We start from the raw sequence: 144,179 nt of genomic DNA on the forward strand, positions 1-144,179 counted from the left end.
AAATCATGGTATTTGTGCCAAATCATGGTTTTTGTGTCAAATCATGACATTTCTGATATGTTATAGTATTACTAGTAGGTGGAGGTATTTCTGTTATGTTATAGTATATGTGCTGAATATAGTATATCTGCCAAATCATAGTATTTATCCCAAATCATAGTATTTATGCAAAATTGCAGTATTTCTGCTAAAAAGCAGAAATAGTACCTTTTAGCAGAAATTTCTGTCAAAAGATATTATTTATGTTAAAACATAGTATTTCTGCTAAATCATAGTATTTGTGCCAAATCATTGTATTTGTGCCAAATCATGGTATTTTTTTGCCAAATCATGGTATTTGTGCCAGATCATGTTATTTGTGCCCAATTAAAATTTCTGTTATGTTATAGTATTACTACTAAGTCGTAGAATTTCTGTTATGTTATAGTTTATCTGCTGATTATAGTATATGTGCCAAATCATAGTATTTATAGCAAATCATAGTATTTGTGTCCAAACATACTATTTCTTGCCAAATTGTAGTATTTCTGCAAAAACATACTATGTCTGCAAAATCACAGTATATCTGTTATGTTATAGTATTAGTACTAATGCATAGTATTTCTACCAAATCATAGTATTCCTTCAAAATCATAGTATTACTGCAATTTCATAGTATTTCAGCGAAATCGTAGTATTCGTGCAAAAACATATTGTCTGTTAAATCACAGTATATCTGTTATGTCATAGTATTACTACTAAGGCATAGTATTTCTACCTAATCATGGTATTCCTTCAAAATCATAGTATTACTGCAATTTCATAGTATTTGAGCAAAATCGTAGTATATGTGCAAAAACATACTATGTCTGCTAAATCACAGTATATCTGTTATGTTAAAGTATTACTAGTAAGTCACAGTATTTCTGCCAATTCGTAGTATTTGTACTAAATCATGGTACTTGTGCCAAATCATAGTATTTTTTGCAAATCATAGTATTCGAACCAAAACATAGTAGTATTTGTACGAAGTCATAGTATTTCTTCTAAATCATAGTATTTCAATCAAATCTCAGTAGTTGTGCTAAAACGCAGTATTATTGCCAAATCATAGTATTTGTACTGAAACATAGTATTTGTGCCAATAAGAGTATTTCTACTAAATCATAGTACTTGTGCCAAATCATAGTATTTCTGCCACATTGTGCTAGTTGTGCAAAAACATAGACTGTTTGCAAAATCATAGTATATCTGTTATGTTATAGTATTACTACTAAGGCATAGTATTTCTACCAAATCATAGTATTCCTTCAAAACCATAGTATTACTGCAATTTCACAGTATTTGAGCGAAATCGTAGCATATGTGCAAAAACATACTATGTCTTCAACATCACAGTATATCTGTTATGTTATAGTATTACTACTAAGTCACAGTATTTCTGCCAATTCGTAGTATTTGTACTAAATCATACTACTCGTGCCAAATCATAGTATTCAAATCAAAATATAGTATTTGTACCAAAGCATTGTATTTGTACAAAGTACAGTATTTCTGCCAAATCATAGAATTACTGCAATTTCATAGTATTTTGAGGAATCCCTTTTGTTATAGTGTTACTTCTAAGTCGTAGTATTTCTGCTTTGTCATAGTATTTGTACTGAAACATAGTATTTCTGCTAAATCATAGTATTTCTCTCATCTTAAAGTACTCAATTATAGTATTTGTGCCAAAGTTTAGTATTTCTGCCAAATCATATTATCTCTGCTAAATCATAGTGTCTGCCAAATCATAGTATTTGTGCCAAATTATGGGATTTTGCCAAAACATGGTACTTGTGCAAAATTATAGTATTTGTGCCCAGTTAATATTTCTGTTATGTTATAGTATTACTACTAAGTCGTAGAATTTCTGTTATGTTCTGCCAAATCATAGTATTACGGCTATTTCAGAGTATTTGAGTGAAATTACAGTGTTTCTGCAAAAACATTGTATTTCTGCTAAATCATAGTATTTCTGTTATCTTAAAGTACTTGCACTCAATTATAGTATTTGAGCCAAAACATAGTATTGCTGCTATATCATAGTATTTGAGCCAAATCATAGTATATGTCCTAAAACATAGTATTTCTGCCAAATCATACTATTTGTCCTAAAGCATAGTATTTCAACAAAATCACAGTACTTCTGCTATGTTATAGTATTTGTGCTTGTAGAAAAACCTGTGTTATTGTGAGCTACATTACCCAGCAGCCTCTGAGCAGTGAGGGAATTCATGGGACTTCTGAGCTAGATGGTCTTCCTTCGTTCCTGTGCTAACGATTGAGGAGAGAGCTGCTGGGAAGGGGAGCAAATAGCCCATCCTGTATTTGTTGGGATGGTGTGTGTCACATAAACGTGAGTTAATGTTCCATGCTTAAGATGTTTACCCTGCTACTTGTGTGTATTGGTTTTAGTTACCTTTAGCATATGTGCTAGTTAGCAATAGCTATGGCAGCCCAGTTATTTTATTGTTTTAGGCTTGTTCCTGCTTTGTTTGTTCCCCCTACAAATTTATGTGAATTTGTACACTGTAATATCGCTGTATTACGTAGTGGCTAAGTAGGAGGCTGACTGTTACTAAGCGCATCAGTGTACATAGGTCATCTCTTGTGCTGGAGTGCCCTCTTGTGGCGCCTTTTGGGTAGTGCCTTAGTAAACGTGAACACTGCAAAGAAGTGGTATCAGACTGGTTTGTAGTGGAGGAATTTGTTGCCAGTTTCTTTCATCTTTAATCCGTATTCATGTTGTAATGTGGTAACTTTTGTGGCACAAATACCACAATATGGCAGAAATACTATGTTTTGGCACAAATACTTTGATTTGGTATACTTTAGCTTCTTCACCCCTTTTCAGCAAAATTTTCATTTTTTTCACCCCTTTTCAGCACAAATTCCAGGTTTTTTGGGCTGTTTTCAGAAAAAAAACTCTTTTCAGCAGAAACTCTGCTGATTCACCTCTTTTCAGCGCAACATTCTGCTTCTTTGCCTCTTTTCTGCAGAAATTCTGCTGATTCACCTCTTTTCTGCAAAATTTTCATCCTTTTCGCCTCTTATCAGCACAGTTCTCAGCAGCTTCTGTTGATTTCAGCAGAATTGTCAGTCTATCCACCTCTTCTTTGAGAGAATGAGTTTGGCTCAGTGAGATGAGTAGCTCCCTTGAGACCAAGAAGGCCAAGTTCAAATCCTGCTCGTGGCAAAAATTCTTTTCACCACTTTTCAGCAAAAATTTGTGCTTCTTCACCTGTTTTCAGGTATTTGTAGTATTTCGTAGTATTTGTACCCAATCATACTATTTCTGCTAAATCATACTATTCCTGCCAAATCATAGTATTTGTACTGAAACATAGTATTTCTGTCCAATCATAGTATTTGTACTAAATCATAGTACTTGTGCCGAATCATAGTATTTCTGCCATATTATAGTATTTGTGCAAAAACAGAATGTCTGCATAATCACAGTATATCTGTTATGTTATAGTATATCTGCTGAATATAGTATATGTGCCAAATCATAGTATTTATAGCAAAGCATAGTATTTCTGCCAAATCACAATATAACTGCAAAATAAAGGGTTTTTTTAGACAAATCATAGTGTTTATGCTAAATCCTAGTAATTCTGCTCAATCATAGAATTTCTGCTATGCTGAAGTGCTTTTTGCTAGATTATAGAATTTCTGCTAAGTCAAAGTATTTCATGTAAATCATAATATTTATACCAAGTCCCAGTGTTTCTGCCAAATCATAAATCATAAATAATGTGGCGTGTTGGGGGAACAGCTAGTTCTCTCCCATCATGCTTTGGGACATGTGCTGCATTTTAGATGTTCTTGTTTCATTGTTTATGGTTACGTTACTTTTAACTGTTGTCTTGAATGTTGTGTTTATACTACGGTACAAAGTCACTGACAGTTATTGTTTTATAGGAAGAATGCAGTACCATAAGTGAGTTCTGTTATGCTGTTATTGACCCTTGAAGCACATTGTAGCACAAGCAAGTATGTTCAATAAAAAGCTTCCCCTACCAGCTTGGGGTGGAAATACAGGCTCAATCTCTCCCTGTGAGCTTCTTTGCAAGATTCATCTGCATGCCACAATAATTTTTATAAAGCAAAGTTAAGGCGAGAGGTTTGTGCCAATTCATCTTCAGACACTGCTGACACTAACGGACGAAGCAAGTTTTTACTGTCATCTTACTGTTGAGCTATAAATTACGTTTGTTTTCAAACCCTTAAAATGAAGCCGTTTCTTCTCTCGTCATATCTCCGCGACGGAGGTACAAAGAGCTATGAAAATCGCAGTCAACGTTCATGAAATTCTCCTGATTCACCCAGTAAAGGAATTGTGCTTCTATCCCACCTAGTTTTTGAGTTACACGACGTTTTGTAACTCCAAAAAACGGCGTTTTTCGCCTCTCACCGCGATCTATTTTTTGACTGCTCATGTCTCTGTTTTTCAGACGCCCGCCCCCTTGCCAGGTGGCGCAATCAGTAATGACACGGCTCTGCAGCTCAAAGGTCGTAGGTTCACGTTTTATGATTTTAGCAGCTTTTCTAATATGGACCTCAGATTCTTGTTAACGCTCCATGGCAGAAATGCATACAAGTACACAGCCTGATGAAGCAGACAGAGGCAGTACCTCTGATTGGTGAATTTGAGCAGAACCAGGTTGTTCTACCTCTTTTCAGCAGAAATTCTGCTCATTCACCTCTTTTCAGCGCAACGTTCTGCTTCTTTCCCTCTTTTCTGCAGAAATTCTGCTCATTCACCTCATCTCTTGTGTTGGAGTGCCCTCTTGTGGCGCCTTTTGGGTAGTGCCTTAGTAAACGTGAACACTGCAAAGAAGTGGTATCAGACTGCTTTGTAGTGGAGGAATTTGTTGCCAGTTTCTTTCATCTTTAATCCATATTCATGTTGTAATGTAGTAGTACCACAATATGGCAGAAACACTATGTTTTGGCACAAATACTTTGATTTAGTATACTTTAGCTTCTTCAGCTTCTTCACCCCTTTTCAGCAAAATTTTCATTTTTTTCACCCCTTTTCAGCACAAATTCCAGCTTTTTTGGCTGTATTCAGAAAAAAGACAACTCTTTTGAGCAGAAACTCTGCTGATTCATCTCTTTTCAGCGCAAGTTTCTGCTTCTTTGCCTCTTTTCTGTAGAAATTCTGCTGATTCACCTCTTTTCTGCAAAATTTTCAGCCTTTTCACCTCTTATCAGCACAATTGTCAGCAGCTTCTGCTCATTTCAGTAGAATTGTCCGTCTCTCCACCTCTTCTTTGTAAGAATGACTTTGGCTCAGTGAAATGAATAGCCGCCTTTGAGCAGAAATTCTGCTGATTCATCTCTTTTCAGCGCAACTTATTGCTTCTTTACCTCTTTTCTGCAGAAATTCTGCTGATTCACCTCTTTTCTGCAAAATTTACAGCCTTTTCACTTCTTCTCAGCAGCTTCTGCTCATTTAGCAAAATTGTCAGTTTCTCCATCTCTTCTTTTTGAGAGAAAGAGTTTGGTTCAGTGAGATGAGCAGCTGCCTTGAGACGAGAACGGCCAGGTTCAAATCCCAGTCATGGCAAAACCTGTTTTCAGTTTTCTCTTTTGTTCTGCCTCTTTTCTGCAGAAATTCTGCTGATTCACCTCTTTTCTGCAAAATTTACAGCCTTTTCACCTCTTCTCAGCACAATTCTCAGCAGTTTCTGCTCATTTCACCATAATTGTCAGTCTCTCCATCTCTTTCTTTGTGAGAGTGAGTTTGGGCCAGTGAGATGAATAGCCGCCTTAAGCCCAGGAGGGCCAGGTTCGAATCCTGCTCACGGTGACAGTTTTTTTTTCACCACCATACAACTTTTTGCAACTTTTTGTCTTTTTCAGCTTTTCAGCAGACAGCTTCAGCGTTAAGGCATCCACACAGCATTTTCGCAGGAAATGCAAATTTTTCTAGTTCTTTATTATACTTTATTCTGGTTGCTTCCGTACGTTTTTTGCCGCTTAACTACTCCCTCAGTTTTCATGCTATTTTCACCGTTCAAACTTTGAAAAATTATGCTCTTTCTGCTAATGTAGGCTATGACTTTTGGTGCTCATAACGTCTATACTTTTTGAGATATTGAATTTTTTATGCAATATTTCTTGCCCATTTCTGCCATATTATCAGTGGCGTCGCTGATTTTCCTTGCCGAGATGACCTGTGTTTTAGCTCAGTGAGATGAGCAGCCGTTCTCAGACTGGGAGGCCGGGGTTCAAATCCCGCTTATGGCAACATTTCTGTCAGTTAACAATTAAGCTTTTTCAACTATTTTCAACACAAATTTCAGCTTTTTCACCACTTTTCAGCAAAATTTTCAGTTTTTTCACCACTTTTCAGCACAAATCCCAGCTTTTTCAGCTATTTTCAGCAAAAACATATTTTCAGCAGAATCCTGAAAAGAGTTCTGCAGAACACTTTTCAGCAGAAATTCTGCTGATTGAACTCTTCAGCAGAATTTTCACCTCTTTTCAGCCCAAATTCTGCTTATTCACCTCTTCTGCAAAATTTTGATAGTACTCATATGTGATTATTCTGAGAGGGTCAATATTAAGCTGTTTAGCTTGAAAAAGAAACTTTTTTTGCTTTTCATCATAAGTGTAATTATTATCCCGAAAAAAAAGCCTATGTGCCACCTTTTTGGACTCAAAGAAATAGACTGCATAAATATGACCTGCATATGACCTTTTAAGTGTAAAAATCACCCACGAGAGGCTTAGACAAGAGGAAAAAAATCGAAGAGTAGGATTTAGGTTTTAAAACAGGTAGTGGATGCAGGAGAAAGCTTAAACATCAACTGAAGAAACTTTACATGGAAGAATACATTGTAGCAGGAAGTCCACACTTACAGTATATGACGAAGAATTTTACTCCTGCATATGACTACTGTTCCAAAGCAAGAACTATTATCAGAAATAATAGCATTTGTGGCCTAACAGTGGATATAAAAAGTGGTATTCACTATGAGGAAATTGATAAAAATATACAGAAATATCATTATCTGTTAAGTGTTGTAGCAGATTACTGTAAAATTAACAATTCTGGAAATGGAAAGTTAACCAGTAATGTTATGGTAAGGCATGCAAGAGGCTTCAAAGTTACAATGTGTAAAATCTCACCACTAGAAATCAGTAAGTTGCAGCTTATAGTCAACTGAATTCTGTTTTTGTTCCCCTTCCAAGCTAAGGTGGCCACTGTAGGACAAACATGTTTTAGTCAGCCAAGAAAGATCAAAAACATTACATTAGGGTTTGCTGTTAGCTGCTGTTAGCCTAGTGTCTAACAGCAGCTAACAACTTTCTTTAAAACGTGGATTGGACAGTGTCGGACTCGAAAAAACATTTTGATTACATTCTCACATCGTATGAGAGTTTACACGCTAAGCAGAGGGAAAGTGTGATTTTTAGGACTCTAGAGCTTCACAATAACTGGTGTAATGTTAGCTTATGACTAGCTACTGTTGTTTTTTAATCATCTCACTGCAGGAGCTAGGATGGTTGCATGGCTAAACTGCAGACAGTAATTATTTGGAATATTATCTGAAATAAATTATATATTTATACATGTTTTTGTGTGTTAGAAAGCTGGTTTCATCCAAATAATAGTCGCAATGTTTCTTGCCTTCATACTTTTGTTTCATTGGTGAAGAAGACCCCTTCTCAGATAACACATACCTTGAGTATGTCTTCATATGTGAAGTCTGAGTTTGAAAGTGCAGACACTAAGTCAAATTTTCCTTCACACACACACCTACGTTCTCTTCTCGTCCACCTTTGGCATACTACTTATGTAGAGGTTTTAAGCCACATAGATAAAATTTGATTAGTCAGTGATTAGTATTAAAATGTGATTATATAGCAGTCAAAAATTTGGACACACCTTCTCATTAAGTATACAGGATCCTGAGGTCACAATGTGAGACGTCCCCTAGGGTAGTCGAGAATGACCGAGCTAAGATCCTGTGAGACTTCCAGATACAGACGGACAAAATGGTGATGGCTAACCAACAAGTAGAGCAGCCGACAAGCAGAGGAGGCGGTCGTAGTGACAGATGTAGCTATACTGAGTGACAGCAACATCAGGAGAAAGGAACACGAGAAGCGAGAGAAGTATGAAGAACGCGAGAAGATGTGGAGGGTGGAGGTTATCCTGACACCCACCTCTTTATGCAAAGTTAGGACCCATGGGTAAAGCTAAATTGAAAGTTTGATAAATATAATGGTCAAATAAGAGACTTGATGGGAGAAAAAGCTCAAATATATCCTCATTTCTAAAAAAAAAAAAAAAGAGAGAGAGAGAGAGAGAAAGAAAAAGACATTTTACTAGTCCTGTGATTTCATTCGGTGGTGGTTTTCAACCTTTTACCCCAGGTTAATTTTCATCCTCACCACCAGATGGCAGTCTTTAACTTCTTTGCTTTCACACTTGATGGTTTTATGATAACATTTTTACCTTATCAAGATGCCTATCAGCTGTGTCCTGTGTGAGCTGTCCAGCATACAAGAAATAGAGACAACCTGCCAGTTGATACTAAAGATGCAAATACAGAGTGGTGGATAATATAATGTACTCCTGCTAGAGGCATGTATTGCAGAAAAGCCTATGAAGGATTCCACACTGCTCTGTGTTGAAGATGAAACACTGATCAATAGAATAGAATTCAATGCTGTTTGAAGCTGGAGTTGTTCATCCTCTTTGGAGTTGTTCATCCTCTTTGGCTCTTTGTCTGCAAGCAGAAACTGTGGGGCTGTGACATCTGACACCCAAGACGGACTTTTATTTTTTTTCCCTTTCAGTTTATTCGGTACTTTGCCTTTTTGGGAAAGAAATAAGCTTAGAAGCTAAAAAAAAGAGAGAGATAAGAGAGGGAAAGCACGTTGTGCAAGACAACATAGCTTCAGTGTAATTTATATAAACACAGTAATATTTTATTTTAACTGGCCCACTGTTTTTGTGTGAAGACCAATTATTGCCCAGTTAGGTGGTTGTAATTAATTAAAATTTAATTTAGTACTAATTACACAGAAAACTGACACAATCTTGAGTCAAAAACATCCATCAGCGGGGCGCGCTTGAGCATGAGTAGTGACTAGACGTGTCTTCCATCAGCGGGGCGCGTTAATATATTAAATTAATTCATTCTGCACCTCGCAACCGACTGAACTTCGTTTGAACATTTAGTAGGTGACTTTATTATCCTATGAGTGGATGAATGCCTCCTAATCTGCCCAAACGACAGGGTGGGAAGGCCACAGCGCGGGGCGATTCAAACTCCTCGGCCAGTACAGAAACAGATGCTAACGCTAACAGCATGGACGCGCTGGCAAATGCGATTACGGCGGTACAAGCCTCTATCGACTCGTTTCGGGAGGAGAACCGAAACGAGTCGAGCTTCTCTGCATTCAATCCTGAGTGGGTATGGCCAACGGATTATCGATATGGAAGAAGGAATGAATGAGTTCGACAAGAGACTGAGCAACATGGAGACCTCCCAATCCTCGCTAGCTAAAGAGAATGAGGCTTTGAGAGAGAAGGTGGCGTACTTGGAAAACTACACCAGACGGCAGAATATACGCATTGTGGGGATACCAGAGAATGCGGAGGGCCCACGACCAACGGAATTCATCACTAAACTACTGTTTGACGTGCTTGGTGAGAACAACTCCGAGAGGCCGCCATCGGTGGATAGAGCCCACAGGAGTTTGGCTCCTAAACCAGTAGATGGCGACAACAGATCACGTCCGTTCATTGTCAGACTCCACCGCTTCCAAACGAGAGAGCTGATCCCACGCCTCGCAAGACAGAAGGGCCGGCTCCTATTCAACGGATCGAGATTCCACATATTTCCTGACTACAGCCCAGAAGTCAACAAACGACGCGCAGCCTTCTCCGAGTCCAAAAGGAAGCTACACGCTGCAGAGGTCAAGTTCGGTCTCTTCTACCCAGCCACTCTGCAGTTCACACACAACGGGAAACGCGTGAGGTTTACCGACCCTGCAGAGGCACTGACCTACATTAATAATAATATCACTGTTGATAACGAACGCCCCGACTCGCACCCTGCAGAGACTGGTGACTGAGGTAATGGTAACGATTGGGCTAATTACATTGAAAGTCACTTCACAGAAGGTGGCATCATTAGACATGGCTACTCTGTCATATTTTGAATATTTCTTTACTCTCATTGTGTTCTATTATCATTGGTCATCGTGGGAATGAACGTTTTATATTTGATGGTGTGAATACACACCACACGTAATGCCACTCATGAGCACCTTCCTAACTGTTCAACTTTATTATTATTTTTTTTTCTTTCTTCATTACTGATGTTATTGCCCTTTTTTCTTTTCTCTTTTTCAAATTATGAAAGGGCGTTACAGTTTGTTTAATACCCTGTTGGTGAGGTTCATTAATGGTTTAAAAATGTACCCTTTATTGTGGCCAGCAGGTTTGCAAAAGTTTGAGGTTTTTTGGGGGGGGTAGCCTTTTTAAGGCCCGTTTATGTGTTATGTGTTGTTTTGGTGTGGCACTTGTTTTGTATTCGCCGTGTGCACCTACTGTGCTTTTTTATCATTTAAATTGGGCAAACATCTATATTTTTGAATTACATAGTTCTGACAAAGAGTGAATTGAACCCTGTCCCAGATAATGCTGACATGAAAATTATAAGTTGGAATGTGAAGGGTATGAACCAGGCAATCAAGAGAAAAAGGGTCCTTTCTCATTTACAACATCTTGGGGTTGGTATTGCCTTCCTACAGGAAACCCACCTCAGGAATCGTGATCAGTCTAAACTTCACAAAGAATGGGTGTTTCATTCACAATTTAATTGTAAAGGCCAATTAGTGGCTATTGGACCCTAATGGCAGATATGTGATGGTTGTGGGAGAGCTGTCTCGACTTCGCCTAGTATTGGTCAATATTTATGGTCCAAACTTTGATGACGAGAACTTTTATAAAAAGATGCTAAGCTCCATTCCCAATCTAGATAGTTATCATTTGGTTGTCTGGGGATTACAAACTGGTAATGGATTCTGTTTGGGATCGCTCTTCCCAATCTTTACTAAGACCATCTAAATCTGTGCAAACAATTCAGTCATTCGTAGAGGCACATAAACTTGTAGACCCTTGGAGATTTAAATATCCCACTAAAAGGGAATATTCGTTTTACTCTAATGTTCATAAGTCGTTTTCTAGGATAGATTTTTTTCTGGTTGACCCCTACTTGCTGAGTGCTATTACAGACTGTAAATATGATCCAATCGTCATTTCTGATCATGCCCCGGTTAGTATTAAGGTAACTCTTCCGACTCTGAGGACAAAGCGGACATGGCAGCTGGACCCACTCCTACTGGCTGATTCGGACTTTGTGAAGTTCATTACAGAACAAATAGATTTTTTTCTACAGGTAAATAGGACGGATGGCATCTCAGCTTCAGCCCTCTGGGAGACGCTTAAAGCGTATCTCAGGGGACAGATTATCTCTCATTCTGCTTATATGAGGAAGAAGAAGTATGAGAAGATTGAGGAGTTATCCTCAGAAATCAAGTCCCTGGACGGACTCATATCCGGTTCTCCGACCCCTGATTTGATCAAGAGGAGAGTGGCCTTACAAACTGAAATTGATTTATTAACTACTGCCCAAGCAGAGAAGCTCATTTTAAAATCCCGTAGTAGGTTGTACGAAGAGGGAGATAAACCGTCCAAATTATTAGCTAGTCAGCTCCGCCAAAAAGCAGCATCCCGTGTTATTTCACAACTTATCTTATCAGATGACTCATCAACTGAGGATCATCAAGCTATCAACAACTATTTTAGAGAGTTTTATGCTAAATTATATTCCTCAGATTCAGCACCAGCTCAAAATAAGTTTGACGCTTTTTTTTCTAATCTGAATATTCCTAAAATTGACTCTGACTCGAAAGAACAATTGGAACAAAGTCTGACACTGGAAGAAATTAAAAATGCAATAATGTCCCTTCAGAGTGGAAAAGCCCCTGGTCCGGACGGGTTTCCAACTGATTTTTATAAGAAATTTATGGACAAACTTGCCCCTCTTCTTCTCTGGTTTACATGGAAGCAATAGAGAATAACATTCTTCCGCCTACGCTTCGGCAGGCGTCTATTACACTCTTATTAAAGAAGAATAAGGACCCCCGAGATTGCTCATCCTATAGACCAACCAGCTTAACAAACTGTGATGGCAAAGTGTTCTCAAAAACCATTGCACTCTGGCTTGAGAAAATTCTTCCTCATATTATTTCGGGGGACCAGACTGGGTTTGTCCAGGATAGACAATCCTATTTTAACCTGAGACGATTGTTTAATATCATCTATACTGAGTCTGATACTCCATCCCCAGAAGCAGTAATATCGCTTGACGCGATATCACACACTTTGGAGGTTTGGTTTTGGTCCTAACTTTATTCATTGTATCAAGCTCATTTACACTAATCCGACTGCTTCAGTCTATACCAATGGTATCTCATCAGAACCTTTTCCTCTTCACAGAGGGACCAAGCAGGGGGATCCAGTGAGTCCATTACTTTTTGTTTTAGCTATAGAGCCACTTGCGATAGCTCTTAGAAGCAGTAATGGTATACAAGGTATCTCGCGTGGTGGCATAACTCACACTGTCTCACTGTATGAGGATGATCTGTTGTTATATGTAACAAATCCAATCGCATCTACCCCTGAAATCCTCAGAGTCTTACAGGAATTTGGAAGCATATCTGGATACAAACTAAACTTAGCTAAAAGTGAATACTTCCCCATTAGTAATAATGCAGGAGAATACCCCAATCTGCCATTTAAGTTGTCTACCGAGTCCTTTACGTATCTGGGTGTAGAAGTCACCAAATCCTATTACAGTCTGTTTAAAAGTAACCTCACTCCTCTATTGGAACAGTGCAAACAAGATGTTAAAAGATGGTCTATTTTACCATTATCTCTCATTGGGAGAGCCAATTCTGTAAAGATGAATATTGTGCCAAAATTTCTATATTTCTTTCAGGCGTTACCTGTTTACATACCACAGTCCTTTTTCATGTCATTTAACCGAATGGTTTCTTCATTTATATGGAATAATAAAACGCCTCGTATAAGAAAAGAATTTATGGAAAGACCTAAAAATATTGGTGGGCTCTCACTGCCAAACCTGCGCACGTATTATTGGGCGGCGAATCTCAATACCATCTCTCTATGGCTAAAGGATTGGAATGATCAGATCCCTGCATGGCTACAGATTGAAAGGGTCACAAGCAGGCCGCATTCACTCCCAGCTTTACTCTGCGCACCTCTACCACCTTTAGTTAATAATGTTAAAGATAGGAGAGTAGGGGGGAGGAGACGGAAGCAGAGCAGAGGACGGAAGGTAAGTGACGGACAAGGTAAGCGACACATGCTGTAACTGACGTCAGACGCCGGAGATTTTGGCGGAAAATTTAAGCGGTAGTTTAGAACTGAACAAAGTTTCTTTAAGCTTTAGCATTACCAAATATAATAATCAATTGTCACATAACTAACAACATCTGTCCTATCATCCCTAACACCCTGGAGGACAACGGGGAGAGTTTAGACGCTCTCCAAGATTACATCGACCGCTGTTTCCAAGATTTAGTCATGAAGAAGGCCCAGAGTGCATCTTCCCCGGCCAAAATTGAGACACCGTCATCGAAGAGATGTCGCCCGGCAGACTCCCCCGGCACAACATCACCTGCCGGCAAAGACATTGCAGACATCCTGGAGTCAATCGACCAACGATTGTCCAGTTTCGATGCGAGGCTGTCCCTGGTGGAGATTTTACACCGGGAATTTAAATCTGTGCGAGAATCCCTGGAGTTCAGCCAGCAGCAAGTGGAAACGCTTGCCGCTGAAAATGCCACGCTACGGGAGTCGGTCAAATCTCTCACCGATAATGTGACCCAGCTAAACACTGAAAATAAAAAAATAAAAGAGTCAGTTATCGATCTACAAGCCCGTAGCATGCGTGACAACCTTGTATTTTCCGGTATTCCAGAATCTGCCGGAGAGGATGCAGAGGCAACGGTGAAAAGCTTCATTAAAATCCACCTGAAGCTGCCGGAGGACACCGTAAAGAACATTGCCTTCGATAGAGTGCATCGCTTGGGGGCCGTGAGGACGCCGGCCGGGAGACCACGTCCTATTGTGGCCAAATTTGGCCACTTCAAACAAAAGGAACAGGTGAAAAGCCGCGGGAGGGAATTAAAAGGAACGGACTTCAGCGTGAACGACCAGTTCCCCAAAGAGATCCTGGAACGACGCAGGGTCCTGTTCCCAATCCGACGCAGCTTCATCCAGAAGGGCTCTGTTGAGTATTGCAGCATCGACAGCGATCAACTCGAAGGAAAAATGATGACGGAGGCAAAAATGTCCTTAACATTTAGGGAACTTTATTCCTCACGAACACGCGGCAAAACTTTCCTCTTGGATGCCATTTTGTCGGAGGTACACTTCTCCTTCTTAGGGACGTGATGGCGCAGCATACGTGCCCTTACCATGAAACATTGCCTCCTTGTGGTGACAACTAAAATACTGTCTCTCTGTTAAACCACAGTAACCATAATACTGTTAAACACACTGTACAACATGAGTACACACAATGAATATCTTAACACCCCCTCTTGTACTCAGGTTGCTGGAATCTAAGAAAAGTTGTACAATAAACAATAAACAGTTGTACACTTTACCACACTTCCTTTTTCTCCCCTCTTTTTTTTCTCTCTTTTTTTTTCTCTTTTAAGCACCAAACATAACCTCAGCAAACTTAGCAAGTTTTAGCTTAGAAACAGGTTTGGTCATGACATCTGCAACCATTTCTTCAGTAGTGCAATATAACAGACACATTTTCTCTTCATTTACAATGGATCTTACAAAATGATATTTAATGTCCACATGTTTGCACCTCTGTCGGCTCACAGGGTTTTTAGCCAGGGCAATTGTTCCCTGGTTGTCCTCGTACACTATTGTTTGAGTGTATTTGTAGTCATCTATACCTTTCAAAAGCTGTTCTAAATATATACACTCTTGCATTGTGGAAGCCAGAGCCATATACTCTGCTTCACAGGTAGAGAGCGCCACAGTGGGCTGTTTCTTGGTCTTCCATGAAACTAAAGAACTGTTCTTACATAGATGTATACAGTAACCAGTAGTGCTGCGTCTGTCGGCAGTGTCACCTGCCCAGTCGGCATCACTGTAGACCACTAGACCCAAATTCTCATCTGTGTTTTTCCTAAAACACAACTTCTTGTCTTTGGACCCTTTGAGATATCTCAACACATGTTTCACAGTTCCCCACTGTTCTTCTGTAGGCTCATGGAAATGTTGTGATAGCTTGCTTACCACAAAACTCAGGTCAGGACGGGTACCTGATGCGAGGTATATAAGACTGGCCACAGCCTCTCTATACATCCTCACATCTCTCATCAAAGTAGCACCTTCTGTGTAACACAACTTTTGATCACAGGGAGTTTCTCTGGGTTTACAGTTCTGCATGTTAAACCTCATCAGTATCTTGTTGACATATGTTTCTTGTGACATTGTTACACATCCATCAGACTGAGTGAAATCAATACCCAGAAAATGCTTAAGTCTGCCCAAGTCTTTCATCTTAAATCTGACTGAAAGCATTTCTTTCACATCCTTCATTACCTTTTCATTGGCAGCAGCAATTATCAGGTCGTCCACCCAGATGATCATAATCACCTTGCCATGTTTTGTCTCTTTGGTATAAACACAGTGGTCTGCTGGGTTTTGCCTGAAACTGTTCGCTGTTAGGTATTCATGCAAGATTTTATTCCAGTTACGACCAGATTGTTTTAACCCATACAAGGATTTTTGTAATCTACAGACTAGCCCTTCTCCCTCTTCATAACCTTCTGGCTGATCAATGTAGATTTCATAATCAATGGGAGCGTGTAAATACGCTGTCTTCACATCCATTTGATGGAGTAACAGGTTCTCCTGTGCTGCTTTCTGTAATAAAACTCTTATGCTGGTTAAGGTGGCTGTTGGTGAGAATGTCTCTTCATAATCTATCCCCAACTGTTGGCTGTAACCCTTGGCTACAAACCTTGCCTTGTATTTGTCGTTTCCCTCATTGTCACTCTTAACGGAATAAACCCACTTCCCCCCCACAGTTTTCTTTCCTTTTGGCAAAGTGGTTAGGGTGAAAGTATCATTTTCCCGTAACGAGTGAATTTCTTCATCCATGGCTTTGATCCAGTTCTTTGAGTTAGTTGATTCTATGGCTTCCTTAAATGTGTTTGGGACACCACACACTGCCCTGTAGCAGTAGTCTATGGTAGTGTGGATCTCATCGCTGCCACTGTTGGCAGCTACAAAGTCGTTTAAATGTCCCGGTTTTCTTCTCTCCCTAATAGGATACCTTTTGTTGACAGATCCGTCACTTGTCACACTTGACCCTTTTTGTTCACGCTCATCAGATATACCACTTTGTGGACTTTTGTCCGTCACAATAGGTTCTGGATCCTCCTCACTGTCCTTGTCACCTTTCTCTGAAGGTCTGTTAGCCATAGGCTGTCCTACTCTGCTACAGTCATCATTTAGTTCTCCCTCATCTGTCTGTGTTTGTCTTTCTATATTTACTTTGCTCACAAACTTAACAAGTCTATGTTTCTGAACTTTCTCAGTTTCGGGGTGGTAAACTAAGTAGGCGGGACTGTTCTTATCATAACCTACAAAGAAACCTTGGTCACATTTTGAATCAAGTTTTCCCTTATCCTGTTTGTATGCATAGCACACAGACCCAAATTTCTGCATCTTTGACAAGTCTGGCTTTTTACCTGTCAGCATTTGGTAGGGTGTTTTCCCTGTTCGCTTATTAAAGCACCTGTTCCGTGTTACAGCAGCAGTTTGAATGGCATAGTTCCATAGGCATTTCGGTAGCTGACTCTCAATTAGCATGCACTTGCCCATCTCGAAAAGAGTACGCCACCCCCTCTCGGCTGTACTGTTCTGATGGGGTGAGTACGGGGCTGATGTCTCATGCTTAATGCCATTTTTTCTTAACAGGGTTTGAAAATCTCTGCATGTGAACTCTGTCCCATTGTCTGATCTAATGCATTTTACATTGCCATATGGTGCAACATCCGCTAGGAATTTCTCTGTTGCCTGCACTGTATCAGTTTTCGTCTTCAGCAAATATACAAATACTGAGTTTGAATAATCATCAGTGAATGACTGTACGTATTTGTACCCATCAATAGATTCAGTGGCTATCGGACCTGCTAAATCTGTGTGTACCATTTGTAAAGGAGCCTTTGCTCTTGTATCAGGGACTCTGTTTCGGGTTTGTGCAAACTTTCCCTGGATACACACTTCACATTCCTGGTCAGGTCTATCAGTTCTCCCCTTAATCTGCATACCGTTAACCACACTTTGCAATCTTACTACATCTTCATAGTTGCAATGACCTAATATCTCATGCCATGCCTGTATGTCATGACAGGTGTTACACTTATCATTACCCTCAACTTCAGTCTGCAAATAGTACAACTTGCCATACACATGAATGTTAAAGTTAGTACCGTCTTTGTGGGTCAACATGTCCTGCCCTTGTTTAAAGGTGACTGTTGCTCCTAATGAAGTGGCTGACTTTACGGAGAATATGTTCTGGGGATATGTTGGAATAAACAGCGCATCTTTCAGCGTTGCTTTCCGTCGCTGGCCTGTATTGTCAATCAGGAACACCTCTGCGTCCCTCCTCTGTTGGGCGATGCCTCTGCACTGGGTACCGTCTGCCAGTTCCACGCTGTGTGACTCCGGTCTGAACGCGTCGTCGAAGCTCTTGAACTTGGCGATGTTGTTAATGATGTGTGAGGTAGCCCCAGTGTCGACCAGCAGGCCTTTCTCCTCAATGTTGTATGCTGACTGCTGGACTTTGATGTCTGCGCCCTTAATCCTGAAGGCATAATCCGGCGTTTCTGCTTTGGATCCGTTGCCGCTCTCATCTGCGACCTTCCGCGCGCCATCTTGTTTGTCTTTATGTCTGCATGTGGTATCACTGTGTGTGTTGCTTTTGCAATGACTGCACCACGTCTTCCGTCTGCACACTTTTGCTCGGTGGCCTTTTAGTCCACACTTGAAACACACAATGTCCACATCGCTCTTGTATCTACATTGTGCGCTGGATCTCGTGTGCTCACGCCCGGTTCTTACTCCTGTTTTCATTATGTTGTCGCTACACTCCGATGCGCTTGACTTTTCAGTGTCTTCGAAACTCCGTAGCTTTGTTTTGAACTCAGCAAATGTCATATCGTCTTTAGCGTGGGTAACGTGTATTGCAAATGGTTTAAAACTTTCAGGTAGTCCCTTTAAAACCATAGCAATCAGTAATCCATCACCTAAAGTCTCACCCGCATTGCGCAGTGCTGTAATGGTGGCCTCTGCTCTGATGACATAGTCTGTGACAGTCTCTTCCCTCTTTTTCTGAAGCGATGTCAGCGTGGTGTACAGGTTGATGATTCGGGGCTTTCCCTTTCCAGCGTAGTAGTCCCTCAATATTTCTAATGCTCTTCTCCCATTATCAGGGGCATCTCTCATAATCAGCGAGAGGCTTTTATCGTCCAAAAATTGGATTAACTCGGCGTAAGCGTCAGCGTTCTTCTTACCGTCTGCCGCTACTTCAGCCTCACTGTTCGGTTCCTTCAGAACAGTGTCTTTTAATCCCAACAAGTGCAAATATCCTAGCACCTTAGTTTCCCAAAGTTCATATTTGGTCTCATCTCCGTCAAACATGAGTCGAGGCAGCCTGCTTGCTCCTCGTTGATCCATGTTGCTATTTAGCCGTTAGCCCGCTATCCGTTGCGGCTCCAGATCTTCATAAGAAAAGAAAAACTCCTCTTCGAGTCGGCCCTGGGCCCATAACCTGTTGAGTATTGCAGCATCGACAGCGATCAACTCGAAGGAAAAATGATGACGGAGGCAAAAATGTCCTTAACATTTAGGGAACTTTATTCCTCACGAACACGCGGCAAAACTTTCCTCTTGGATGCCATTTTGTCGGAGGTACACTTCTCCTTCTTAGGGACGTGATGGCGCAGCATACGTGCCCTTACCATGAAACATTGCCTCCTTGTGGCGACAACTAAAATACTGTCTCTCTGTTAAACCACAGTAACCATAATACTGTTAAACACACTGTACAACATGAGTACACACAATGAATATCTTAACAGGCTCCCGCGCTGTCATCGCTGTGGACCGGCTGTACGTGGACGGACAGCTCCACCGCGACCCCGACATCACTCCGTGGCTGTATTAACTTCACACCAGATAAGAATCCGCTACACCCTTTCCCTATCCACTCACACTAACTTGCATTAACTTAACATTAACATCTGTTTAACTTACCAGTATCAAATCGGCTCATCTTAATTTCATAGCAGAATTAACACCGTCACTCTCCGTCAACGGTATGATTGGAATGTTTCCGGGTTTGTTTGGTTTTTTTTGTTTTTGTTTTTTTTGCTATTGTTTTTCTCTCCTTCTCGTTTTTTTTTCTCTTTTTCCCCCTCCTGTTTTTATGCTGCTCACCCTTGTACTTGGTTTCTTTCTTTATTTCTTTCACTGCTTCGATCACCTGCTTCCAGACTCATCCACAAACTTTATTTCGACACATACGCACAGCATGATCACGCACAATCATGCGCTCAACGGCAGCACATTTACATCAGACAGACAGCGCACACAGTATAGGATACACACACTTAAGTCAAGCGTACTACTCATATTAGTAAATATGCACACAGATAATCAGACTCAGGGAGCATCTCGCCACGCATTTTTTCTCTCTCTCCTTCTCTTTATTTATGAACTGGTGATGTATTCTCTCCACCTGTCTAAGCCACACACACAGCATACACCCTTAGTTATACAAACATATCTATGGGTGAACTAAGATTCGTTACATGGAATGTAAATGGAGCTGGCTCCAGAGAAAAGAGGTTAAAAATATTTAACCAACTCAAAAAACTACAGGCAGATGTTGTCCTTTTACAAGAGACCCACAGACCTCTTAAAGGTTCGAATGAACTTAAAACACCTGAGTTTCCTAATGTGTTCTCAGCTTGTTATAATTCTAGACAAAGGGGAGTAGCAATTTTAATACATAAAAATATTAATTTCACAGTACTCGATACAGTTATAGATCCAGAGGGCAGATTCTTAATCATTAAACTATCTATATGTGATAAAAAGCTATGTATTGTAAGTGTATATGGTCCAAATGTTGATGATCCCTCATTTTTTCACAGTTTTTTCAGTGCACTCTCTGAACACTTAGATGGCACACTTGTTCTTGGGGGAGACCTCAACCTTGGACTAAATGAAGAAATGGATAGGCTCAATACAGCAGGAACTCAGCGTAATTGGCAGTCCACAAATATAATCAAACAGTATATGAGCGACTTTGGTCTTTGCGATGCATGGCGCTCCCTTTCACCCCAACAGTAAGGAATATTCTTTCTTCTCACATGTTCATCACTCCTACTCTCGTCTGGATTATTTTTTGGTCAGCAGCTCACTGCTGAGTGACATTTCAGACACTGAGATTCATCCTATAGCTGTCAGCGATCATGCTCCTGTATCTTTAACACTAATGCACAAGAATAATACTACGCCAAGTAAAAACTGGAGATTTAATACATCACTGCTTAAAGATGAAGACTTTATTAAATATTTTAAAAAAGAGTGGACTTCATATTTAGACTTTAATGACACTCCCGGAACATCAGCTTCTGTTCTATGGGAAGCAGGGAAAGCTGTGATGAGAGGTAAAATAATTTCTTTCTCATCACATAAAAAGAAAGAAGAAAACAAAAATATTCAGGAATTAGAAAAAACCATCAAATCCCTAGAAGAAGCCTACGCGTCCCACCAAGATCAGGAGACATTGAACAAAATACGCAAAACAAAACTAGAATTAAATGAGATAATTGATAAAAAAACAAAATTCTTAGTACAAAGACTACGCTTACAAAATTATGAACATAGTAATAAATCCGGTCAATTTCTAGCAAACCAGCTAAAAATAAATAAAGAAAAAACAACTATATGTGCTGTTCAAGATTCATCTGGGAACACAGTATATGACCCGAAACAAATAAACAACATTTTCAGGGATTTCTATAAAACGTTGTATTCACCACAAATAAACCCATCTAAAAAGGAAATTGATCAGTTTTTAGACAACATAACTCTCCCAAAATTATTAGACACTCAAGCAATGGCACTAGATTCGCCACTGACACCAGGTGAACTCCAGGAAGCCCTGATAAGTATGCCCAATAATAAGGCTCCAGGTCCAGACGGCTTTCCTGCAGAATTCTACAAAGAATTCTGGATGGTTCTAGCACCAGTTTTTTACAGAACGTTGTTGGAAATCAAAGAAAATGGCAGACTTCCATCAAATATGAATTCTGCAAACATTAATCTCCTGCTAAAACCAGGCAAAGACCCTGTATATCCCTCAAGCTATCGTCCAATATCCCTTATAAATGTAGACCTCAAAATAATCTGCAAAGCTCTCTCGAAGAGACTAGAGAAAATAACCCCCCTCTTAATTCATCCTGAACAAACTGGTTTCATAAAAGGTAGGCACTCATCAACAAATACACGTAGATTACTTAATTTGATAGACTACTCATACAGTAAAAACCTTGAAACTACAATATTTTCTTCAGATGCAGAAAAAGCGTTTGACAGAGTTAACTGGAAATTTCTATTTGCAACTTTACACAAATTTGGTTTTGGATCTTCTTTCATCAACTGGTTAAAAATATTATATAATTCCCCAACAGCTTGTGTCAGAACAAATGACCAGACATCCTCCAGCTTCTGTCTCCTGAGGGGCACCAGGCAGGGATGCCCACTCTCCCCTTCACTGTTTGCAATTTTTATCAAACCACTAGCAGCAGCAATTAGACAGAATTCAGTAATTAAGGGCATAAAATGCAAGAACGTGGAACATAAAATCAGCCTTTATGCGGATGATGTGTTACTCTTTCTCCAAAATTCACAAACCAATATCTCTGGGGTGATTGAACTGATAAACTCTTTTGCAAGAATATCAGATTACTCAATTAACTGGTCAAAATCTACAGTCCTTCCGATTAATTGCTCCTTCCATAATTCCTCTTCTACTCCACTGCAATCGGGAAATATAAAATATTTAGGTATTAATGTATCTCCCAAGCTTGCAGATCTAACTAAATTAAACCATATCCCACTTTTAAAGAAGGTAGAAGGTGATCTGGCTAGGTGGAAATATCTACCCATATCACTCATGGGAAGGGTTGCCGCTATAAAAATGATGGTATTACCAAAAATAAATTATTTATTCTCAATGATCCCAACTAAACCGCCGCAAGATTGGTTCAGATCTCTAGATTCATATATGTCCAAATTCCTTTGGAAAAATAAGCCCCCACGTATAAGCTTAAAAACACTACAAAAGACCAAGGATAAAGGAGGATTAGAACTACCTAACTTTCAGCACTACTTCTTAGCCAACAGGCTTCAGTTTATCTCAGGATGGCAAAAACATACCCTCTTAGATGAACCTTGGCTAGATGTAGAACAAGCACTTTGCAATAATCTAGAGATTTCAGATCTACCATTTATCAGCTCAAACATCCAACGACATGAATGCTTCAAAAGCATCAACATCAGCTCTTCTCTGACAGCGTGGTGGGAGTTTCTGAAGTTGACAGAGTCTTCATTAATCCCATGCAAACGTACACCTATCTGGAACAACCCTGACATATTACAAAACAATAATATGATAAACTTTTCAGATTGGAGTAGTAAAGGAATCAAATATTTAGAACATATACTAGAAGGAACAGAATTTATTTCATTTGACAGACTAGTTACACAATATGGGATCAACAAGAAAAGATTTTTAGAATATCAACAAATTAAATCCATAATAAAAAAGAGATTTAAACCGGGTCAAGTTGAACTACAAACGCCACCAAGTGTGGTTCAATTTCTTACTCTTAAAACCCCCAAATTACTATCCAAAATATACAGAATGCTTTCTAAAACAGATGAATCAATATCACTTCCTATTGCAAAATGGGAAGCGGATTTATCAGTTAACTTTGACCAAAACTTCTGGTCTCAGATTTGCTTAAAAACCTTTCATCTAATTAGAAATCCCAGTCTTCAATTAATTCAATACAAAATGCTACATAGAGTGCACTATACAGGCCATCGGATGTTCAAGATGGGCTTTACGTCTACCAACAACTGCTCACACTGCCAAACCAATTCACCGGACAATTATATCCACGCTCTTTGGTTCTGTCCACCAGTTCAGAAGTTTTGGCGCGAGATATGTGAAGACTTATCAAAGTGTCTGAAATGTAACATTCCAACTTCCCTTTAGTATGTTTGTTGGGCAGCTTAGATAATGTCACTCCGGAAAAGAATATAGCCCATATGGTTTTCACTGCCCTATGCATAGCCAAGAAAACAGTCCTCATGAACTGGAAAAATAAAAATAATCTTAATTCTAACCAATATAGAAATTATCTATTAGATTACATTAGTCTTGATACAGCCTCTGCCACCACATCAGATCAATTGCTCTGGGCTCCTTTGATCAGCTCCATCACCTAGTGGGGGTTGGGGGTCTTAGTTTGGTCCCACCTTCACTGTTGTGATAGGTGTGGGGGTAGGGACAGGCTTAGGGCATCAGGGGGTTCCCCGGGAGCATCTTCCTTGGGGGGCTCAACCGGGGTAGCGGTCATGGCCAATTAGGGGCTCTGTTGGCTCTTAGGTGACGGTTTCCTCATGGCTGCGTGCAGCAGGGCTAGGGGAGGGTCTGTGCTGACGGACGTGGGTTACTGACCTGGTAGCCTGGCTGCCCCTGGGTGGGTCCGGGATGGGCGTGAGGTTCTGGGGGCACTCCGTCTCTGGGCTGGGGCCCTGGCCAAGCCTCAGGGGCTTGGGTCCTGGTTGGTGTGTTGCCGGGGTTGTGGGCGGGTGGGTGTATGGGGGCCCAGTCCTGGCGCAGGGTGCCGCCTGTGCATCGAACCACCTGGGGGGCTCTTCAACTGGTGGGGGAGGTTGTCAAATCCTGCAGGAGATTTCCTCTCTTCAGGAACTCTCTCTGCAGGAGGGGGAGATACAGGAGAGGTGGAGGAAGATCTCAGCCTGGGCGTCTATTGTCTTATGTAGTCTGGAAGATGAGTGGATGATGGGGTGGGTGCAGTTTTCTCTGTGGTGGGGTCAGGTGGACTGTCCCGGGCTCTGTGGGGCCGGGCGGCGTTGCTGCACTGGGCCCCGGTCCGGATGGGCCTGGGCCCCCCTTTCCCTGGCGGGTTGCAGAGTATGGGGGTGCCTACTGGGGTCAGCGGGGGAGCTGGCCCCAGGGAGGGGTCACTTGCCCCTCCCTTCCTTCCCTCCCCATCTCCAGCTGCCTCCCTCTTCCCGCTCCACCACAATCACCCACACATGCAGGGCCTTGGGGTAGGGGTGTGTCACCAGGGTGCAGAGGAGACATCCCCCCCCTCTGTCCCTTCTGGCTGCCTCTGCCTCAATTTTATCCCACAACTTAGACATTCACATTACTCACACTGTCATTACACATACATATAGGATCTTGGGGGTGGGCACGCTACACGGATTCCAAATTACCATCAGGGTGTACACTTCACCCCTGGCGTCGTTGCCCACCTCTAAATTTTAAATACACGTAGACATTGAGGGCTAGCAGGAGGGGCTATACGCTTACCTGCTGCTCTGGCAGGTAGCTCCATGCCCTCCTGGGTTTTAAATGCACCTTAGAACACACATAGATCAACACTACATATGAGCGGGTGGAGGGAGGTTTGGAGTCTTCCTACACCCCCGTTCTCTGCGGTCTGCTGGAGCGGGGGGGCTAGGAGGAGGAGTTGGCCGTCCGACTGGGGTCTGGAATGTGGGGCCTCCCTGCTGCTGCGGAGTCGGGGCAGTCTGCTTCTCCCCACCGCAGGGAAAAGGGTAACACCACCTGGGTCTGGGCGCAGTTTCCCCCTCCAGGGGCAAGGGTACCTAGACCCGGGGCTTAGAGTACGCTTGGGGAGTGTGATTGTGTGTACAGTGTCTCTCTATGTCTGTCTCCACGTTGGGTGAGTGTTGAGTAATTGTATATGAGAGCATGAGGGTGGGAATAGATGTTTGTATCTGTGTGTGCCTGTTTGTGTGTGTCTATATGTCAGGTTGGGTATCAGACGCCACCTCTCTGGGGACATCTCAGGCCCTCCAAGGTTTGGAGGCCCATCTCCCCCCACCACTTCCCCTGCCGGTGGCAGACGCCCTCAGACATCGGTGCGTTGGTGGTTCTTTGTGTCCGGGGGTGGGCGCCCAGGTACCCACCGGCTCACTCCTTGGCGGCTGCTTATCGGGGCATGGAGCCTGGGGCTCGCTCGGGCCACTTCGGGGATGGGTGCCCTTGGCCTCTCGGCCCGGGGCTCAGTCACTCAGGCACAGCTGGCTGCCGGCGGAGCTCACGGGCACGTCACTGCAGCCCCCCCGGCTTCTGCTCCGCGGCTGCTGAGTGACCCCTCATCTGGGACTCTCCTCAGCTCTTTCTGGGATAGTGGCGCGGCTGCCCCTCTGTTGGTCTTCCTTGGTCTCTTGTGTTCTGGGGGCCTCTGGATGTCTGGAGTTTTGATCTCCTCCATACCTGCTTCATGCCCTGGAGGACGGGGCAGTGGCCCCCCACACCCTCTAGCAGATCATTACATGAAGGAACCTTTTAAAAACAAGCGCGTTCATGCTCACAGGTGCACACACGGATGATCACACACACAAACTACACCCTTTTTGGCTCCTACCTCAAAGCACACTGTGCGCTGTCGATCTCACGTGCTGCACAATAATGTTTAATATTTAGTATTTACTGTCATATTCCCATATATCATTGTGATCTTGTTTATTACTCTCGTTTTCTTCTGCTTGCTTTCTTTTTTCTTTCTCAACAGGTGATCCAGGTGATCGATATATGTATTTTTTGTCTGCTTATTCTGTTGGTTTTTGTTTTTTGCCCTTTTTCCCCGTCCCTCTTCTCAGGTTTTTTTTTTTTTTTTTTTTCCCTCTTTCTTTCTCCCCCTTCTGTCCACCAGTCAAGTCTGTCCCGTATTCAGCAAGTGAAAATAAAATAAACAATAAAAGGTGAATCAAATGGACCATTACAGCAAGGCTGGGATGGTCCATTTGGTAAAGTAAATCCGTTGGGCATCTTTCTTCGCCTTTAGACAATAATTCTGATGGCAAAAGAACCAAACGGGACAGGTTAAAAAAAAGAAAAGAAAATAAAAAATAAAAAAATAAAAATAATGTTAAAGATAACATAATTGTTGCTCAATCGCTACGCATTGTAAATCAGTTTAAAAAACATTGGTAAAAATATGGGTATTCAGAGTATTTCTATTCACTCTCCAATAATACGTAACCATCTTTTTTAACCATCTTTAATGGACAATGGCTTCAAAATTTGGCACGATAGGGGCATTCACAGTATTGAAGATTTATATATTAATGATACGTATACTAGCTTTGAACAACTATCTAGAAAATTTGGTCTGACTAATAACCATTTCTTGCGATACCTGCAAATCAGAGATTTTATACGTAAAAAGGTTGCTAATTTTCCTACTCTCCCCCCTCCTTCCTGTTTGGATTCTATACTAAGGGTCAATGAGATGAAAAAAGGCAGAGTATCGTTTATTTACTCACATATCATGGACAGTTGTAAACTATTTCATACATTCGAGAACAGTGGGAGAATGATTTGGGTGCCCAGCTGTCTGACGAAGAGTGGGATATGGCTCTCACCAGGGTCCATTCCTCTTCTATATGTTCAAGACACTCCCTAATACAATTCAAAGTGTTACACAGGTTACATTTTTCAAAAGCTAAACTAGCAAAAATATCTCCGAACCTAGACCCATCGTGTGATAGATGCAAACAGACTCCAGCTACTTCCCTTCATATGTTTTGGTCCTGTCCGAAAATTGCTCCTTTCTGGTTATCATTTTTTGAAGTCATCTCTAAAGCCTATGCCTATAACATCTCGCCTTCCCCCTTGGTGGCAATTTTTGGTTGTTTTTCTGGTATCACGACTTCTGTTCCCCTGCCCATTTACAGAGGGTCATTGCCTTTTTGTCATTATTAGCGAGACGCCTGATTTTATTTAAATGGAAGTCTACTACTGCTCCATCATACCACCACTGGATAAGGGATGTTATGCAAAATATCAAATTGGAAAAAATCAGATGTACTCTCAACGGATCCATCGGCAAATTCCACACAACATGGGACCCTCTGTTAACATACGTCAACAATCTACCTGGTCTGGAACTGGAATTTTGAATGTTTTTGTTTGCCCTAGAACAGTCCTGTAAAAACGATTGGGAGGTGCACCGCTCCCCCCCCCCCCCCCCCCCTTTTTTTCTTTCTTTTTCTTCCCTGTTGTTGTTGCTGTTGTTGCTGTTTTTTGTTGGTTTGTTTGTTTTCCTTTTCCTGTCTTGGTATTATCTGTCTTTGTGATCTGTGGGGATTGTTGTTTTGTGGTTATCTGTAGAATAATAAGACTGTTATGTATGATAATTGGAAAATTACAAATAAAGTGTTAAAAAAAAAAAAAAAAACATCCATCAGCTACATCTCCACTGAACCAGTAGGCAGGGTCAGAGTTTTTAGGAACTTGCTAATTAAGCACAGATTCAGAACATAAAAAAATATTACTTTTTAAATCCTTTTAAAGTATATCAATTTTACCTGTTAGAAAATTTCCACTTTATAACATAAAATGGGAATTAGACATATAGATGAAAATTCCATATATTATCTACTACTACTACTATTAATAAGCTGGTGAACCTAACCCAAACCCTAACTCTTCACAGATATGCTGGTGACCTGATGGATATCAGGGAGTTAGGTGAAAATAGCTATGTTTGTAACTATGTTGTAACTGTTTTTAGTTACAGGTCAGATGAAGAATTTCCTCTAATGCTGAACAAACTCTACATTTCATGGTCTTTGTAAGTGACATGAAGTTTTTGCTTATCCTCCTTTCCTTTTAACTTTTTCCTCCATCTATGTCTTTTTATGTCCTTGGTGGGGTTCTTTTTTTTGCGTGTGTGATGAAGTAGATATAGTAAGTCTCTTATGTGATTTACATGTTGATGAAATGCTAATAAATGTTTATAATGTGTGAAAAAAAAACTCTCCTAGCTATTGTCAGCCTTTTCAATAGTGACAATGCCAGAATATACAAATCAGTGCTAATGGAACACTGATAGCCTGTGGTGCTTGTACTTTAGCTTTGCTCATGCGTCCATACAAGCTGTTTTGATTTAGATTCTTCTATATCTTCTTTGTCATTGTAAACTCTACTGTGGCTCTCTTGTGCCTGTTCAAACCATGTTTTTAACTCACCTTGAAGTAGGTGCGTCATCACTGTTGGCTTCTGCAAGTCTGCATGGAATCCTCTGCAGCCTCCTTTATGGTTGAATTCTCAGTCTCTCTGTATGCACAGCCACAGAGTTATGCAAACAGACATCAGTTCAGGATGAAAGTGCACTTACTAGGGCAGTACAGCTGCAGACTCAAGTCCGTTGGATGAATGACTGTAGAGACGGGCAAAGGAGACAGACTCACGGACATGTATAGATTCAAGATGTCTTGAGTCTTGACTGTTGGCACTGACGTTACATTAAGTATTTGTGTGGAGCTGCTTCTCCCCTGTGCAAACAATGTGTTAAGATGGTTCGTGTTTTTTGCCACACTTTAATGAGCACTCAAATAAATACAGACCTCACAATTATTGTAACACAAAGCATCAGCATGCACTTAACCATCTAAGATGGCTAAGTGCATCAACAAAAATGGCAACACTAGGTTTTGTGTTGGAGCCATCGCTGGTAATGATTCAGACCTCAGAAGGTTAAAAAGTTCATAAATATTTCTTGTGGGACAATAAAAAGAAATTTGCCAGAACCTGCAGATGTATATCGACATGTCCCCTAACGCTACAACATCCTGTTTTTGTACCGGGTAATTCCTATGGTTTTACTAGTGGCATCTCTGTAGCTCTTCTGTATCACCTGCAGCATTGCTGTGAGAGACTATAGAGAACCCGATTAGGGACCTGGCAAAGAGAAAGCAATGATCTTGTGAAGCATTGCCTGAGCGAGCAAGCAAGCCTTGCTGCAAAGTCACAGCAATGCTCTCTCCAGCAGAGAGAAATATGCAGAGACGGGCGGTGCAATTTTTTTGCACTGGACCGAATATCTGTCAGTTTGGCTTTATTTGTTCAGAGCATGTTTCTCATTGAGTGTTGACTGCAATGTTTTTGAGCCTTCGGGGTTGTAGCAGCAAAGAAAAGATGTACTAGAGTGTCTTTCTCAGTGTGGCAGTAAGCATCAGGGCGAATCTGTGCAGGGCAGAGCCTTGCTGCATCAGCATTTTGCTCTAAGAAGACACAGAGAGAAAACTCTACTGAGGTTATTTGTCTCCAGATTAGTCATTTACAGTTACAATTACTCTCTTGTCCCCTCGATATTCTGCTTTAATTGTGCCACATCAGCTTCCAAACCTTTCACATCCCCCACGCATACCTGTATTGTTCATTATCTCAGAGTTTCCTGTCATGACATCAGAAAAGAGAAGAAAGGGACTTAATGTAAGGTCCACTTAAGAGCAGCTTGTAATCTCTCAGAGAGTTCACCTTGATGTAAATATGCACCTAATCAATAAACGGCATTAAAGCAGTAACAATAGGCTTGGCATCCTGCCCCCTTAAAGGCACACTGGGGAATTTGGTTCATTTATTTAAGAGGTCTTTGCTGCCAGTCCTTTTTTTAGTGAAATATTTTAAAAAAGGAGCTTATATTATCTTTCCCTTTCCGAGTATCTTTTGCTGTTTGTCCCCCCAGCCCACCTCGCCACCCCCCACTGGTGCTATCCCACAGCACACAGCCTGTTTCTGACTAATTTGTTCAGGCCAGTATCTTTTCTGTAGGCGACGGCCGCTGGTGCATGTTTGACTTTGACTCACCTTTCTAATTCAACTCAGTTTCTTTGTGAAGTGCTGTCAGGGGTGTTTATTTTGCTTCTGAGACTGCAACACTGAGCTAAAGGGCAAAAGGACACCAGCCACTCAGGACCTATCTTGCTAATGAAGACAGATTAGTCAAGCAACAGTGTTCACACATAAAACACGAAGACACACAGGAAGATACCAACCTCCCCATTTAAGCAGCATGTTTTTTTTTTTATTAATCACCTATTACTATCTATTTTTTAATCTAATTATCTATAACATTTACTCACTGCAGTTAAGTGTGTCATCGAAAACTGAAAAATCTGACTACATTTATAATGTTATGGCTAACTAATAAAAAAAAGTATTTTTACATTATTAGCAAAACAAGTTCTCCATTTTGTATCATATGAAAAAGAAAAAACATAAAAATACTGGACTTCTCTAACAATTAATCAAGCATAAGAATAAACCACTAAAACACTAAAGTATGACATTTTTTTCTGACCTTGACTTTAAAAATAATGCAGACAACAAAAAAGACGCAGGCCACTCATAGACAAAAGCTTTTTTAATGAAAATCTTTTTTGTCAAGTAAAAAAAGTTCATCATATGCATACTATTTATAACGTCAACAGCAGGCAGTAGAAAAGGAGTTGATATTTAAAATATTCAGAGCATTCAAAAGCATATGTCTTCTAATAAATTGAAACTGAGACATTCCCGCACATTGTCTTCTTACTACGGTTGTAGTTTTGGCTGGTCTGATCAGTGTTGTTCAGCTCCTCAGCTACAAGAGACGCGTGTACAGTATGCAAGCCTGGGCTCAAAGTCTATCCAAAATCCTTCTGTTCATGTCCAGAGCATTTTAAAATCGTCTGTCAGTGCCAGAGCTGGGCTGCAATGTGGTATGTGCGCTCCATCAGTTAGTGTGAAAGCCTTTTGGAAAAGGATTCAGGATAATATTTTGGCCCAGGTAATATCATTTTGACATACCACATAAAAAGTTTAAAAAATTAAAAGTTCGTCTGTCTATTTTTAGTCACAGCTGACATGGCTAACTAGAGTTTTGTTGACAGTGGAACACCTAGATGTCTGCATTTATGGAAGACTACTTGTTATTTTTTCTGCTGCCGGGAAGGTTTGTGTTATTTCACATCTGAGAGGTAAGCTGCATTTAAGTCACACAAGTCACGGAAAATACGCAAGCTGATATAATGTACATACTTTAATGCTCACTGGGTAACATGTGTTCAAAGAACATTTACTTCTATCAGAGACTCAAAACATGGGTGCAAAGGTCACTGAGACTCCTTTCTAAATGTCCCAGGCAAAATTTTAGATTCATTTTGAAATGATGTGTGATAGTTTTGGTTCAGCTCAAAACCCTGTATATAGCAGACCTCCAAATTTACCTACCAGCCACTCCAACAACTGGTCTATCTAAACTAAGTCCGCCAGGTTTTTGAAAGCAGATATTTCCTTTGTAATTCCCTCTTTCATGCCAAAGAGTAACCCAGCAAAACAAGTTTTTAAACAGAAACACAGTTATTTTATCCAAACACCTTGCCTATAGCACCTGATTCATTATGTGTGCTGCCTTTTTAGAGTGGTCCTATTATGCTTTATCTTTATTTTTCTGTCACACGCGCATTAAAGACATGCTCGGTGTGAGAATATCAGCGTGAACCAAAAACCCAGACTTCTCTAAATACTTAGCTGTCAAACAGAGATGATTTGTTCATGTGGTCATCTGAGGCATGAGGACAGAAGCCCCAGATACATGTGTTTCAAAACTCCAATCAGATTAAGTTAAGTAATTAAGTTATCTTATACAGTGGATGAACTGAGGACAGATTATAGCATAAAATACATAATTATTTTGAACTGTGAATTGTGCAAATCTATTATAGCAGACCTCAAGAGTAAAAGCCAAGCACAAAGTTTTTCCCCCAAAACTCTTTGGGGTTGCAGTCATCATGGAGGGTTAAAACAGCTTTGACTTCCACTGTTGGTGTGTGTCAGCAGCGCCAAAGACCAGGTTCCATAGGCACTAATGCTCGGGTAACATAACAGGACGTTTCAAGGAGCATTCATTTATGTTTAAAAAAAACACAAAAAACCTCACAGTCTTTTTCTACAGGAGAAACACTTTTATCAGTCTGTCAGTTGTTAACAACTTTGCACAGTGATAGTCACAAACTGCAGACAACCCCAAACACATCAAAACACTAATTCATTTCATAGTGCAGTCACTTACTCCAGCAGACTTTCTGTCTCTGTTGTGTCAAACATATATTCATCTATAGGAGAAAGGAGAGAGTGAAGGGACACACTACACAGCAAACAGTGGTGTTAACAGCATTACTGATAATGTTTTTTTGTATATTTGGAGTGTATAGGGACAACAGCATGTATAAAACCTAATGAATGAATAAATCAAAGACGCGACTGGTCGGCAGCATGGCTGAAGATATTTTAATGATGACACAGATACATGCAGGGGAAGACTGGTGGTGGTGTTAAAAGAAGACACACGAGGAGAGGGTGAGAAAGTGCAAAAGAGAGAGGGAGAAGAGGAGGTGAGAAAGAGAAGAGGTGGGGTGAAAGTGGAAGCGGGAGAAGGTGTGGAGGGGAGAGGAAGCATGAATAATCCGTAGGAGAATCACGACAGGATTAAAACTAGGTGTGAGCCAAAAATAACCCCAGCCAAGGCAGCTTGGCGCAACAACGCTGCAATGGAGCACAACACGACAGCAGCCACTCCTGCTGCCAGCCTCTGTCAGCTCAGGAAGTAAAATGGGAGGGGATTACAAAATGCTACAGTGATGTTGCCGTATACAGTAAAAACCCCAGTATCATTTGACATAAGGCCTAGACTTTCTCTTCAGCCTGTATATAATAGACATTTAAAAAAAAAAAAAAACTCTCCCTCTAACTGAAGCCTCACATCCTAATGCAAAAGAAAAAGTAATTTAATGAGCCTTAAAAGGGCACTCCAGCAGTTTGATATGTCGAGGTCAATAAGTAGCATTCTGCTACCTTTAACAGATGTTTGCAAAGATCCAAACTATTTTTGGTAGAATTTGTGCAATAACCACCTGTGAGGTCTAAGTCATCATCAATGACAGCTCTAACTGTCTTACTTACTGTAATACTTAATGACTTAACATAAATAACTTTTGATGAACTTCAGTCATAATTATTACATTCTTTGTCTTCTGACTGCCAAGACTGGCTTAGGGTTACCACTGATGACTAACTTAGACATCACAGTGTTAACAAATTACTATTTAACCTACTGAAATATGTTAATGAACTGATGTTTCCTGGGGTCCTATACCCTCAGTGGCTCCAGTGGCGGTTAGGTTTTTAGGACCACAGAGCACAATAAACAACAAAATTCTGCTACTAGATTCATCAGACAGCAACACAATGGTGTTTTGCTAATATGAGCGTGACAGCACGTAAACAGTGATAATGGCTGATTATGTAAAGCTATCTAACCATCCAGTGTGGAGTTTGAGAGATTAGTAATACACATATGTACTGAAACATTTGTTGATCACCTAAAGTCATTAATATATTTTTACTGGAAATGAGATTACTCTTATGAGTCTTATGAGTGAAGACCTGGTGGCATGATCCTTTCATGACTGGTGCTAGAGAGCCACTCACGTCAGTAGAGTGCATCCTTTATGCAACTGGACTGCTTCAACACAACATTAATAATCTATTCAATAGCTAATGTATTTCTGTTTGGCCCAAAGTGCTGCTTCACATCGCTGAATGAAAAGATAAATCCTTGGAACTCTTTGATAGTTTAACTACCCTTAATTTTGTACCAAGGGACCGAGTACAGTCAACACAGAGAAGAACCATTCAGTTATTGAAAAGTTAATCTAAAACACAAAAATTGTGGGAAGTACAAAGGAACAGAGAGCCTGCACAAAACACGGAGAACATAAAAAAAATCCCAGGTTGGCCAATGGGTTTGAATCCTAAACCTTCTTGCTTCACCACCATGCCACTGAAGTAAAACCCCAATCTAATTCTGAGATAAAATGAATAAATTATTTAATGTCATGCCATCTGAGAGTAAACATAAAGTTTTTGGTTGCAAGTTCTGAGATTTAAGTCACTTGAGTGTTTTGTCCCAACATAACTTTTCTCCTTTCGATGAAATGGACCACTATTTATGTGACTATTCTGACGCCTTGTTGTAATACCATTTTCTTCTCAGGAAAGAGAACGTACAAAGATCTGTGTTCGCAAGATACAATCAGTTTCCTCTGAAGCAAACAAAATCTGCATTTGTCACTGCAGGCAGGAACTTTTGAAGCTCTGTGAGTAAACTAAGCCTGTAAGTCTCATTACACCAGCAAAGCACTCAAAGGGAACATTTTTCGGAGTGCTGCAATCACCCTGGATTCATACAACATTTCCCTTCACCGGAAATCTTCCCATCATTCCTGCTGCTTAAATCTTCTCAAATTCAAATAAGAGCTTACCTCCTGTTTCGCCTGCATCTGTTTTTTTTCTCTACCTCTTCCTCCCTCAAACATTTTCCTCATCCCTGCTTTTGCTCTTTTCCTCCCTTGATTTCTTTCTCTGTTGCTGCCGTCAAATGAAGTTAAATCTTCCTGCTGCTTGGTAAGAGGCATAAATTAGCAAAAGAGAATTAAAGCTCTGCCAATACCTAGGAAGGCAACAAGAAAAACAAGCAACATAAAGCTAGAGCTTGTAACTTCCTGGTCTTTTTTAAGGAATGCATCCAAAATGTAAAGCCATGCAGAGCTGTACACTGATCTAATATCTGGGTGATGTTAGCATTGACATAAAATAGAAAGCGTTTAGCAGTGACTCCAGGTGGTGGCAAGGGGATTGTGCCCATTCTTACAGCCTTTCTGGGCACAAATGTGTATTTTTGTCTCTTACTTTGATTGTTGTATGTTGTATGTATGAAAGGTCAATAAGAATGAAAAGCACTTTAAAATCTACTTGACAGCATTGCCATCTCATCACAGTGTATCTTTACTACACCTGGTTCTAAAGATGTATGAAATGCAGTCACAATCTAAGAAAAATACTCCACATTAACGATATCAACATCTGCACTTGAATATTGGAAAATATATGTAAGGCAATGACACCCCCTATGTAAAAAGCACAGATTTACAACACTAACAGGCGCTTATAACACTTAAAAGAGAACACCACCCAGTTTAAGAAACATTTTTGAATACATCTCTTCACTTTAAGAGACAGCTGTGAGAATATTTTTGCTTCTTTCAGAAGAAATTCACTTAATCATCACAAAGCTAGCACAGCACTTAACTGTGAAAGTGCTGTTAACTCTCAGATTAGTTTATTAGCTAACATTCTTCATTAGAAATGCAACAATAAAGTAGACGAAATCAGTTAGAACTTGGTTGAATAGACTCATGAGTTTTTACAGTCTGGCCTTTTGTGTTTGATATATGCGATATTTAGTTTTACATAGGTAGTGTAGTGTTAGCATAATCTTAAAGCATATCTTACAGTATATTAGGCATTTTAAGCCAGAACACTGACAATTACTCTTCGCTACTTATGTTTGTTTAAGAGGAACAAAATTTAATATTGTCCCACATTTCTATAATTTTGAGTCCTCTAGCTAAAGTGACACAAGTGATTGATACAGATTGTCTCATCTTCCAGTAAGTAATCTTTTAGACAAATTTGCTGTATGTTTTACAGTTATTAAACCCCCAAAAATGTTACCAGAAAAGTTGTTTAACCCCGTGATGTCATCATCAGTGATGGTGCCAACTCAACCCAAGACATGTACATAGATGCTTGTACCATGATTGCTGAGACTTAGGAGAACAGTTAATAAAAAACAAACAATAGAAAAACATTATATTCTGATAGCATAAATTGAAAGCCATCACTGACGATAAGAAAACCATGATATTGTTATGTAACCTTACATACTATGCGTATTTCTAAAGCCAAATAACACATTCTTCTTCTTACAAATTAGTCACGCTAATGTTTCCTGATCTTAAAGCTTTCTGTATAGCTGAAGTTACCAGTTTAATAACTTGAAAAATTGTTCATAAGCTACTTTTTTAACTTTTAGATTTGAGTTTTTACATTTATTCTGTTATTGTAATTCACAGAGTTTTGTTTAAGCAGTTAGTTCTGTTACTGCAAGTCTTACACAGTAGTTTAATGTAGATCTAGCTGCACACAAAAAAAATCTAAAATAGTGTTTGATTTGAAGATCTGATTCTGCTAACATCATGACTGCATAGCCCACATCAATCTAAAGAATATATGCCTTCTTAATCTGAGTGGTGTCATCTTTTAAGACACAGTATACAAGGCTTAGACTTTGGTAAAAACTAACCAGAATCCTCTGCTTACACATTTATATTAACTCTAACAATCAGCCAAATGCATTATTCTACTCAATATTGGTCCTTGTTCTTGACATTTTTAGAAAGTTATACACCCTCAGCTGACAGCACTGTATGGACATGGACAGAGAAACAGTAGCAAAAAATAGCTTTCTGACAGCGAGCAAGCTAGCTAGCTAGATGCTTCACAAAAAGAAACTTAAGGGGCCCCGATTTACCCAAATAACCACACTTTCATTTGATTTCCTGCAAAATGTTGAAGTTTAACATAAAATATGAAGCTTGTAATTACCAGGTTTGATGAACGGGGGCAACAACACCCTATTCTTGTGACTTAGTTACTTGACGTACAAGATCAATGACTTGCAGTAAAATTTGAATTTTTTCCTCTGAGGCTGTGGTTGAAACAGATTTGCCATGTAGATTATTCAGCAAGCAAAGTGGTGATTGCATAATTTTATTGCCCTGTATTGTGGAAATATTGTGCTGTCCCTGGTTATAGAAACTGAAAATGTGCTGGTGCATGGTCAAAGGATTCCATGAGACTTACAGTAGACTCATCTACCTGTCTAACTATTGACTCTTAAAATAATGGTTTTTGTCAAATACTTTTTTCTTTTTGAATTGCTTTCGTGCATCATACTCCTCTAACATAAAGTGTTTGAGGTTAATTTGTCATATTGATATTTTCCTGTAATGTCACAGTATCACGTAAATGACAACATGGACAAAAACACACATATAGCACAAGCTTATAGAAAAGCACTGATGCGAAGATTAGAAAATGCACAACACTCCTGTATTTTAAATAACAGTACAAATGAATTATATATGCGTAGGCACATGTGCTCAGATCAAAATGTGAATAAACACATATTGTGCACTACCTTTAAGAGCATATCCTCTGTGAGTTTATTAATGAAAGACCAAGACTAGCAAAGTTCTGTATCTTTTCTAATCAAACTCAATGCAAACCAAAATTATAAAAAGTAATGCATATATTGTATCCAAGCACTAATTCATTTATTTCTTCTGTGCCACTGAGCGCCACCAATGTCCAGAAACTATCACCAACATGAATGAGCCACACAATAACCCTTTGAGATTTAAGCCATCATCAACTTGTCCTCCAACCCTGGGAGTTAGGGGACAAGCAAAAATTTAAATCAGACAGTTTTTAGTTTGTTGTTGTTCCTTTTATAGCCAAGGTTGAGAGAACAATTTTTTCAAAGAACAAAAATGGCATTCTGATAATATAGCATTCTGATGATGGCTTAGACCTCAGAATGCTGACCTTCTACATCCACCAAGCTGTTGACAATCTGTTTACTAGTAAGATTATACCTAGTTTCACATCTACCCCTTAAATGGAATATTTCAAGACCCTATTTTGGGCAAATAGAGCTCTTATACCAGAATAAGGGAATTTATTTGAACTGTAACATCAACTAAAATGGAACCTAACCCCAAGTTGTCAGCCTCTGACCCATTTAGGATGTTGGCTTTTTTTTTCATCTAGCATATATTTAATTTATATATATATATATATATATATATATATATACATATTAAATTTTGTCTATTCAGCATTTTGCTAAAACAAAACCCAAACCCAGCCCTAAATATTTACAGGTCATTATTTTGCATTTCTTAAATGGAGCTGTATATATGAGAATGGGCCCAGATAGTGTAAGAACATCACAGACTGTTGCTTTGGGGTTTTCAAAGGACTTTTTACATTATCAAAACAACGCAGGGCTCCTCTCAGGTTTCCTTCTTAAAAACTAAACTATTAAGATACAGCATTCCACTGGAAAGACTCTACATGTTGTCATAGAAGATTCATTTCTATTTATATTTTAGTATCCCTTTTGAGCAGACTTTAGCTGAAACAGACGGCACTGGGTATTAAAGTCATTACAAAAAAGCCAAAAAGCATTGAATGTGGATATGATGCAAACAACAGCTCGTCAGGCAGTGATGGCAGGTTCCATACAGTAAGCGGACACTAATATTTAGGACCAATGTTCCAGAAGAGTTAAGCTAGATATTTATATTTTTGCTGCTAAGCTTGACTTGTCACATAGCAAACTATAATAGATGTTCATCACAACATTATTCCCAATATTCTGTAAATTTCTAATCTAGGTTTTCTGTTCAAAGTAATCATTACAAAGCTTGATAGATTGTTCAGAAGACTGACAAAGGGCTGTTTAAGGTTCGATTTCCTTAAATGTGAGTACCAAGTAAAGATTATAATGGAGTCAAGACACATAAACAATAAATGGTGGCCACAGTTTCTCATATAAAAACGTGATTCATCAACATTGACACTGCAGTTTGCAAGAAATACGATCTAGTATACTGGTAACATTCCACTGTTTATTACTGGCCTACTGTGTTCAACATTTTTTCCCCTTTTTTGTTTTTATTTTGGTTTTTTTTTTGCTTTTTTAAGAAAATTTGTCATTAAAAATCTTTCTATAGTATATTTGTTTTCTTAAAAAATATAGAAAAGAGTAATTTACAGCTATATTACACATGAAATATCCTCTGGCTTTTGTTTTGAAACAAGTATGACGCATTTTGTTTTTTTGCAGCACATGGTGTTACAGAGTATGCATTCCAAACAACAAACATAAGTCACTACACTGTAGCAAAATAACAGAAAAAAGAGAGAGAGAAATTAAATACATGCATACATACAATACAGTGCCATGCAAACACAGTCCAGTCTGGGAAGTAAATTGATATGGGATTTGCATTTCTTTCCCATTTCATTTGCATTTCTGTCAACGTTTCATGCCTTCTTGCTATATATACACACCATGGCTTTTACATAAGACTGCAGCTGCTGCAGCGAAAAGCTTGTATAAAACTCATCATTTCTTAGTAGGGCCTGGTTGATGAAAGTGAAACTACACCAGTTTTCAAATAGCAGAAACTTTAAATATGCATTCATGGTAAAGTAATACAGGCTGAAGTCTCCTTTCCACAATTGTCTATCATTCGTTCACTGATTTACACATGAGGTCATTTTAATAGTGTTTTTGAGAACGAGCCATTCATCACACAGATGTATGCACTCATTTCGCAAACATATACACATATTTCACACTGACATTTGGTCCAAATGAACATTCTTACCTCCCCACCCCCCAAGCTGCCTGATTATTTTCCCTGTGTGAGTCACTTTCTTGATGTCAGCACAAAGGGATGAAACAGCAGTGTCCCCTCAATGACAGCCCTGTAAGAAGCAGCTTGTCCCCTAAGAAGATATTGGCCTTTAATCAGCCACATCTGCTCACATATGGGGTCTCTCTATCACATGCCACCAGCTAAGACCTGCCCGCTAGAGGTCAGAGCGTGATTGGTATCTTTGAGGGCAGCTGACCTTGGGTGTGTTTGTTTTGGGGCCTGCAACAGAGATCCTTATCGGGCCTTGGCAGACATAGATAATTCTGTTTATATTCTGGGGGAGACGGGAGCCATTTTTGCACTTCAAAAAGTGAATTTTGAAAAGGGTATTTGCAGAGGACAACTCAAATTTTTGATGGAATTTTATTTTGAAGGATTAGAGCCAAATGCACTGATACTATACTGACAAGACCAGCTTCAACCCTGCAGGTGGCAGTAATGGTCTACACCCTCATTTTTACAGTGTTGTTGTCACTTCCCATGCTAACTGTTGCCCGCTACTTTCTGTAACCTTGATGGAATAACTCATTAACAATTTCTTTAACTTGACCTCTGAATAACTCTTGCTTTCCGGATTTCTGTTTTCCTACTTGTGCAACAACAGCTAGATTCTTTTGTCTTCTTTTCACACTGACACTATATTTTACAAATAGCCTGTGCTATAATTTCCATCACAACCTGGGCAACATCAACCAGCAATCCTTAAATAAGCTCAAATAACTCGTGACTTCATGTAAATGTTCAATCTTGCCAAGACTTTTGTTCTGTACACTGTTTGGCACCACCGCTGTGCTGACTCATCTTCAGACCTTCCAATTTCAGTAACAGAAACATTTTCTGGTAGGAAGTTCGACGTTTCAAGCCTCGGAAACACTCTTTACTTTTGGTTTTGCTGCTTGGGTTCAAAAGCAGTTTATGATTTAGTTAAGTCATACTCTAAGAATCAGGCTTACTGCCTTCTCAAAGACTCCTGCATGACTGTCACTTATCACTTCCTCTTCATATGCTGCAGCCCACTGCAGTTCCTTCTGCTGTTGCCTAAGACCTGATACAACCTCTGAATTAAAGCAGAAATATTTGCTTCCCGCTTATATAAACCTTGACAGTTCTAATCACACACTGCAATGTGCAAGATAATTCTTCATAATGGACACAGTGTATGCCATCTGCCCAGTTCAGCTGTTCGGTTATTTATAATGATACAGAAAAGCATGCAGTGTGCTTTCAGCCCACTGTTTCTCTCTTTCCACACAATTTGGCTTTGTTTCTTTTCACCTTTATCAAGGTGTGAGGAGTAATATGTGTGCACAGTCGTTGTTTGCACAGTTTTAATTTGTACACTCTTTATCGCTCTTGCTGCTTTTGCCAACTTGTTTGAATGTCCTTGGCTTAACAGACTGCTATGATCCTCACTCGTTTTGAGAGAGGGCTGCAGGAGACAAACACAGAATTGCTAATATTTAAATGGAATAACATACTGTGTGTTCAGGATTTACTTACAGATTGAGCAAGCATGTGTTCTGCTAACTAACTTGTTTCTATATACCAAAGAGTTGGAAAAGAGCCTTAGAACCATGACCGTGTTGCAGTTTGTGCAAATGAGATACACTGTCCAGACTGAAGGACTACAGGACTGACCAGTAGGGCTGCACTCTCTTCTGGCCAGCTTAGCTGCTATTGGCCAGGAGTGATGACCTCTCACTCCTCAGGGGTCATGTCATATTCCCCTGCACCTCAAGAGGTACCAGCACTACTATTGACTGCTATCCTTACAAACTGTTCAGACGTTTGTCACGTGATCCGGATTCTCCCTGACTTCAATGCACTCTATCTCCTCCCTTTCCCTTTCCCTTTCTCTTTCCCGCTCCCTTTCCCTCTCCCGCTCTTTCCGCTTGGCCCGTTTCTTTTTCTTGTGCCTCTTTTTGGACGGCGGGAAGAAGGTCAGGAAGACAGGCAAAATGACAAAGCAGTGCAGCACAGTGCAGCCCGCGGTGAGGAGGGAGCACTTGAACAGTGTGTAGGTCAGATTGGAAGGCACAAACACCAGGGGCATGATCCCAATCACAAAGCAGGATGTGTTCTGCAGGATGGCAGCCCCGTGCTCCTCCAGAGCCAACTTGATGCACTGCGTCCTAGTGTGCTCGGTGGCCAGCACAAAAGTATACAGGTGTGGTGCACAGTGATCCATGGCAAAGTTGAGGGTATAAATAAGGCACAGGATTGAGATGCTGTCCATGCCGACATTCCAGAGAGTCATCAAACCCAAGACACCCAGCTCCACGGATGTAACTGTGAGGATGAGCCAAAAGTTTCCCAATGGGTTGATGACCAGGAAGAAAGTGAGGATGAGCATGGTGAGTACGCTGAAGCCTGAGGTCAAAATGGGGGAGATGACAGAGGAGCTGTACCGGTCCATGAACACAAACGTTGGATTGAAGGCAATGAATTTGATGCTGTTGATCAGCATCAAGGGCCGAAGCTTTTCCAAAAGCTCCACCACCTCCTCACGTTTCTTCTCAGTGGTCCGCGCTACCAAGTACATCCTCGAAGCAATGATGTCGTATTCATCAGTCTCGCTGTTCTTGGAAAATATGATGTCCTCTGTGAAGTGCTGGTACTCTGGGCTGCGCAAGAAGGAACCTTTAAGGATGGTGATGAAGTCGTTCTTAGTTGACGCACTCACATTCACTACCCGCAGGTAGTGGAAAAAGTTGTCCATCCAGGAGATCTTGTTGAAACCGTGACTCAAAGTCTTCAAGTGCTCCTGCACTGTGGAGTTCCAGTACTCAATGGGTTCATAAATATAAAATCCAATCACTGGACTGTAGTTACTAAAGTACTTCTGCTGGGTCAGAGCGTACGAAACACTTGGAGAGTTACTCGCCAACAGGTTCACAATATTTGATCCATCACTGATTTGTAAACATCCCATGAATGAGAAAGAAGCATAAATAAGATAGAGAATGACCACAAATGGTTTGACATAGGTGTTGGTAATCCATTCCGTGTAGTGCTCTCGCAGGAAGTGTTGGATGAAGTGATTCTGGTATGGTACACTGTCATGGTGTGTGGACAGGTCGTGGCCATCACTCATCATGGTTTTAAACCACGTGGGCTGGCGGTCCAGGTACTCCACTGAGGGGATTTTACAGCAAAAAACACTGTGGTAGCGGTTCTGCTCAAGCTGTCCGGCAAACACCAGGCAGGAGCCATAGAAAGAGAAAACATAGAAGTAGTTGACCAGAATGGCCACACACATGCTCTGACAGAAGATTTTCACAGACTCGATGTTAGTAAAAGGGCTAGCTCCCATGCCAAAGGTTATGATGTAGAGTGAGCTGGTCATAGTGTAGCACACCATCACGTCGGCAAACGCGTCTGCAACTCGCTCCTTGAAGGGGAGGTTTTCCCTGGTTCTCCTCCAGCCTGCCAGCAGCTCAAACACCCCTTTGGTTCCATGACCTAGAAGCAAGAAAGAGAAATGTGTAAATTCTAATATGTACATGCTACCAGAGGCACGATACGACTGCTCTATTTGCATTATATAAACATTTTAAAAGTACTGTTATTTTTACCTCTAAGCAATGTGGTTAATTTAATGGTGTAATTTGTGTGACTAGACTGAATTGAAAAACAACAGACCCACAACAAAAGTTTAACTTGAAGAAAAAAAAATATTGCAGAAATAATACATACACAGAAATTATTACATCAAATTAAGTTTATTTATTTATCTGTGTTTCTGTGAAACCTTGACAGCAAGTAAAATTTGTGACAGATTAAGAGCTTTTGAAAGTATTCATTCATATTTTTCATTTGCCAAAGTTCTGTTTGATGTGAACCAAAGAATAATCCAACCAAGGTGACCTTGAAAATCTCACAATGTACTGGTACTTCTAGCATGGGACTTGTTGAATGTTCACATATGTCTTTTTTTTTTTCCAACCATCAATGCAAAATCCAACTTTATAGATAAAAAGATAAACAACAAAAAAACAGTTATTGCAATCATTGTTAATTTTTTCACACATAAAAGCTATATATGGAAACATCTGCTTTAGATATGATGACTTTACAGAATATTCACAAAGCTTTTATTTAAACTTTTCGGACACTAAACCGGAGGTCTAGGATGGAGGGACTTTAAATCTTTAAAATCTTTAAATATGCAATGAGGGACTTGGAACTTGGTTATATACACATGCATTGGACAGACGTCTGCAGTTGTCATAATTTTTCTGTATTTCTTCCTTAAACATAAAAAATACTAAAAAAATAAATACATAATACTCTTTTTGTGGCCTGCAAGCTTTGTATTTCATCATTTTTGGCAATGACAATATAGATGCTGTATTTCAAAGCGTTAGAGGGCATGAAGCTCTCTTGGCTGAATCATGAATACAATAATGAGCATTTTTATGTCGGCTATAATAAAAAATGTCAAATGTCTGTGTTTAAAAAGGCCAAATAAGAGCAATTAACAATAATCCCTAAACTCGGTATTAAAATAATGTACAGGCGCCAGCCTTCGAATAGATGCACTTTTGGTATCAATTTGAAAACCCTGTGTTGCCCCCTTTTTTGAAAACCTCAGAAAACCTCAAACTCGATATTTTTAGTAGATGCGCCTATTGTATCAATTTCAAATTCCAACGTCACCTCATTCTGAAATGACGTAGGATTACATACACAAACTTGGGCGCCCTTGTGTGTGAGAGAGAGAGACCCTGATTGTTAGTACACTCTTATTTTTAAAATTTTACCATGAGTGACAAAACTGCTGAGAAGTCTCACCATGACAAACCAGATTAAAAGTTCAAATTCAAATCTGAACATGGTGACGGCTCTTCCATCTCTCTTCATTTATGAGATAGAGTTTTACACCATCCTCTTTACCATGCATCACTAAACAGCATCCACATATGTATGCAGCAGGCCCATTCATGTGAGTCAAATCTGTGGGATTTTCACCAGTCAAAAATACAGCCATGAATGCACAACCTTCAAAGGCATGAGAAAAGCCACAGTGCAAAACCTCCCACGCTGGAACACCCGCACACCCACGCACGCTGTTCATTTACTTGTAAGATGCCAGAGCTGGAATGCTAAAAGCAAATGTGTTATGAATTTCTGAACACGAGAATCAACTTAATGTTCTTCCAGCATGTAAATATCTCAGCACACTGCATTTAGCCTATTCGTACATTTCTGTGCCAACATTGGCATTAAAATGTTCCTCTCACATGTAGCAGGTGGATATAGAAGTAAGAAAGATTGCCACCCTTGACAGCATTATAAATTTTCCCTTGTTTGACACACAGGAGAAAAAAAAAGTTAATTAACTATAAAGGATTAGCCCTATGTAATGAGTTGGCTAGATGGCTCTTCCTGCTTTTAGTATTATTAAGCCATACAGCAAGTCAATCAGTTAGTGTCAGCTGGTTTAGAGGTGGAGAGAGAGAGGAAATTCACTCCCTTGGTTTTTACAGCATTAAACTGAGGGAGTCCACATGTGTTACCCCTCACCAGTTACCAAATAGGATGTTAAGTACTGTGTCATTTTCTAGACATGATTGGAAAAGCTCTGGGATTCATTACGGTGACTGATTGCTGGCAGGTGGAAGTGGATAAAAATAATGAGCCCATCTGGTAAAGCGTCCCTGGTTAGTAGCAGTACTAACATCGACAGAGAACATTTCTCACCAAGATATTTTCATGACTGCACATATTTGCATTTTTGTTCGAATAATCTTTGCCAGTGGATCATTTTATTTTATCAGAAAAAAAAGCAGAGAACAAAGCTGTCATGTGAGTAAGAGAGAGAGAATATGTAGAATGCACTGTAAGTACCTAACAGTAAATTTATTCTTATTTAAAATTAGGGATCCATATCTTCAGCTTTATTTGATAGATACAGTGAAGAGAGGATAGGAAAGCAGGGGAGGACATGCAGCAAAGGGCCGCGGGTCGGACTATGGACCCAGGCCGGCCACTCTTGGCCATACTGCATGTGGTCGCCTGCTTAACGCACTGAGTTAAACCGGTGCCCCAGATCCGACGTACATTAGACAAATATGATTAAACCTTTATTTCCAAATCAGCACAACAAGACAAAATCAATCTAAAGTTTACAGGTAAACAACAATAGCATCAACACCAAAAATCTTCACTCCCATATTTTATCTCAGGCTAAACCAACATGGTCAGACACCAGCAGCTGTCTGCGTAAAATAACAGTCTAAAAAGCATGTGGTGTTCTGATGTAGTGCACACTGGTAAGACTCTTCAAACAGTTCAGATTTAAGAAGCATTAAGACAGTAAGTTTGGCAGTATTATGATCAAGGCTGGTTTCTAGTAAGAGTATAATTCATTGTATCACTGACAAACACTTGGGAGGCTTCACACCTGTCTGTGTGAAAATGCCTTTGTCTTTGAAAGCTTGTGCCGTTCCAATGTGAGAAGAATCCTAATTAGAAGGTAGAAATTATGTAGCAGAGTGCATGGAAAGATCCAAAACAGTGACATGCTTGCTGAGGTAATGGGTGTTCACAGCCATGTCAAACCAAATCAGACGCTTCATGTGGCGTGAACAGGGATGTACTGGTTTCACCTGAAGACTGTCCAGTCCATTGAAATCGTACGTCTCCAAGCGTATCAATTCTTCTCATAAATGTTCTGATAACAGTTGCATAGCACAAAACTATGATGTCAAACTTATGACATTCGACTTTGAACATCTGGGTCATCTGGCCTTTTATCTACTCTTTTTCTACACTGACTTTATCTCAGAGGTGATAAAACAGTTGCATTGATGAATACGATACGAATACGAAGACCTGCTTTTTTAACACAATGAAAATGGATCAGGATTTATTGAGGAAGTCGTAAAACTCCTAGCATTTACTGGCTCAGCAGAGACTTGTAATGGGTTGAGGCCTTTAAAAAAAAGTATTTTTCTGACTCACGTTTTCTTCAGCCGTTTACACAGACATCGTAATTTCACATGACAAATTTGCAGCATTTATTTTCTCGATTTTCCTGATTTTGCAAGCAAATAAACAGATCTGACCAATCAGACACCCTTCATTTGGCAACAAGTGTGCTCATAGCGCAATACTTTACTGAATGTACAATGATATGGAAACAATGAAATAATCCTGTTTTTACCTCAGACACACCACTAAACGCTGCTCAGGGTCAATCCTTTCTCTGCCTCCTCAGATGTGGTCCCAACTCTGCCAACAAGAGCTCAAACCGCCCAACTTACATTGTGAAATAACTCTAAAAGCAGCTTCAACTCCTGGATCAAACCATAACATTTCCCTGCTGGTGGCTTCTGTTGAGAATATGATGAACCGTGGATCTCTGGTTTTCCTTTTCTTGTTTAGAAACATCAGGACTAGCTAATCATTGCTTTATGCTGACTACATTTTTTTTCGTAGTGTATGTTTTGAGAATGTATTTTTCACAAAATGATGTGTATATACTTTACACAACAGGTTTTCATTTGAAAAATTCAAAATTTCATGTCATTTTTTCTGCAGTGTGATCAGTGTGTAAAGGCCTTTAGAGTTAAAGTTGTTTTTTGTTATAGCCACATGCCAGCAAGACTTGTATTTTTGCATGCATCTGTGCTGTTGCTTCTTTTGGTTTGTTTCTGAAAGTAAAACTACAATAAGGGGGAAAATGTATTTTAATGGTTTTTTAATGGTTCTTTAATTGTGATTCCTCTGTAACTAAGACTCTTCACCATGTCAAACCATATTATGCCTCCATTCCCTCAATAAATTTTATCTATTCTAGAAATTTCCCATTTGCTTTCTCAAAAACATCAGTTTAGGGTTTGGACCTAGGGTTGAGGTCATCACCACTGATGACTTAGACCTCAGAGAGTTAAAAAACAAAACAAAAAACAAAACAAAAAAGTTCTACAAAGTCTTGAGAATCAGTGAGGAAAAAATAATGAATCTAACTGATTTGCGTGAAGTGATATTCAAACTATCACTACATTCCCTTTTGCTTCTCTCTCTTTTTATTTAAGTTTTGGAGGTATTGCTATAGGATTGGGTTAGTCATCACTCATTCCAATTTAATGACCAACAAGCCCATGTCTTCGGACTGTGAGAGAAAATCCAAGATACCATTCAGAAAACGTCTCCAGCCAGCCACTGTTCTCAAACTCCAAACCTTCTTTTTTATGGTTAGAGATTTTCTATGAGCAAGCAGCAGGGGGAATTTATTCAACGAGTGTAGAAGCAGGAGGGAGAAGAGCACGTGGCTGGAAGCATGACTGTCGCTCAATACTAATCATCTTTGAAGGAAACTGACAATACTCTCACTGTCTCGATGGTGAATTATGCAAAATTGAATGTCCAAATTTTAATGTGTGCGTCCCTGCTAATACAAATGGATGACAAAGGCTGATTGGTGAGAGGTAACACATCAGCAGAGGAACAGAGGGTACAAGCGGTCCCCAACCTTTTTCGCGTCACAGACCGATTTAATGTCAGACAGTATTTTCAGTGACTGGCCTTTAAGGCATCGCAGATAATTACAACAAAATAAAATGATACAACCAACACAAAAACTGTGGTATTTTGTAAATATAATAATAAACATGAATTCACTGTATAATTGTGTAACTTTATTAGCAGCGTCCTCCCGAAATGCACCTACAACATTGAGAGTAACATCCTCCTCTCTGCCCCTTAATGCTCTCTGGTTGCTATTGTAACGTGTAAATATTTCTTTCAAAATAACACACACAACTACAACATGGGAGAAGACCCAGGGAAACCGAGTTAAAGATAAAAACCCTGAAAACCATAAGTTTCACACCTGAGCCCCAAGTCTCACGGCCCAGTGCCAAACGACTCACGGACCGGTATCGGTCCATGGCCCGGGGGTTGGGGACCGCTGCTCTACACAATAACACTGTGACTCCCATCTTTTTAGAGCCATGACGGCAGAAAAGACCACACCCTCATTTGCTGTTTACTCTCGCCATCTTCACCCACACACAAACACACCCACACACGGACGCACTACAGAACAAGCACACCAAACAGAAATGGCAAATAAAGTGAGTCTGGCTTTTTTCATGGTGGTTTAACATACGTTTGGTAACTTCAGTACTTGGTTCTTGTGCAGTACCATACGGTAAAAAAATACATTTTTCCTGGCCAAAATATATTTCAAATATATGGTAAATATATTTTGTATTTGTGATGCTCCAAAAAAATATATTTTTGAAATTGAAAATATATTTCTTTCAAACCAAAATACATTTCAAAACATATTTTAGGGTGAAGAAAATACATTTCCAACCTTACAGTAGAATGCATATCAAAGTATCCTTTATTTAAAATGTATTTAGTGCAATAATGATGATAATGATAATAATACTAAAAGTAACATGTTTTATGCACATCTGCAAAAAACAGTTGGATTCAAACAAAACAGAGTCAAAGGTCTATCACGAATTAGGTTGTTTATTCATTTGCTTACAGTATTTCACATTACACAATATCTCACTATAATGTAGCGTTCATTGACTTTGAAATTATCTGTCAGTGATACAGTAAACAAGATACAACAACTGCTATGTACACTTTAGTTTTTGACAATATAAACAATATAGTACTTAAAGGAACACACTCCACTTTTTTTTGGAAATAGGCTCATTCTCCATCTCCCTCAGAGTTAAAAATGCAGCGTCTTCTTTCTAGATCCGTACGTTAATAGGACTCTGGAGCGTGATCTTACGGGATGGGGCATAGCCAAGATTTTTGGTCGAGGCGCCATATTAGCAGGCCAAACAAATGCTTGCTGTGGGGCCGGTTGTAATGTTAGATTGCAGTACTGGCAAAGGAATAAGCTTGAAAACAGGCTCTCTTTTCATTGTTTCCTCACCTGGAAGCATCATGAGGGAGCTTATGTGTTGGATGTTACCAAAAGAAGGTGTCTAGCCTGGATAGCAGCTGCGAGACGAGCTGATATTCAGTTCTCTACCATCCCCAGATATCTGTTGGTGTGCTCCAGTATTTTCATTCAGGTAAGTTCTAAATAAGTTCATATTATTCTTTATAGCCTGTTAGTTTTATTTTCAATGCGCTCTGAGATCATAGCACAAACTTAGAACAAACATGCAGAACTACCTTCTATTTATAGAGTTGCTAATTATTTGGCATTATTGCAGCAAACCAGCCTATGAAATGAATGAAACACATCCTGACTGGGTTCCAACACTACACATGGGGCACTACGAAATCCCTGCTTCAAACTACATGCTACATACCACCATGCCAATCAGATTACTTCTTCCATGTGTGGGTAAAAAGGTGACCCTCCTGGATAAGATGGCAAAGGTTTGCTGCGTTTTGGTGAACATGTGCCCCAGTGTGGTAGTAAAACCAGGGGAAAATGCTCTTGTTAAATACTCTTAAGTCTTGTGCTATTTATGTAGTGATAAGTTTTCAAAAGAGACAGTAAATTACAGAATGGTAGTAGTGGGTGATATTATTTAAATGCTGTCATGATTTTATGTGAACATTTTGTCATTTGTAAACTATACATAACATTGATTCTACACTGTAACTGATTTGATGTTCTACAAAGTGCTTTTAATTAAAAATAGGCAAACATTTCTTTGTTTCTTTATTCAACTTTTGAACAGTGTTACTTAGTACATATTCAGTAAATGCAAATTATTTACATGGCCCCCTAAATTAAAACATTTTGGGTTATTCAGAACAGAACTAAGCTTGGAAAGATATTGTCCCATCAGTTGATCCAACTCCTTCACAGTAGCAGGTGGAACTTTTCTTTTTTGAGGATGGCTTCTTTTACCTGTCACAACGAATGGTCTGTTTATGTTTTGATCAAGAACCTTTTTTTGGGCAGCTGAAGAGGAGAAGTCTATCTTATTGCCAACCTCTGGCTGTATCTTGGTCATATTACCAGGCAAAACCCAGTATGCAGGTTCATCTGTAAAAGTCCTTGTGCCACAGAGCCGCACTGTTGCTTCTACATTAAACAGAAGAGCAGCGACATGGCTGCAGGTCTCCACGACTCCGGCCATACAGGTGCAGTGGGCGGCTTCAACCTTCCCTGTGATGCTCACAATGACCTGTGGCTGCAATGCCGCAATTCAGTCTTTAAGAGTGCAGTACCTGAAACACACACAGACAAAGTTCATTTAAAGACAAGAACTTTAATAAGCCAAGGCCGACACAAATGTGTTTTATCTACTTTCAAATCCATTTATCATAAATGTAACAAATAAAGTGTTTTTATGTATCCATGTATAGAACACAGCATCTTTCTAAATCTGCCTGTTTCTTTTTAGAAACCTATCAGCAAAAAATGAACCTAAAGTATGTAATGCAAGGATGTAATCACTTTCAAGAGGGAGAAAACATAATGTTCGACTTTAAGTGACAATTATGGACACCTAATATGATAAGGAGATTCTGCAGGTCATTAATCAATGTATAAAACTAAAACAGAATGTATTTTTAGTGACACAGGACACAAACAAGGAAGCAAGATGTGTAATTAGGATTATTTATAATAAATATGAATTAATTAGGGCAATTTCTTTAACCATAAAGAATAACTAAATCCTTCAGGACAATGTCACATCAATGCACTGAACTCACTATGTTATCCCTCTAACAGAGCCTCTACATGTTCTCACTGTAATTTCCCCCTCATGAATGAATTTATGCTTGCACTAATTTGAATGTTCGGGGTAGGGCTGTTCGATATAACGATATATATCGGATGACGATAGAAAAACGTCTATCGTTTCATTTTACGCTATCGTTTGTTTCGTGGTGTCGCAAAATAAACTGTTTACGGCAATATATTTTCATCATTTTGATGGTCACTGTAGTGGCTATATTAATTCCTTAAAGTTCTCTCTTTCTCTTATATTTAATATAACCACACTACTGACGGACAAGCGCTTGTTTTTTATGCGTTGTCGTTAGCAACAACGACGGTAAAACCACGGCGTGTCCGCTTGTTTATTTTCCACATAAACCTTTCACAATAAAGCTCAAGATCCTGTTGAGGCTTTTCAAAATAAAACGAGTCACGTGAAAGATGCAGAGTATTAACGGATGAGAAGCAAAAAAGAGCCGCCAGGTGCTAAAAAATAAACCTTAGACTCAAACGTTAGAACAGACTTTTCTCCGCAGCACGCTGTGTAATAAATACTCACAAAGAAAACGGCGGCCGTTACAACTTACGTCTAAAAATGTATAGTTCCATGCATCAGTTAAAACACTGACTCCAGGTACACGACGCCCAGCTGGAAACACTTCACGCAAGTCGAGATGCCCGAGATTCACAGAATTTACAGGAAATGTTACATTTTTGTAATTTATATCGTTATATCGACGATAGATGTCTTAATATCGGGATATGAGATTTTGGTCATATCGCACAGCCCTAGTTCGGGGGGAATCAAACGCATTATACTCGCAGTACTCAAGCTGACTTACCTTTGCTTGAATGATGGCGTACTCACAACGTGGAGGCTTAAAAATAGCCAAATCTTGTACCCAGTCCTTGGTGAATTGGATGTGCGCCTCCAGAGATTTATAATTGCGAAACTGGTGCGCCGTGTATGCGCTGACTCCACAGACAAGGTACGTGAGTAGATCATGCTAAGTCAATAGCGGTTTGGTCTTCAGGGTTTCTACTCCACGGCAGTATTTCATACGGGTCCACATTTCAACAATCAAGTACCGTCTCTTTGCATCTGGACACAATCTGTCTCTCTACCGTCATTTTTCTTTTGAGCTACGTTTCAGAATGGTTCGTAGCAATCTTGTTTTGATTCGTGGCCTGCCAAGATGGTGCTGCGCTCCCACAATGCATTGCGACATTACGTCAACTCCAAAGCCCTTCGCGTGCAGGAGAGTATGCGCATGCGCATTGCCATGGTGGTTTAAAATATAAAGATATAATGAAAAGTAATTAATAAAAATTAAATATTTAAACATTCCCACAAATGTGCAATGAACGTGCAAAAATTCTCTTTATTAGTTGTTGCTGTTTCTTTCTTTCTTTCTTTCTTTCTTTCTTTCTTTCTTTCTTTTTTTTTGAAAAATAACGATGTCTCTGAGGCGTGAATTCTGACAGTGAGAGGAACGGCCGGATACAGGAGACGGGAAGAAACAAGCCGATTATATTCGCTTTAATTAAGTGGTTGGAAGATGTAAAATTCTCAATTCTGCCAACTGAACATATACGAGATTTTAATGAGGATGAATAATTAGCCGGCATGGAGGAAACGGACCTTTATTTGGTGGAGTGGCAACAAGAAGCCACAAGGCGGGTGGCCGGTCTATGAAGCCTCCATCATCAAGCTAGCAGGTGCCTTTTCTCATATAATATTACTTTATTCTCGCTTATTTGGCACGGAAGCGTAGAGCTGCCACCCAGGCAAAAGAGAAATATAAGTATATCACGTTATAACGTGAAAAGTTTATCGTTCTAACAATATACTATCATGTTTATACAATATACTTTTCATGTTTGAACAACATTGTACGAACAATGTACATCATTATCACGTCCGTACAATATTGTGCGAACGTGATAATTATGTATATTGTAATAAAGCATAATGTTAGAACAATAAACTTTTCACGTTATAACGTGATATAGCTCTATTTTTCTTTTGCCTGGGTGGCAGCTCCACGCTTCCATAATTTGGTAATCAAAATATGTAATTTAATTGATTATATTGTGACGTACTTTTGCCTTTTCTTATTATTCTGCCTTCTCAGAAAGGGAAAAAAATACAAATAACTGTTTTACACTTGTTATATACAATAACTATCAAAACCTATTCACATTTAATTTGGCTTTCACAGAAATCCCACCTGTCCTTCTGGCTACAGAGTACTTACCAAGGTTAGAAACAAAGCACAGTTATGCTTAATTAGTGTTCGCTAATTACAATGTTCCACATTTCCTTGCTTTTTAAGTCATTTTTAGGCTTTTTAGAGTTTTTGTTTTTTTAGCAGTAATGTTTCTGCCTATTTATTTCAGCCCATGAAATCGAATGCAGATCTTCCTGATGTGAGATTTACATAAATGTAAGTAATTTTGTTTGTCATTGTCATTAATGTTGTTGCTGTTGTTGTTTTTGTGCAGTTTGCAATCATATAAACCTAGCAAGCATCAGTCAGCACAGTGACTAACCTAAACAGATTCTTGCTTTATTCACATATATTATATGTAATTATATATACCTGCACATTGTACCTAGGGTTGCAGCCACTTGGCCCCACCCGATTGTTGTGACAGCCCTGATTGTACTTATACACTGCATCTGAACAGGGAACAGTCTGCCACATTAATGTATTTTTAAGTGACTTATTTGTAATACATGAATTTGTTTCTTACAGATGTCAAAGTCTCAACCTCATGCTGCCCTCCCCCATAAAGTAAGTATTTGTTGTTGTAGTTTTTTATACAGTGTCTGTGTCACATGCTAAACATAATTATTGAAATAACTGTTTTCTAACAGATTTTCCAAAACACTAGTTATGTTTGTTGTCATTCAGACCAGTACTACTGCTTAGACATTGCTTAGTGGTCATGCATGTTTGACAAGCTTGTTATGATACCAAAACAGTAGGCCTGTCACAATAATCGATATATCGACTTAACACACAATACATGTACATGACCTCAATAATTGTTGATGATGCAATTTATCTGCCATTATATTTACAAAAATAAAATATAATAATAACAACACAATAACATTTCTATTTGTTAGAAAATTTACTATTTATTCAAGTTTTTATGGTATCTAATATTTTGATACCTAATTTCCATGATCTAAATATTTATTTATTTTATTTTATATTTTGTTGGTTTGTCAATTGAAAGTGTGTAGATCTTGCATTATTGTGGTGTTATATTATGATTATACATTCAAAGACATAAAATGGTCTTAAAATGACGATGACATAACTTGTCGCAATTGTTTATTGGTCAATATACCGACCAACAAAAAGTTGTTATCGTAACAGGCCTTCAAAACAGACGGTTTTATGATTGATAAATTCAAAAAATAAATACATTTAATTTCTCTGAGATTCTCTAATATTCAGTTACAGTTCACAGCACAGCTACCTGTACATGCAGTATTATACTGTAAATATAAATCTCTGCATTTAGCATCCCACTAGAAGAGTCACAGTTACTGCCTCTTTTTTTTTTTTTTTACAAATACCTGTACTATTACTAACACATTTACTGTTTTACTTTTAGCCTGTGGATACAAATGCAGATTTCCTTAATGTAAGTTGTGCATTTTAATTACATCATGTTATTTTTATTATTATTTATTTATTTTATTTTACATTCAAATATTTCAAGCTTCTTGGTTAAAGAAGCTTGATTGCTAGTAGGTAAAGAATAGTTCACCTATAATTGATATTCCCAATTAATTTCTCACCCTTTGTTTGTTTGCCTTTTTTGACTATAACAAAACATTTTTGCAGGATATATATGGTGAATTTATATGCATAGATACAGTCGTAGTGCTTGACACATGCACAGAGCAGTAGATGTACTAAAAAGGAAATAATTACAATCATGATGTTGATTGCTGATGTCAGTATATATATTTTAGAGGAATGTTTTGTTTTTCACCCAAAATGAACTATATTGCTTCGGAAGAGATTTATTACCCTACCTGACTCTTATATATTGTTCTGTTTTTTGTTTGTTTGTTTGATTTTGTTATTTTCAGGTTCAATGGTGCGTGTTCTTCTAATGGCTGCCTTCCCACTGGAGGTTTTGATCCACAGCAATTTAAAAGGTAAACAGCTTTGAAAGTCAGTTCAAATGGTTAGCTAATAGTATTCTAAAAAGCCTACAACTCTGTCACCAGTTTCTTTACCAAAAAGTACCCATAAAAGTATATCGCATATCATTGTAGTTCAAATGTTTAGTTGTACAAATATCAGATTTTTGGAAATCTAAAACTAGTCAAACACTCAAATGTTCATGCTTTTTATAGGAGGACAGAGCAAAACGGACTAAACGGTCTAAAATTGCATACAGCACAAGTAACTTACTTTGCAACCATTAAAATAGGTTGTAAAGTAAGTTACCAATACAAATAGATGATGATGCATTGTAGTGGTTGGTCTCAGACAAAGAAGGTCAACAGATTTATGAATGCTGGAGGGTAAGGAGAGACAACCAAAACGGGTGTTAGCATTACTGTAATGTGAACTGGATAGACTTTCCATCTAGGAAAAAAAAGAGGTAAAATTATGCGTAAAATATATCTGTATTAATATCTGTATCTATATAAACAGAAATATCTGTTTGCTAAATGAAACCAGCTAACATAAATCATATTTTTATTTTAACTCTGATAAAAGTAATAGAACTGTGACTTTTGTTTGTTACAGTGGCGGTAAGGAAGAGGTTTCCCAATGTGTCCAGAAGGGCTTTGAGGACTGCAGTGAAAGCTGGGGGAACTGAGACTGCCGGAAAAGGAAAAGAAATTACATTTTAAGTATGCTGACTTATGTTCATACAATCACACACACATTTACACATACACACACACATATATATACACACATATATATGTATATGTGTGTGTGTGTTTCTTTTAGAATGTTTAAGTATGTAATGAGAATAAAATTATAAAATGAATATTCCTTGCTTGATTGATATGCTATATGTATGTTTTAAACATCAAATAAAGATTTCTTTCAGCTGTTACATGTGAATGTGTTTTCTTAGAAATATATGAAGGGTTAAATTTATATATTTTTGAATGATTTTAAATAAGTTTAAATTGTATTTTGAAATATATTTTATAAATATATTTCAATATATAAATATATTTATATTTTATAAATATATTTCAAAATATTAAAAAAACAGCCAAAAAATATATGTGTTAAAACACATTTCAAAATATATTATAAATATATTTTTTAAATATATTTTAAAATATACAAAAATGGCCAAAAAATATATGTGCTAAAATATATTTCAAAATATATAAATATATTTTAAAATGTATTTTAGCACATATATTTTTTGGCCATTTTTTGTATATTTTGAAATATATTTCAAAATGTATTTTAAAATATATTTTTTTTACCGTATGGGATCTGAACAGCTAAGTATACTGACTGAGGGTGGAGAATAACAGCTTCTTAGAACCAATTTCAACTAGCAAAGGCAATTAACTTTCGGAGTTCTAAATGATTATAGGTGGTAACCCTAACCCCAACTGTTCCCTATACAATTCTATATTATGAAATAGAGCATAATGGACGTCTTTGGAAAAAAATGTGAATTGTTTTTAGTCAGTTAGCATGATTATTTTCCTGTTCCTAATTGGAACCACTTGAAGAAACAATGTATTAAAATCTAAATTTAAATATTTGGATTGCCTGGGGTTAGAGTTAAGGAAGTCCCTTGGGGGTCACTGATGGCAACTTTGGGGTAGTAGGGTTACCAAGGAGGTTTATCCTAGATCCCTTGTTAGTTTATATCTACCTAGATGCAATTTTTTAATGGGGAAACAGACAGCAACAAGAAGCACTCATAAAGGCACCTCACTCAGGCAGTTTTAAAGGAATACTATTGTGTTTTGATTATATTCATTTTGTTTTCTTAGATTCAAAATGTGACATAATATTTGGACGCAAACTATAGTCTAATATTTAGAATCCCCCATATACCAATATAATTTCCTAAATGGCAGCAGAATTTTAATCATAGTTTTTAAGATAGCACATTTTATGAAAATGTGACCTTATTTGACCTTAAAGAAAAGGTCAGCAGTTTAAAGTAATGTCCATCCATCTATCTATTCTCTCCCGCTTAACCTTATCAGGGTCGTGGGAGGGCCGGAGCCTATCCCAGCTACCACAGGGCGAAAGGCATGGTACACCCTGGACAGATCACCAGTCCATCGCAGGGCTAGCACGGACAACCATTCCACATTTATCATTCCCTATTAGTCTATACGTTGTCAATACAAACACTGGCAATAAGTTTGAAAATTCCTCTATATAGTATTATCACTTTGACCTTCAGATCAACCTGTTGACCTTGAAGGAGAGGTCAAAAGTGAAATCATATTTTAATTCTTCACAAAATACTTTCTATATGTTCACAGTACACACCAAACTTGTAAGAATCACAGTTTCTAAATTATAAGGCTTTATGTCGATTCTATAAAAAAATCATTAAGTTGACCTTGAAGATCTTGGTGGATATAAACCAAAATTTAATGAATGATTAAAATACTACACTCCACACTCCTATAAAGTGTTATCATAATTCATTGTGTTCATAGACAGAAAACATGACATGCATACACAAACGCAAATCCTACAGAAAACATGACTCCCTTGGCCGGCATAACTCAAGGTGGGTGTGTATTTGTCCTCAGTCATTGCGCAGATGTAGCGTTTGCAGTACCTGCAATATTTTCTAATGTCTAGTCTCGGTGCTCTATTTAAAAGAGAAGTGTGTAATATTGTAGATTTTTGATTCTGAGTACTAGTGTGACACTCAGGTCACTAAAGCATTGCCGTCTTCTTTTGTCTCAATTAAGGCAAATCATGAAAATCAGGTCATAATCTTATTTTTTGTAGAACCAAAAGAAGTCAGGCAAGCTTACACTCATGACCTTCCTGTCTCTAGCACTGTCTGTTTCGTTCGGGCCATTTTCTGGTCACAATTACTGATTTGTACTGTGATCATCTTTAATAATTTGTTCTGACAACACTGATCAACTTTTGCACTGAGACAGTGGCTTCAACACATCTATACACCCTCTGAACACTTTCATGTACTCACCTTTTACCTTTATGTTTAATGTGGTACAGCCTGTGCTGCCTGCCAACCACTACGGCAGTTAGTCAGGAATCAGAGAGTGATAAAGAGAGGGCAACAGATGAGAAGCTGTAGCGCAGAATGAAAGGATGAAGAGGCGAGTGGTGTTGTATCTCAAGCCTCTCCCAGGCTCCAGGTACAATCCTTAATGGATTGTAAGAGGGCAGTTTGTCACCAGCTGTCCAGCAGGCTATTTTCTGCTGAGAAAGGGAGGCGGAAGGGTAAAAAATAACAGTCCTATTGTCCCACAGTCTGACCATTGGTCTCCTATAATGAAGGTCTCGGCTGCATTTGCCCTCTCCTCCTCTGGCCCATACCAAAAAGCTACCGAGTCATTACACTAAATTACTGCTCTAAAACTTCTGGGGCACACACTTCCAAAACACATCCATCACATACTGAGAGAGCATGCCAGCCACTCCCGCCCACCGTGGATTCTCCCAATCAGGATGACTGTTAAACGTACTGGCTTGTCACGCAAGTGGAGATGACAGAGGAGCCAATATCACAAGGAGGAGGTCTCAGAATAGAAAAGTGACCCAAACTCAATAAAAACGGATGAGCGGAATGAAACTGAGGATGAACACTGGGGAACCCAGGGGCAATCTTCACATCCAAATAAATATCTAGGTGATAAACACCACTTTGCTTTTTTGCAAGCAACAGGTAAATTTCTCCAAGTTTAACCTCTACAGTATCTGCTTGGCTAATTGCAACTGGTTGCCCATGCTGTTTTACTTAGATGTGAGCTCAACCCTGTTCAAATGATAAAGGTGAAAATATTCCTGGAGGGTTCTGCAAATCTTTGATGTGGTCAAAAAAATTCCTGTAAGTGCTTATTGTTGGGTGGCATCTTAGGGCTTTACGAACAAAACCAAAAACACAAAAACACTCGAGATAGGTACACGCAGTAAAATGTTATGATGTGGGAATGCTGGACTGCATCTGCCGGGGATGCAATAAGGAGACACGAATAACACTTTTGGATTGGCTACTTTCAGACCTCCTGCCCCCAAATACACATGTATTTCATCACCCTGAGACATGTTTTCCTCTAAAAAAAAAAGCAGTTTCTCTGAAATTGCGAAAGTTTTCCTGAACAATTATTTGGTTTCAAACCAAGCCAGTCGCATTTGATTCCATCCACTCATTTTTTTTTCAGTTATCCAGTTCACAGTCAGTAGGATGCTGTAACCCAGTGTTTCCTAACCACTGTGTCACGGCACACCTGATGGAAGATTATTTGGTTCCACCTGATTAGTACTCTAAGCTATCGACGTGAGTAACGAGCAGAACAATTACATTCTCTTCCACTAGAGGGCAGTACAACTACCTGCCCTAATTAAATGGGTTGCCAACTGGCAGTAAAACAGAGGTAGACGAAGAAGAAATTACATAATAGTCATGCTGTGAGACTACGGAGCACGAAATAGCAATAGATAAATATCCGAAAAGAACAAGCAGACAGTGTGATTTGCATCCTGGAGAAAATTCCGACCCAGATGAAGGCCCTAGCATGAGTAGTGGTGAGAAGAAAGCAAAAAAGGTATACTGGGGACAAACCGCACCAACCTATGCTCGGTGCGCAGGGAAAAATTATCCATATGCTTTTTGGGACATTTTTGTTTGGTGGTATGCCGTGTGATTTTTCAAATGTGAAAATGTGTGCTCCAAAAGTTTGGGAAACACTGCTATAACCTATTCCAGCACTTATCAAGGTGAGATGCAGGGTACATTGTATATGTTTTTTCTTATATTTGTACCTATATTTCCAATCCTATACTGTATAATTAGGACAAAACATTACCATCTTTATTCCACTCTCTCATTTGTTTGACTGTGAATAGTGAGGACGGTTGGGAGTTGAAAGCCACGTTTAAAGATACAAGTCAATAAGCAGGTGTGTTTAAAGGTAGGGGGTAATCGATTTTTAATGTTCTAAATATAGCATCAAAGAGCCATAAGATTGTTGATCTATTAAAAATGCACAGAGGGAAAAAAAAAGTCCAATTTCTTCACATCAAAGATGAGCAAGTGATAGGATTGATTTTCTCTTATGTTATTTTTGGAATGGTACTCAAACATGGGTGTTTCTGACAAATAATCACTTCGGACATTTTTAGAAACATTAAAGCACTTTCTTCAATTTATGAATCCCAAAAGATCATTTTCACTTCACCAGATTAACAATACAGCACAACACCAACAAAAACACACACTCGCTGTGATGTTTTATTAAAGATTACGTCACAAACCTTTCTGAAAGAGTCAACGTGAAGAAAAATTCAAAGGATTTCTTCTTGCAAGCAGTGTCTGCATCACTCAGACTGGTTATAATGATACACAGTCACTTCATTAAATCTTTTGAGAATCTAATAACAACCCAACACAGTCGTCTTCTTAGGAAAACATGCTGACATCAGGTAAGTGGTGATCAATCTAGGGTTGGGGTTTTACAGAATTTTTACCTGGTGTAACACTGAAATGACAACGGCTTCCAACCCTGGATGAGACTTTTTTTTTTTTTTACTCAACTGTATTTATTTTCATGCAAACACAACATAAAAGAAATGGTCAGATGCAGACATTCATGCACACAGATGCAAGGAGCTCACTCACACAGTGAAGTGCCTTCTTTCATTGGCTTCAACAAATACAGGCTGTCAAACACATAGACATATAAAATATACATGTTACGTGTTAATAGACCTCTCTGCATTGAATCATATCTGTTATTAACCTCTGTCTCCCTTCCACAGCATGTCTTTCATCCTGTTTTCCTTCTCTCACCCCAACCGGTCACAGCAGATGGCCGCCCCTCCCTGAGCCTGGTTCTGCCGGAGGTTTCTTCCTGTTAAAAGGGAGTTCACATTCCTCATCACATTTTGCTGCACACTGGTAAATCAATAGATGAAACTATCTTTTATGCACAACTCTGAACTCTAACACGTTAGCATGAGCAGCATCCGATCTGTTTGAAGAGCATGCAGGTTTATAAAAGGATATTCCACATGCACATATCACTTCCATGTCACAGCTGACATGCTTATGTATCTGTGCCACCTCGTATCTCTCTCCCCTGCTTCCCTGATTTTCTTGACCAGGTGCATTCATGGGAACGGTGAGTAATGAATGCTAAATACACAAGTGTTGTTTGTGTGTTTCTAGGTCCTTTCTGTTCCAACCGAATTTTAACTTACTTACAACAAATGTCTCTGAAAACATCTCAAGTGTTTTGCATAGTGACAGAATTTACAAAATTCAACATGTTTGTTGAATAAGTATTAAAGATAAATCCGAGGAAAAGACAAGGAATACACACAACTCCAAGTAGAAATGTCTTTTCCCCAAAGCAAGATCCAATTATGCTAGAAACGTATAAAGAAATATATTATATAGACTCCAAATGGCTCGCTCTCCCAGAAACAGTATATTTTTCCATTAAGTCATATCATCATGGAGGAGTATTAATTGATGTGCAGAAGTGGCTTATGACTCCTTTGTGCAGGCTTTAATAACGACCCTAAAGCTGTCATGCTACCACCATCCCAGAGGTACTCTTGGCAATACCATCCACAGATCGATCATCAGTCATCCAGCCCTACTTATAGAAACAGGCAGGAATTCCTAGAGGGCTTTTCACCATCAGCAGAGACGGCCATGGCGCGTGACTGGCTGCGAATGTTAAGTGTCACTATCCATCTTGCCCTCACAGCATAACATAAGAAAATATCAGTCCATAAAAGCATCAAGGTCCAGAAAGAGAAAGCTCCAACCACCTTGTAAATCATGCAGTGGCGCTGACAGGAACATCCCTGCCTGGATTGATGTGGCAGACACAGAGCATGGTTAAGAACTTTTCATGAAAACAGTTTTTAATAACCAGTATTTCACCCACTCAAGGGCTCTAGACGAGCTTGCAAAAGCAGATCACCAGTTTGGCAACCAGGTAACTTTCAGGGAAACGCCCATTCAGGTAAACGCATTATATCCATTATTATATACATATTCTGAGAAGAAGCAGATGGACCTATTGGCAGATTGAAAGACCACAGGCTGCATATGACAAGACAATTCCCCATAGGCTAAGCCAGAATATACTGATATTCCTTACATGGGGCCTTATAGGTCAGAAACTAGAATTTCTTTATTGTCAGTTTAAGTTCACAAAATAAGAACCTCACCAGCAAACTTTAAAATTATAATCTGATGGATTTGTGGACACTTTTTAAAACTTCTTTATCAAGTTAAAATAATGTAACTAGCAAGGTAATCCTAATATTATACCCATAAAAGAAACTGGACATAGATACCAGGTAGTGAAGCCATGGGAGTGAAAAGGAGACCTTACATTTAGAATGTTAAACAAGCAAGTGGTTCTTTTGTAGGCACAACTACATAAACCATGGCTGTCCAAGAAGGTAAGAGGAATTGTATTACAACCGTGCACAAAAGCTGTGCTTGTAGCGTCCAGATTTCCTGTGGCCAGCAGGGGAAGACTACTCTGATTGTATAAAAGTTGAGGGAAAACATGACCCTTCAGCTTCCTTGCTCTATGACCTTAGTAAACACTTTCCTGTTGGGATTATGAGATCAGTTGCTACTTTAAAGTCAGAATGAAAAGAACAGGATGTTAAATTTGTAAATTTTGTACAAATTAGAGTAAAAAAAGTAGGTAAAGCATGGTAGACTTTATAGTATTAGTCCATAGCTTTTGAGCACATGAATTATCCCTCAGTTTCTAAGTCAAAAACTTCAGTCAAGACAGCAACGGTGAAAACAGCCGGCAAGCAGCCAACCTTGTTCTGTTGAAGGTAATCACACCAGCCCATTAGCACTGAAGCTCACCAATCAATACTTTCTGTTTAATTCAGGCAACAATCTTTAATTGCTGAATTTTAAAGAGTCATCTCAGCTGTTTGGAGTGTAAAAACTAAATCTACACGAGCTTCAGGAAATCTGGACGCTACCAGCACAGCTTTTGTGCTAATGTTAATGCCAGAAGAGGTTTGAAAGTCTATAATTACTGAGTCACACCTTGTAATTCCTAAACTGGAACTGTATCGTTATATTATTTTAAATGCTAACACTATTAACTGGTTGTGTTGTTTGAGCAGTAGCAGAGGTAGCACCACTCACCCTACAGACAATTAAAAGCATAACTATTAAAAAAAAACTACACGGTTGTAATCCTCTTACCTTCTTGGACAGCCATGGCTTATGTTGTTGTGCCTACAAAAGAACCACTTGCTTGTTTAACATTCTAAATGTAAGGTCTCCTTTCACTCCCACTACTTTCTATTCCATTCTATGATGCTTCTTATGCTGATTGAACTTACCCAGGAACTGTTAAACAAGTAGATCCCACATAAACACTATGTCCATAAGAGGAAAAACAAAGATCTCACATCTGAAGTTAGTACCGACTCCAACCTCACAGTTGGTCTCCATAGTATACAGAGTAAGACTTCATTGCTATCTGGATTTTAGTATTAGAGTAGAGTTTAGTAGTTTAAGTGGTCTCGCTGGTTTTGAGATTTGTCGGTTGACCTAAAAGAAACACTTTCTTCCAACATACTTCCATTATGACTCATACAAGGCTGATGAATACAGACTGGCGTTGTGGAGCTTCATCATGCACCAGTGGAACAAACAATAGCAGCCCGTTGTGTTAACTAAATAAAACGCAGGTCTGGATGGTCAATATACTGAATTAATATAAACCTGTCAGCAAGAGAAAGGAAAAAAGTTCCAGCACTACCTCTGCAACGTCCCAGCATGTATGTTTCATGAGTGCTGTTCTGCTTTCTTTTCTCTCCTCCTGCCTGTTTTTACACATCTAACAGCCATCACATATCCAGAGAGAGAAGAAAGTGACAAGCTCAACTCAGCAGTAATTGGCCAGCTCGCATATGACATGGCAGATAGGCACAAGGGAGACAAGAGGAGAGGGTGCTCCATATTAAACAAAGGTCCAAAGACATGTGACGGTACCTGCCCTGTGCAAATCTGCTTCCGCTACATGATTCAAAGGCCACAAATGACATTAGTTAGACTTTTGAGAGAGAATAATGGATTAGTTTTACTACAGTGTGAGGGGAGGCTTTGATGAAGCAGATAAAGAGAAACCATGACACAGCTTTACACTTAACAAGCCAATGCAACTTTAGAGAGGAGCGACGTCTCTTTTGTATTATTTGGATTGGATGGGACTTTGTGACACTATTTCAAAAATCATTTACTTTGTTCTCTGCTACATTTATGTGAAATTCAGCTGTTGTCTTTATAGTCTTGCGTTATAATCATTGGGCCTTTTGTGCTAATTTATACCATGTTATTTTACCAGTGTTACAGTATTACATTTCCAAAGAAAGTGCTGCCCTTGTTACACGCGTCTTGTACTATCAATTATGTGCCCTTAAATTCCTTTATGTAGTTTTTCGTTTGCCTTAACCATCATTCTCTCAAACCTTAGCGTTTTCTGGCCCTGATAAGTTTCCAAATTGCATTACTATGTGTAACTGCTACGTTTCACAATGAAGAGTGGTGCCTCATCATGCATAGCACTCTGCCTTTATAGTAGGTCAGAGATCAATTTCCATCCCATCAGACAGATGAAAAGAATTTTGGCTTTTACTCAAGAATGGCTTTCATCTGGCCACTCTACCAGCACAAAGAGATGTAGAGATAGAAGTTTCAGTCATTTGCAGACAATTAGAGAGTTTTCTGGGAGCTCTATTACCACATGGACCACACACTGTTTCTCTGTAGATGCATGTGTAACCACAAAACATATGTGTAAATCCTGTATGTAAATCACATAGATTTCTGGTTCTTCAAATATTTTTGACTGTAATAAGGGGATATCTCATTTTGATTTCAGTTGGACCCTCATATTAAGCCCCTAATGTGCCTAGGGGGCACAGTTAAACAACTCAGATTGGTACCTCCCAGTAGTCGCTTAGAAACTCAATAGCATAATGGTAAGCCCTATTTTTTCCAATTTTTGTTGTGTTTTAACCAAATGCTGAAGTATTTTCAGAAACTATAAATGCTTATTTTTCATATGAAGTTTCCCTCATGCATTTTGAAAGCTTTTCTATTTGGGCACATCACATAACCAAAAATCCAATAGAAATGAGTAGATGGATAAGTTAAAATTTAATGATGATTCAAGAAAAAGGTTTTCTTCTTTTGATATCTTAATGAGTTTATAGTGCCATATCACCCCATTAGAGCTCTTCGCTCTTGCACTACAAGCTTACTTGTTGTTCCTAGAATATTTAAAAGTATTATGGGACTCCAGGCCCCTCTTCTGTGAAACCAGCTTCCAGTTTGGACACTATCTCTACTAGATTAGGCTTAAAACTTTCCTTTTTGCTAAAGCATATAGTTTGCTCGGGTGACCCTGAATCATCCCTTAGTTATGCTGCAATAGGTGTAGACTGCTGGGGGATTCCCATAATGCATTAAGTATTTCTTCTTCAATCACCTTTCTCACTCACTATGTGTTAATAGATCTCTCTGCATTGAATGATACTTTTTATTAATCTTTGTCTTCCATCGCTCACCTCAACCGGTTGCGGCAGATGGCTGTCCCTCCCTGAACCTGGTGGAGGTTTTTCCTTCCCACTGTCGCCAAAGTGCTTACTCACAGGGGTTATATTATTGTTGGGTTTTTCTCTGTATGTATTATTGTAGGGTCTACCTTACAATATAAGATACTGTTGTTTTGATTTGACGCTGTATAAATAAAATTGAATTGAACTGAAATATGTCCACAGGGGGCGCTACACTGGCATGACAGATTTGGTATTAGTTTCTATTCTCAGTGTCTGTCCTGATGTGGCACTGATATAGTGATAAGGGGGTGCCTCAGTCAGAACCTCCCTAAAGGAGGGCGGACATCTGCTACCTCTGAGGTCCTGTTACATGAAATTACAGACTTCATCAAGTCCTCTCCTTCTTCTGTCTCCACCTCCTGCCTCTTCTTCTTCATCTTCCCCTCTCCTCTACCTCCCTCCTAATATTCAGTCTCTGTCCTACCTTTCTGCAGAGTAAAAGAGGAAAACCAAAGAGAAAAAAAGAATGTGATTTATTGGAAAGAAAAAAGGGAGCTTTTTCTTTCCAATAAATCACATTGTTTTTTACCTCTTTGATTTTTTTTAGCTTCTTTCACACCCTTCATCTCCTCTCCTCTCCTCTCCTCTCCTTCTACTCTGTCTCTAGGTCATAAGGAGGGAGCTGAGCCAGCTCTTGTTCCTGAGTCTTACTTAAACTTATGTTAGCTGGCATGCAGCCAAGCTCTACCAAAGCTCTGGGGATCTGGTGGCCTTAGTAATACACAGAGAAGAAAGATATACTGTAGAGTAAATAGACAAGGTATATTTAAAGAACGAAAGGGAGACAGATAAGGAAAGAGGGGATATGATGGAGGAAAATGTAGAAAATGTGCATTTAATGTATGTTTGAATGTGACGCATGTTATTAAGCTTGTAATCTTGAAGACTACCTTAAAATTAGTTCTTAGTCAGTTCTTATTTTGCCAGTCTTCACACATCTAGACCACCTCCCACCTTTACAAACCAATAAGAATCTTTCTTCTTTGCCGCATCATCCAAAACTGGATAACCAATTTGGCATCAAGAATACCTATAAATGCACATCTCACTGCTAGCATGTTGCTGATTCAGCAGTTTTTCTACTGGCAAACATTGTTGAGTTATTGTAATCACACTACATTTTTCAGTAACACAGCAACCCATTACTGAACTAAATTCATTAATAACTTTACAGTTACATTTATATCATTAATCATGTTACATGGTAAATGGTAAATGGCCTGCATTTGTATAGCGCTTTACTCAATCCCCGACCCCAAAGCGCTTTACACTACATTCAGTCATTCACCCATTCACACACACATTCACACACTGGCAATGGCAAGCTACATTGTAGCCACAGCTGCCCTGGGGCGCACTGACAGAGGCGAGGCTGCCGGACACTGGCGCCACCGGGCCCTACATAATACAAAGTTTCTTTAGTTATCTGCACGCCAATGCAAAGCTAGCCAAAAATCCAGAGTGATGATAAAGCTAAGTGTACACCCAACAGCCAGCAGCCAGACTCTGAACTTCAATAAGTAACAGACTGATTAGAAGTCAGGCTGCAGCCTCTAATTCTACCTGTTCATATTTCTAAAGTAGAGTCAGTGTAGCAATCACTTTGAAGTCTCTTTGTGCTGGTTTTCATCTTTGCTTGGTGTTGTCGACTTTTTATGTAAGTTTGAAAACAAAGATCATATGTGTGTCTTCATAAGGATAGGGATTTGTGTTGGTGTGTGGGACTGTAGCTTAAGGTTTATATTGATGACTGGTCATTAAGAAACAATGTGATTCAGGTCACTTTTTGAAGTAATATTTATGTTAATTTACAATGTTCAGTACCTGCATTTTAGGTGTTAATGTCAAGGATTAAAATACTGACATTGTATTGTACTGCTTTCCATTTTTCTAATAAATTTGAAAGGATTGAAAAGGGGGAAAAATCTTATGACACTTATTACATATTTTGTAATTCTGTAAAAACAAACAAACAAGCCTGCTGGAGGGGAAAACTCTCCACTACATCATGTAACTTGTGATACCATGAAATACTGACTAAATGTTTTTAGCCTTTTTGAAAATATTACATCTTAGATTCACATTGCATTAACATTTTACCGCATTGGCATCCTATACTATAGTTTGTTATTTGAAAGATGTATATGGCCTTAGCTAACAGCATGCTAGTATGTTAGCAAACTGTTTTATTTTTGTAGTTTTATTGTAAAAAAAGGAAATATGTTTTTGATTTTCAGTTAGAATTTTTTTTTTTGTCTCATTGCTAAGACTCTGGAACACAATTTGTAAAATAAAGACATAATCCCATAGGATAGAGTCATCACCAAGGATGACCTCATGGGGATTAGTTATTGGTAGTGAGTCTCATCACACAAAAGCTTTAAGGCGTTAATTAGTCTTGTGCTAGCAGATAAGGAGGCACCTTTACAGTATTTCAGTGGACTTGTTTTGCCCTCTGGTTTGGATGGGACTTCAGTGTGATCTCTACAGAGAAAAGAGTAAATGTCTTTTTTTTTTTTTTACTGTATACAGTGGTATGTATACATTTGCAAACAATAACATCATTCACACACTTAAAAATAACCCCACAACATCACTGCAGCAGAAACTCATTAATTTTGATGACTTGGTCATTCATGATTCAGCCAAAAAAGTTTTAAAAAACACAAAAACGAGTTCCTGCAGTGAATCGAGACTATCAAATGACTGAAATGTGCCACGAGTTAAACATAACTTTGAATTCAAATTTAGATTTAAATGATTTTGGACGTGACTTCATGGTAAATTCTGGTTTGGATTTTGATAGAGTTCATCCTGAAATTCTGTTCAGTAAGGATAGGATTGCCTTGAGAAAGGTTGTGGTAATAAAGCTCAGACAAACACACACATATCATGCTTATTAATTTGCATCAGTGTTGCCCATCACAATTTGCAAACCACAATCAACTCACTATCAGTGTGAACCCAAGATAAGCATTTTTACCCAACAACTGTATACACACACACACACACACACACACACATTTGCCACTCACCCATTGCAAAGAATGGTATCCCCAGTAGTGTAGAGTTGAACTTCCCATCTGATATGAAGAAGATCCCTGCAGCTGTCACATTGGCAATGCAGATGGTCAGCACACCCAGGAGTCCCAGGAAAGGTTTCCCCCTTAGGCAGTCCCGCATAGAGCTGGAGATGGTGGCGGCCAGGAGCACCAGCACCAGACTGACCAACACCTCACCCTTGGCCAGCAGGCCTGTCTGGTGGAAGTCCCGCCACAGACTGAAGGATGTGAGTGACTGGATGTGGAGCTGGTCTGGTGCATGGGGGACCTCGGCTGTGGACAGTTGACTGGCCAGGGCACAGAACTCATTCTCCCAGCGCTCTGCAATAGCATCCTGCACCACGGGTCCGTGATTTCGGAGGTAGTATGTGATTTGGACAGCACGAGCAAACTTGACCTGCTGGTCACGGCTGTTGGGTGAGAAGGACACGCCGCCCAGCTGGTGCCCGATAAAGGCCACACGGCCATCCTGCACAGAATTCAGAAGTATTAGATATTAGCTGCGATTAAAGTAGCATTCCATGGAAGGCACAGGAGTCCAGTAACTTCAAAGCAAATGTCCTGCTTCTCACTATACGTTCTTGACACCAGCTTTCATTTTTGTTCTGTTTCCTTTACTTTTCAATATGAATCCACCTCACAGCAGCGGACAGGACTGATGCTGCTCTGTACTAATTTTTTAATTAATCAGATTGTACAGCACACACAAGACGTCACAGTGACAAGAGCTTGGAGATAATGCAATGGTCCAAGAAGAATTGCACAGGAGGAATTCAATAAGCCTCCTGGAACAATAAAAGTGAGTAAGCATTAGTCTATCACACGGAAGTCAGATTATAATAGAAACAGGTTGGTTGTTGTTACACAACCATTCATGATTAAGTTGAAAGTATTAGCAGAACTGCTGATGTATAAGGTGCTAAAAGATACAGCAGAGCAGCCCAGCAAAGGAAAGGGATGACCAAATGATGCTATATGCTATAAGGGTCTGATGCAAACAGAAACATGAAAAATATGCATCAATCTCCTGGCTTCACCCAGGTAAAACTGTTCCAAATGAGAAATAAAAAGATGTGTCACTAGGTAATGGGGTTTCCACAAGTACCTTAAACCTGTTCCTGTTATATTAGCGATTACTGACATAGTCTACATCAAAAAAAAAAAAAGTTATAATGCCAGTGGTGCATTATAACTTTTTTTCTTTTCAGGAATGGTTGCTGAAGGCATCCTGAGGTAGGTTAAAGTTATCACATCAGTGAAGATGTCAAGCAAACTAAAAAAGACATTAAAAGCAATTCTGAGAGAAAAAGGCAATGACAACAAGAGATTAAGATTAATTATTTTATTTATTTAATTATTCAAAAGTGGAAAACATTTAATACAGCTATTAATCCTCTCAGAAGAGGGTGTTCGGCATTTTCACCCCAAGGTAAGATTGTGCAATGATCAAAGAAAAAGCACAAAAAATAAATAAAATAAAGGAAATGAATCAAAAGTTACTTTTCAGATGTTAAACTTCACTGTTAACCTCCTAAGACCCAAACGCTTTCCTGGCATGCCTTTTTAATTTGTCTTTGCTATTTGGGCTGATTGGGACCTGATGAATGTAAAAACAAAGAATTAAGTGAATTTTTCTTTTTTTTTACTTGATTTTATTTCTGAGAAAAAAGAGAGCCACATAAGAGGACTGTTACATCCCCCAGGAGGATGTCTCTTCTCCCTACTAACTCTTTGTTTTGTCTAGGCTCCACCTCCTCTGCCCTGATTGGATGCTGCTCAGAGCCCAGCTAATTGTTAATCAGCAGAGCACTACTTAAGGCCTGTGGAGCTGTGTTTCTGTGCCCTCTGGCCATTTTGGTTGCCATACCTGTGCAGGCTTGCATGCCGCTGCGACTTGTATGTGCATTTTGTTTTCATGTTCAGACTGCTTGTAGGGGAGAGCTGCCTTTTGTTTTGACATCCTGTTTTCTCCTGTTTATATGTTGTTAGGTAGGTTATGGTTATAGGTTGTATATTTTGTTTTCTTTGGAGTTAGGTAAGTTTATTTTATTTTTACATCAGGGATGTTTTTGTTTGTTATGTTGGCCTTGACTCTCCCTGAAGTTATACCTCAGTCTGAACCCAAATCTCATCACATGCATTAAATAAACCTTCTAAAATTACCATCTTGGCTCCTCCTTCACTATCCACCTTTATGTTCGTCCCTTCACCCCCTAGACTAGCCAGGGGACGTAACATAAATTGGGGGCTCGTCCGGGATAATATCCTGTTCAATCCATTTTTAGATGAAGGTTTGGAGTTGTTTGTTTCTGCTGGTGTATTTGGCAGAGGTAGTTAGTATGGCAACTGGTGTTTTTAATTCGAGTGCATTTTTGAGTAGTCCTTCTTGGGAGGAGTTAACTTTGTGTAGAAAACAAGATTTGTTTGCTATAGCAGCACACTTTGAGTTAAATGTAACAAGACAAATGGTGAAAGAGGACTTGAAAACTGCTGTTTTAAACAAACTTGTGGAAGAAGGCTTGCTTCCTGTTTCTGAATCACCTCGTTTGCCAGTTCCTCTTGACAGGACCCCTAATGAAGGAGTGAAGCCTGCTGTGTCATAGGGAGAAGGGTAAAACCCTGTTGCTGTGGAGCAACAAACGGTGGAAAATTTAAGTACTAATGGCTCACCTTCTTTTGCTACCCCATCTTCTCCTCGTTCAAGACAAGAAGTATTACTCAAGGTACGTTTGGCTAAATTACAATTAGAGACTCAGGATAAAGCCCAAGCTCGTCAGGCAGAGTTGGAACTTCGCAAGTTGGAAGCAGAGACAGAAAAGGTGTTGAAACTGAAAAGGTTGGAGCTGGAGTTGCAGACTGAAAGGGAGGTCAGACTGCGTCAGTTGGAGTTACAGGCACAGACTTCAAGAAGCTCTGCTACTCTATGTAGTTCTGCAAATTCATCTGCTGTTGGTGAAACAACCTCCTCCCCTGTAAACACAGGTGGTTTTGATGTGAGTAAAAACATTGTGTTGCTACCTCCATTTCGTGAATCAGAAGTTGATACATATTTCAATGTGTTTGAACGTGTTGCTGCCTCACTGCACTGGCCGAGAGAAGTTTGGCCATTGCTTCTTCAGTGCAAACTGGTAAGCAAAGCACAAGAAGTCTGTTCTGCTATGTCAGGGGTCGGCAACCCACGGCTCCGGAGCCGCATGCGGCTCTTTAGTCCTTATAGTGCGGCTCCGCGTGGTTTGGGAAAATAAATTAGAAGTATTTAGCTGAAGTGCATTTTATTTGTGTTTAGTTCTTTTTTAAAAAACTTGTAGTTCTATTTTGGAAGATTGTTGTGATTTTGAAATATAAAAATGAAATTATATTTTATTATTTTTTTCATCGCTCAAAATAAGCGTCACACTCGGGGAAGCCGGTGTACCCGCTGAAACGCCGTGCATTTATCAAGACTTTCAATCCCAGATAGGGCAATTATGGATCTTCGGATCCACATTATGTCGGCAGCCATTCTCCACCGTGAACTACGTTAAAAACAAACACCGCTCACGCCTCACAGATGACAGCTTTCAGTCCTGCGTAAAGATGAAAGCCCCGATTTGCAGATGCTGTGTGCAGAGGTTCGGGACCAGAAGTCTCATATCACGGCGGACCCAACGATGTTTGCATGAACACGCTTTTCAGCATCTCTTTATTGACCACTTTTCACACACGGTTGCTGTACGCCAGGCGTGTCCAAAGTCCGGCCAATTGGCCCGTGGTCCAGTTTTAATTGGCCCGCAAGTAATTTTATAAATAGAATAGAATATGGCCCGCACTTCAACTTTTGCTTGAGTTTATTGCACTTCTTAGTTTTAACACCAGGGGGAGCTGCTGTTGATCAAGGCAGTTGCTCCACCAAAAAGGACAATCACAGAAGAAATTTACCCCAAGTTACTAAAAATGGCAGAACCAAAGAAGTGAAAGGTAGAAAGTGAGTGCAGAAAATTTCAGACAGGGTGGGAGAGTGAATATTTCTTCAAAGAATTAAAGGGGAAGTGTGTCTGTTTGATCTGCACTGAAACTGTGGCAGTTATGAAAGAGTATAATGTACGACGTCATTATGAAACCAAACATCAGGCCTATGCATCCTACACTGGTGCTGAGCGAGAGCAGAAATTAAAGCAAATGGTAGCTATCCTGCGGGGTCAGCAACAGTATTTTTTTTTTCGTGCTCAAATTGTCCAGAAAAAGGCTCCAATAGCCAGCTATGAGGTCGCCCAACTCATCGCAAGACATGGCAAGCCTTTTTCAGATGGAGACCTCATAAAACGCTGCCTCGTTAAAGTTACCGAAATAATGTGCCCGGAAAAAGTACCGCAGGACTTCAACAACGTCAGCATGTCCAGAAATACAGTTGTGCGACGCATTGAAGACTCGTCAGCCAACATTAAACTGCAACTGTCTGATAAAGCTGTGCTTTTGATTTTTACTCCATCACATGCGATGAGAGCACCGATGCCACAGACACCGCACAGCTGCTAATTTTTTGCGGGGAGTGGATGAGAGCACGAGCGCTTTAGGTGAGTAAAAAATATATTCCACAGTACCCGTGTGTTAATGTGCAGGTACACATGCTTCAAATATCAATAATGCGCATCAATTCTGTCACTACCCTGCTTTTGCGCACCACTTTCTTATATGCTTTTATCTTGTTAACACACAGAGTACACACCGCTGTGCACAGCGCACGCACACGCAAAGTCAGCTGATCTCATCTGATGCAGATCTGCTCCTTGATCAAGTGACATTTGTCCGGATTTTTGGCATGAGTGGCGTTGGATCAGCACCGCGGCTGGATGGCCCGATTTACATACCCAGCACAGCTGATACTCACCAGAATAATTTACTAAAATTATATGCACTCCTGTTATTAAGTTCAGTGCAGTCTGTTAATGTTGATAATAGTTTCAAACGAATGTTAATAGATGTTTTGCTAAGCCTAATAACTTAAATAACAAACTTGAAATGTACCCGTCCCATTTTCCCCTTTATTGTTTTTTTCTCTGTGCTGTAAATCTTCTGTCTAAGAAGAAATCTGAGGCTGCTGTTCTGAGAATGAGCTACCAAAGCTTTTTCTGAATAAATCAATAAAGATCCATTTATGGAAAACTGTGATGAAGGCACTTTTGTCTTTAATTATATTCAACAATATAAGACATTTGACCACTTTTAAGTGATTTTTAATACAGTAAAGTTAAGGTTATATACCTAATTTCTAGTAAGTGGCCCAGCCCCTCCTATATTTTTATGTATGTGGCCCTCAGCGAAAAAAGTTTGGACACCCCTGCTGTACGCATATAGCCGGCTGTAGCTTTTCACAGCCCGACAACACAACAGCAGAGAGAGCACAGACTTTAAGGTGGCAAGGCGTGATTGCGAGTGCCGCTCAGGTGCGTCCGACTCCCATTCAGCGGCACTGCAGACCACGCCCTGCCACACACATTAACAAGGTAAAATAGATATTTAGGCAGAATTTTGCAAATATCTATTTTTTTTAGTGGCATAGTGCTTTTTTTCCAATTACTTTTTAAAAGGGTGGCGGCTCACAACAGTTTTTGTTTGCTACATGGATCATTTTAGTTCAGCTGGGTGTCTTTCCTTTTGTTATATTTCTTTAAGAGTTCAAAATGTGTTCATTACATAAATAAAATGTAATTTTCTCTGTAGCACTTCATGAATTTTATAAGCAACACACCTTAGTTGCTCTGTGGATTCTTTTAAAAAGCAGTGAAAAACTTTTCTGTTCAAACAAGCCTATTGTTGATCTATGTATTTTATATTCTTTATTATTATTATTTACATTTGATCTTTTACATTGTGTATAATGTCTATTGATTGTATTGTTTATTTTAATATTTGTGTACAGCGCTTTGTGACTGCCTGTCTGTGAAAAGCGCTTAATAAATAAACTTTACTTACTTACTTTAGTTGTTCACACAAAGCACAAAGGTAAAAAAAACCAATATATACAGTGTTATCATCATTTTAGATTTCAAAAAGTATTTGTGGCTCCCAGTGTTTTCTTTTGCGTGGAAACCGGGTCCAAGTGGCTCTTTGGGTGTTAAAGGTTGCAGACCCCTGTGCTATGTCTTTGGAAGAAAGTTTGAAATATGATGTAGTGAAGTCTGCTATCCTTGCTGCTTATGAACTTGTTCCCGAAGCATATAGGCAACGCTTTCGCAATCACAAAAGAACAGCAAATCAGACTTTTGTAGAGTTTGCTCGTGAAAAAGCGACTCTTTTTGATAAATGGATAACAGCGAGTAAAGTTCCAGACTACAACTCTTTACGTGAACTAATACTGCTGGAAGAGTTTAAAAATGGCCTGCCAGAACGCATTGTTGTACACCTTAATGAACAGAAGGTTTCCACTTTGAAAGAAGCAGCTGTGATAGCTGATGAATTTGTGCTGACTCATAAAACTGTTTTTGTGCAGAAACGTGAGGTTACCACCAGAGAAACTCCCCCACGAAATGATCCTTCAAGCCCACGATGGACTTTTGCTTCAAAGACTGAAAGGGAATGTTTCTATTGTCATAAACTTGGTCATGTTGTTGTTGAATGTCCCGCTTTGAAGCGCAAGAACCAGTCACCAAAAGGAGTAGGTTTAATTAAAACCATTCATGCTGAGAGAGGGGACCAAAGTGAAGGAGTTGATCCCTGCTTCAAACACTTCCTCTTAGATGGCACTGTGTCGTTGCCTGGGAAGCCTGAGGATGAAAAACCCATTCGAATACTCAGAGATATGGGAGGGTCACAATCTGTGATGTATTACCCTTGAGTGACCATTCCTCTTGTCATGGTAGCATTCTGATTCAAGGAGTTGAAATGGGCTATGTTGAAGCTCTTTTGCATTATGTACACATCAAGTCAAAGTTGGTTAATGACATCTTCTCTGTGGCAGTACACCCCTCACTTCCCATAAAAGGGGTGCAGTTCATTTTGGGAAATGATATTTCTGGTGGAAAAGTGCAACCTGTTCCTGAAGTAACAAATGATCCAAAATCAAACTTGAAGAGCAACAACCTAGCAACATGTTTTCCATCTGTTTTTCCTGCTTGTGTTCTCACCAGGGCTCAAACAAGACGTAAAGCTGCAGAAATTGATTTGGCAGACTCTTCGTTGGCTCAGGCTTTGGCTACAGATGATTTGCAAACCTTGATTGACCTTAAAAGTGGCTCAAAGGATACTACTGAGAAGTGGAAGGATCTCCATCTCTCACAGTTAGACTTGCCAGTCACACGTGAAAGCCTTATTGCTGCTCAGAAGTCGGATTCCTCATTGACTAAATGCTTTACTTCTCTTTCTGAAACAGGAAATAAAAAGGCTTCTTATTTCTTGGAAGATGGGGTCTTGATGCGCAAGTGGACTGCACACTCAAGTTTAACAGCGGACGTAGGGGGAAGCTGTTCTGATGATTGTGACTGGAGCACTACCTATCAGATTGTTGTGCCTCTTGAGTATCGTCACTACGTAGTCTGGTCATTTGGGAGTTACAAAAACGTACAATAAGATAGTAGTTGAGTTTTGCCGCACTTGTAAAACATGTCAGATTGCAGGAAAGCCAAACCAGACAGTTCCCATAGCTCCTCTTCATCCTATACCAGTACTTGGTGAACCTTTTGAACGTGTCATTGTGGACTGTGTTGGTCCATTGCCCAAGACAAAGAATGGTAATCAGTTTTTACTGACTGCAATGTGTACTTCGACTCGTTTTCCAGAAGCTGTCCCACTCAGAAGAATAACTGCACCTTTGGTGATTAAAGTTTTGACAAAGTTCTTCACTACTTTTGGTTTACCGAAAGTAGTCCAGACAGACCAAGGAACTAACTTTCTGTCTAAACTTTTCAAGCAGGTCATGCAGACTCTTGAGATTAAGCATGTCGTGTCAAGTGCATACCATCCTGAGTCGCAAGGAGCATTACAAGGCAACGTTACAGAAATACTGCTTGGATACTGGAAAAGAGTGGGATGAGGGAGTACCCCTGATGATGTTTGCCATGTGTTTGCCATGCGTGAAGCTAAGCAAGAATCCCTTGGGTTTAGCCCAAATGAAGTAGTGTTTGGTCATTCTGTTCGGGGACCTTTGAAGTTGTTGAAAGAACAGTTCTTGTCAACAGACCATGTTGTGAAAACTAATGTTCTGGATTATGTTTCACAGTTCAGAGAGCGCCTCCATAAGGCCAGGTTGGCAGCTGCAGAAGCCCTCTCCTCTGCTCAGGGGAAGATGAAGAGTTGGTATGATAAGAAAGCCGTTCCTCGATCTTTCAATCCAGGTGACAAGGTTTTGGTTCTTCTACCAACTGCTAGCTCTGCATTGTCTGCCCGCTTCTGTGGACCATACCAGGTGGATAAGAAAGTAAATAACACTGACTATGTGATTAAAACACCAGACAGGAAGCGTAAAACATGCTTGTGCCATCTCAATATGCTCAAATCTTTTCATTCTAGAGATGATTCTCTCTGTGGTCCTGCAGATAAGTCTGTGGCATCTCAGTCAGAGCAAATCTCATCTCCAGAAACTCTCTTGTTGAACTCTTCCTCAGGACTGAGGTTGAGTTTAGATGAAGATGGGCTCAAACTTTGTGATGCCAGCTACCAGAGTGCCAGAATGCTTAATTCTGAGGTACTGTCCCAGTTGTCTACATATCTTTCTCACTTGACCCGTGAGCAACAGTTAGACATTGAAAGGCTTGTCAACATTCATTTAAAACTCTTTGGGGACATGCCTTCCTGTACTACTGTAATAGAGCACGACATTGATGTTGGGAATGCAGTGCCTATTAAGCAGCATGCTTACCGGGTGAATATGGCAAAAAGAGAAATGATAAACAAAGAAGTAGACTACCTTCTGAAGCATGGATTGGCTATCCCAAGCTATAGTCCATGGAGCTCTCCGTGCCTGGTTACGCCAAAATCAGATGGAACACCTCGCTTTTGCACAGATTTCCGCAAGGTAAATGCAGTAACGATGCCTGATTCCTTCCCACTGCCCCGTATTGAGGACTGTATTGACAGTGTTGGATCTGCTGCTTATGTGAGTAAGCTTGACCTTCTTAAAGGTTATTGGCAAGTTCCTTTGACAAAAAGAGCATCAGAAATCTCAGCTTTTGTAACATCTGATCACTTTTTACAATATACAGTCATGGCATTTGGAATGAGAAATGCTCCTGCTACCTTTCAGAGGTTAATGTCAACTGTATTATCTGGTGTGGCAAACTGTAATGTTTATCTTGATGATGTGGTCATCTATTCTTCCAACTGGTCAGAGCATGTCACCACTTTAGCCACTGTGTTCAAGCGTTTAGGTGATGCTTCCTTGACCCTCAACTTGGCTAAATGCGAGTTTGGTAAGGCTACAGTTACCTACCTTGGAAAGGAAGTTGGGCAGGGCAAGGTTCGCCCTATCAGTGCAAAGGTTAATGCCATCCTCAACTTTCCTGTGCCAACAACACGCCATGAGCTGCGCAGATTTCTGGGGATGGTTGGTTACTACAGGTGTTTCTGTAGGAATTTTTCTGAAGTCGTAACACCACTGACAAACCTGTGCAGCCCGAAGGTACCATTCATTTGGAGTCCTGAATGTCAACATACTTTTGAATGTGCAAAAGGTCTTCTGTCGAGTTCACCTGTTCTTGTTGCTCCAGACTTTTCTAAACCGTTCAAGCTTGAAGTGGATGCCAGTGAGGTGGGGGCTGGAGCTGTTCTTCTTCAAGATGATGGACAGGGAGTGAGTCATCCTGTCTGCTTCTTTGGCAAGAAGTTCGATGCTCATCAAAGACGGTACTCGACAATTGAGAAGGAGACTCTGGCCATGCTTCTGGCTCTTCAACATTTTGATGTGTATGTGGGATCTACTTCCCAAACTGTAGAGGTCTTCACTGATCACAATCCTCTCATGTTCCTCTCTCGTATGTATAACAACAATCAACGACTGATGAGGTGGGCTTTAATTTCACAAAACTACAACATTGAGATAAAGCATAAGAGAGGATGTGAAAATAGATGACCTCTCAAGAATGTGATGGTGTAAGGTTAACAAACTTATACGCTTGTTTTTCTGGGTGGGGGTGTTACATCCCCCAGGAGGATGTCTCTTCTCCCTACTAACTCTTTGTTTTGTCTAGGCTCCACCTCCTCTGCCCTGATTGGATGCTGCTCAGAGCCCAGCTAATTGTTAATCAGCAGAGCACTACTTAAGGCCTGTGGAGCTGTGTTTTTGTGCCCTCTGGCCATTTTGGTTGCCATACCTGTGCAGGCTTGCATGCCGCTGCGACTTGTATGTGCATTTTGTTTTCATGTTCAGACTGCTTGTAGGGGAGAGCTGCCTTTTATTTTGACATCCTGTTTTCTCCTGTTTATGTGTTGTTAGGTAGGTTATGGTTATAGGTTGTATATTTTGTTTTCTTTGGAGTTAGGTAAGTTTATTTTATTTTTACATCAGGGATGTTTTTGTTTGTTATGTTGGCCTTGGCTCTCCCTGAAGTTATACCTCAGTCTGAACCCAAATCTCATCACATGCATTAAATAAACCTTTTAAAATTACCATCTTGGCTCCTCCTTCACTATCCACCTTTATGTTCGTCCCTTCACCCCCTAGACTAGCCAGGGGACGTAACAAGGACATTCACTTTAAATTTCGATAGAACAGTGGCAGTATAACGTCCTGGTAGGTGGATATCAGGCCCTTGTAGAGCAAAATTTTTGGTCTAGACAACCCAAAATGTGATGTCCACATATGTGGATGCCAGGTCCTAGGAGATTAGAGAACAGTTAGAAAAAGACTGAACAAGTAGAGTCTATTTGGAAGGATCTGAAAGGCCCTTTATTTAAACAGAACACGGCAGCACAACTTAACTAACATGTTTCATCACTTGAGGCAAAAACATACTGTTGCATAGAACCAGGCTGTGAAGGACAAAAAACTAGCAGCCTCACTGGTTACCACTAGAATTACTGAGCCTTTTTTCCCTGGTGCAAGTCCCTACTACTAGATTTACTAGCCTGCGCAAATTTGCGTAAATTCCCCCCGACCTTAACACCTCTTGGCACCCCACTGAGATTTTCACAGGTCTTCAGCTCCATTATATATATATATATATATATATATATATATATATATACATATACATATATATATATATGTATGTATATATATATAATGTATATATGTATGTATATATATATATATATATATACACAGATAGATAGATAGAGGTGTGTGTGTGTGTGTGTGTATACATACACCAATATTTTTGAATACTCGTGTCCATATATATGTTTCCAGATTGTTTGTATAGTGCACTTTCTATACCGTGCTCTGTCCACTTTTTTGCAATGACAATGCAGATTTTCCACTTGTGGGACAAATAAATGCAGATTTGCTGTGTGTGTGTGTGTGTGTGTGTGTGTGTGTGTTTGTGCAACATTGGCATTTGTTTACTCAGATCCAAGGCAGGCCAAACCTCTGTGTTACAACCTACATACAAAAGAAACACATTCACAATATATGGGTACACAAGTCTGTTTTATTTCAAAGTGTTTCAAACTTTACAGCGTTTGCAGACCCAGTGTCCATCATCCCTGCATTTGCCACAGGTGAATTTCTGACAAGTTGCACAGGTAAACCTGCTGCGATTCCTGTTGCAGCTCTCTTGCACCTGGCACTGCGTTGTCTTTACAGTCCCCGGCACAGCAGCTGCAGCAGCCTGCCTCTGTGCTAATATTTCCTTGTGCTGCATGAATCGGCAACGAAGTTGCTGAGCTAGAAGACTCAGAAACAATCTTCTTTTGCCTGTCCACCCTGTACATGCCTTGTACAAAATGTAGGCATTCACTGCCGCCAAATCCAGCATATTGTAAAAAACCGCTACTGGCCACCTGCGTGTTGCTGATCTTACGGAATACATCCATGTCATTTGGTCCAACACGTCTACACCACACTGTAAAAGCAGAGAGAGTCATGAGTATATGTTTTTTTTCTATAGGCCTGTATAGCACACATCAGAAAACATTGCAGCACTGGTGTAAAATTGTACAAACATTCACATACCTTCATGTGGTTATAGTCTGTTATCGTGTTGGGTTTCCTCTTTCTGCCGTCACCGATCATCACGTCTTGGTGCATGGAACTTAGAACACACACAGTTTTTTTTTTTTTTTAGGTGCATAAATTGTCAAGGAGACACTGCCACTTCTAAGGACTGAAGTGGAGAATACCTCTCGCTTTGCAGTATCTTTTGCAAGTTGAGGAAGTTCACGCCGGACTTTATTCACTGTGCCCAGTAACGTTGTTTTGCGCTGCAGCAGTCTGTGCGACAGTGTAGTGAAGTAAAGAAATTGTCCGTTGTGACATTTCTCCCATCATCCAAAAACGGCTCCACCAGTTTCATGACCACGTTCTCTGCCAGCCTCTCTCCCTTCTGACGACTGGGGTCCTTTCCCAAGTAAGGAGATGCACTGCAGACATATTTGGTGTCCAAATCCGTGGCCATCAAGAACTTGATCCCAAATTTGTCTGGCTTGGTTGCAATATACTGTGTGAATGGAAAACGAACCTTGGTAGGGAACAGCTGTTCCCTACCAAGCATTTCTTGCAGCTGGCAACAACGGTCGTGCATTCAGTATAGCTGTGACTTCCGCAAGAAATGTGGTCAAAATCTCATGAGTAAGTTGAAGCATTTCTACCAGACATTTCTGAAAGTTGTAACACAGAGGTTTGGCCTACCTTGGATCTGAGCGAGGCCTCAAGGATAATGGGTGGTTTGCACAACAAAAGCTGGAGGAGAAACAAGCTGACGACCTGTGAAAATCTCAGCAGGGGTGCTTAACACCTCGGGACTTGCACCAGAAAATAAAAAAGCCAGTAATTCTAGGGGGTGTTGGGTTTAGGGAAGTTACGCAAATTTGCGCAGGATAGTAAACCTAGTGTTACACATGCTAGTTACACTCTAGATGACACTAAGAACAAATGCTGGATGGACAATAATAATGCAGTTAAATGGTGGAAAAGCAGAAAGGAAAACAATATTTTTCAGCTTTATTCTGTCATAATATTGTCGGCTCAGAGTTACAAGATATTTACTTTAGTTATTATTAAACCAAAGTGTTACACACACTCATGTTATCCATCTAATTTTTGATTTAAAACATGCGACTAATATTGCACTACAATGGGACCTTATTTCAATGAAAATTCAAATTCAAATGAGGAAATCTGTCCTCATTGACACTAGAGGTTTGGGAAAGATGGATCGAAAATAGTCTTCATTTACTTGCACTTATAAAGGCTATAAACTTGAAGAGTCCATAAAATGTTCACAATTTTTTTCTCTATATCATCAGAAATATTGTTATTGCAGATTTTCTTGAAATATCTTCATCCAATTTTGAGACTATACCACCCACCCTGTTTCTGGATTTTGGTTTAATTTTTGTTAAACAACACAATAATTACATAGTAAAATATTTCATGTTATTCTTCAGCTGATGTTCTCTTTAAATTGTTTTAGAACCAGATAATTTCTCATTTTACCCTGATACAAAAAACCTTGGAATTAAAAGAGGGTGGGCTTTCTTTTTTATATGAGGATCCTGCATTGAAAGTATATATGACAGACATAAAAAATAAGTATAGTTTCTGTTGTTCATCATTTATTTCCCTTGCCTGGTTTAGATTTTTAGGTAATGTGTCCAAATATTTGTATTTATTGTGACTGTATGGTAAAGTAATTAAACTAATCATGCACAGATTATATTATGCTTATGCATAATATAATGTTAATAATAATATATATTATTAAGCTTATGCATCAAAAGTAATTATACAATTATTTTAAGCTGCAGCGCAAATATTTCATTGGTCTATTTAATCACTAAAACAAGACACGCACCAGTGAAACTGTGAAACTCCTGCCTGGTTGCTGCAACCAGAACAGTTTCAGGTTTAATTTGCAGCTTATTGTAGATGTCCTTTATCTTGTCACAAACACAATAATCCAGCACAATCAAATAGTCGCAATGTGGTGTTTCACAGTGGGGAGCTTGATATAAATCTGAGGCTTCAGATAAATGAATCCCTGCAATTGTTTGCTTCATTTTCAGTAAACAATTTACTTCAGTGTGAGGAGAAAGGAGTTATTCCACTCTGGGATTATGTGAGCAGCAGAATAAATTGATGGTGGTGGACACTGCACCTTGAAGTCACATGATTGAGCTCATCCATAACTCAAGAGTCAGGTTTTCTGTCAGAGTCTGAGACTTTTATGACTGTCTGCTTCAAATCAATCCATTTATAAGGGCGAGATCTGCATGTTATTTTTGAGCTTTATCATTCTTCGAAAACAATCCCAACTCAGTGCTTCAGATTTGTCATTTGACAGTGTACGAACGTGTTTATGTAACATAATCACTCGGTAATTGCTGAGGGAGCTCAGAAAGCTTTTGCTCCAATTTCACTTGTGTAATTTCGCAAAGCTCAAATGAATCTACCACACTGACTTCCTGGTTTCACTAAAGCATTTCAAATGAATCTCAATAGTCACAGCACACTTATGTATAAATATCTGCACTGAGCCAATCCATGCTCAGAGTGTGTGCAGCCTTAAACATGCGTGCCTTTGAAGCTTTGAAGAAAGTGAGTAATGAGACATAATCGGGGCAACAATTTCTGTACCTGCAGCTTTGTTCTCTATTCTTCTTTGCGTCAGTCCTTATAAGACAAAATATAGTTGCGTATGAAAGAGTGAGGCCAGGTGAGCACAGAGAGACAAAAAAGGAACTGTGTGTGATAAATGTGCTGAGTGATGTGTGAAAGAGGGAGGTGACACCTCACTGCTGCCTGAGGTGAGATGGAGGTGGTGATGGTGGAAGAGGTGGAGAAAGAGCTTTCCTGGTTCAACCACTACTTATAGAATTTGAGTTTTCTTTAAAAGGCCTAATTTTTCATTATGTTCAGTAAGTCAACATTAGGTTCAAACCAACACATTATTAAATAAGCAAAAGGTTACAAAAAATGGGGCAGAAGACCTACAGTAAAAATCAGGAGGGTTTGAATTTTCAAAACATATGCTACAACCATTATGCTAGCCCAGGTTTGTTATTAGCCACCTGTTACGTTGACATAGTTTTACATATATGATAAATACAGGCTAAAGGAGTTAGTAGAACTAAAGACTTGTTTTCTAAAAGACTCAGACAGATGAGATTACTGAAAACCATCTACCTTCAGTTGTTCTGCTTACATCAGCTTATAGTTTATGTCTCTCACAGCTTATGTGTTTGGTATTATGGTAGGGTAATCATTCACCACTCTCTCTCTTTTCCCTCTTGCTGGCAGCAGTGTATCTGAAGACTGGCACAGTGAGAGCTACACCTTGTCCTACACCACACACCTATTCTGACTTTGACACACAGTATGTGGTATTGAAGGTGAAGGTGGCTAGTACTCTGTTAGCTCCCCAGCAGCACAGTCTCTAACAACATTTCTTGTGAAAATCCAGCTTTGCATTATGTGCTGCTTTAAACGCAGACAGGTGCCAAGGGTGTCACTCCCACACCCCACTCACAAATTTTGTGATTGAGTGAATGTTTTAAATATTTGATTGCAGAATAAAATTCAGAATATTTGTTGGCAAACCTAACTGTAGCTGGTTTGCCACTGACCAGGTGGAATTTAAGATGGTAACCTAAATCAAATCCTACACCTAAGACAGGTAGTCATTATTGAATTTTAAGTGATTGGAGGTGCAAAAAGATGTCCAAGTCAAAATTACTGAGGAGTAGAAAGTAAAACCTGACTCAAACATGTTTTTAATCATAGTGAGGTTAACCTTCTGAGGTGAAACATAAGACTGGATTTAGACTTCTGTGGGAACCCTGAGTTCTAACTTACGATGTGAATGGAAATCCTTCTTAACCCTACACCACAACCTTCCACGCCATTCAAGTCATTGCAGACTGCATCAACCTGACGTGTAGTTCCATAAACAAACCAAACCATATTCCTGGACCCTAAACCTGTGTTTTGGAGGTCCTACGGTAATATTTCTTGTCATGTTTTGCTTTTGTCTGTTGAAAAGCTCATTTTGCTAGTTTGGGGTTTCTTTAACTTTGGTCTTTACTTTGTCTTTGTAATAAGAGTTAAAGAAACTTTTGCCATCTTAGCTAAGAACAGCTAAGATGGCAAAAGTCTTCATTTCTGTACAGAAGGTGACTGCTCAGATACCCTGGGAACACCCAACAGCTGAATGGGGTTGAGGTTGAAACACTTTCAACCCCATTAAGCTCAACCCCCACAACCACCAACTCAACCACCAACGGGGTTTCATAAATGATCCTGCAAATGAACACTTAAAACTCAGGGATGCCACAGTTATTCATAATAAAATTTGACAGTCATATAAATTACAAGAGTTTTCTGGTAGAAAACAGCAAAACAGGAGTGTTTGCAGACATGGTAAAAGGCTATCAGGGAAAGCAGACTGCTTATAATTATGTACAAAACTTTTCAGATTGCATCACTATACAATACTGAGCTTAATAATCTATCCCCAGCCTGTAATGTGCTAGTTCCTACATTAATATCAACTGTATAATGTAGCTATCACAAAAATGTTCATAGTTAAATGGTAAATGTCTAAGCTGAAAGGTTAACATTTATGATATTTTTTATTACTTAAATGTTGCTCAAACTTAGGTTAGTATAGTTTCTAAAACAAAAGTAGAACTAGAGGTTAAGTCAAATTAAAATAAAATTTTTGAAACTAACTGAAACAATTTTGTGGACTTCTAAAACTAACCAAAATAAAATACAGAGGAAGTATCCCTAGTTTTAGTTTTAGTATCTGTTAGCTATGTAAAAATAAATATTACAACTTGTCTATTAGTGAGTCACTGATAGACTTCTTTGAGTCTGAATGCTTGTAAGACTGTCTGTCCACTGTTTTCAAAAAGTTGTGTTTTTATTGTAACAAATGCACTAATTTTCCTAAATCTTGCCTGTCAAAAATAAATAAATAAATAAAACTTATACTGAAAAAAACTTTAACTAAATTAAAACTAAACATTTTCAAATGATAAAAAAATAATAATCTGAAATAAAAAATCTACTGTGGAAACTAAACTGAATTAAAAACAGAATGTCAAAACAAATTAAAAGCTAATTAGAAAATAAAATATTATTATAACTCTGGTTGAAATGGGAGCTTTACTGACCTTCATATGATACCGTCATCATAATAATCATTATGAATATTATGAACATTAACTACTTCAGTGAGAGGAGGAGCTGTGTTTCCATCTGTCCATAGTAGTGCTGTGTTAAGTTGTGTATGAGCTCAAAGAGGCAAAGACAGACTTGTCTGTAACTATATTCTTTTTAAATGAGTACCTAATTCAATATTATTTATTATTTTAATCTTAATTAATAGCTTAGTATCAATTTTGTAGGCAACCCTATACTGATATTTGTATATGTAATGTAGTGGTTTATACATTCAGTCCTGAAGCACAAATCCCTTTGGGGCTGCATCAGAAAGAGCATTAAAAAATTAAATTAAATTACATTAAAAACAGCAAAAATTGCAGTTATTCTTTGTTCAAAGACTGACAGAAATCATAATTTCTTATTGTTTATACAGTCTTTTGCTTCTAGGTTACTAAAAAGTTACTATGGAGTCAACACATTTGATGTCTCAGATTAATTTGTAGCCTTTTGATCATTTTCTCATGTTCTTTCTCTCTGTGAGGTTTGGTTAGGGTGCACAGAAAGAGGGCGACTAGTGCAGCTGCTGTGACATCCCCACAGTGGGCAGTCATGGTCAAAAGTTTAGAGGCGGCTCAATGTTTGTTTTTCAAGAAATTTCACCACTTCAGTTTTTATTTATACTATTTTTTACATGTTCCTATGATATAATGAAAAATCATAAGGATTTCATAAGTTAGTTATTTGTTATTTGCCATTTTTCACATAATTTTAAAAAGGTATACAATAGAATTCCATAATTTTGGGATAAATGCAGTCTATACAGTATATCCTGTATTACATTCACTTTTTTGTAACAGGAAGAAGTCAGTATTTACTCAAGCACCAGAAGCTAATATTAATTTTATAAAATATATTCTTCATTTTATACATAAGCTGTTATAACAACAGATTGCATTATTGAAAAGGCCCATTAAAGATAATATAGAAAAAGTACTTTCGTAGCATCAGAACAGAGATTTTAAAACTACATTTTTGATATTAACACAACTCACAAAAATGCATTATTGATAGCCTGTACTCCACACACACTGACATTTTTTTTCTTTTCTATTATTTATTTATTTTGATAATGAATTTAGGGAAATATTTTATGGAAATTGACAGTTTTCATAATTAAATACCACAGTCATTTTTCAAGCACAAAATGCTGATTTATTGAGGCAGTGATTTTATTGTGTGCATAATTCAAAAACACTAACCATGTAAACCCTTGAGCAAAAGATAATTTCTCCAAGCTTCTTATCCAATAAACAAGTGTTAACCTATAACAACTAACGAGCTGGAGAGCAGCAGTTAATATCTGTACGAACTTAGACAAAATTGAGTTTTAGGTAAACTCAAGTATTTGGGCAATGGTGTATTGCTTAGGGGTTAAATAGAAAAGTGTTTGAAAAATGTATGTCACTGGAACTAATACTTATAATACTTCTCAAACTTTTTTTTTCTGTACCAGAGGAACATAGGAAGCATATATGCCAAGGCTACAGTATGCTGACAGGTGTTCTAGTTTAGCCTAAAAAAGAAGAAGGATGCCCACAAGCACAACAAACATGGAAGATGGCATCTAGTGTGGCTGCTCTGAAGCAGATTAACAATTCCAACAAACTAAAGTACCAGGAATCAGTTCTCTCCAAAAACTCGTTCTCGATTCCCATCCCTAGCTGCTTCCTAACCTTCCCAACATCTTAATCTGTCCTGTCAACAAAATAGAATTTTAACATTTTAAATAAGTAGAAAGTTATGTACAAGTTTCTAATAAAGCAGTTTATGTTTAAGTACATGGGAAAATCATTTTGTTTTTATATCAGAATAAGTACTGAGAGTGTAATTCTACTGACATTATTATAGACGACTTGAGTATCATGAACATTTCTCCTGTTGTTTCGGTAGCTACATTTCTACATTTTTTCCATAATCTTTTGTGTATTTTTATTTGGAGAATTAAAATGTAGCAGACAAATTAAAATAGCAACATTTATTTTAAGCTTTTTCTCCCGGGAATAAAACTCAGGTTATTTCTGTATACAAGTATGCACAGAAATAAACCCTGGTTGTAACATCAAAGAGTAGGATAAGGCATTAGAAGTCAGAAAAATGAATTAGCCTAGACAGCTCGCCACACTGGCAAACAGCAAGGAGGAGGATTAAGGAACACAGAGAGTGCAGAGTGACACAGTGCAGGGAGAGCTTGTGGGGAAGGAGGTCATAAACCTTCAAGACTGAAATATTGTAGTTCGATATTGTAGTTTGAGAGATGTTAGTGATGTGAGGAAGAATGAAAATAGATTAAATTCATTATATTATTTTCAAGAAAACTTGTAAACTTGTATGCAATTTGTATATTCTTTTCACCTAAAGACAAGACTGAAGACAAGGCTGGATGATGGCATGGTGAATTTTCAAGATGAGAAAATTTGATAATTGACACTGAATTTGGAATTGTTTTGTTGTTCTATCAAAAGTCAAACAGTTAGATTGAAGACACTCTCTAAAGAAAGTATTTTATGATACTGAAGAAAGCTGAAATCTTTCAAATGCTGTATGTAATCCATTACTCTGGCGACATACACTTTTTTTTCTGGAAGTACCTCCTATGATCTCAACATCCTCTGATTCTCCTTCAGTTGTACCAGCAGTACTTTCTAGAGTTGGCACAAAGTGAAAAAATTCAGCACAGTGTCAGTTCAGGAGGGCATGAAGTAAAGTTTAACCACAATCCCGGCAGATCATCTTATCTCAGTGCACAGCCCACATAGTAGAGTAAGCCAACATTCTGCAGATCCAATTGGCCATATAGAGCACACTATCTATTTGAGCTGTTTTAACTTGCTCACAGTTGTTGTGTAGTTGTTGTTCTGCAAACTGCTTTGCAACTCATCTCAGTTCGTAAAATTTCTTCCCTCCAAGATATTCCGCAATCAGTGGTTGTAAGTGGTGTTAAGGCAAAGTAGAAATATTTAGGAGCCACAATAATTCCACCAAAGTCAAAGGCAAAGTCAAACTAAACTTTATTGTCATCTCTGCTATATCCAGAGCAGCATACAGAGAGATGAGACGACGAGGCTCCAGTTACATCAGTGCAAAAAAAAAAGCTAATAAATAGATATAAAAAGGAGAGGAAAATAAACATACACTTAAGTCTCAGGGGATCAAGAGAAGTTACAATTAGAATTTACAATTTACAGTTTGGAGTGGTTTAAAGTGACCAGTGTAGCAGCTTATAAAATGGAGTAAAAAACTTGTCCATTGAGCAGCATATCTTACAGAGGCAGTGGTGTGTAAAGTGAAAAAGAGTCGGTTAACAGTTTGTGTGGGTGTGTGTGGTTGGGGGGGAGTGGGAGGTCTGGTAGTGAGTTCAGGAGTCTGATGGCTTGTGGGAGAAAGCTATTCCGCAGTCTGGAGGATTGGGCCCCAATGCTGCAATAGCGTCTGCTGGATGGAAGGAGAGAAAAGGGCCCATGTGAGGGGTGTGAGGGGTCAAGCATGATGCCAGAGGCCTTATTGATGCAGCGGTTGTGGTAGATAGCAAAGGGAGAGATTTTCCGATGATCTTGGCAGCTACTTTAACAATTTGTTGTAGTTTGCTGAGATCGCCAACATTGCAGTTGCCGAACCACATGGAGATGCAGCTGGTCAGAACGCGCTCTGTGGTGCCCCTGTAGAATGTGGTGAGGATGGGAGGAGGGAGGTTGGCCCGCTTCAGGCGGTGGAGGTGCTGCTGGGCCTTTTTGGTGATGGTGGTGGTGTTAGTGGTCCAGGTGAGGTCGTCTGAGATATGAACTCCCAAGAACTTGATGCTGTTAATGGTCTCTACCATGGAACCGGGGATGCTGAGTGGTGGTGTGTGGGTGGAGCGAGTCTTCCGGAAGTCGACGATCATCTCCTTGGTTTTCTCCACATTCAGTGACACATTGTTCTCGCTGCACCTGGACACCAACTGCTGAACCTCATCTCTGTACGCTGACTTGTCATTGGTGCTGATGAGTCCAACCTCGGTTGTGTCGTCAGCGAACTTGATGATGTGGTTAGAGCTGTGTAGGGCAGTGCAATTGTGTGTCAGGAGGGTAAAAAAAAGTGGGCTGAGAACACAGCCCTGAGGAGCTCCTGTGCTTAGCCTGATGGTGCTGGAGATGTTGTCGCCGATTCGGAAGGACTGAGGCCTCTCTGACAGGAAATCAAGTATCCAGTTGCAAACAGACGTGCTCAGTCCCAACTTGCTGAGTTTGTCAAACAGTTATTGGGGTACTGAGGATTTCTTTGGCACCGGGATGATGGTGGTGGACTTGAAGCACGCTGGGACGATCATCTGGCTCAGTGAAGAGTTGAAGATGTCTGTGAAGACATCAGCCAGCTGATCAGCGCAGTCTCGCAGCACTCGACCTGGGATGTTGTCTGGTCCAGCAGCTTTCCGGGGGTTGACCTTGGTGAAAGTTCTCCTCACGTCGGCTGCAGGCAGAGAGATGGTCTGGTCGGTGGTGGGGGGCATGGCTTTCTTCACTTGAGTGTTGTTCCGTGCATCAAACCGTGTGTAGAACTTGTTCAGCTCCCCAGGAAGTGTGGTATCTCCATCACAGCACAACACTCCAACACACCAAACAGTAGGGTGGCAGAGTGCTGAGAGTGGTAGTGTCTAAAAGTCGCCAGTGCTCAGTTCAGTTATTAACAGTTCCAAACCTCCTCTGTCATTAACATCAGCACAAAAACTGTGTGCCAGGAGTTTCACAGCATGGGACTTTTATGGCTGAGGATCTCCTTGAGGTGTAATGTGTAGGTGCCCAAGTACTTTTGTCCATATAAGGTATAAACTTGCAGCTATAGGAATGTACAAAAAATATTAAATTCCTGTTTTACTGAAGATGTACCCCCAAAATTTCATTAATTTAACACGTTCACATGTTTATACTAAGTGCCACAGCACGATGGCAAGGTAGGAAATGGCACTGAAAAAAAAAATGTATGTAATAAAGAATGTAATAAACTATCTCATTCTGAAGTGGCAAATGACAGTGAAATGACTCATTCTAATTTAGTGGCTCTTCAGTACTACCATTTATTTTCTTTTACCATTACATTGATAATTTACATAAAGCAGTAGCTGTCATTCAGAAAACAGCCTCAAAACATCTTTTTCTCTATTTACTTTTGTGCAACAGCAGATTCCTGTGGCTGTAGGAACTATAATAGGAACAAAGATGAAGGCCAGCAAAGGGAAAAGCATGGGGTAGAGGGATTGAACGTCCAAAAATCAGCCTCCAGGGCTAAAAAATGAAGCCAATGCAGTTCCTAAAGTGTCCACTTGAGTCTAACTCAAAAAGAAAGTCAACCCCATAGACTGCCAAATTTTAAGTTTACGGGGACTGGAAAACTTTAGAGCAGAAAACAAACAGCCTGATACTAAAATTTGTTAAAGCTTCTTTTTCTCTTCCATTTTTTTAGACTTAAAACAACTTTGTAATCGTATTAAGGCTTGAAGAATTATGGATTATTAGAGACATGGTCACATTGAATCTGTGGTGGATGCTGAAACATCTGGCTGCAGCGGTTTGCTAATGTGTCACCCCTGCTAATTGAAGTGAACTTGACTTTTTGACTGCGTGCCTCTTGTTGGTTCCTTTTGAACCATTTTGGATGCAGTTATCTGAAGAATTGCTTCATGTATTATTATTTGTTGTAACAGCCTGTCAAAGAAGTCTGTGTTTCAGTTTTGGTGAATGAAATTCCAACTATTTTATTTGTATATGACAAAACAATAGCTAGCAGGCATCAGTGTCTGCGTGAGGTTTATGGTGACATATTGCTAATATGACTTGTCGTGTTATGTGATAATTTAGCATTTTGCCTATGTCAATCTATAACACAAATTCTAATACAGCAAAGCAATGAGATCAAATTGTGATGATCTTCAATGCCAAAAAGATCGGCAAGTACATGGTTTTCCATCTTCTAAAAGAGTGCTTTATCATTCTTTTCGAGAAATGACATGAAACTGAATAAAACGGCTCAATGAAGAGAAAACACAAATTCTAAAACCACGATGGGCTACAACTTGACATCCAAAAGAAGAATACACTATCTATCTAACTGAATATTAGGAGCCAAACAGTCTGTAGCAGCACGATGGATGGCCTCATCACTGTGCTCAGACACTGACGCTGCTCAGATGGCTCTGCTGTGGCAGCTCTCAGAGGAAGTTACAACTCACCATCCTGGAATTCAGGCATGAGATACTCTGAATTTGTGTTCGTGTCAGTCTGAGCCCACTGTACATGTGCTGCAGATAGAGAAAGTTTACGGTGGCCTGTACATTACAATGGAATTAACTAATATCCATTTTATACACCACTAGAGTGACTATTTCTGTGTTCTGTCACAGCCAATAAAGAATGCAAAAAAGATGTATATTGTTCAAAAACCATATATGTTATGTAGTTACCACAATAGAGTGTATATGAAAGATGGACACAGCTTCCAGGTGGTGCAAAGCCAAAGCCAATGTGAAAGTGACCTAAATCTGAACTCCTTCTAATGCTGGTAGGGGTTAACGGCAGTGTTGGGCAAGTTACTTTGAAAAAGTAATTAATTATAGTTACTACTTACTTCTTTAAAAAAGTAACTGAGTTAGTAACTAAGTTACAAGATTCTAAAAGTAATTAATTACTTGAAAAGTAACTATTGCGTTACTTTTAAAAAAATGTTTAACCCTCTGGGGTCCAGGGTATAATTGGCCATTTTTCACAACTTTTGATTTTACCTCTACATTTCACCTTTAAAAACAATTTACTTTGCCTTGTTTGGTATCATCCTTTTCAGCACAACCTCCCTTATCTGAATTTAAAGTTATGTTTTCATTTTGACATACTGTATTAACACAATCTGATCTAAAATCAGACAAAAACATAAAATCTGAGTAGAAAAAGTGATATTTTTTACTGTAACAGCCACAAACATGTTTATTGAATCATATTTCATAACTTTAAATGCAAATATAAATTGTCAATTTTGAACTCATATGCACAAGTTTTGCAAGTTTCTCTTTTTCTGCTGTCTTTCTTTCTCTCTCTCTCTCCCTCTCGCCATCACTCCTAAAACTTCCCCCTCTTCCTAAACAACCAAATGTCATGTTGCCATATCATTTTTTGATTGGTCAACATGGTGCATTTTTTCACCAACACGAAAGGGCTGGGTTTTTTGGGTTTTTTTTTTTATTTTTTTGGTCATAAGCAGAGAGTGCTTGCTAGCGCTGTCCTCAGACATTAAACGTGGTGAAACTATTCAGGAAAAAACACGCGTATATATTGTTTATCAATGACTCTGGTTTTACATGGCCTATCAACACAATTTAAAAACTGGTATATATTACCTTGTTGCTTTGTCATCTTGAAGTGGTCATGTGATTGGTTTACCGCGACTACTTTATTCTTCCTCAGTCAAACAGCAGCACTCATGCAATTGTTTTGCCCCTTAGCTCCAGGTGTTGTGCCAAAAAGTGATCATCTGCCAGAAAGTGATTGCCGTCCGCGGGAGCGTGCACAGCTGCTTAAAGCTGTAGCGCCCAGATTACTTATGTAGACAGCTACTTCCGTGCAACTGATACAAGATGCAGTAAACTGAACACAGCTTCAACCGTCTGTTTGTTGAAAAATAGTAACGCGACCGCACCGCATTTTCTTTGATAGTAACGGTAACGGCGTTGTAACGATAGAAATAGTAATTAGTTAGATTACTCGTTACTGAAAGAGTAACACCGTTACGCTGTTACTTATAATGCCGTTATTCCCATCACTGGTTAATGGTAGTTGAAAAAGACCTGTGGTTCTATGGGAAAGTGATCCTCAAATTCTTTGCTCTCCTACCTCTGTAAATACGCTTCTGGTTAGATTTCAGGCCTAGTCACTTTTTCAAGCCACGCTGAACACAATAGGAAGTACATTTTGTAAATTATGGATAATATTAGTGTCCAGGAGGACAATAAAGCAGCATATGCTTTACCTACTGTAAGCAGCCAACTTTGGAGCTGACACGAAACACAAAACTCTAGTTCTTCTACTAGCTACTTGGCTGGCTCCAACAGCAAGTCAATCCTCATAGACTCTGGTATATACTCGTAGCACTTCAAGTTAGTTAGTCAAAGCAGTCTATGTCCACTGCGCAAAGTGATGTTGGAGTGACATCTTTTAGAAATTGTTTTTGGATGTAGAATTTTAGTCCACTGAAGGGATTGTTTACGAATGTTATGTTGCCGTCTGTCGGACCTCCGTGTTACGGGCTACTTATAGTCCAAATGTGGCCATTGTGGATGTCTTATTAATATCAAACTTACACTCATTTTAGACATCATTTTTATACTGCTTCTATAGTATCTGGAGTCTAATGTTTCCAGAGGGTGGAGGGCATGTTTTCTGTACAGAGATCAGCGGACATCTCCAAGATGGTGCAGGCTTTTGAGCTTAAACAAAAGTGACCAGCTGCACGGTGGATTTCAAACACAAATGTCCCGAGCTTCTCACAGGAAAGTCTGCAAAATGTGCTCATTGAAAAATGCCGTCGAGCAAATAGTCCAGTTCATACATACACACTTGCATAAACTTCTCCTACTTTCCATCGCAACTTCCGTCAGTCCTGCTACCTATCCTATCACAACCACATTCACTTCCTCTTACAGGATACTTGTGAAAATTAACCATACATAACACTAATACCCTTTTAAACTTATTAAACACATTGTACTTCTTTTAAAAGACATTATATTTTTTTAAAAATAGTTTAACCATTGCTATTTTCACATTTTAACAATGTTTTTAATATTTTGACACATTTTAATGAATGACAGATTTAACCTGGTTACAAACAATTAAATTGTTTAATAGAAGCAGATAAACCAGTTAAAAAAACAGGAATATGTAAAATAACAAAAAAAAGGTACTGAATAAATCAATAGACTAACACATAATAAATTGTGTTTGTTTATAAATAACTTGTATTCATGTGTATCATGTTGATAACACAATGGTGATATTTGTAAATAAAAAAATATTACATTTACTAACAATGTAAATTTCCTGCACCTGCCATAGACATCCCCATGACCTCCAAAAAATTACCCAGTTGTAAAGTTCAAATGCTGAACGTCATATTCATGTCCAAGATAGGCCATGGTTGGACCTCTAAATTGTGAACCTAGTTTGGACGCCATATAGATGTCCAGATTTGGTCATGGACCAACAGAGGCAATATAGATATGACCTGCACATCTATTCGAAGTCCAATATTTAGGGAGAATGCTTCACCTGAGTTAGACCTCTCCACCATGTTTGTGCTGTTATAGAGATTTTTATTGGAAATACGGGACAAATACTCAAAGCCAAAGTCTTCAGTTATAATGAGTGAAATTTCAGAATTAGTCTATTATTTAGTGTTAATTAGCATTTTCTATGTCTGTGCATCGCAGTAGTTATGTTTATTGATATGGCTTGCTAACAAAGCTAGCATTAGCTGATTAGCATGGTTGTGGCCATAATACTAATGCTGACTTGTCATTACCAGTTTCAAAACACTAAGATGTCACCAATGTTGACAACCAAAATGCTCAACTTTAATGTTTACAAGTCATTTGCTAACTAATGGATGATGTCAAGGTGATCTGTCCATCTTTTATATCCAGTCTATACTTTGAACCCACAATGCACTCCACTGCCTGCCTTGTGGAGTGACATTACTGCAAAGTGTGCTAATCTCTATCAACAACAAATGAAAATGAATATTCCATATTGAAAATCATGCAACAGTGCAGCAGATTTGCCCCTCATATATATGTGAGCCTTCTGAGCTCCAATATACCTTTATGTCTACATATTGCATCTAGAATTCTTTTTTATGTTGTGTTGGGTGACCTGTAACAAATACAGCTGCAGATCCAGCACAGAGGACGATACAGGCAACCAAGATGGGATACCTGTAAGGCCATTAGCTACTGTGGCCAATGATTTTGCAGCCAGGAGGGAGACACTGCATCAAAAAAAAAAAGTCATAGGATATCCCTGTGTGTGTGTGTGTGTGTGTGTGTGTGTGTGTGTGCGCGCGCGCGTTTGGGATGTGAGTGAAGGTGGAGGAGCAGATCAGGGCAAGCAGCATGCAGCCAATCAATTCACCTGCACCAAAAAGGGAGGGTGAAAACTAAAAAGCCGACTGTGTGTGTGTTACGGAGAGGCTTCCCCTTCACTGGTTGATATATGCTGCACCGTGCAGCCCCACATCACAGCCTGGTATACAAGTGTTTTCTGTTCATTCAGAAATTATGGCAAGCTCCGAGGGCCAGCCTCAGAGCTTCACATGCTGACTGCTGGTGCTGCTGCTCTGATGGAGGAGGGTTTGGGGAGCGTGTATGCGCAGGGCCTGGCTGAGAGGGAGAAAGAGAGGAAAAAAAACCCTCACCTTTAATGTTGTGTTCGGATAACTAATGGGCACCTTGTGGAAAGTGCTGTTGGAAAGCACAGCCTGCCTGATGTCTTCGAAGATGGTGATGATATCATCCAGGAGGCAGCGCTTGTCCCTGTGGCTCAAGACGCAGAGGTGCGCGAACGTGAAATTGAATCCCTTGTAATTGACGCGCAAATCCAACACCTGCTTGTGGACCTGCAGGACCTGATCGGCCAGCTCCAGGATGTTCCCCCCGGACTTGGCGAGCAGGATCAGCCTGCCGTATCTGCCCGGGGTGTGCAAATCCGAGTACAGCTTGTGCTTTGACTGGTCGATTGGAAACAAGCTGTTAGCGAGACTCCGCTCGATCTTGGCGAGGCTGTGAGTCGGGGCGACCAGTACCTCCAGGTCCGTCTCTGGCTTGAATCGGCTCAGCACTGTAGATCCGAAAATGATGGTGAGCACCGCGGGGACGGTGAGGAAGAAAACGGGATGTCTGCTAACGAATAAGCCCAGCCAGTAGAATGAAGCCTTGAGCCCTCTGTGTATCACTTGCCGCAGCATCCTCCACAAAATCCAGCTTGCAGATGCCCCGTCTCCTCCGATGAAGCACATGTGACATCAGACTCCGTTCCCCGGCTTAGTACAATTCGTAAGAGAATTACACCAGGCTACAACACCATGCACACACTCTTACACGCACACACACACACGCTTACACACTCACACACACATTCGCACACCTGGAAAAACAGCACTGCAGCAATTCGCGGCAAGGCGGGCTGACACGCACACACACACACACACACACACACACACACACGCACGCACGCACGCACGCACGCATACTCAGTCAGAAAATCATCGTGCGTGAGCCAAGCGAGACGAGTCCACGATGTCTGATCTCAAGCCATTCCGCCTGCGTGTGATGGAGGGAATGCTGCGAGTCTCCTGCTCTGCACCGGCTGCAGTAGCAGCGACGAGCCGCGGCAGTGGGATGTGCATGTGTGTGAGTATGTGTGTGTATGCCTTATGTCTGCCTCTACAGCTCTCACACCAGCGGTGGCGCCTGATTTATGTACTTAACTGTAACCATGTGGCGGGGTTGGAGAGGAAGGATTGATGTGGAGGGAGGGAGGAGAGGGGTGACCCGTGGTTATTTTTGGGAACCGCGGAGGCAACATGATAGTTGTAAAATGCTCCTGCAGGTGGCTGAATGACCAGCAGCACTTGGAGAAATGAGTCAGTGTTAGCTTCATGAATGGGGAAAACCCAACTTGTGCAGTGCTTCACGGTGAGTGGTTTGTGCAGGCCAGGCATGGTGGTGTAATCATTCAGCACAGACCTCCCTGATGTTTTTTTTTAAAGCATGTCTTTGTAAGTTGTCCAGTTATTCACATTCATATTGCCAACCTCCTCGACAATTTAAATGGACATTTGAGAAATGCATAAAGATATTTCTTGATAATATGTATTTGGATGGACACTAACACGGACTGGAGTTCTCAGAAATGACCTTGATTCAACCTTTTCTTAGAATTGGTATAGACATACTGAAAGGGAGCAAAGGTCCAACAAGACCAAATGGCAGGTTGTCTTGGTAAATGAATTGGTTCTTATGTAGGGCTTTTCTACTCCACTGAAGGACTCTTTAAACAACATGCCTCATTCACAAAAGCACTTTTTTCTATGCCTAAGTGCTTTATATTTAACATTCACACACAGTTACAATCTATGGTTTAGTATCTTGCCCAAGGATGCTATAGAATGTATCCCGGAGCAACAGCCAGGAATTAAACCACCAACCTTCCAACCAGCCAATGACCTGCGCTAGTTCCTGTCATCTCAGATCTTAGGGCGACATTTATCTCTCAAGGACTCAATATTCCAGATGCTGGTGCATCAAGACATCTGTGCCAAAGGAAACCTTGTGTATAATCATGAGACGCAGGTGGCATGGCATTTTTTTTTTTTTTTTTTTTTTTGGCGCAGGATTAGAACTCGTCGCAGCAAATTTCAATGGATACACCTGCTCTTCAGTGGTGCAATCCCAATCTCCAAACTCACAGAATGTGAGGTTCATTCCTGCCAAATGTATGAGGCCTGTCATACTCTCAAGTCTTCAAGTACACATGGGCATATACTGCAGACCTTCCCTTGGGACTTGTCCAGAGAACTTAGTGACTTTAGTTATTTTTCAATATATCCTGCCCCCCACAAAATGTACACAAACCAAAAGGATTATATAGTTTACCAGCACCAACTGACACTTAGACTACAAAAATGGGAAAATTAATATGAAGTGTTTTTTTAATTCAAACAAACATGAATCTTTGAGTTCAAGTAGCAGGAACCTGAGTAGAGTTGTGATCGTGGATGTGATCGTTGCAATTCTCCATATGAGACACAAAAGGCTGTTTATTAACAACAGAATATATATACTAATAGGAGGCTGTGATTATGACTCTTGGCGTAAGATGTCTACTTCTGTAACAGCAAAACCATAGCATAGAGTTTATGTGCATGGTGGTGTGGTGGTTAGTGCTGTCGCGTTATTTCAAGAAGGTCCAGGGTTTGAATCCAGGATCTGACTGGGGCCTTTCTGTGTGATGTTCACATGTTCTCCACGTATAACAGAGTAGGCTCCACTCCCCCCTCCCCCACCCAGCAACCCTGAATTGGAGAAGATTGATTGATGGACAGTGTGAAGAATAGTAACACTATATTTGTGGAGCAGATGACATCTGTGGTAATTTAGAACACCTTTTACTTAAGCTTATGTCCATAGACACACTGGAACAATTCCAAATTGGGCTCTACACCCCCCACTCAATGACAAGTGTGACTTTGTGTGGAGTCTGACTTGCTGGTAAAGGAGTCTCTTAATTAGAGTAGATGTACAGTGGTAAGCTTTGAGACACTCATTAATATAGCAGAAAGAGGAACCTCTGATCAGGATATGTAACATGGGCTACAATAGGTGTAGACCTGTTGTGAGAGTACTTTGTACTCCAGTTCTAATCATGAATGGTTGGTTTGGAATGAAACTTACATGCAAATGGACTAGACATGTGTGGGGAGACTGGGACCAGACGATTGTTTCAGAGAAGGCTGGATAATTTCTATCCATTTGTGGGAACAGCAGTAGCTAGTGGTGTTCTGTCAGGACCAGAAAGGCTTGTCAAATCTAAAAATAGATATCAAACAAAAGGTACCAAAGTAAATCCATCGCTCCCCCACCTTGGACAGTGCTGTCATAAAACTTATCACCTGTTTGCATCCATCCTTTACATTACTGCCATCTTGTAGCCACAGTTGGTTATTGCCCTGAAAGCTGTGCTTGTTTTGTGTTCATAGGAAACTACAGCTGTCTCCATCCTGGACAACCTGAGTCCAGGAGCATTTTCTGATGATTGCACTTGTACATTGTGGATAAACCTCTGGTCTTTCACGGTTAATTGATGGGAGATCAGTGTGCAAGACAAGCTGCTGCTGGCTCAGCTTACATTTCTCTGAGATCAGTTACGTTATGCCCTTTGTGGAAACACAGCTAGCATTAGCAAGTGAAAGAGCTTTAGCAATTTATCACTATAACAGAGGAGCTTTATCTTCATAAACAGTTTGTACAACATGTGTGATGTAGAGAATGGAGTCTGAAAAAGTTGTTATTAACTAATATAATACATTAGCAGTAAAAGCTGTGGCAATAATAGAGAGAGGATTGCAGCTCTGACCATTCTATCAAAGCAGGCAAGTTGATCAGGTGCAAAGCTTTTTTCAGATTAGGATCTATAAAAAAAATTGTCTTAATGTAATATGTTTAACCAGCTATTTTTCCTACACTCTGCCTTTATTTTTCATTCATATTTTAATCCCCACTGTAGATATGGACAATTACCCATGTCATAGACTGGCCAAGCTTTTTAATTCAGGTGTTTTTTTTATTATATTATCAATCAAAATGTTGAATCAAAAGTGTTAAGATTTTTTACAGAATAATTTACCCCAGGGAATAGTACACTTGACAATTTTCTTTCTTTTTTTTTTTTTGCAGCTTGAGTAAGTCCTAGCCAAAGTCTACTTCAGTGTCTGCCATTAGTGCCATGCTTAAAATGTTTTTTCATTGAAGTTATGCCACACCTGGTTTATCTTAATGAGAAACAATGGAACCAAGGCATTTCGAGCACACTAGATAACCCCTGAAACAAAGGTATAGAAATACCTTTCTATAGAGTCTATCTAGTATTTCTCCTCTTAATTACTACTCTGCTACCGACATGCTGATCCTCAGTTTGGGATAATTAAATGTTTCAGTTATTCAGTGATGGACCATCATGAAACAAAGGGACAAATTTGAAGAATATGGTTGCAATCGTGGAAGCAGAAAATAATGTAATTCAGCAAATCCTGGATCCAAGGGCTCAACTGATAGATTTTAAAACACAGCTATTGTGACTAATAAGGTTTACAATAATATTGCAATAACTATAAAACAGACAAAAACGTGTCAAAATTACTACCAAGTGCTTGACTGGCCAGCATACCCGCCTCTATGACCTGAAGCCCATAGAGAATCTGTGGGGCATTGTCCAGCAGAAGGACATCTGAGCCAAAAATCAAAAGCAACCTGGGCTTCAATAACACCTTAGCAATATGAGATAAACAACCTATCCTACTGTGACACCCTCAGCTCTGATATACAAAATTGGTGGGTTCAGGTGGTTACTAGTAGGATAATTTAAATAGTAAATGCCAGAATGTAATAACACCAGCAAAGAGTATAAATAATGCTAAAACATCCCAAAAGATCTATAAATGGACTGGAATTCACACCACTTCCTCTAATTAGGGAAAAAATACCACTACTTCTACTAAAAATATTAATAATTATAATTATCTTACTATAAGGATTGTATGTATGTATATGGCTGCATATGCCCTATTTCTTTGTTAATGGGTGGGCCAGTCTGGGTGAGTCACCACTAAATGTGGAATTAAAACTCTTAAAAAAGCACTGCAGGCCTTTTTCCAAGTAATAAAATGTTTTATAATTTTTCAGCATGAGTCTGCCAAATAGGTTTCCTGAGAAATAGATTTAGTACCTTTATTTAATCCCAGGAGCTGTTTGGATGTATTTGCTGATTTAAATGATACAAGGCAGTCCCTGCCCGTTAGACCACCACGAATCTCTGCAAACTTTTGAAGAAAAATATCTCCTTAGAATTTTTGGGCATGTCAAAAATACTTTCATAGTAGAAACTATTGCTGAGGACTTGAGAAGAACAACCTAGCCCAGGGGTGTGCAACCTTTAACACCCAAAGAGCCACTTGGACCCGGTTTCCACGCAAAAGAAAACACTGGGAGCCACAAATACTTTTTGAAATCTAAAATGAAGATAACACTGTATATATTGTTTTTTTTACCTTTGTGCTTTGTGTGAACAACTAAAGTAAGTAAGTAAAGTTTATTTATTAAGCGCTTTTCACAGACAGGCAGTCACAAAGCGCTGTACACAAATATTAAAATAAACAATACAATCAATAGACATTATACACAATGTAAAAGATCAAATGTAAATAATAATAATAAAGAATATAAAATACGTAGATCAACAATAGGCTTGTTTGAACAGAAAAGTTTTACACTGCTTTTTAAAAGAATCCACAGAGCAACTAAAGTGTGTTGCTTATAAAATCCATGAAGTGCTACAGAGAAAATTACATTTTATTTATGTAATGAACACATTTTGAACTCTTAAAGAAATATAACAAAAGGAAAGACACCCAGCTGAACTAAAATGATCCATGTAGCAAACAAAAACTGTTGTGAGCCGCCACCCTTTTAAAAAGTAATTGGAAAAAAAGCACTATGCCGCTAAAAAAAATAGATATTTGCAAAATTCTGCCTAAATATCTATTTTACCTTGTTAATGTGTGTGGCGGGGCGTGGTCTGCAGTGCCCCTGAATGGGAGTCGGACGCACCTGAGCGGCACCCGCAATCACGCCTTGCCGCCTTAAAGTCTGTGCTCTCTCTGCTGTTGTGTTGTCGGGCTGTGAGCTGAAAAGCTACAGCCGGCTGTATGCGTACACAGCTACCGTGTGTGAAAAGTGGTCAATAAAGAGATGCTGAAAAGCGTGTTCATGCAAACATCGTCGGGTCCGCCGTGATATGAGACTTCTGGTCCCGAACCTCTGCGCACAGCATCTGCAAATCGGGGCTTTCGTCTTCACGCAGGACTGAAAGCTGTCACCTGTGAGGCGTGAGCGGTGTTTGTTTTTAAGATAGTTCATGGTGGAGAATGGCTGCCGACATAATGTGGATCCGAAGATCCATAATTGGCCTATCTGGGATTGAAAGTCTCGATAAATGCACGGCGTTTCGGTGGGTACACCGGCTTCCCCGAGTGTGACGCTTATTTTGAGCGATGAAAAAAATAATAAAATATAATTTTATTTTTATATTTCAAAATCACAACAATCTTCCAATATAGAACTACAAGTTTTTTAAAAAAGAACTAAACACAAATAAAATGCACTTCAGCTAAATACTTCTAATTTATTTTCCCAAACCACGCAGAGCCGCACTATAAGGACTAAAGAGCCGCATGCGGCTCCGGAGCCGCGGGTTGCCGACCCCTGACCTAGCCTATTGTGACACACTATCAGTTCATCCATAGTAACCCTCACACAAGACCTTCATCTAAGCACAAAAATAGCTCATAGCTGAGTCAGAAAGAAATGGGGCACAAGACATTTTTGTATCATATCATATGTGTTGCCCTTTGAGACAAGGTCTTTTCAAATTTAGCCACTCGGTGTCATCCCATTGGAGATATAGTGCATTATGTTAATGCTGTTGTATGCATCAGTAAAGCAGGAATTCCCTTGTGTACCCACAGCATAAATGCTTTATGACTTACTGGCCTAAGTGGGTGAGGAAAATACCATGTACTTATTCTTTTCTCCTTCCAAAACAGTAAATTCTCCCCTGTGGAAGGGCTTAATTAAAGGCCACACATTGACCACATTCCATTTAGCGTGTGATTGGATGCCAAGCATTTCCCATTTAAAAACAAAGTCTCTGGTTATTTGGGAGAGCATCGGTACTGGTAAATCTCTGTTATGTCTTGCAGAGTGGGTTACAGTGTGTTTTTATTAATCTATTGACACACCAGGGATTATATCTCTTTTTTTTTATTTCCAAGATTGAAAAAAAATTATTTTCTTCTGAAGAGTACCTTCATTTACACATTTGGCGCTTGGTTAGGGCTCCTTTACAGTGAATAACTGCATCTATATTGTATTAAAATGATGAGCTTCTGGCACTGCTGAGCTGTTATTGAAGCCCAGGTTGTTTCTGATCTTCCTCTCAAAAAAAAAAAAAAAAGTCCTGGTTGATGCTATGCTGACTTGATAAAACACTGTGGGCCAACCAATAACAGCAGATGACATGGACACATCATCACAGACTACAGAACCTTCACACTGAACTTCAAAGCCTCTCCATTCTTCCTCCAGACTATATGAGCGGAGATACAAAAGAAATGTAAAATTCACTTTCATCTGAAACCAAGACTTTGGACCCCGGCACAGCAGTCCAATCCTTTTTCTCCATAGCCTATGTAAGATGCTTCTGTTGTTATCTCTGCTTCCGGAGTGGTTTGATATCAGGAATGTGACAGTTCTATCCCACTTCCTGAAGATGCATGTACTGTAGGTAGTCACTCTTAGTGCACTGACACCAGTCACTCCTTGTAAAGCTCTCCCAAGTTCTTGAACCAACTTTTCCAAACAACCCAATAAGAATGAATGTTGCTATGCATCTCCCCCAGTTGTCAAAGGCAAACAGTCAAGCTTTAATTTCAAAGACAAAGTAAGCAGCAATGATCAAAAAGTCAAGTCGATAAAAACCTTTATTAAATTGATCAGGGATTTCCCCTTTACATAAAAACATCATACAAAAGCACTTTACGTACGTGTTAAAAATGTTCCATATTTTCATCAGCCATCCAATACACAAATGAAAAGCAGTAGTGGCTACAGTCATTTGTAACCTTGTCTAGCAGTAACTGAGACATAACATGAGGTTCGAGTCCTCCACGCCAGCCACTCCTAAGAAAAGCCCAGCAGCACTAAACAAAACTACTGAGCAACAGTTTTTTGGCTTCAAAGGGGAGCAATGCCAAAAGAACAAAACAATTTCTAATGATCCCTGTTTTCCCTAACAGAAAATAAAAGACAAAGAAATGACAGTTCTTTAAACTAGGCTTCTAACCAACAAACAGGAGAAAAAAGTGTTTCAACAAAAGAGGCTTCTCACTACTACTTAACTGCTGCAAGGTGTTCCATATGTAGAGTGCTATATACAAATCACTATTTACAAAGACTATCTACAAAATGCTTTCATGTAATAACAAATATATCAGGAGTACAACTCAGCTTTCAAAATTCCCTTCTATTCAGGCTTTACACACAAACACTGAATGCTACTAGCAAATCTCTGGCTCTGTGTTGGCTTCTTTGTTGGGTGTTGCATGTCTTTTGTCCTGTCTCCCTCTCCCTGCCCCAGAGATGGCGGTAGGAGTTCTTTCTGTTAAAATTGAGTTTTTCCTTCCCACTGTCACAAAGTATTTTCTAATAGGGGGCCATCTGATTGTTGGGGTTTTCTCTCTATTATTATAGGGTCTTTACCGTACAATATAAGGTACCCTGAGTTGACTGTTGATGTGATTTGGTGCTATATAAATAAAACTGAATTGAATTGAAGAAGAGGCAAGGAGAGGGGCGGTCTTGAGGCTGAAAGACTGCTATCCATCAAATCAATCAATCCACACTCAGGAACTTTTTCAAACCAGCCAATCAGCAGTCCCACTTGTCTCAATAGCCAACACATGCACAAGCGTTTTTGAAGTGAGGAGAAAGAGCTACACACACCAACAAACATTCTAAAGGGAGGAGCCAGAAAATATAAAGAAACATGACACATGGTCGTCATGGATCATAACACTTTGGCTGTAAGTGGGACAGAGAACTGAACACGAACTCAAGCAGTCTAAATCTTCTTTACAATGAGTTGGACTGAGACGCGAACGGTAGGTTTCAAAACACTGGTGATGTCATGGTAGCTACATTAATCTGCTATACTCTCTATAGGTCTGTCCCAAAATCCAGGCCACATCCTTTGGAGGCCGCATTTGTAGGCCGATTACATGACAGCCAGGCGACGAAGGCTGTCCCAATTCGAAGGCTGCTCCAAATGCAGCCGACAAATGCGTCTTTCAACTCCCTGAATTTGAAGGGTGGGTCGGGTTTATCCTTCATGGCCCAGCCAATTCCAGTTTCCAGCAATGGCGGCAGCTACTTAGTTTTAATATTACGCATATTACTCTTTCTGGGTCACAAAATAAACTTTTAAGATATTTTCAGGCGAGACTGTAGATGTGTAAACTTCAAATATCTGCTTGGTTTATCAAGAGATCACATATATGCAAAAGTGCTTCGACGTTTTAGTAGACGTCTGTTACCCACCAGTTCGAAGCTGACCGGGAGGTCGTAGGTTCACTAGAGCCGGTGAGAACACCGGACTCGCTACTCAGGTTAAACATGATATATAAGTCACTTAGATGACTTAAAAATGTTATTGTTTGGCTTTTTTCAGTGTTTTATTTGTTCCTGAGTAAATCGGTTTGGCTGAGATTACAGCTCAATGAACATCAAATGGAAAACTGAAAAGTGTGAGATGGTCGAGAATTTACGCCAGTGTCCTGTTATATTTTAGACAGCAAGGGGCAGACGGCTGAGTTTATTAAACTCCACCGAGACAGCTGGTGATGCAAATCTGAAGGCTAGACCGTCCAATTTCACAGCCGCTCACTTCTGGCCTACCCGGCCCTCAGAGGACCCAGCCCACGTAGACCACAAAGGCTGGGTCCTCCGGAGAATGCAGCCTATGAATTTGGACACAAGCTCTTTATAGCTCTGCATGGGCATCAGTGTAATCGGTATACTAGGAAATCGTGCATTGACAAAAGTTCCCCTTTGCTTGGAATGCAGAGTGTGACTAAATGGATTATTTTTTTTAACACGATATTGTTTTCGAATTTATTAATCGCAATTAAAGCGTTAAATTCTGACCCCTAACGAAACATCATATATATATATATATATACATATATATATATATATATATATATATATATATATATATATATATAGCAGCTGGATAGCGTAGTGGTTAAACTGGGGCGTCTGTATCCAGTAAGGGTCCTAAGGCTAGACCCCCTATGCTAAGTGAGCCTACCGCAGACATGAGCGAGACAGATAAATATGAAGGCATGCCGGCTCGGACGTCGCCCGGATCAACAAGGTCCGCGTCAGGTGTTGAGGAACCAGGGCACCCTGATGACAAGTGGGCTACTGGAACAAGAAGGCATCGGTGGGCAAGAGACGAAAACAGGGAGTTGTCAGCCACCTCCTGTACATGGATGACATCAAGCTGTATGCCAAGAGTGAACGAGACATCGATTCACTGATCCACACTACCAGGATATACAGCAATGACATTGGAATGTCGTTCGGACTGGAGAAGTGTAGTCGGATGGTAACAAAGAGAGGGAAGGTAGTCAGAACTGAGGGGATTGAACTACCAGAAGGCAACGTTGCAGACATAGAGGACAGTTACAAGTACCTGGGGATCCCGCAGGCGAATGGGAACCATGAAGAGGCCGCTAGGAAAGCTGCAACCACCAAGTACCTGCAGAGGGTCAGACAAGTCCTGAGGAGTCAGCTGAACGGTAAGAACAAGATCCGGGCTATCAACACCTACGCCCTGCCCGTGATCAGGTACCCTGCTGGTATAATAAGTTGGCCAAAGGAGGAGATAGAAGCCACTGACATCAAGACAAGAAAGCTCCTTACTATGCATGGAGGGTTTCACCCCAAGTCCAGCACCCTGAGGGTGTACGCTAAGCGGAAGGAAGGGGGCCGGGGACTGGTGAGTGTCAGCACCACAGTCCAGGATGAGACAACGAACATCCAAGAATACATTGGGAAGATGGCCCCAACTGACCGAGTGCTCAGTGAATACCTCAGGTAGCAGAAACCCAAGAAAGAGGAGGAAGACGAGGAACCATCATGGAAGGACAGGCCCCTGGACGGTATGTACCACCGGCAGATAGAGGAGGTGGCTGATATCCAGAAATCCTACCAGTGGCTGGACTGAAAGACAGCACAGAGGCACTAATCATGGCAGCACAAGAACAAGCTCTGAGTACAAGATCCATAGAGGCTGGGGTCTATCACACCAGGCAAGACCCCAGGTGCAGGCTGTGTAAAGATGCCCCAGAGACAATCCAGCACATAACAGCAGGGTGCAAGATGCTAGCAGGCAAGGCATACATGGAACGCCATAACCAAGTGGCCGGCATAGTGTACAGGAACATCTGTGCCGAGTATAACCTGGAAGTCCCAAGGTCAAAATGGGAGATGCCCCCAAGGGTGGTGGAGAATGACCGAGCTAAGATCCTGTGGGACTTCCAGATACAGACGGACAAAATGGTGGTGGGTAACTAGCCGGACATAGTGGTGGTAGACAAACAGAAGAAGACGGCCGTAGTGATCGATGTAGCGGTTCCGAATGACAGCAATATCAGGAAGAAGGAACACGAGAAGCTGGAGAAATACCAAGGGCTCAGAGAAGAGCTCGAGAGGATGTGGAGGGTGAAGGTAACGGTGCACTAGGTGCGGTGACTCCCAAGCTAGGCGAGTGGCTCCAGCAGATCCCGGGAACAACATTGGACATCTCTGTCCAGAAGAGCGCAGTCCTGGGAACAGCTAAGATACTGCGCAGGACCCTCAAGCTCCCAGGCCTCTGGTAGAGGACCCGAGCTTGAAGGATAAACCGCCCGCAGGGGCGTGCTGGGTGTTTTTTATATATATATATATATATATATATATATATATATATATATATATTATATTAGAAATATGTTCGTTATTATTACTGCAGATTATATCAGTAAGGAAGCTGATTAAATATTGACTGATAACTTGTGGTAAAGCTACAGAGCTATGGTTAGCACAGTATAAACACATTAGCACAGTGAAGTTGGAGGATAAACGCTAAATTTTTTCTTCTCAATAAAAGTTAACTTGAGGGTTCCCAATGGTTCGGAACAAATGCATACTCTGGGCTGTAGTTACATCGTAAGGTTTTAAAAATTGAGCTTTAAAACGTTCTGCTGATGAACAGTGGTAATAAAAACGGATCCAGTCCGACAGTGATCACTGCCTTTTTTTAGGGTCTTATTCAGATTAAACAGAACAAGATACAAAGCATTAAAACATGTTAAAAACACAACAGCCTTAATAAATGCAGAGTAGTTTGGACCCAGGAGCAGGGTTCATACATCATCACTTAAAAAAAATCCACTATCACTTGATAGTGGATTTTCCTTACCTTATAGAAGTTTGTCAGAAGAAAAATTGTATATATGTGATCAGCTCCATGAAATGTATTCCTTCATTTATCATTAAGCACATGTCTACGTGACTTTTCACCTAGTAACTTGTGTGTCATGAATTTATTCAGCTACTAACCGTTTCCTGTTTTCAGAGAACATTTAGATGTAGAGAAGAGAAACCTCAGCTCTTTTCAGAGAACATTTAGATGTAGAGAAGAGAAACCTCAGCTCTTTTACGAGAACATACAGATGTAGAAAAGGGAAAAACCCGCTGCTCTGAGTGACGTTGTTATCTTTGTACACACACACACACACACACACACACACACACAGACACAGAACTGTATAAATAAAAGTCGCAGGCAGTAATGAGAGGCAGATCTTGCGTTCCATGACTGCCCCTCGCGAGTGAAAGACAACTGCAGTGTTTGTGTTTTCTAACTCAGGTGTTATCAGCTGAAGAAGTACGGGGTGATTTGAAGAAATCCCCTGTCAAAGTTAAACACCAAAATATACTTTATCTTTTCAAGAACGCTAATGAAAGAGACTGTATTAAATTACTGAAGTTAACAGCACAGAGGAAACAGCTCTGAGGTATTCTGGACCGGGAAGGTGGGTGAGGGGTGGTCTGATTTTATCAAGTTCCCCATGTATTTATATGTATATATCATATGCACTGGCGTCACATTAGGTATTCTTCTCTTTATGTTTCAGTTGGGTGTGTGACACTTTATGAAAATGATTTTCTGCCTCAGTGGTTGTTTCCCAAATGCTGGCAATGTACCGTAATCCTACAGGGCCCTCCAAAGGAGCTGGTGTCATCCTCACTGCTGATCAGAACCATTCATCATCATCTCCACAAAGACACACATACTCTGCACACAAGACTACACTATGATGTTCAAAAGCAGCTTTATAGATAGTAACAAAATGACTGAGACACAGAGTCGCACAAATATATAAAGCCAGTTTTCGATGTAAACATCTATAAATGTACACTGATGAAATCACACCCACACTTTCCTTCTCCAGTAGATAAAATAATCTTTCCCCTGTGGAATAAAGCTTAACTAGTAAGCAAACCAGGGTGGTAACAAAGTCCTCTCATTAAAATATGAATGGAGAAATAAAGACTTGTCAGGGTCTAAACAGGCTCTTGGCTTTTTTTCCCCTCCCTATCTCACTTTCTTCCTCTGTGCTCCCAGGTGGAGAGGTGTGCCCATCTGAGCTTCTGAGCTGTCCTTTCCTGGGCTTGGCAGCCATGCACCTGCAGTGCATTTCCTCATCATTCTATGCATATTTAAGAATAATAAGAATAAGAATAAGAATAACTTTATTTATCCCGAGGGAAATTCTTTTGTCATGTACATGCTCAAAGCAGCAGGAGAGACAGAGGAACAGATGAATAAGATATAACATATACAATATATACAATAAGAATAGTAGTGTACAGTAATATACAGTAGGATAGTGCAAGACATAGTATCGAATAACTCTAACGAAGTAACATATATAACTATATCCTGGTGAATAAATAACTTAACTATCAGTGCAGGCGATTCTAGAAAGTGACAAAGTATTGTGCAATAGAATAAAGGGGGTAGCAGCGTATGATGGGGGGATGAAACAAATATTCAATAAGGTACTCTTGGGTAATATTGCACGGTCTGGAAGGGAACAGAATAACATTGGTGTGGCATTAAGGTGTGGCTCCTCACACACCTGGTCATTTTGGGGGCCTTGAGGCCAGAGGTCATTGACCTCTGATCTCAAATTCAGAGGTCAAGTTTTCTGAAAATCTTTTACTTGAGAATGAGGTGATGTAGGATTTTAAAATCGATACCGTGGTGCTAAGTAGGTGCTTTAAAGATGCATGTCTATTGTCACTGTTACCTTAGGGTTAAGTCAAAAATGTGTGGAAAAATTGGTTACATAGGCTATGTTTGTTCATGGTTTAAGGTTTGCTGTTTTGAGCATATTTAGTACATGAATATGGCTTCCAGATCTGAAAAGTGAAACCAATGTTACATGTGGCACTGTGAAACCAAGAACAACGTGTTATGGTGTAGGCAGACCTGGTCCCCCTTTCCCTTCTTATCTGTCTCTCTGTTCTCAGCTGTTCTGCCTGCTAATGAGCAGCAAGCCTTCTCTCAAGGCTTTACTTATTCTACTGATCTCACAACCTCAAACAAGTCTTCTGTAAGGAAAATAACCTTTCTCCATGTAGCCCTGGCTATATAAAAAGGTCATTTATTTAAATAGTTCGTTTGTATTCATGGTTAATTGCAAATGTTTAATGTGTTCAAGAATGTATACAAATGCCTGTAAGGTATGTGATGTGTGTCAGTTAAATGCACAACCTTTTTATTTGTATTTTGAGGTTTATGTCATTATTTTTGATATGCTATTGATATGTACTACAGCTCCAGTGAACCCTGAAGTGGTCTTAGGTAGGGGGTGGGAGTAAGTGCAGGCCGTGTGCACTCTGCAGGAGGAGAGAGAGACGAGAGATGAACAGCAGTGTCGAGTGGACGCGGAGTTTATAGAAGGGCAACGTATTTTCGGGTTGACGGATAGTTAGCTGGAGTGGAAATCTGTTGTACCTAGAGCTGGGCGATAAAACGATAACGATATGTATTGCGAAATAACTTTTTCTCGACAGAAAAATTAAACTATTGCGATAGGCCTCATCTCTGTTGTCCTCTTAAAAAAAAAAAAAGAACAGCCAATCCAAATTAAGTAGCGCAGAGCCGAACCAATCACAGCCGCAGCGTCACGTCACCTGACTTGTTACGTACAGCACAAGCGCCAAGGCACACGTGTATTTGTTTTTGCAGCCGTGCAGCCCGGGTAATGAAGGAAATGAGTTTGCCGACTAGAGAAAAATCAACCGAGAGCATGAGCGAAGGTTACCGAAGAAAAAACAGATGATGGTTCCAATCCCGGAGAGCTTGTCGAATGGAAGGGCCACAGAAGTTCCGTAGTGTGAAGGTATTTCGGCTATTTCAAGTCTGACAAAAAACAGAGTAGCACGCACTGTAAATTGTGCCGAAAGCAAGTCTGGAAATACAATAAAGCGGTGCATGCTCAATCTCTGACTGAAAGCGCTAATTCGTCATTCGGCTTTTGTCAGACTAAAGTAACTGTTAAAACTGTTTGAAAAGCTAAGCTATACAACAAGGAGAGATTGAGAATTTCCTTTTAGTTTCTCAGTTTATTTGATATTGACAAAAGTTAGTCAATTTTGTCTGTTCTTCTGTAAAACGACCTAAGATTTATTTTTAGAATTAATATTTTGTTTCTAAGTGGAATTAACAATTTAATAGTCTGTTTTGTTTGTTCTATTTTGAAACTTAAACGCTTTAGCGGCTGCCTTTTGTGTAGTTTGCAATATTTGCCTTTATTTATCTGAAACTGAAGTCTCATGTTCCTTAAGTACATCTACCCTGTTGAACTTATTATGGGAAATAAATATTTTAATTAAAACAAGCTGCTAATTATTTCACATTTTACTTGTGAGCAACGGCACATTTAAATCTTACAAATATATTTATTTGGCTTATATCGTGATATATATCCCCAAAAGTTGAATCTGTTCATCTGGACGTAGCGTTTTGTGGGAGAAACGTTTCGTCACTCATCCAAGTGACTTCTTCAGTCTCAGCTGACTGCAGGTTTCCCCAAACCTTATAAACAGTACATTTGCATAATGACTGAAACCAGCCCACTGAAGGAACAATGGGCTGTGAGGTCAGTTCCTTAATCATAATTATGCAAATTCCCATGACCATTGATCAACAATCACTGACCAAAACCCACTGATCAAAGAACACTGATCAATGGCCATGAGTACCATTCACAGAGAGTTGGGGAATGGCTGCAATCACAGCATTGTAAGATGGCGAAAGATGTACCCTTAGGCCCCCTCCTCGATTCAGAGATGGTCTTTCCCTTTTCACGTAAATGGCCTCCTTGACTCTACGCTCAAACCAGCGTTCCTCCCTGTCCAGGATGTGTACATCCTCATTGTTGAAAGAGTGTCCACTGGCCTGTAGGTGTAAATAAACTGCAGAGTCCTGGCCTGATGAGGTAGCTCTTCTGTGTTGTGCCATCCGCTTCGCTAGAGGTTGTTTGGTTTCCCCGATGTATAAATCCTGGCAATCCTCCTGGCACTTAACAGCGTACACTATGTTACTCTGTTTGTGTCGGGGGACCCGATCCTTGGGGTGGACCAGTTTTTGGCGCAGCGTATTTTGGGGTTTAAAAGCCACAGAGACCCGGTGTTTAGAAAAAATGCGTCTCAACTGTTCCGATACTCCTGACACATATGGGATCACTACAGGTTTTCGCCTGGGCAGCGGTTGTCCTTCTCTCCTGGAGCTTTCTTTAGGAGCCTTCCCAGCTTTGACAAAAGTCCAGCTGGGATAACCACATTTACTCAGGGCCTTCTTGATGTGCTGTTCTTCTGCCTCCCTGGCCGCTGTGTCAGTGGGGATGGTGTTCGCTCTGTGTTGTAGCATCCTGATGACACCCAGTTTGTGCTCCAGTGGATGATGAGAGTCAAACCTTAGATACTGATCCGTATGTGTAGGTTTACGGTACATGTCAGCTTTTAGATGTCCCCCATTACTGATGGAAATCTCACAGTCTAAGAAGGCTAACCTGCCACTTTTCATATCCTCCCTGGTGAATTTGATGTGTCGGTCCACCGAGTTAATGTGATCCGTGAAATGTAGTACGTCCTGAGATTTGATTTTCACCCAGGTGTCATCCACATATCTGAACCAATGGCTTGGTGGTGTTCCAGGGTAGGATAGCAACGCCCTCTTTTCCACTTCTTCCATGTACAAATTGGCCACGATGGGTGAAACTGGGGAGCCCATGGCACACCCATGTTTCTGCCTGTAGAACTGACCCTTGTATGTGAAGTAGGTGGAATGAAGACACAGTTCCAAAAGCAAACACACTTGGTCGATGCTGAGAGTGGTCCTGTTGCTGAGGTTGGTGTCATCCTGTAATCTCTTATGGACTACCTCCAATGCTTCCGTGACTGGGATGCAAGTGAAGAGAGATGTAACGTCGTACGAGACCATGGTTTCATCTGCCTCCATAATGACATCTCTCACCTTCTCAACAAAATCCAGGGTGTTCTGGATGTACCTCACAGCCCATTGTTCCTTCAGTGGGCTGGTTTCAGTCATTATGCAAATGTACTGTTTATAAGGTTTGGGGAAACCTGCAGTCAGCTGAGACTGAAGAAGTCACTTGGATGAGTGACGAAACGTTTCTCCCACAAAACGCTACGTCCAGATGAACAGATTCAACTTTTGGAGATTTACTTTCCTGGATGATTGAGAATGCATCAAGACGCGATATATATCGTTATCGCCTGAAATGAAAAAAACATATCGTGATATGAAAAAATCTTATATCACCCAGCTCTAGTTGTACCCTACTGTGAGGTAAATGTCATTTTTGTCTGACACTTGTGCCTTATGTTATTGTGTAAAACGGGCTAACTGCTAACCGCGATTAGCCGCTAGCTCAATTGCTAACACAGCCAGCCGCTAGCACAGCTGCTAATATAGCCGCTAGCGTAGCCTAGCATATTCGTTAAGCTCTTGTTCTGCTCTGTTTTTATTTATTAAGCTAATGCTAAGATTGAATGTTATCACATGTGAACTGGCATTTAGCGGGGTTGTATGATTCAGTAGGAGGAGACGGACGTCTTGCTGGCGTTTCAGAGAGGTCCCTTCTGCTGGTGTGCTGAAGTTATGTGTTCACGTGGGAGCACGTGGCGAGGACGACTGTGAGTGCTGCTGCCGCTGCCTGCTGGTAGCCTTGACCCAGTTTCCCCCGCTATCCCCTTGAACTGCCTGGAGGTGTGAGTACTGTTATTTGCACGTGCTTTTTATTTTACTGCTTGGCAACGAGTGAAGCGACCATATTGTTTTAGGTCCCAACGTACCCGAGCCACGACTCAGGCCTGCAACGAGGGGTTTGCTAGCAGAAAGACTGTAGCACTTGAGGTGTGTGTGTGTTGGTGAGAGTGCGTGTGGGCCCACAATATTATTTGATTATTTTGTTTCTGTTGAGGAGGTAGATACCTTACCATTGTTTAACAAACTTTATTGCGTTTACTTATTTTCTTTTGTGTTGTTAAATAATCATTCACTAAAGTGGAGTTAACTTTATAATTGACCTGCTTGTGTGTGATTTATTTCCATATAGTGTAGTTTTATTGCATATTTTATACCATAAGCATTAAAAAGGGAGTATCAGTAGGAAAGTAACAACAGGAACCCAGGGCGCCTCTCAATAGAACGTGGGACGGGTGTTACATCCACATCAACCTTATGATTGTTCCATCAGCATTTTCCCAGAAGCCCCCCTTCCTACCTACTAGCTAGGAGTACAACCTCTTTTGCCACTAAAGAGAATCTCTGAAAAAACACATCAGAGTCACTTGCTGCAGGAACCATCTGATAGTCCTCATTTCTGGTAGGTCCAGTTTTCTTCTTTGTGAGCAGGCTCTGTATAGACTATCAAGGATTAAACCAGATCAGAATGGAAAAAACAAACAAACAAAAAAACTGCCAAGTGCTGTTGATAAGTTCTGCATTGAACCACTACATGGTGCCATTATGTTTTCTGAACTGGACTTCCTCAGTGCTTACCAGTTAGTCAGTGAGGGTTACAAATGGAAAACTGGCTTTACTGGCACACTCTTTGAAATCTGCACAACCAGTTAGACCGCCAATGGTTTATCTGATTTCTGGTAGGATTCCACCAGTCATCCCGACTGGCAACAGTGAACAGACAAAAGACTTGACTGACCCTCAACTCTGTAAAACTCTGAGAAAAACTAAAATATAAGGTTGCAACCTAACCAAATACCTTCAGAGGGACAATTCAAATGATTAAGGACAATGTGTTTTATTTTCATTTTAGTTCGTAAAGGGCTCTGATTGTTATTTTTGTTGTGAAACTGTTACCTCTTTAAAACTAAAGTCACAGTTAACTGAAGTTCCTGGGTGTTATGATTATTCGCACTCATGTCCAGCTCCTCCCCATACCTAGAGAGAGGTGTGCTTACCCAGTGAACTATGTTTTAACATAGTTCATGGTGGAGAATAGCTGCTCACATACATATGTGGATCCAAAGATCGACAATCCACAAATTAGGCATACTGGTAGGCCACTCTCGTCAGAAGTAAATGCAAATGAATCTGCCCAGGCATCATTAAATGTTCTGTTTTCTTCAGATATTTTTCTTTCCTTACATTTCTCCATACTTGGCCCACTTGGGGTTCAAATTTTCAATAAATGCATGCGAGTGTGACCCTTATTTTGAGCGATGAAAAATAATTAAATATAATTTAATTTTAATATTTCAAGATCACAATAATCTTCCAATTTAGTACTACAAGTTTAAAAAAACACACAAAAAAATACACTTTGGTTAAGTACTTATTTACTTTCCCAAGCCACGCGGAGCCACAGTATAAAGATGAAAGAGCCGGATCCGGAGCTGCGGATTGCTTACCCCTGTCCAAGTCCAATGCATGTTCCATTTACAAGGCATCTCAGTAGACATTGCAACTGACAGAGGGCTCCAATTTTGTCAACCACGTCCAACTTCAAACTGATAGGCATACATCTAAATAGGAGATAGAAACTACCTTGAGGAATGTGGTTTCTTTTAATAAGGTCCTTGGAGTTAGGAGTTACCATGGAATGAATAGCGATATAACACATGACAGTGGTGCCAGTGGTCCCACTTTTAATTTCTTTATTTATTTTTTTTGTAAAATCTTCATTAGCTTACCAAGCTTCTCCGGAGGATTCACTTCTGAGCAACCATACATTTCTAGTTCAACCAGAATTACTTTCTAGTCTGTTTTGTTCTTGGAGCCATCAAAATGCTACCCTACCACAGTCATTCATAATATATCAGGAATTTAAATAATTGGTTTTTATAGTGTATTTACTTTCTTCAAAGGGTCTGGTTTTGGAATTAAAACACACCTGTATGCTGGAAAACTGCTCTCAGAACAAGAAGAAAAAATTAAAAATACCTGGAAATAACAGCCTTTATGATGCTATTTTTGTCTCTGCTCTATCAATAGCATAGGGAACAATGACTGTTAATGAATGCTCATTCTCTGTTTCATAACCACACATCTAAAAGTGCTGAATCCATCCAGTGCAGCACTATATGGTGTGCATACCAGTTATTATTTATTATTTATTCCTCTATTGGTTGATGGACATGGATAAAAACTGTGGCCAAAATGTTTGACACTTACACCACCGCAAAACAAAATTATTACGTATTTGCCTTAAATTTTGAAACTTGTGAAATGTTTCTGATTGTTCCCCAGTATGTCATAGAAACATAGCTAACTTTGCACTGCTGCCAAAACGTCTGACCACAAGTGTATACAACCTGAAGTGCACAGAGATGCCCTTCACCCAGTTGCATCAAGAACAAAGAGGTTTTGTGAGTGAATTTATGTTTCTTATTCACTTCAGATTTTCCTTTAATGATCAGTAATTTCCAGAGAAAGCATTCATCATCCAGTTGCAGCTAAATTTAGCAGCCTCTTGATTCTCGATAAATCTTAATAAGAAGACTTTTTCATCTGCCTGGTTATGTAACAAAAAAAATCTACAAGGTTTGCTTAATGAGGGTTCAGTAGTGGATATCACTGACTGATTCTACTTGTACCCATTGCTCCCTGCAGACTAAACTCTAATGAGCTTTCTGCTGTTTGTAGTAAGTACACTTAACCCAAATGTGGTGTCATTAACTGGCCATCATATCCTGATAGACTCAAACAAAGAGCTCCACTCCTCACCAACAAGCAACTTGTTTGAGAACATTTTTCTTATTTCCTTCATCATTCTGAGATTAGAGCAGCCCTCTTTCAGGTGTCTCTGTTAAGTATGGTGCTGGATGGTCAAGCCTAAGGCCAAAAATATACTCGCTTGTGAATCCATGTGCACAGCTGCACACCACAAATGAGTAGTTATTCCTTTTTTACTACTCATTCAATTGTTAGGTATTTCAAAAACAGTAAAATAAAAATAAAAAAATACAGTGAAGAACTAATTATGTCTAAAATTTTCAAACATTTATTGTCTGTCTAACTTGGTGTATAGTGAGACTGCTTGCTTTGCATGGGACCTTGGGAAAGCTACTTAGGTTTATGGAATTAAACTGCTCTGTTTCCTTTAAAGTTCTGCTGATTGATGATGTGCATGGTGTTACATTTCAGTTACCCCTGAACAAGATGTCCGGACCAGGTTGCCATCTAAAGGGTCTGAGTCTCTGCTCCTAAAAGATAATGTCCTAAAACGATTTGCTAAGGGCTTGTGGTGGGCATGCCTACCCTGCATACCTCTGTTGACACACCTGACAACTCTTCCTTCAATGATTTGGGAACTTTGTGATTTCCTGGATATTTACTTTGGTTAGCGGGAAAAAAAATGCCCAGGGATCTGTTAATTTTGAAGGCAAGAATAACCTTGAAGAACCATTAAAAAAAAGTTTTTTAAACCATAATCTTTAATGGTTCTTACTGGTGATTGACAGGACTCCAGTTGCACAAATGTTATATCTGGTTACAGGCCCCGATGGCTTCCCATTCATAATATCGTTCCATTCTCTCATTCACAATCATTACAGAATGATTATTTTTACTCATTTTATCACATCCATCCATTTTCTTATGCTTATCCTTTCACAGAGGGGCTTGATCCTATCCCAGGTGGGGTACATCCTGGACAGGTCACCTGTATGTCAAGGCTAACACAGAGACAACCATTGACACTCGCATTCACAGCGATGGGCAGTTTAGAATCACCAGTTAACCTAACCCCACTAGCTGCATGTCTGACTGTGGGAGGAAGTCCGAGTACCAGGAGAGAACCTACAAACCACACAGTAAGGTCCAGATGGTGACCCAGAATCTTCATGCTGTATGAGGCAACAGTGCCAGCCACTGAGTCACAGTGATGCCCCTTTAGCACATATATTATTTTTAAATACTGCATTTCAAGCAAAATTACCACCAGTGCACTCACGTGTGTACATATATTTCTGAACTCTCCACTTTATCAATCATGCCAGGACTAGATATTATTTCCCTTAATTAGATAGTCTCAGGTGGATGAGGAAACAACACAAACATACTGAACACGGAGAAAAGTGGTCTTATACTAAACATGAAGACAGAAATAAGGAAACACTGGTGGTTTACATTAGGTTTCTTGGGGACAGGGAAGATGGCGGTCCTCTTGAAGCATGAGGGGATTACAGACAAAAGCATCTGCCAGTTTGTGAGTGCATGTTTTGAGGGCATGACCTGGGATGTTGTCCAGTCTGGGAGCTTTCCATGCATTTGCACATCTGTCCTCCTCTGACAGAAACTCTGGCTTGCTGTGCTTCTCAAAGCGGGCGAGAAGCAGTTCAGCTCCTCAGGTACAGAAGCAGTCACCACCCCCATGCTGCAGCTCCTCCCCTTGTAGTCTGTTATAGTCTTTAGGCCACTCCACATGTGGAGAAATCCAAAACTTCACAACTTGTAGTATGCATGACAAGACTAAAACAAACAATCCTACCCTCCATCAGAAAAAGCAAAAAGGGAAACAAAGCAATTATAACAAGTCTGTTTTTTAAAGCAGAGGATTATTAACATGCTGAACTGTTGAAATTGCCTCGTTAGTGTTTTTACAACAAGCAGTTAAACACTCACGGATCTGTTTTTCCTGTGGTTTGTTCTTGTTTTCTGATGCGCCATATGTCTTTTAACTGCATAGCATGTGTTCCTTTCTTCCTTCACTTTTCTTTTGTTCTTGTTTTCTTTTAAATAAGAACTGTGGAAAAACAAATGCATGCCATTAATAATTGACACAGGAATCCTAAGAAAATGGGGCAGTCCTTCTACTTTAGGTCGATGCAGAGCATGTTTTGTGAATTTGCAGCTGCAGTGTGTAACAACCCCCTGAAGGACTGGATTTAAAGTTGTGCAGGATGATGTGAAGGCTACAGATACTCTTCTTGATTTTTTTTACACCACTCAACCACATGAAACAAGCTTTCACTCCTCAGAGACAGAGCAGCGCAGCAAAGGAGTAGAAAAAAAAGCAGGAGGTAGATGATATAAGTCAAACACTGCTGTGTGGGGGATAGGGGAAGCCCAGTGTGGAGTTGGCATGTTCCTGGCCTCTGTTGTTCGAACATCATATTGCCGTACCTGCAGGGAGAACAGAAATCACTGAGCAATGTCTCTGTGCGAGTAGAACTAGCAGGTAGCAAACGCAGGACATGCAGGCAGGATCTCCAGCTTTATAAAACATGCCCGTGTGTCACATTCTCCAAGCACCACTTGTCCTCTCTGTCTGTTCCGCCTAGATTATTATGAGCTGAAGGCATGTCACCTGTCTTCCTCACACACACACACCGCCCACATGTAGGTGTGTTCACCCGTTTTACGCCACGTTTAAATCTGTCAGTCCATCCTTTTCAATTAGCTTGCTTTATGGCTCTTAATTTCTGAGCAGAAACTGGGGTGGACAAGTTTGGGACCAATTGCTAAAATATTATCTGTTTTAAGATGTGCACTTCCCAATTTTTCCACTGAATTCTTACCTGTAGACTCCCCAGTACAATCACTGCACAAGCACAAAGGTCCACGGATGTCACAGAGGTCAGAGAGTGGATTGACAGAGACAAAAAACACTAGCGAAAAACAACTTGATATCCCTTTAGATTTTTTGTGCCTTCCTGTACAGTCCAAAACATGCATGTTACAATGAAAACAAGCAAGTTTTATAGGTTGAAATAAAATGTTAATCATATATATTTCATCTCTGTAATATCCTGGATATTAATAATTGAGCTAATCTATTTGTTATATTTTGTAAACTTTGTAATATATATGGTATTTTTTAATTAGTTGAGTCTGTTACTGGAGCAACTGTAACTACATAATTTCATTAGGGATTAATTAAAGTATTCTGATTCTGATGTTAGACTAACTGTTAATTCTAAAGTGCAGCATGACTGTGCAATTTTGACTTGCAGTTAAAGGTACTTTGCTTTGTGTTATTACCTCTAAATAATAACACCAGGAAACAGATGTGCCAGGCCCCCATGCACCATGTTTCCTACCAATGCTTTGAATGCCCAGACTAATTGCGATTAAGGCTGATTTAATATTGGTAACTATAGATGGTATAGTAATATTCATGATATAGTAGTGAGGACAATGTTATACAGTTGTAATAGTTATACATGTTTATATAATAAATCCCAACAGTCCTACACTGCTCTTGCTACTTTCACTTTCAATCAAATCCATATTTTATTGTATTAATGTTTTCATGTCACCCTAATCCAACCCTAACTCTATGTTTTGGTAAAACAGACATTTTGGAGAAAATGTTGGAGCATGTACATCTATCCACCTCCAGGATGCTCTGTAAACTGCTCTTGAAAATATATTGCTTCTTATTAGACAGCATCGGAGCAGTCTATCTTAATCCCATTAATCATCAGCACTTGTTGATCCACTACCATGCTGGCACAGCATATCTGAAAATATCGCACTCCAGGCTAAGAGAACTTTCTCTGGTTAACCATCCTCCATTTTTCTCCTTTATTTCCATTAACGTTTCATTTTTCTTCACACTTCGATTTAAGTTCAAACCTTCTTTGTGTTGCACCTTTTTAATTAAGGTGAAATCACTTATTCTGAGTTGACTTTTGCAGACCTCTGATTAGTTTTGCCTCATTTAATCTGCTATAACTGTTCACATTGTGTAACCATTTGAAATGTTTTAAAAACTACAACTTTGCTATAATGAAGATCCTGAAAGGTTTGTATTGTGGTTTAGGGTTTGTTAGCGTTATTGTTTATCCACCTTAAGCAATCACAAATCAAAACACTTCTTCATTTGGTATATTTATTAAGACATTGGATGATTAATAATTAACATGTACATAGATCTCTTCAGATCAGAAAACTGGAACCTGTAACCAGTTAACTGCAGCCAACTTCCCAAAAGAGAGTAACTATCTTATCATTAGACAGTTTTGTGTATGAGAATGTGCATCTATATGATTGGTTAAAAGAGGTGGGGAGGAGCCATGGTTTAAACTAATTTCTCTCTTCTTTAGCACTTAGGCTAGTCCCAGCCTCTCAGCGCTCCATCTCATCCAATCCTGGGGACCTGCACCTTGAAGGGGGAGGGTTCCTACACTGCTACAAGTGTATCAGATCCATCTCGCACGTCTCTCGCCTGATAACTTGTTGTTCTAGTGACCACGAGAGCAATCCTGGCTGAGACTGGATACTGTTTTTATCTCATGATTACCCACCTTGTCATAGGACTTAGCGTCCCTTCACCTTGAAGCATCTACACTATCACCATTTCTAACTAAACACTATATAGACATCTAAATTCTTAAGCTGTTATTCACTATAATACCTAACAGATTTCTTGCCAGCCACCTCTGCAGCTACCACTGGATCTGACAACACCAAGCCTCTGTCTGCCCCTCTCTGCTGGGTCCTCCCAGAGACTTCTTGCCCTGAGCTCCTTGTGTTTTCTGTGGCTGTTCCCCTGTAGACTGATTTGCCTGTGTCCCCACATTTTTCTGTGTATCACAAAGCATTAAAGCATCTCAGTGCTTTGGCACGACATTAAACAGGCTGTTCATGCTTGAAAACCCTCTGATGTTGCTCAGTTAAAACAATTCTGCAAAGAAGAATGGGCCAAAATTCCTCCACACCAATGTGAAGACTCATTGCCAGTTATTGCAAATTGCAATGCAGCAGTTCTGCAAGGGTGATACAACAAGTTTTTAGATTTAGGGGGGCAATTACTTTTTCACATAGAAATGTCTCTTTCCAGGGTGTACCCTTGACCATATTATTAAGTGTGCCTATGCCAAGAGGCACACTTATTACTATTCGTCGGATTTATTATTCTTATTAAGTGTGCCTATGCCAAGAGGCACACTTATTACTATTCCTCGGATTTATTATTAAGTGTGCCTATGCCAAGAGGCACACTTATTACTATTCGTCGGATTTATTAAGTGTGCCTATGCCAAGAGGCACACTTATTACTATTCATCGAATTTATTATTCTTATTATTGTGTGGATGCCTCAAGGCAATAAAGAGTAACTGTTTCTCTTTATTCTTTATTGCATCCACACAGCATTTTCGCAGGAAATGCAAATTTTTCTAGTTATTGAGTGGATGCCCTCAAAGGCATCCACTCTATTGAGTTCCTGTTTCTCTTTATTTTTTATTATTGTGTGGATGCCTCAGGCATCCACACTATTGAGTTCCTGTTTCTCTTTAAACTTTATTCTTCAAGTTGCTCCCCCGTTTTTCGGCACTTAACTACTCCCTCAGTTTTCAGCCGATTTTTTTCACTACAAGTGAGTAGTGCAAAAACATACTATGTCTGCAACATCACAGTATATCTGTTATGTTATAGTATTACTACTAAATCACAGTATTTCTGCCAATTCAAGGAGGCTGACTGTTACTAAGTGCATCAGTGTACATAGGTCATTTGTTGTGTTGGAGTGCCCTCTTGTGGCACCTTTTGGGTAGTGCCTTAGTAAACGTGAACACTGCAAAGAAGTGGTATCAGACTGGTTTGTAGTGGAGGAAATTGTTGCCAGTTTCTTTTATCTTTAATCCGTATTCATGTTGTAATGTAGTAGTACCACAACATGGCAGAAACACTATGTTTTGGCACAAAAACTTTGATTTGGTATACTTTAGCTTCTTCACCCCTTTTCAGCAAAATTTTCATTTTTTTCACCCCTTTTCAGCACAAATTCCAGCTTTTTTGGCTGTTTTCAGAAAAAAAAACCTCTTTTCAGCAGAAACTCTGCGGATTCATCTCTTTTCAGTGCAAGTTTTATGATTTTAGCAGCTTTTCTAATATGGACCTCAGATTCTTGTTAACGCTCCATGGCAGAAATACATACAAGTACCCACCTGATGAAGCAGACAGAGGCAGTACCTCTGATTGGTGAATTTGAGCAGAAACAGGTTGTTTTGCCTGTTTTCAGCAGAAATTCTGCTGATTCACCTCTATTCAGCGCAACGTTCTGCTTCTTTGCCTCTTTTCTGCAGAAATTCTGCTGATTCACCTCTTTTCTGCAAAATTTTCAACCATTTCACCTCTTATCAGCGCAATTCTCAGCAGTTTCTGCTCATTTCACCATAATTGTCAGTCTCTTCATCTCTTACCTTGTGAGAGTGAATTTGGCACAGTGAGATGAGTAGCCGCCTTGCGCCCAGAAGGTCCAGGTTCGAATCCTGCTCAGGGTGACATTTTTTTTCACCACCATACAACTTTTCATCTTTTTCAGCTTTTCAGCAGACAGCTTCAGCATTAAGGCATCCACACAGCATTTTTCGCAGGAAATGCAAATTTTCTAGTTCTTTATTATTCCTCTAGTTGCTTCCGTACGTTTTTTGCCAATTAACTACTCCCTCAGTTTTCAGCCGATTTTCTCCGTTCAAACTCTAAACTGTTCTGCTATTTCTGCTAATGACTGCTATGACTTTTAGTGTTTATTACTATTATACTTTTTAAAATATTACATTTTTTTCCTTTGTTTTTGTCCCATTGAAATGAATGGAAAACTTCCACAATTCTGCTAAAACTTGCTTGTTTTTGAAACTTAACTACTTCCTCATACTTTCACCTAGAAACTCCATTCAAACTTTAAAATGTTCTCAGATTATTGGGCTATTCCTGTCTGATTCAGCTTTTTCAGATCTTCTACCGTTTTAATTTTATACCTCTTTAAGTTTTCAGTTGCAAAATTGTGATTTTTCAGAAAATACATGCGTTGTTATGGTTGCTATGCAATTAACTCAGAGTGAGGGCTGGTCCGTTCTGAATTTTCTCGTCATGTCTGAACAACTTCTTGCTACTCGCTCAATTTCCACTCAACCCCCACAAATTATACATCAAAACGTAGGTATTTTTGCTGGCTTTCAGAAAATGTCACTATCATTCTTGTGGGATTTACAGATTTTTTGCAAATCTCCTCAGAGCAACACAAAGTCTGAAAACTCTCCATACAAAGTCAATGGAGAGTTTGTTCAAAATCAGCCCTGGATTTCTGTAATGAGAGGCATATTCGAATCGTCATATCTCCTTAACGAAACAAAGTTGAGACATGAGGCTTGTGCCAATATATCTTCAGACATCCCTGATGCTCACAATCCACGAATTTTTTCCTCACCTATTACCGTTTGGCCATGAATTGGGTTTGTTTGAGGATAAGAAATTTGTCCCTCGCTCAGATTTCTTCAGATTTCAAACTCTGGAAATGAGGTACTTTTTTCTCTCGTCATATCATTTTGATGGATTTCCACAGAGACCTGAAAATTTCCATAACTGTTCACCAAACCCTGCTGTTTCTTACGGTGAAAGAATGATTTTGATGCTCCATATAGATTTAGAGTTACACAACGTTGTTTGAGGGCAAGTCAAGACAGTTTTGCTTTGCCTCTACTCAGTTACAGTGTATTACAAGTCATATATCTTTGATAATTTATATTTTATCTCTGAATTATGAAGACCTGAAGATTTCCCCATCTCTTCTGAACAAAACGGTGTCAGAATGACCATTCTAGCTCCTACGGTTAGGAATTTATGACCATTTGTTCGAGGGGAATCTTGAATGTGAGAAATACACTGAGGAAAACTCATACCCTCTCTCTGTGTCTGTGTGTGTAATGGCTGATTACAGCAGGTGCAGCTAATTTAACTGACCTAGATATACCAAGCCCAGACTCTGAACAGCCCCTGTTCCCTTTAGGCTCTATGTATGTGTGTGTCTATATCAATATTTCTCCCATTTTAAAGTATTACTCCTCTATAATAGTATTTCTGTTAAATCAAAGTACTTCTACTACATCTTAGTACTTCTGCTCAATCATAGTATTTTTGCCAAATCATGGTTTTTGTGCCAAATCACAACATTTCTGTTATGTTATAGTATTACTACTAAGTGGAGGAATTTCTGTCATGTTATAGTATATGTACTGATTACAGTATATCTGCCAAATCACAGTATTTATCCGAAATCATAGTATTTATGCCACATTACAGCATTTCCGCTAAAAAGCAGAAATACTACCTTTTAGCAGAAATTTATGCCCAAAGATAGTATTTATGTTAAAACAAAGTATTTCTGCTAAATCATAGTACTCCTGCCAAATCATAGTACTTGTACTGAAACGCAGTATTTCTGACAAATCATAGTATTTGTACCCAATCATAGTATTTGTGCCATATCATTGTATTTGTGCTAAATCATGGTATTTTTACGAAATCATGGTGCTTTTGCCAAATTATAGTATTTGTGCCCAATTAATATTTCTGTTATGTTACAGTATTATTACTGAGTCATAGAATTTCTGTTATGTTATAGTATATTTGCTGAATATAGTATATGTGCCAAATCATAGGATTTTTGCTAAAACATAGAATTTCTGCTATATTGTGGTATTTGTGCAAAAACATAGAATGTCTGCAAAATCATATTATATTTATTATGTTATAGTATTACTACTAAGTCACAGTATTTCTGCCAGTTCGTAGTATTTGTACTAAATCATAGTACTTGTGTCAAATCATAGCATTTGTTGCAAATCATAGTATTTGAACCAAAACATAGTATTTGTAAAAAAGCATCATATTGGTACGAAGTCATAGTATCTCTTCTAAATCATAGTATTTCAGTCAAATCTCAGTAGTTGCGCTAAAACGCAGTATTATTGCCAAACATGGTATTTGTACCCAATCATGGTATTTTTGCAGAAACAGTATTGCTGCAAAAACATAGTTTTACTTCAATTTCATAGTATTTGAGCAAAATTATATGATATGTGCAAAAATATAGTATCTCTGCAAAATCATAGTATTTTTGCAGAAACATAGTATTTCTGGTAAATCATAGTATTTGTACTAAATCATAGTATTTCCGCCAAATCATAGTATTTGTACTGAAACATAGTATTTCTGCCCAATCGTAGTATTTGTGCAAAAACATAGAATGTCTGCAAAATCATAGTATATCTGTTATGTTATAGTATTACTACTAAGGCATAGTATTTCTACCAAATCATAGTATTCCTTCAAAATCATAGTATTACTGCAATTTCATAGTATTTGAGCGAAATCGTAGTATTTGTGCAAAAACATACTATGTCTGCAAAATCACAGTATATCTATTATGTTATAGTATTACCACTAAGGCATAGTGTTTCTGCCAAATCATAGTATTCCTTCAAAATCATAGTATTACTGCAATTTCATAGTATTTGAGCGAAATCATCGTATTTGTACAAAAACATACTATGTCTGCAAAATCACAGCATATCTGTTATGTTATAGTATTACTACTAAGGCATAGTATTTCTACCAAATCATAGTATTTGTACTGCAACATAGTATTTCTACCCAATCATAGGATTTGTACTAAATCATAGTACTTGTGCCAAATCATAGTATTTGTGCCAAGGCATCGTATTTGTATGGAGTCATAGTATTTCTTCTAAATCATAGTATTTCAGTCAAATCTCAGAAGTTGTGGTAAAACGCAGTATTTCTGACAAATCATAGTATTTGTACCCAATCATAGTATTTCTGCCATATCATCGTATTTATGCCAAATCACGGTATTTTTGCCAAATGATGGTATTTGTGCCCAATTAATATTTCTGTTATGTTATAGTATTATTACTGAGTCGTAGAATTTCTGTTATGTTATAATATATCTGCTGAATATAGTATATGTGACAAATCATAGGATTTATACCAAATCATAGTATTTGTGCTAATACATAGTATTTCTGCTATATTGTGGTATTTGTGCAAAAACATAGAATGTCTGTAAAATCGTATTATATCTATTATGTTATAGCATTACTACTAAGTCACTGTTAAAAAGTCCTCCGTCCAGGGCATGCGTTACCTGCATGGGAGGAGCATGATTCCCCCAGGGGCCAGCAGCCAATCAGAGGGCTCACCCGTTCTCTCCTTGCTGTGGCAATTAAAAGTGTAGTCGGAGAGCAACGCTGCTGCAGGCAAGTTGTGGACTTGAGTTGAATCGGACTAAGGCGGGCAAGAGTGCGTTCATAGAACCAGTAAGTCACGTTGGGAATGTATGTTATTTCTGTTACTGTTAATGTACCAATGTAGACCTCTGTTACTATTGCTGTAGGAATAAGTAAGTAGTAGCCTGGCTCCACAGGATATTCCTCGTTTCTAAGTTGTTTCAGTTATTGTGGGGAGTTAATGTTCCCAAAGATTTTACCTGATGGAGTTACTAAGTTAGCATACGAATCAGATCTTGTTTATAAAGCCGCATACACATGGCGGCCTTTGACTGAGTGATTGTGTCCACTAGAGGGTGGTGTTGACCCACAAATGAAAGAATTGGCCTAAATTGATTATGATTCTGTGTTTATGCTATCCTGTTATGTTATTACTCTAAGCTCTGTTTCTGGTATCGGGATCTGCCCTTTTGTAATCTGGTATGTTGTTCTCTGTAATACGGAGGTATGAGAAATGATAGACAAGCAAGAGAGATGTTTATGTTATTTCTTATTTGTATTAATTACAGAACCACATCCTTACTTGCCAGCGAGAGTGTGTGTTCGATGTGGGCTCGTGGCAAATAAAGTTCTTCCACTCTGACATCATTTCTGTCTCTGACCGGACGTTATTACCAGGGAACAGTACCGAATCACGTCTCAGAGATAGTGGTCCAGGGCGTCCGCTATAATAAGTGGTCCTTCGAGCCGGATCTGATCCCTGTAATAAAAGCATGGAAGAACAGCGCGCCAGGAGACATCAGGCTCGTCCTGCCCATCTTAGAGAATATGACTTAAGTGACTATCTCCCCCGGAGTAGATCATCACTTCCCAGATCAGCTCACACTCCCCCGCCACGTCTGAGAGACGAGGAGGAGCCCGGCGGGGCTCATGGATCTCCTCGATCTGAATCTCCTGTCACTCAGGATAGTTTCCAGTCTGGATGGGACATCAGAGATCGATGGGAAGAGGACACCGAGATGTTGCAGCAGGAGAATAAAAGATTGAGAAGCGAGCAGGAAGCTTTGCTGGAGGCGTTGGACCAGTTGCGACTGCAGAATGCAGAGCTGGCTAAAAAAAGTGACCAGAGAATGGGCCAGCTCCCCCCCCAGGCTACAACTGAGACAGAGCAGTTACGTGAGCAACTCAACCATCTCAGCAGTGTTATTACTCAGTTGCAGAGTGCGTATGACCCACGACCTCCTCAACAGTTAGAGCAGGAGGACCAGTCTGATAAGCTGGATCGGCCAGGCATTCCAGGCCATCACAGTGGATCGGAGTCTGATGGTGGCAAGAAACTGCATGCAGCTTCAACCCGAGGAGTTAAGGGACACATCCTCCCAGGACTTAATATGACAATGCCATACGAGGGGGCTCTGCGGGAACCTGTTAGGCAGCCAGATTCAGGTTGGCAGCACCCTTTAGAACATACAGTAACACGCCGGCATTCTCCTGAAAGGTACGCTGTTCACTCCAGACACCTTACCCGTCCTTCGGAGAGGATGGCAGCAGCAGTATCGGACACCCAGCACTCTCGACAAAGAAGTTGTGATTACTCACCTGAGGGTTTCACCTTGTCAGAGAGAAAACAGCATGTAGCATCGTTGGGTCACCCTCGCAGTTTGGACAGGGATTATTACCGTTGCCCAGAGCAGCCAGCGGGAGGTGGGGATGGCCCCCATCGTGATTACGGGTCGCATTACCAGCCCCCTCCAAGACCCGCGCATTCAGAGTACTATTCATACTCTAGATCCCGGCAGCCGAGCCCGGTGGGGGGTCAGGAGCGCTACTATAGGGGGCCAGCACCTACAATCCCAGATTTCGTACACCCAAACCCACGAGAGTTTGCAAGGCTGAGGATCGCATTGGAAAATATCCTCCCAGCAGACGCAACAGAACGGTTCAAGTTCCAGATACTGGTAGATCATCTTAAGCTAGAGGAGGCCCTGCTTATTGCTGACTCCTATAGCCATTCCAGGCACCCTTACACCAGCACAATGGATGCCCTAAACCAGGAATATGGACAGCCGCATCAACTGGCACTCCAGCGTATTGCAGAGTTAATGGACGGGGCACCTGTTATGTCAGGAGATACCAAGACCTTCAGGACGTTTGCACTAAAGGCACGCTCCCTGGTCAGCATGCTTGCACAATTAGGAAGGAAAGGAATTGTCGAGCTGGAATGTGGGTCCCACGTGTCAAGGTTGCTTGAAAAACTGCCGCATGATTTGAGGTCCAGCTTCCGTCGATATATTCATCCTCAAGACATTCCCATTCCTACACTGACTGACTTCTCAGATTGGCTTGAATATGAGCTGCAGGTGCAAGTCGACACGGCACGGTTCAGCTCGAAGAGAGCAGCGTTTCCAAGAGGAGAGGAAAGGAGGAAGTTCACCGGTAAGACAACCACCATACTGTTGAACACGGAGCCCCAAGAATCTGGTGCCCCTCCAGCAGCAGCAACAGCCAAACATAAGGGGAAGAAGTATTGTCCTTATTGCAACAGTGCTGATCACTCTTCAAACAACTGCTCCAATTTCAGACAGCTACACAAAGCACAGAGACAGCACTGGATCAAGAGTAACAACCGGTGCTGGCGCTGTGGGAGGACCCACCATGCTGCAGAATGCGATCTAAAGATGCGCTGTAAGACATGCAACCAACGACATCTCCTTGTCCTCCACGACCTCAATGACAGGTCCGCCAACAATGTGCGAGCCTTACAGGCCTCTTCTGCAACAACAGACTCAGGTGCTGCACGAGTGGGAGAGGAAGTGTTGTACATTACATCCTCCTAGTGGTTTGTCAAAGTCCTACTGAAAATCAGCAAGGTTTTACTGAGGAATGGCGATCGAGTCCTAGAAACTTATGCTGTCTTGGACGACGGGTCTGAGCGGACCATCCTTCTCAGCACCGCTGCGCAGCAGTTAGGGTTAAAGGGGCAGCCCGAAGAATTGCCACTGAGAACCGTTAGACAAGATCTCCATGTCCTCCAAGGGAGGCTGTCTCCTTCAGCATTTCTCCTGCTTCCCAGCCGAGACGGACTTTCAAATCAACCACGCTTTCACAGCCAAGACACTTGGGCTAGCAGAGCACACTCACCCAGTGGATGCCCTTAAGCGGAAATATCATCATCTCAGAGGTCTGGCGCTGCAAGAAATTGACAACGCCAAACCAGTGTTGCTAATAGGATCAGACCACCCGCATCTGGTCACCCCAGTGGAGCCAGTCCGACTCGGCCCCCCAGGTGGGCCTGCAGCTGTCAGGACACGCTTGGGCTGGACTTTACAAGGGCCAACTCAAGGTGTAGTGCAGCAATTGAGAGAGCAACAGTGCTATTTCACCACCTGTCAGTCCCCAGGTGTGGATTTGCTTCGAGATGTTGAAAGACTATGGCAAATGGATGTGCTACCCTGGCGCAGTGCCAAAGTCGCCATTAGGTCACGACAAGACCAAGACGCCATCAAACTTCTCGAGACTAAAACGGAGAGAGTAGAGATCGGGGGAGTTCAACGGTATGCAACACCACTCCTACGATCTCCTGATATGCCTACCCTGTCTGCACCTAAGGAGGCAATGCTCCCTCTGCTCCGCAGCACAGAGCGAAGGTTGTTAAAGTCACCAGAGAAGGTCCTTTGCTACACAACTGAGATTCAGAGACTGCAGCGGGAAGGTTTCGTTGTCAAGCTTGAGCCTGGAGCTGACAACACTCCTGCTAGCTGGTATATTCCACACCACATGGTGCAGCATAATGGCAAGAATCGAGTTGTGTTCAATTGCTCATTCCAGTTCCAGGGGCAGAGCCTCAATGACCACCTCCTCCCTGGACCTACTTTGGGGCCAACCCTCCTGGCAGTGCTTTTGAGGTTTCGACAACACCCCATCGCCTTCAGCAGCGACATCCGTGGGATGTTCCATCAAGTCCGACTATTAAAAGAAGACCAGCCACTCCTCCGATTCCTCTGGCGAGACTGTAAACGTGACGACCCCCTTCTGTCTACGAGTGGAGAGTACTCCCGTTCGGCACCACATGTAGCCCATGCTGCGCCATCTTTGCCCTACAAAAGCACGTGCTGGATCACAGCAACCCCGAGGAAGACGTCCGTGAGACTGTGATGCAGTCATTCTATGTCGACAACTGCCTCCGGAGCTCGGCGACAGAGGTAGAAGCTAAAGTGCTTGTGGACAAACTACAGAAGCTTCTGGCTGATGGAGGTTTTGAGTTAAGACAATGGGCCAGTAACCAGCCCTCAATCATCAGCCACCTCCCGCCAGAGCTTCGATCAGACAGCGCTGAGCTCTGGATCACACATGGCAAACCTGATCAGAAAGAAGCTGCACTGGGGCTCCATTGGCACTGCTCATCAGACAGGCTGTACTACAAGCTCCGCACTGTTGACCATCCTCAAGTGACCCTGCGCACAGTCTACAAGGTGTTAGCGAGTCAGTACGACCCACTGGGCTACATTGTGCCATACACCACAAGAGCTAAGATTATCGTTCAGCAGATGTGGGCTTCACGGACTGACTGGGATGACCCCAACCTTCCTAAGGACCTTCTCCAGGCCTGGGATGAGTGGGAGCAGGAACTGCCCCAGCTGCAAACCATCTCTCTAGCTCGTTGCTACACCAGCTCCAGCATTGATTCGAGCACCTGCCAACGTGATATCCACATATTCTGTGATGCCTCTGAACAGGCCTATGGATCAGTGGGTTACTTGAGGAGTGCGGATGCAAGTGGCACTGTGGAAGTTGCCTTCCTGACAGCACGTTCCAGAGTAGCACCCCGGAAGCAACAGACCATACCCCGCTTGGAATTATGTGCAGCATTAACAGGGGCACAGCTGGCACAGGTGCTCACTACTGAACTAACGGTCTCACTTCGCCATGTCACTCTATGGACCGACTCTACCACAGTACTAACATGGCTACAGTCAGACACGTGTCGATTCAAAGTTTTCGTCGGGACACGCGTAGCAGAGATACAGGAGCTGACCGACCGGGCAGCCTGGAGATATGTTGACTCAGCCAACAACCCCGCTGATGACATTACACGGGGAAGGCATCTGTCAGACTTAAGTGAGTTGAGCCGATGGTGCCGAGGTCCTCCATTCCTCCATGAGCCTCCAGATTGGTGGCCCGAGAAACCACGCCTCCTACCTGTGAATGATGAGGAACTACGGAGGCCATTCACCTGTCTACACATCATCACACCATGCAGCCCACCCTTACCCGAAGCCGATCAATTTCAGACATTTAAGGACCTCCTTAAGGCTACAGCGCAAGTTCTGCGTGGGCCAGCAGATGCCCCTCCGACCGCGCAGGACTATCAAAGAGCAGAAACCATGCTGCTGCAACAAGTGCAGCGAGAGTGTTTCCCCTCTGAGTTGGTCCACTTAAAAGAGGGCAAGCAACTCCCAAGATCCAGCCGTCTGCTCGCTCTGGCTCCCGAGTTGGATTCAAATAAAGGACTCATTCGTGTAGGGGGACGTCTTCGCCACAGTCCTTACCAGGACCAATTCACCATCCACCCTATCGTGCTTGATCCTAAACATAGGATCACTCAGTTAATTATCAAAGACACAGATGAAGCCTTATGCCATCCTGGAACAGAGAGAGTTTTTGCAGAAGCTAGGAGGTGCTACTGGATACTACGAGGGAGAGAAGCAGTAAAGCGGCACCAGCGAGGCTGTCTGGATTGCAGGAAATGGAGAGGCAAGCCAGAGGCACCTAAGATGGCGGACTTGCCTCCTTCGAGGCTCCGACTTCATCAGCCCCCCTTTTATTCAACAGGTGTGGACTGTTTTGGTCCATATACTATTCAAGTGGGCCGAAGACATGAGAAACGATGGGGCATCATTTTCAAATGCCTCACCACTAGAGCTGTCCACCTTGACCTCCTGCCCACCATTGGTACAGATTCATTCCTAATGGCATTCCGGCGATTCGTAGCACGCAAGGGGAAGCCGTTTGAACTGCTTTCTGACCAAGGAACGAACTTCAGAGGTGGGGAGAGGGAGCTGAAGCAGGTCTTCGACGCTTTACAGCCTGAACTGCAGACACACCTAGCCGCTCAGCAGGTGAGATTCCATTTCAACCCACCAAATTCCCCCCACTTTGGCGGTTGCTGGGAGAGAGAGATCCGCTCCTTGAAGCAGGCTCTACAGACAACCTTAGGGGCACAGACTGTAACTGAGGAGGTGCTGCAGACCCTCCTCGCTGAAGTTGAGGGTATTCTGAATTCAAAGCCCCTGGGCTATGTTTCCTCAGATGTAGCTGATGTAGATCCTGTTACTCCAAATACCCTGTTGATGGGGCGGCCAGATGCATCTCTCCCCCAGGTTGTCTACCCTGAATCGGAGATATTGAGTAAACGGAGATGGCGCCACAGCCAAGTCTTAGCCGAACACTTCTGGAAGCATTTCATTAAATATTATCTTCCAAGCCTGCAGACCAGACAGAAGTGGCAGTTCGAGAGTCCAGACATTCTTGTGGGTGAAGCCGTTATGATTGCAGATCCCCAGCTTCCTCGCTCACTGTGGCCTACAGGACGGATCACAGAGACCTACCCAGGACCAGATGGTCGGGTCAGAACTGTGAAGGTGGAAGTGAGAGGGCGTGCATACACCCGCCCTCTCACACGGCTTGTTCGTCTTCCTGCGATACCAGACTAATGAATGATCATTGCTCGATGGCCACCGGAGCTCAACAGATTTCCACAGGAAATCTGGGGGCGGCTGTTAAAAAGTCCTCCATCCAGGGCATGCGTTACCTGCATGGGAGGAGCATGATTCCCCCAGGGGCCAGCAGCCAATCAGAGGGCTCACCCGTTCTCTCCTTGCTGTGGCAATTAAAAGTGTAGTCGGAGAGCAACGCTGCTGCAGGCAAGTTGTGGACTTGAGTTGAATCGGACTAAGGCGGGCAAGAGTGCGTTCATAGAACCAGTAAGTCACGTTGGGAATGTATGTTATTTCTGTTACTGTTAATGTACCAATGTAGACCTCTGTTACTATTGCTGTAGGAATAAGTAAGTAGTAGCCTGGCTCCACAGGATATTCCTCGTTTCTAAGTTGTTTCAGTTATTGTGGGGAGTTAATGTTCCCAAAGATTTTACCTGATGGAGTTACTAAGTTAGCATACGAATCAGATCTTGTTTATAAAGCCGCATACACATGGCGGCCTTTGACTGAGTGATTGTGTCCACTAGAGGGTGGTGTTGACCCACAAATGAAAGAATTGGCCTAAATTGATTATGATTCTGTGTTTATGCTATCCTGTTATGTTATTACTCTAAGCTCTGTTTCTGGTATCGGGATCTGCCCTTTTGTAATCTGGTATGTTGTTCTCTGTAATACGGAGGTATGAGAAATGATAGACAAGCAAGAGAGATGTTTATGTTATTTCTTATTTGTATTAATTACAGAACCACATCCTTACTTGCCAGCGAGAGTGTGTGTTCGATGTGGGCTCGTGGCAAATAAAGTTCTTCCACTCTGACATCATTTCTGTCTCTGACCGGACGTTATTACCAGGGAACAGTACCGAATCACGTCTCAGAGATAGTGGTCCAGGGCGTCCGCTATAATAGTCACAGTATTTCTGCCAATTCGTAGTATTTGTACTAAATCATAGTACTTGTGCCAAATCATAATATTTCTTTTATGTTATAGTATTACTACTAAGTCGTAGAATTTCTTTTAGGTTGTAGTATATGTGCTGAATATAGTATATCTGCCAAGTCATAGTATTTATACCAAATCATAGTATTTGTGCTAAAACATAGTATTTCTACCATATTATAGTATTTGCTTAAAAACATAGAATGTCTTCACAACCATCGTATATCTGTTATGTTATAGTAGTACTACTAAGGCATGGTATTTCTACCAAATCATAGTATTCCTTCAATATCATAGTATCACTGCAATTTCATAGTATTTGAGCGACATCGTAGTATTTGTGCAAAAACATACTATGACTGCAAAATCACAGTATATCTGTTATGTTATAGTATTACTACTAAGTCATAGTATTTCTACCAAATCATAGTATTCCTTCAAAATCATAGTATCACTGCAATTTCATAGTATTTGAGCGAAATCATATTGTCTGTTAAATCACAGTATATCTGTTATGTTAAAGTATTACTACTAAGTCACAGTACCTCTGCCGATTCGTAGTATTTGTACTAAATCATGGTACTTGTGCCAAATCATAGTATTTTTTGCAAATCATAGTATTCGAACCAAGAGATAGTATTTGTACGAAGTCATAGTATTTCTTCTAAATCATAGTATTTCAATCAAATCTCACTAGTTGTGCTGAAACGCAGTATTAGTGCCAAATCATAGTATTTGTACTGAAACATAGTATTTCTGCCAATAAGAGTATTTCTACTAAATCATGGTACTTGTGCCAAATCATAGTATTTCTGCCACATTTTGCTAGTTGTGCAAAAACATAGACTGTCTGCAAAATTATAGTATATCTGTTATGTTACAGTATTACTACTAAGGCATAGTGTTTCTACCAAATCATAGTATTCCTTCAAAATCATAGTATTACTGCAAGTTCATAGTATTTGAGCAAAATCGTAGTATTTGTGCAAAAACATAGAATGTCTGCAAAATCACAGTATATCTGTTATGTTATAGTATTACTACTAAGGCATAGTATTTCTACCTAATCATAGTATTCCTTCAAAATCATAGTTTTACTGCAATTTCATAGTATTTGAGCAAAATCGTAGTATTTGTGCAAGAACATACTATGTCTGCAAAATCACAGTATATCTGTTACGTTATACTATTACTACTAAGGCATAGTATTTCTACCAAATCATAGTTTTTTACTAAATCATAGTACTTGTGCCTATTCATAGCATTCATACCCTATCATAGTATTTCTGCCAAATCATGGTATTTTTTTGCCGAATCATGGTATTTGTGCCAAGTTATAGTATTTGTGCCCAAGTAAAATTTCTGTTATGTTATAGTATTACTACTAAGTCGTAGAATTTCTGTTATGTTATAATATATCTGCTGAATATAGTATATGTGCCAAATCATAATATTTATAGCAAATCATAGTATTTGTGCTAAAACTTAGTATTTCTGCCCAATTGTAGTATTTGTGCAAGAACATACTATGTCTGCAAAGTCACAGTATATCTGTTACGTTATAGTATTACTACTAAGGCATAGTATTTCTACCTAATCATAGTATACCTTCAAAATCATAGTATTACTACAATTTCATAGTATTTGAGCAAAATCGTAGTATTTGTGCAAAAACATAGAATGTCTGCAAAATCACAGTATATCTGTTATGTTAAAGTATTACTACTAAGTCACAGTATTTCAGCCAATTCGTAGTATTTGTACTAAATCATGATACTTGTGCCAAATCATAGTATTTTTTGCAAATCATAGTATTCGAACCAAAACATAGTATTTGTACGAAGTCATAGTATTTCTTCTAAATCATAGTATTTCAATAAAATCTCAGTAGTTGTGCTAAAACGCAGTATTATTGCCAAATCATAGTATTTGTACTGAAACACAGTATTTCTGCCCAATCATATTATTTGTACTAAATCATATTACTTGTGCCAAATCATAGTATTTCTGCCATATTGTGCTAGTTGTGCAAAAACATAGACTGTCTGCAAAATCATAGTATATCTATTATGTTATAGTATTACTACTAAGTCGTAGACTTTCTGTTTTGTTATAGTATATGTGCTGAATATAGTATATGTGCCAAATCATAGTATTTATAGCAAATCATAGTATTTGTGCTAAAACATAGTATACTGCCACATTATAGTGTTTGTGTAAAACCAGAATGTCTGCAAAATCATCATATATCTGTGATGTTATAGTATTACTACTAAGGCATAGTATTTCTTCAAAATTATAGTATTTTTGCAGAAACATTGTACTTCTGGTAAATCATAGTATTTCTACTAAATAATAGTATTTCTGCCAAAATATTGTATTTGTACAAAGTCATAATATTTCTTCTAAATCATAGTATTTCAATCAAATCTCAGGAGTTGTGCTAAAACGCAGTATTATTGCCAAATCATAGTATTTGTACCCAAATATATCAGTTCAACTTATTTAACTCTTCTCATCAGCCCAACACCTCTTCTTCACCCCGTTTCAGCAGAATTGTGAGTTTTCTCACCCCTTTCCAGCACAAATCCCAGCTTTTTCAGGTGTTTTCAACAGAAATCTCTTTTTTAGCAGACATTCTGCTGATTCACCTGTTTTCAGTGCAACGTTTTACTTCTTTACCTCTTTTCAGTAGAAATTCTGCTGATTCACCTATTTTAAGTAGAATTTTCAGCCTTTCACCTCTTATCAATACAAATCTCAGTATCTTCTGCTCATTTCAGAAGAAACCTTTTCACCTCTCCTCTTTTCAGTACAAATTTGAACTTCTGTACCCCTTTGAAGGAGAATCTTTGCCTTTTCACCTCTTTTCAGCAAAAGTTTGTTTTTTCAATTGTTTTCAGCATAATTTTTCAGTTTCTTTACTGCCATAAAATTTTTGCAGCTTTTCATCTTTTTCAGTCATTTTCAGCAGACAGCTTAAGCGTTCCGGCATCCACACAGCATTTTCGCAGGAAATGCAAATTTTTCTAGTTGTGTGGATGCCCTAAAAGGGCTTCCACACTATTGAGTTCCTGTTTCTCTTTATTGTGTGGATGCCCTAAAGGGCTTCCACACTATTCCACACTATGACAAATTACGTTTGTTTGAGGGGTGGAACTCTGTCCTTCTCTCAGTCTTCAAACTCTGGAAATGAAGCCGTTTCTTCTCTCGTCATATCTCCGCGACGGAGGTAGAACGAGCTATGAAAATCGCAGTCAAAATACACCAAAGTCCGCTGATTCACCCAGTACAAGAATTATGCTGCTAGCCCTCCTAGTTTTTGAGTTACACGACGTTTTGTAACTCCAAAAAACGGCGTTTGTGGCCTCTCACCGCGATCTATTTTCTGACTGCCCAAGTATCTGTCTTTCAGACTGCCGCCCCCTTTCCAGGTGGCGCAGTCAGTAATGACACGGCTCTGCAGCTCAAAGGTCATGGGTTCAATCCCACCTTGGTCCACGTTTTTTTTTTTTTTTCACTACAAATTTATACACTATCACAGACCTGTAATTTATATTGCTAATTTATTACAATTCTGCAAAGTTTTATGATTTTAGCAGCTTTTCTAATATGGACCTCAGATTCTTGTTAACGCTCCATGGCAGAAACAAGTACACAGCCTGATGAAGCAGACTGAGGCAGTACCTCTGATTGGTGAATTTGAGCAGAACCAGGTTGTTCTTTCATTTCATTTCTTTATTTATTTCACACATGGTTCAACAGTGTTTCTTTTTCTACATACAGAACCTTCTGCCTCTTTTCAGCAGAAATTCTGCTCATTCACCTCATCTCTTGTGTTGGAGTGCCCTCTTGTGGCGCCTTTTGGGTAGTGTCTTAGTAAACGTGAACACTGCAAAGAAGTGGTATCAGACTGGTTTGTAGTGGAGGAATTTGTTGCCAGTTTCTTTCATCTTTAATCCGTATTCATGTTGTAATGTAGTAGTACCACAATATGGCAGAAACACTATGTTTTGGCACAAATACTTTGATTTGGTATACTTTAGCTTCTTCACCCCTGTAGGCAAAATTTTCATTTTTTTCACCCCTTTTCAGCACAAATTCCAGCTTTTTTGGCTGTTTTCAGAAAAAGAAAACTGCTGATTCATCTCTTTTCAGCGCAACTTATTGCTTCTTTACCTCTTTCCTGCAGAAATTCTGCTGATTCACGTCTTTTCTGCAAAATTTTCAGCCTTTTCACCTCTTATCAGCACAAATCTCAGCTGTTTTCAGAAAAAAACTCTTTTGAGCAGAAATTCTGCTGATTCATCTCTTTTCAGCGCAACTTATTGCTTCTTTACCTCTTTTCTGCAGAAATTCTGCTGATTCACCTCTTTTCTGCAAAATTTTCAGCCTTTTCACTTCTTCTCAGCACAGTTCTCAGCAGCTTCTGCTCATTTAGCAAAATTGTCAGTTGCTCCATCTCTTGCTTTTGTGAGAATGAGTTTGGTTCAGAGAGATGAGCAGCTGCCTTGAGACCAGAAGGGCCAGGTTCAAATCCCGTTCATGGCAAAACCTGTTTTCAGTTTTCTCTTTTGTTCTGGCCAGGTTCGAATCCTGCTCAGGGCGACAATGTTTTTTCACCACCATGCAACTTTTTGCAACTTTTCATCTTTTTCAGCTTTTCAGCAGACAGCTTCAGCGTTAAGGCATCCACACAGCATTTTCGCAGGAAATGCAAATTTTTCTAGTTCTAGTTCTACTTTATTCTAGTTGCTTCCGTACATTTTTTGGCGCTTAACTACTCCCTCAGTTTTCATGCTATTTTCTCCATTCAAACTTTAAAAAATTCTGCTCTTTCTGCTAATGTGTGCTATATCTTTTGGTAATCATAACTTCTATACTTTTTGAGATATTGATTTTTTTATGCAATATTTTTTGCCCATTTCTGCCACATTATCAGTGGGGTCACTAGTTTTCCTTGCCCGGTTGCACTGTGTTTTAGCTCAGTGAGATGAGCAGCCGTTCTCAGACTGGGAGGCCCGGGTTCAAATCTCGCTTATGGAAACAATTTTTTCAGTTATCAATTCAACTTATTTAACTCTTTTCAACACCCCAACACCTTTTTCTTCACCCCTTTTTAGCAGAATTGTGAGTTTTTTCACCTCTTTTCAGCCCAAATTCTGCTGATTCACCTCTTCTGCAAAATTTTCAGCCTTTTCACCTCTTATCAGCACAAATCTCAGCTTTTTTCGGAAAAAACCTCTTTTGAGCAGAAATCCTGCTGATTCATCTCTTTTCAGCGCAATTTACTGCTTCTTTACCTCTTTTCAGCAGAAATTCTGCTGATTGACCTCTTTTCTGCAGAATTGCCAGCCTTTTCACCTCTTATCAGCACAATTCTCAGCAGCTTCTGCTAATTTCAGCAGAGTTCTGAGTCTCCCCACGTTTGTTTGGCAGGGTGAGTTTGGCTCAGTAAGATAAGTAGCCTTTTTGAGACCAGGAGGGCCAGGTTCAAATCCTGCACAGGATAACTTTTTTTTCACCACTTTCCAGCAAAAATTATTCCTTCTTTATACCTTTTCAGTAGAATCTTTTGCTTTTTGAATTTTTTAAGTAAAAATTTCTCCTTCGTCACCTGTTTTCAGCAGAATTTTCAGTTTCTTCACCGCCATACAACTTTTTGCAACTTTTCAACTTTTTCAGCTTTTTTCAGCAGACACCTTCAGCGTTAAGGCATCAACACAGCATTTTCGCAGGAAATGCAAATTTTTCTAGTTATTATTCTTATTCTTATTATTATTCTCCATCTTCCGCCTAAATTTCAGCGCGTAACTCGCCCCGCAGTTTTGAGACAAGCTTCATATACCTCATTTTGTGCGGCTGGATCTGGAATGGTGTGCTATGACTTTTGGTGTTTATGACTATTATAGTTTTTTAAATATTAATATTTTAGTGCAAATTTAGGCCATTTTCTAGGCTACGTGTTGCTGATAGCCGGCTAGCTAGCTAGCTAGCGCCGCTAGCGACCCTTCATGAAAACGCACCCAGGCTTGGCTTACAGTGAGGCCGCTGACTCTCGTTTCATCACCTGATCGCTCACCCGATCGCTCGCCAAGGGTCTGTGTTTTAACTGGACTTATTTTTCGTTTATATGGGCCGATGATGCTGGTCGATGTGGAAAAAATAACTGAGTTGTTTGGTGGTGGAGCTACAACAGAGGGCAGCTATCCATCGGTGTGTGACAGAAAGGACATGCCGCGAACGAGACATACGAGGCGGCGAGGCGACCGCCGATCGACCGGTGTTTGCTAACGCGGAGCTCAATCGTGGATCAGGGAAACCGAAGGCAGGAGCGTGAGGTGAACTGAATTTCAGGTAAGAAGTTATGAACTGCACTCTCTTTGGGTGAGATATAAACCGAGTTTAGGTGTAGTTTATTTTTGTTGTGCTGACCTTTTACAATCGTACTGCGACGGGAGTTTCTATACAGCTGTGTGCGCGCTAAGTTACTGACGTTGAACTTTATTTTATTCATAAGGGTTAGTTCGTGAGAGTTGCCGTACAAACGGAATCGTCCCACATTCAGAGAAAATATTACGATTTATTCTGTCGTTACGAAGCCTCCCCTGTCATTCTCTCGCCTGTTGAAACTTCAATCATTAAACTGATCAATGATCGGCTTTTCTCTCTTGTTTGTTTATCGCGCTAAACAACAGCAGCACGTTTAAGCTTGATCAGCTGTTGTTAGAATTCATTTGATTTTCATTTCTAGTATCAGCTGATGTTTGCTGGAGCCACAGCTGTAAAAACATCTGGTCCAAACCAGGAGAGGTCCTTACTGAATCATCAGAGCTGAACAGGTGATGGAGAAACAGTTTTACCCTTTAGGTGACATGAATGAGTTGAAGGGAAGTTATGAACTGTTTCTGAGAGACAAATAAACACAAAGCTCCTATTTTGTGTAGCTGACAGCTGGTAACTGTGCAGGGGCGGATCTAGCAAAGCTTTTGCCAGGGGGCCAGGTAGGGCATTAACAGAGAAAGGTGGACAGAAAGTTATACTTTTCTTTCTTACTCTCATATAAAATATTTAGCTTTTATATTAAATAGTTATCTGAATCTTACAACCAAAGTTTGTATAATAATACACAAGATTGGCTGTAGACCATTGTTAATCATTCAGAACACTGTGTAAAAATAACAAAAAACAAAAAGTGAATGCAAAAGTGCATAAACATTTATTTTACGTGTTTGATGTGTGTGGTCTGCAGTGCCACTGCAGGGGAGGTGGACCCACCTGAGCGGCATCTGCAATCACGCCTCTCGGGCGTAGTCTGTGCTCTCTCGGCTGTTTTTTGGGTGTGTGTCGGGCTGTGAGTTGAAAAGCTACAGCCGGCTATGTGGGTACACCAACCATGTGTGAAAAGTGGTCCATAACGTAATGCTTCAAAGCGTGTTCGTGCAAACATTGTTGGGTCTGCCGTGGTACAATGGAACTTCTGCTCATGAACCTGTTTGCACAGCGTCTGCAAATCGGCGCTGTACGAAGTCACCCCATCTTTACCCAAAACTGTAAGCTGTCATCTGTGAGGCGCGAGTGGTGTTTGTTTTTACCATAGTTCATGGTGGAGAATGGCTGCTCTGCTGAGTTCTGCTCTCTGTAGCCGTATGAATGGCAAACTACACTGATTAGCAGCGGCATGGGCACACTTAAAATTTCTTCTGAAATTTTCGCTTTCTAGTTAATTTTGTTGTTTTTACCGATACACATGGTTTACCGATACAAATGCCCTTTGATTTAACATAAAAAATCCTTTTATGTAAGTTTGAAGTCACAGCAAGTGCATTTTAATTTAATGTCTCATGAAAAAACAAAAATCTTCTGTAATTTAATACAGAAAATATCTGTATTTTTATGTAATGGTACA

At 40.0% G+C, this 144,179-nt stretch overlaps 3 protein-coding genes and 3 long non-coding RNA genes across 8 annotated transcripts; 4 read left to right on the forward strand and 2 right to left on the reverse strand.

The window, feature by feature from the left end:
* Positions 1 to 13,484: 13,484 nt before the first annotated feature.
* Positions 13,485 to 19,740, forward strand: LOC109194834 (uncharacterized). The gene is made up of 2 exons (XM_019345730.2): positions 13,485 to 14,369; positions 19,264 to 19,740. Exons 1-2 carry the CDS (start codon positions 13,667 to 13,669, stop codon positions 19,347 to 19,349), a joined length of 789 nt encoding a protein of 262 aa, XP_019201275.1. The 5' UTR covers positions 13,485 to 13,666; the 3' UTR covers positions 19,350 to 19,740.
* A 17,566-nt stretch (positions 19,741 to 37,306) lies between these two features.
* On the reverse strand, positions 37,307 to 98,096 carry ptchd4 (patched domain containing 4). The gene is made up of 3 exons (XM_003459600.5): positions 97,052 to 98,096; positions 69,295 to 69,790; positions 37,307 to 43,189 (listed from the first exon to the last, which is right to left on the reverse strand). Exons 1-3 carry the CDS (start codon positions 97,649 to 97,651, stop codon positions 41,508 to 41,510), a joined length of 2,778 nt encoding a protein of 925 aa, XP_003459648.2. The 5' UTR covers positions 97,652 to 98,096; the 3' UTR covers positions 37,307 to 41,507.
* Positions 52,847 to 56,197, forward strand: LOC109194836 (uncharacterized). 3 transcript variants are annotated; one of them, XR_002056575.2, is made up of 7 exons: positions 52,847 to 53,114; positions 53,618 to 53,657; positions 53,796 to 53,842; positions 54,155 to 54,193; positions 55,029 to 55,058; positions 55,513 to 55,581; positions 56,183 to 56,197. It is a non-coding gene; the product is annotated as an uncharacterized LOC109194836 (long non-coding RNA). The 3 variants fall into 3 exon arrangements; XR_002056574.2 differs by lacking the exon at positions 56,183 to 56,197 and adding an exon at positions 55,783 to 55,802; XR_002056573.2 differs by lacking the exon at positions 56,183 to 56,197 and having other exon boundaries at positions 52,867 to 53,114; positions 55,513 to 55,752.
* On the reverse strand, positions 80,863 to 81,491 carry LOC112842432 (uncharacterized). Its single transcript, XR_003214191.1, has 2 exons — positions 81,407 to 81,491; positions 80,863 to 81,296 (listed from the first exon to the last, which is right to left on the reverse strand). It is a non-coding gene; the product is annotated as an uncharacterized LOC112842432 (long non-coding RNA).
* Positions 98,097 to 128,642: 30,546 nt separating the features above from the next.
* LOC112842353 (uncharacterized) lies at positions 128,643 to 131,449 on the forward strand. The gene is made up of 2 exons (XM_025898644.1): positions 128,643 to 128,702; positions 129,182 to 131,449. Exon 2 carries the CDS (start codon positions 129,386 to 129,388, stop codon positions 131,447 to 131,449), a length of 2,064 nt encoding a protein of 687 aa, XP_025754429.1. The 5' UTR covers positions 128,643 to 128,702; positions 129,182 to 129,385.
* A 4,086-nt stretch (positions 131,450 to 135,535) lies between these two features.
* On the forward strand, positions 135,536 to 136,153 carry LOC112842433 (uncharacterized). Its single transcript, XR_003214192.1, has 2 exons — positions 135,536 to 135,595; positions 136,075 to 136,153. It is a non-coding gene; the product is annotated as an uncharacterized LOC112842433 (long non-coding RNA).
* The last annotated feature ends 8,026 nt before the right edge of the window (positions 136,154 to 144,179 follow it).

The sequence above is a fragment of the Oreochromis niloticus genome, linkage group LG15 (assembly GCF_001858045.2).
Source record: "Oreochromis niloticus isolate F11D_XX linkage group LG15, O_niloticus_UMD_NMBU, whole genome shotgun sequence".
Taxonomy (NCBI): Eukaryota; Metazoa; Chordata; class Actinopteri; order Cichliformes; family Cichlidae; genus Oreochromis; species Oreochromis niloticus.

Coding starts and splice junctions, on each gene's coding strand:
- LOC109194834 (XM_019345730.2), top strand. CDS start 13,667: ATGAAGAAGGCCCAGAGTGCATCTTCCCCGGCCAAAATTGAGACACCG. Junction 14,370..19,263: donor ACGCAGCTTCATCCAGAAGG/GCTCTGTTGAGT, acceptor ATATCTTAACAG/GCTCCCGCGCTGTCATCGCT.
- ptchd4 (XM_003459600.5), bottom strand. CDS start 97,651: ATGTGCTTCATCGGAGGAGACGGGGCATCTGCAAGCTGGATTTTGTGG. Junction 69,791..97,051: donor ATCCGAACACAACATTAAAG/GTGAGGGTTTTT, acceptor AATTCTGTGCAG/GATGGCCGTGTGGCCTTTAT. Junction 43,190..69,294: donor GATACCATTCTTTGCAATGG/GTGAGTGGCAAA, acceptor TCTTGCTTCTAG/GTCATGGAACCAAAGGGGTG.
- LOC112842353 (XM_025898644.1), top strand. CDS start 129,386: ATGGAAGAACAGCGCGCCAGGAGACATCAGGCTCGTCCTGCCCATCTT.